This window comes from Pleurodeles waltl, chromosome 2_1 (genome assembly GCF_031143425.1).
Source record: "Pleurodeles waltl isolate 20211129_DDA chromosome 2_1, aPleWal1.hap1.20221129, whole genome shotgun sequence".
Taxonomy (NCBI): domain Eukaryota; kingdom Metazoa; phylum Chordata; class Amphibia; order Caudata; family Salamandridae; genus Pleurodeles; species Pleurodeles waltl.
Genome location: NC_090438.1, coordinates 760,437,841 through 760,582,019, shown reverse-complemented (window position 1 = coordinate 760,582,019; position 144,179 = coordinate 760,437,841).

The following is a 144,179-nucleotide window of genomic DNA, read 5'->3' as shown; positions in this document are numbered from 1 at the left end:
CATGGCGGGCTGCAGCAGCTCGTCCTCCGGGTCTCTGGGCTTCAGGATGTCCGATGCTCGTGACCAGCCGTCACCGCCAAGATATGAGTGCTCCACCTGCCTCCGTGTAGTCCTTTGGGTCCGTCCTCTGCTCCCGACGTCTGTATGGTTGTCGTCCGTCTCCTTGTTGTGATGGGATTTCACTGGTCCTTGATCGCCTCCAACTCCTTCCTCACAAACCCCGGACACTGAGAAATCCGATAGCGGCGATTTTAACTTCCTGACATCCCGCCGCTTGCAAACATCCAGCCAATCACGGGACGATAAACTGGGCTGCCTGGGCCCACCAGTGGCAGTGGCAGCACAAGTGAAGTCCGAGTACGGGCGAACAGGTTCCGGCCCGTCACACCCCCCTAAAACCACTGAGCTGGTCCCAGCTCACCCATGTCAAATATCGGCCCAGGAGCTAAGCTCAGCTACCTCTGTGCTCTCACAATTATTTGAAAACAACCTATTCATTGCTACCAATAGATCAGCTTTGGAGATGGATGAGTTTTTTTGCTCACTCTGTGAATGGTTTTATGGGAATGCCCCCTTCTGAAAATACATGACATTATTTTATTATTTTCTTGTACTCTCCTGATCCTAGTCTAACATTTCATGTGCCATCACTATCATATTCTCAGTGTGAGGAATCAATCCCCCTTTTTACAAAAAAGGTAGATGACATTCAGACGCAACTGATTAATGACGACCAAGGTGGCGTAACGGGGTTTAACCCTGGTAGTCCAGGCGATGATGCTAAATCCACCCTTATTTCATCTAATAGTACTACTCCCCTGTCCAACTCACTGCAGATTAACCTGGAATCATGGGCCTTGCTGGAATTCACCTCCATTTTGGGTAAACTGCAGTCAGTTAAACTGGCTCACCACTACATTTTTTACTACCTGCTAAGTTTGGCTCGGTAAACAGGAACTACTCCAGGTAGTAGTGAACCTCCTTAACCCCTCTCTACAAAAGGGTGATGCTACGGCATGTTGGAAACACACCATGGTATTTCCACTCTTAAATAAACTTAACATAGAACCCAACATCTGGTTAAATTACTGGTCCATCTCTCTGTTGCCCTGCCTCTCTAAGGTGCTTGAGAAACAGGTAAACACTTTGCTAACAGTGCATGTGGAGAACCTAAATACTCTTCACCCCTCACAATCAGGGTTCAGGATAAGGCAAAGCACGAAATCTGCCCTCCTTGGAGTTATGGAACATTTCAGAAAGCTTCTGGATGAAGGAAGAACCACAGCGCTCATTTTACTCGATCTGCATGCTGTGTTTGATCCCACTCTATTCTGATTGAGAGATTATTAGCACTGGGGCTTGAGGGCACTGCTCTGTCCTGGCTAACTTTGTTTCTTCACAATCGTTCCTTTCAGGTATTCTTGGCGAGCACTGTGCCTGTCAGGCAGCTCTTAACATCAGGTGTTCCACAGGGCTCAGTCTCCTGCTTTTTAACATCTATGTTCGCCCGCTGGCAGATGTGGTGGAGAGCTGGGTTCTGACCCTCTTCTCTTATGCAAATGATACGCAAATTGTTTTCTCCATATTGTCTGCCCAGGGCAGGGTCCATCTGATCTTAACCGTGGCCTGATGTCAATTGCTACCTGGATGAGTAACAACTCACTCAAGTTGAATGGTGACAAGCCTGAAGTGATGATTTTGGGCAACAATCCCCAACTCTGGGGTACCCAACACTGGCCTGCTATGTTAGGGTCCCTTCCTACTCTGTCTTCCAAAGTCAAGAACCTGGGCTTCTTACTGGATGGAAATCTGTCAATGAAACCTCAGATTGTGAAGGTTACCACCACTTGGTTTGCCATACTTAAGTGGCATAAGAAAATCATCTGGTTTCTTCCCTTGTCTGTTCAAAAGACATTAATCCAAATCTAAATCCTGTCCAGATTCAACTATGGTAATATTCTCTATCTTGTCTCAGACCAACCTTCAATCTGATGCCTGCAGATTGTTCAGAACATTGTAGCGTCTTCAGTTCCACCTCCCGAAATGTGTGTTGTTGCTGTTGTCATGCAAGAGATTCACTGGCTGTTGATCCCAAAGCGCAGTCAATTTAAGGTTGTGCGCTATGTCCAGTGCAGGGCCTTGTCCCCGCTATATTCAAGAACTGATATTGCCTTATCTGCCAACCCGCCCCCTTTAATCTCAGCGTCTGGATTTGTGCACAGTTCCAAGGTTTCACCTGGTCTAGATGGGTGATCACTCATTTTCAGTCTTGGGTCCCAAGCTCTGGAATTCTCTTCCAGCTACCCTGAATAATTGTTCCACACTCCTTGCCTTCTGCAAGAACCGGAAGACATGGCTATTCTGATCTTGGAAGACGACTTCCGCTATTTCTTTGGCTTAGCGCCGGAAACCCTATTTGGGTAGCTGCGTGCTCTACAAAAATATTACAAATTCATCGCAGTTGCTGCGATTAAATGTGACTTAGGTTTTGATGTTGGAGTATTGACTGTGTTTGGATTGGTATAAACTGGTTGAGCATACAGTGCATAAGGTATTTGTGCAAGCTGCGGTGTATTATTTACACTTGATGTTGCTCTGCACATGTTGCATAAAATGATCTGGCTATATCCAGTGTGCTCTTTTAAGTGTCATGTATAAACAACCAAAAACTGCGTGCAACTGCATGGGGTTGGGTCTGAGGGCCTGAGGGCCTGATTTAAAGCTTGGTGGATAGGTTACTTTGTCACAAGCGTGACAGGCATCGCATTCCCCTTAGTATATCCTAAGGCATTTGTAATAAGGTGGACAGGATGTCATTTACATTGTGACTGAGTAGCCCATTTGCCAAATTCTGATTGGGAAATATGTAACCTAGCTGTGCAAAATATTTTTGTGTAAAAAAGCTTTAATTGTTGCCCGTCAGCTTTGCAAAATTCTATACATGGTAATAAAGTTGAAAGGATTCTGGGTCTTCAGGAGGCTAATGTTTTTTTTGTAATTAAAACCTTTGAGGGCCTAGTAGCAAACTTCACTTTGTAGTACATTTAGCAGTACTACTCAGGCACTACAAGATGGTATTGGCACTACAAGGTGGTATTCACAAAAGCAGTACCACTTAGGCGCTGCAAGATGCTTTTCACAATCCTACGTGCAGAGGTCTACACCTATGCCTCTCCTATCTTTCCTATGCAGCAATCCCCCCCCTGACTGCGGAGATCTTTAATCATGTAAGCCTCTGTTTTATTAGTAAAGGTGGGAAAGACAGACGAGTGGCTGAAAATTTGGATTATTTACAATCCTACATGAGGAGGCCTCTGCCTCTCCTATCTTTTCTATGCAGTGATCTCCACCCTGACTGAGGAGATCACTGAACATATAAGCCTATGTTTTAATTGTAAAGGTAGAAAGGACAGACAATTGGCAATATTCACAAATAAATTGAGAGGTTTAGGCAGCAACAAGGGGGTAAGGGACGGCAAGTGAAGCCTTAGGGAGTAACATGATACCCACCCACAAAAAGAGTAAGCCCCTTCCAATTCACAAACTGTCCTTTTAAAGTTACTACAGTCAAAAAAAGAACCAAAATAGTGATAAATGTACTCCACCACAATTCTGGAGACACTCACATGTACCCCAACAACTTCTTACAGAAAATAATGGAGGTAGAGGCTTAAGAAAACCTTTGCAAATCATTCTAAAATAAATTAGATTGTATGAACCTTCAATAAAATATATTTTTAAGTTTATTTTAATGTTAAATCAATTTATATAAATTATAAATGCATATTACTTCCTTAAAGGTATTTATTACCTTTTGTAATTTAAAATGAATGTAACTAATTTATTTTAAAATGATTAATTTAACGTAAATTAATTCTATACAAAATTTGTATCAACGTTTAATACATAGTAAATTAATAAAAACATTTTTCTTTTTTAGGTTTTTTAAATAACTATTTCTGAAACTAGCTTTCATTTAAATTAATATACTTAAATTAATTAAATATTGAATTCAAAATGAATTCAATTGTGCTGTAGCATTTTTTAAGATGTGCTCTACATTTAAAATAATATATAAAATTAATTTACATTAACATTTAACATAAAAATGTTTTACCATTTTTTAAACTTTTATAAACATTTATAATTTTCCCTGTCATTTATCATAGGGAGATCTCTTTCCGAAGCGGGTTCATCTAAAATACAGTTGTAAAGTCACTACTAGTAGTGATGTTAAGGTTATATAAAATGTTTTTATTGACTCCACTCCCTTTGTTATGGAGTAGGATCATGTACGTTTACACTTTGTAATCACTTTACACTCGGAAATTGTGAATTGCCTAAAGTAGTAAAGTTACTACAAAGAGTAAGAGTAACTTCACACATATAGATTTACTTACAGGTACAGTTACTTTTATTATCAGGCCTCTACATTTTTAAAGAGGTAGAAGTGAAGTCTGTCATTCATGATGGATGTTTTGTTGTGTAATGGAATAGAATAGGACTGCAAGAGGATACTTGGCCCAACCAGTGTTTAAACCAGTTTTTTTGCATTTGTGGTCTATGTGGAAAGGTTTTCTTTAGTTGTGCAGTATCAGAGTTTTGATATTGGCATTGAGAGCAACTCTGATAAGTTGCAAGAGCAAACTAGAGTTGGACTCTGGATGCAACTATGTTGGTCCTGATTGTACAGGGGCCATTAAATTGTAATCCATGAGCAAACTAAGGGCCTGATTTAAAACTCAGTGGATGGGTTACTCTGTCACAACGGTGACAGTTATCCCATCAACTGAAATTGAAATCCCATTCTATCCTATGGGATTTAGATTTCGGCGGATGGGATATCCATCACCGCTGTGACGGCATAATCTGTCCACCAAGTTCTAAATCAGGCCCTATGTTTGCACACTTATGGGAATTCCATGATTTTCTTTTAATAATGCACCTCCTACATTTCTCCCCAGGTAACTTTTAGCAGATCAAACCTGCAGAACAGGACATTTGGTACTTGGTGCTGAAAGCACCTAATTTTACACATCATTTCTCATTTTCATGAGGGAAACCTGGAATCATTGGTATTTACCACACTATGTAAATATCACACCAGACGATATCTGTATTTATGAGGTCAGGTAATTAATTCACCCTATCCGGCCCACTCGTAATGAGGGCCATGCAGCACTGATTCACTTATTTATATTGTACTGGTAGGGTTTATGTTACATGCTGATTGCCTGTATGGTCTATGTCACCTGTGTTTGTACTATGCATGGTGGGCACTTAATGTGGGGAGTTTGTGATGGAGTGGTAGAAATGGTGCATTTCTAAAGTATTTTTGCAGTAAGCCACGTATCTATTGGTGTTGTAAATTTGGGCCTAATTTAGATATTGGCAGAGTCTAAATCTATTATGTCCTATGGAATTTAGATTTCGGCAGATGGGATATTTGTCACAGATGTGACAGAGTAACCCGTCTGCCAATATCTAAATCAGGCCCTCGGTGTTTACAAGCTGATGTTGATGATCCTCTATGTTCAGTATAGAGTGTGACTGGTGGCTGTTAATCAAGTGTTTTGAATGGCAGTGCAAGGTCTTGCTAGGGCCAAAGGTACAAAGATGACCTTTTACACAAATAAAAGAAAGTAATAAAAGTTGCATTAACATGCATTGGGCTTTGCGGAACAGAGATTAGTAAAACAGTTAAGTCGTGAAATTTGTTGCAAATTAGGGGTGTGATGTGGGCTTTCGGATTACATATCTTTGTGCAGTGAGTGCATGAGCTGACTGAGTTAGCGAAACATGTAATGGAAAATGCCATGGCCAGGAATTACATCCTCAAAATACATCGGGATAAGCAGTAAGACCTGCTCCTTACTTTGATGCTCAAGACCATCACCACCAACAGGAAGAACAAAGATAAGTGTAAAGAAATCAGTGATAAGCAGAGAAAGTTTTAAGATGGGTGACACATGGAAATGAAAGGGGAGCATGTGTTCGAGTGAGTGAGAGAGAAAGAAGCAGTGACACATTTAATCAAAAGGTGAGGAAGAAGAATAGGTGGGATAAGTTCAGAATGTGGAGACAAGGAAAGGATGAAATCATTGGAAGGGACGGTGATGAATCAGTGGGGAATGGTAGAATGGAGTTGGTAGGAAATACAGGAGTTGCTCCTGCGCTAGGGGGAGGAGCGTTGCCCCCACTAACAACAGCAGCTGCAAACCTTTTAATACAAAATGATAATAAACTATATTTATTATCGTTTTTTATTAGAAGAAGTGGGGCCACGGACTGTGACAGGCACTGAGGGGGAGTGCACAGCACTCCCCATCATTGCGTATGTATGTCTGGCTAGCCGTCTTGGGCCAGCCAAACACATATGCGCAGTACACTCGCTCCATCCCTGCAATGTGTTGCTGGGCTAAAGAGAGCAGGCAGAGGCTCCCAGTCTGCCTGGGAGTGCCCTGCCTGGGCACTCCCAGCCAATCCTAATGCTGCTCTGATCAGCGTCAGGCTTGACCGCAGGGCAGCCTGGGAGCCTGTTCCTGCAGTCGAGGATGGAGGAGTGGAGCAATGCGGTGTGGAATTAAGGTACGTTTTTTAAAAATGATTTTATTTTTTTTCTCCCCCCCTTCCCTGCCACACGCCGCATAGCACCACCGAAACCTCTTTTCCATCCCATAAGCCGCCACTGAGGAAAAACCGGAAAGCTTTAGTGGTAAAATGAAGCAGGGTGAGAAAGACATGGAGAAAAGTGGTCACATGTCAAAGGAGGGACGGTAGAGAACTTTTTAAAAAAGAAAAAGGGAAATGAAGAGATGCAGTTTGAGTGACAAAAACATCAGAGAAAGGGATTCATGTACCAACACTAAAAAGAAAAAACACGACTGACTTCTAAGGATTATGAAATAAGGGAAAGAGTTCACAGGGCACTACCCAGGAACATTGTTACCGTGCATACATTAGAAATCTCAACTCTCTCCGCTTTAGACATTCTGGGAAACAAAGCATAGGTTCAGGTCTCTGAAATCTATGCCTCTAAAAGAAAAATCACTCCTAGTTCTCTAATACCATGGAGATCAAGCACGCAAGTACATATGAAAATCACCAAACACAACATAGTTGTATCATTTCCAGGTGATCTAAGTTAATGACCCAAAATGCAGCTTTTGAACTCACACCCGTTCCAAGCCTGGAGTCCATACAAGTATTAAAGTGTCCTGTCTAGCTTAAGTAATAAAAGTGTCATGTCCTGCGTGAATCCAACTTCCCTTTCTTGTTCATTTAAATAACAATATTAAATACTTCTAATTAATTTCACTTTCTGTGGATGTGTATGTCCCTCCTCCTTGTACACAGAATAAACAGCATGCACCAGTAGACATTACAAAGAACAACCTACAAAGATCTAACAAAGCACCAGTGTGTTATACAGCGCACTATCGTGTTCCCCCACCAGTATCTATCCACAAGATGCAGCACACACAGGCATCCAACAAAGCACATTATGTACAACATTACACATATATTACCACAGCCTACTAATGTCACAGCCGGTAAATGAGGTTAATAGTATCTCTAGTCACCAGACAAAAGGCATGTTACCGACCTACATTACTTATGTCCAAGAAATTGGTGGATGTCTTTTGACCTACCTCTCTGACACCAATATCACAACCACAGCTCATTGACCATGGAACTGACACCCAACCAGAATCAGGCCATAGCGCAAAGTCCAAAACGTACTATCACAAGGTGACTGTGACTCTAGCCTGCAGTGGAATCCACAGCTTTGCACAAAGGATCCCCCAGGGACAGCCATACTGGTGGCAAACTGTGTGCTATACAAATGTGGGCAGTAAAACATACCATAAAGCAGAATCCCTTTTCATTTTCAGATGATTTGCTGGTCGCCCGGAAGTTTGAATCATCCTGCATTTTGTCTTAATCATTTCTGTTACATTTGAAAGTAAAAAGAACATGCTGTCAATTATAAGAAAAATGCAGACATGCATTTTGGAGTTTCTGCAGTTGGCACATCAAAACTATTAGAGGTGCATGAGTGCCGAAAATAAGCATCTACAGAGGGATTTAGCGACGGTGGCACCCTGTGTGAATCTTGATATTGTAAGTGTTTCCTGAAGGTTGGACGCACAAGGAACTTTTCACCAGGTGCTTTTAAATTGCAAGTTTCTTAAGTCATTGCTAAACACAGAGCGGGGGGCTGAGGTCAGCGCCCCCGATTCCAGGTCAGCACCCAGTGCGGCCGCCCCGCTCGCATCACCCTAAAGCCGGCCCTGAGCATCTATGATGGCATCAGCCTTCAGGCGTATTTACAAAATCAACACACATCTTGATTAACAAATGCTACTTGAATATGTATTCTCAGAGATCCACAGTTTGGCTTTGAAGTAATTTTCTATCTTCAAATTCTACGGTACTGCCATGTACGTATGCGCAAAGGTTGTAAGTGTATATTTGGGCATGCCTAAATGTGTCATAAAAATGCACTTTCACTTTAAATCATCGTTTTTCTCTCACATGGAAATGTTTTTCAAAATGAAATAATCCCTTCCCCTTGACCGCAACCAATATTGGAGTATTTCTCTTTATTTCTACCTCCGTCCCTATCCTTGGTTGGAATACCAAAAGTTTAGCACTGCCCTTTAACTCTCAAGGATGTGAGAGTTCAGCTAATAAGGTGGGAATATTCATCCTCGAATCCCCTCGATCTGACCGTGAGCAGATTTGCAAACAAGTAGATTTACGCGGTATTGGTCTAAATCTTTGAATGAGTAAATTCATTTACGACTATAAATTAATGTTCTATGGCTACCAAACGTGAGTTTTAACACATGCATTTTGATATTTACCCATCTATTAAGTTAAAGCACCAACATCCGCATGTTATTTCCCAAAAATTCACAATGGCTGCAATTGATCACACCCAAAATAATCCAAAACCTGGGTGATGGATTTTATCATGTGTGATCAATTCCGACTATTCCTCTGAGGCACTCCAAATCACACCCAAAATAAACACATTTATAAATTCAGAAATAAGGGCCATGAACACCAATTTGTGGGTTTAGAGGCTGGCTTGTTTTGAACGTTTGTGGATGGTGGTGGGAATGTTGCTGGGAAATCCTAGGTCCAGCTACCTGCTTTGTTGGGTTCCCTGAGATATGGGCTGTTCACAAGCCATCGGAAAACAAGAAATTTGGAAGTAAAATGGAACACTCCCACCGCCTGTTCAACACCAGAGGCAGAATCCCAGCAGACAGTGTTTGAACAACGTGAGCAAGTTGATTGGGAGCCTTGACTGAAAGCTCTTGCAGTCCCAGCTGTTTGATAACATCAGTGCTCAAACACGGCCAGCCTCGCGGCTAAAGTCCCCCCTTTAAAAAGGAGGGGAAGTTGGCCTGGTTTTGTCAGACTAGCAGCAGGACAGGAAACGCTGGTGTTTTCTTTCTTTTGTGTCTGTGTCAAAAATGCTTTAAAAAAGTTACTATTTCGGGACAGGTACCCAGTGACCGGCTCTGGTGGAAGAGCCTGCTGCCCCTCCTGTTGACCTGATGTCAACAATACAAGCGATGGAGAGAATCTGACGCAGGACTGTCTCTTTGACATTACGTTGTTTTGGACCTCACACACAAGTTTCCTGTTACTTTTTGTTATCTTTAGGAGGAAGACCTGAATGCCATTCCAGAAAACACACGTGTGTCCTTTTTGTAAAATTAATTTTTAATAATTGAAGGAAATAGCAATACGTTCCAGGAAGAGCATTTTAGAATCAGATATCACTCTTTTCTCGCATCTGGCCTGAGAATAATTTGAAGGTAACTTTAGGGGTTAATAAATACATTTGACGTTCATTATGCAAATGACTTCCATGTACAGCTCACTGAAAGTATAGTAAAAGCAAACCGCGCCTATAGAGGAAATCAATTAGAAATGTAATTGATCAGACGTATCAATGTATGCAATACTTAATTTGTAAAAGAATCTGACGCATCGTCTGTGATGCTTCAGATTTCTTGCGCTGCCCTGTAGCCCATTAACAAAGCTATAGATGCACTGTATTAACAACAGGCTGTTCACAAGCCATCGGAAAACAAGAAATTTGGAAGTAAAATGGAACACTCCCACCGCCTGTTCAACACCAGAGGCAGAATCCCAGCAGACAGTGGGGCAGATTTTCACAGATGCATCAGAAATTCTGACACATCTGTGGCGCTAAAGTTATGCATTGCTGGACTATTGTAAAAAAACAAAAAAATGATGCTACTCCAGCAACGTGATGAGGCCTCATAGACAAAAGCCCTGCGTCAATTTTACTGCCTGCTCAGAGCAGGCGGTAAAATTCTGATGCAGCAGAGGTGCAGAATGATGCAGTGAAATGTAAATTTCACTACGCCAGTCCTGTATGTCTTTTATCCTGGGAACTCCTACATTGCATACCATTGCCGGTAGCTTGCACCCAGGGGTAAATAGTGACACTAAAGGCCTCTAGCATCACTTTGTAGATTTGGAGATGTTTTAGCGTCGCCAAAGGGTGAAAGAAATTGACACTGGGGACACGCAAGGGCCTTGTATATGAGGCCCTTAAAGCTTTGCTCAGAAGTCCACGGCAAGTGCTATCGAATGTCAGGGGTGCCAAAAATGAAGTGTGGGTAGTCTTAACTCGCCCTCACGCCTTTTTCATCCACCACCGGAAGCTGCCTGTCAATTTTATCACCCTGTCAGATTCTTTTCACTGCTTCTTTCTTTCTTTTTTATTGCCCATATTTTTGTTCCTCTTTTCCCCCTGAGTACCAGTGGGTCCACCTGCAACCACATGCTCAAATTATACACTTCATTTTTGCAAGTATATATATTATTTTTTTCCATAGTACATGACGGCTGAAATTTTTAATTACTTTGCACCACACTTGACAAACCCAATAACAAATTAACACATCTAATTTTGAAAGGCAAGTTAATTTACAGAGAATTTATCTCACAAAAAATTTAAAGCCTGATTTAGGAGTGTAACACAAAAACGGCAAAATAAGGTAAATTCTCCTTCTGCTCCTCCAGCAGGCTCCAGTTAGGGGCATCCTCAGAGCTTCCCAGACAGTGGACATCCTGCCATTAAAGTACTCCCACTTTGCGATCACGAATGTCTAGGATTGTTGGTAACTCTTCCATAGTTGATGGCAGGTCAGCCTCCCAATCTAGACATGCTCAAATGGGACCATTTGTGGTAAATTCACCTCAGTGAGAAATTGTCATCGAAATAGTGATAGACTTTTAATAAAATGTTGGGGAAGCTAGATATCTAATGCCATTTTAGGTTTGCATTTTGAGTAAAAAGAAGTGGTAGTAAATATGCCACTATCTCGGTTTACCGTGAACTAATTTTATGTCACTTATATCTCCCTCTCTCCATGAACGTCCATTCACAAAAATTCCAGGGGTAGCGGAAGTGAATTCACACCACCTATGACTTTCGATTACATTCACAAGCATACACATTCTTACATATACACACATTCTCACTTACACTCTCTCATGTAAACACACTCACCATAAAAAGCACGGACAAAATATACATTTAAAACATTTTTTTACTTACCTCAGCTATCAGGAAGGGCCATAGCCCAGCTAACTGGACTCTTTTTTAATTACACTACTAGAGAATAATTAAAAATTATTTACTATTAGTGTAATAACAAAAGTGAAAGAAAACATCGAAAAAGGAGCCCCAACCGAGGACCACAAGGATGTGCTGCAACTGTGTTCCTGGCACTGATTTTTGCCACCTCTGAAGTCATAGATTGCAAAGAGAATGCAAGGGGTCACAAGGGGAAAGCCAGGGTTCGCAGCTGCGACCTCTGGCAAACCCTAAATTACATCCATGTCTCTCTCCAATAAGGAGAGACAGCAACTTTGGAGTAGAATCGTCCTAAACCATGATGAAGAACTGTAAATATGGCAGAATTGCTATAAAAATGTCCCCCACACTGGGAAACTGAATATCAGCCAGCCGACTCTAATTTAAGATCTAAAGACCCCTGTTTGAGTGTCTTGCTATTGGATCACTCTAGGAAATTTGGTCTTTCTGCAGGGTCACCCTGAAATGTAATCCTTTTGCTGGACCCTATGTTTTTGTTGGTTGTGGAAATCTGTGCACTTTACTTCTACTAACCAGTGATAAACTGCCTGTTATCCCTCTGTCAGCATGGTGAAATCGACATACTCCTGACTGGCATATTTACCTTACCTGTAAGTCCCTAGTATATGGTACAAAGGGCTGAGGTCTGAAAGTTAAATGCCGCTAGTGGACTGCAGCACCCATTATGCCATCCACAGCAGTGCAAACAAGACTTCAGGCCTACCATTTGGTAACCTGGGTGTTGCAGCTTTAAACTGTAAATTTAACCTGTCAAAATAGCTCCTTTTGAGAGGTAAAAAACCTTCCTTTTAAATATATATAGGTCTCCCCTATGTAGGCCTTATTGCCCCTAGGGCACGGTGTAAGGTATTTAAAAGTAGGAAATGCCAGAATTAAATAATAATCATTGTTACAGTGAAAAATGCTGCAAAAACTATTCCTATAGGAAAAAACTGGGTTACATGTTTACATTCAATAATGCACATTTTGGTTAGGAAACAGCTAGAAACATATTGAAAACACTTTAGTTAAACGTTATTACAAATACAATTTAATGGTTAATTCAGATTTTTGTTATACATTAAGGAAAAGGTACTTTTAGAAAGTTACCTTTTCCCTGCCTGTATCCTCTGGAGACCCATTTGCATTTGATCTCCCACTTCTGCCAGCCAGTATATAGCATTTGAATAAGTGTGAATGGGTGTGAAATGTCTCCCAGGAGCAAACGTTAGAGTGACCTGAAGGAGTAGAGATGATCTCTCTGGACCTGACAAAATAGGCAGAGTGGTACTTTGAGCTTCCTTTTCACATTAGAGTGTCAACTCCTGTTTTAATTTCAATTCCTGCTTGAGAGGTCTTTTGGTCTTTTGCATATAACAATGGGAAAACACTTCAAAGAGGCCTCCCCTGCCACAGCAAATGCTAGCTGACATGAGGGCAGGGTCTTTCCTTTGTCCATCCCCTCCCTGTCAGGCAGGCTCAAATCACAATGGGTCTCTTTTTGACATTACAATGTCAAAACCTGTTGGAGTGTCAGATCCTGCTTGACAGGTCTGCAAGAGTCTACATATACCTCTTGGGGATCACTTCAAGGGGCGAGAACAAGATGCCAAAAAATTCTTTTGTTTCTAATGTATCGTTGCTTAAAAATCCTACTTTGCTCTACAGAACGTTTGCTCTGGGTACAGTGGTTACTTGAAACTTGATTTTAGTGTCAGATGTGGGCGGGCACTAGTGTTACCATAGTTTACTCCCCGCACATTCTCCCAACTCTTAGAGTGCACATTTCTTTTTGCGAAACACTTTTGCCTCTTGAAAATGCCCATAGTGGGTAGGGATGGCCTCATGAATTTTTCCACCATTGGTGGGTTAAGGTGTGTCCTGAAGTTATTCAGCCCCACTACCTCATGCCCGGCATAAATGTGGCACATCTAGGTACCCACAAAGAACACTCCCGGAATTGTGGAAGATCAGAGGAAAGATGAACCTGCTGTCTGAGACCTGAGAGGAGTCCAGAAGACTGCACCTTCCCTCCCTCTTGTATCAATGGCAAAGAAATGGATTCCAATGTCATAAGGATGACCTTCTGTTAAAGCTACGGGGATCAAATAAGCTAAAAGAGGCCTTTTCTTGCAAATGTTGATCTGACCATTGTCAACTGGACCTGGCCTGTGACCCTGGTGATTGGCCTCTACCTGATATCCTGAGAATCTCTACCTACTTTTCCTAAAGTCCTGGGGGCCTTAGAAGTGTACTCCTGTGGCGGATTGAGACTAAATTAAGAAGGTAAGTTTGTTGACCAAGATCAACCTAGTTGGTATATCCGACCAGCACTGCTTCAACGTCAGCAACAACTTGTGCTTAGGGCCAGTGTATTTTTACCATTGACTAACATTGACACTTTGCGCTTCTTGAAGCTATCCCTGCTTAAAACTTTAAAAATGAATATCTCTGGTTCTCCTTATTGAAGTTTTGTCATTTTGTCCACATGTTATACTCTTTTTTGCTAATTTAGTTTGGGATTTCAATTGCTTCACGTTTTGACTTTATTACTGTTTTGTACTGCATAAATTCTTAATATATTGCCCTAAAGTAAGCCTGTCTGCTGTGTGCCATATCTACCGAGAGTTGAGATCAGGTTAATTTACTGAATTTAATGGTTCCTTCTGACAAGGGTTGTAATTATTCCTTGAGGTGGGGAGTCATCTGCTCTAATTAATACTCATCATAATCATCACAAAAGTCAGATAAAAACAGAATACATAAAATTTATGAGTTAAAATACAAAGAGAACATTTTAAAACAATAGGGAGATCATAAAAAATCAAGCAACAAGAGTCCTCTGAACACTAGGTGCATACAGCCAAAACCACCAAATGTTTGGTGCATATATAGAGAGCTTCACATATGGAGCCTTCAAGTTTAAAACATGCCTTAGTATCCAGAGCGTACCTTTAAGGCACTAACTATAGCTGCAACAAAAATGCAAAGGCAACTGCATGCAACTTAGTACCCAGGGCGCAAAGAACCTGTTGCACAAATTGTTGTCTCTTGGATGCGTAAAAAGAATAAAACAATATAATGTGCAGTGTGCTTTGTGGTGCTGGAAACTGGCAGTGAAAATGAGGAAGGGAAGGAAACCAAGAACCTTTTGGGGGGAAAACCAAGTCGTAAAAATGTGTCTCTTTCATTAACAATAATTTGCAAGTAAAGTGCTGGGTGCAAGGGAAGATCATGGGTGCGAATGACAGTACCTTCACTAATTAGGGCGGGACAACGAGCACCACAACATTGTTTAAAAAGTTATTTGATCCTTCCAGACGAGATGGAAACTAAACTGTCAGGATCAGAGTTAAAAGAGGGGAAACCCAGTCTTTTGAAACAAGTCTTAATATATTTAGGCCAAGGAATATCTTGATTCCTATCAAGAGACATGCAATCTCTGATTATAGTTCGACACAACTGCTCCTCTGGATTGGTCCAACTTTTGTGCCACAACAACAAGGGCTGAAGCTCAATGTAGCCTCTCAGGTAGGAAAGCCCAACCTCTTCATGGCAAAAAGCAGCGGGGTGGACTGCGGTACTGCCAGTAGTCTCCCCAGAAACTTATTTTCAAGGATCTGGAGAGTGTTGCCACTTTGTGAGCTTTGCGCTACATTATGCATTTGCCATGCATAATGTATGCAAAGGGAGCATTCCCCCGTTAGGGGGACAGCAAAAATGACGCAGTGGAATCTAAGAGATTCCACTACATCATTTTTTATGGCCACTTTTTAGGCCTGCTAAAGTAGGCATTAAATGTGGGCACACTATTGGTTACAATGGGCCCCTATGTACTGGTCAGGGTTAGCACCAAAATGTTGCAGCTTACTCTGAACAGTACATCAATGGCATCAAAAATGTTGATGCTGTTGCCCCCTATCCTGCGCCATGGTGTGCTGTATTTTAAATTAAGCGCACACATGATGGCGGTAGGGGACGCTAAGGGGTGCAATAAAAGTGGAGCTGCACTGGGTGAATGGAGAATATAAAGGAGAGTATTTATTTGAATAAATGGTTCGAATCCCTGAAATAATTGCATTTCTCCTAAGAGGTGGGAATGGTTAAGTACAAACAGGATGATGTTTGTCATTGGCCTTGCAAGGAATGACAATGAACACCACCAAATAACACAGTACACCAATATTGTTTAGTTTACTATTTATTGTTCTATATTTCTTGATTTGTAAAAAAAAATCACATACCTTTTTTAAAAGAATAGTTACTCTATGTCTTCTTACTTTGATGATATGTCGGAACTTGATATTGTGGGTTTGGAAAATATACAGGTTCATATTGATGACCTCATATTGTGATATATGATTAAGTTGTCTTACCAACCATGACTGACTAAAGATATCACAGATGACTTGAGTCCACAAGGACGCTATGAAGCTACGAAGCAGCTTTTACCATTGTAACTCGCGTTGTGAGAAGAAGCACTTTATTAATTTCACAGAGTTGCACTTCTAAGCATGGACACTACACGGGAAAGAGCACAGCATATTCGTTGCTTGAATACACTGATGGTTCCTGAAACAGTTCAGCAAAATCATTCAAAAAGCAAATAATGTCATGATGCACTGGAAATTGTCCGTTAAACAGAAAATAAATATTTTTAAAGAAAACCTATGCATGATTTGCAATTTTAATTATAAAATGGCCACAAAACTACACGTGGATAATTTGCGCTAACGTGCTCGGTGCTAAATGGCTCAGACAGATTATAAACGAGTTTAAAATGTGTCAATTAAAAAAAGAAACAACTGCAAACAGCCACATCCGAAGTCTGTTGGTATATAGCTTTTATGTTTGCAGATTGCGCACACTGTTCTAAAATATTCAGTAGGAAGGTATTATAGTGTATAAGTAAACAGCGTTTCGACCCTATCAAGATTGAGGATCATCATCGGTTCTTGGTTAATGTGCAAAAAGCCTCAGAGGAAGACTGGGAGAAAAAAAGAAAAGAAAGAATCCCCAAAACTACTCCAGTAGTGCAATGGCAGGGAGCTCTTGCGGTATAGGATAGTTGAGTTTGTAAAGGCCAGAATTCCCCAAAGAGGGAATTTCCTGTGTGTATGACACTGAGAAATACTTGTAAGCCTTTTTCTGACATTTTCATATTCAGACGTTTTAGCTGATACTCACTAGTGAATAAGGGCCTCATTACGAATTTGGCAATCGGAACCATCAGACCACCATGTTGGTGGTCCTGAAAAGACCACCATGATGATGGTCTTTCATACCACCCCCTTACGAGTTACACAGGCAGGACCACCGATCGCCAACCACAAAAGGCAGACCACCAGCTGCGCAGAGGCCTGGAAATAGGCGGTTCTGAACTCCAGCGATGACAGCACAGCGACCAACCACTGACCGTATTACAAGCACACAATCACCGTGGGTGATCTCCATGGTGGTCAGCCAATGGCAGTCTGAACCACAGTGGTCAGTGGTCAGCAAAGTACTATGCAACTGCACGTTGGATGAATTTGAAAACAACACAACTGGCACACATTGCCACACTGCACACATGCAAAGGACACTATAAAACACACCCCTTCACACACCACAATCCTCTGCATTTACAACGCCAAACACAGAAGCCAGAGCACATTCATTTGTAGGATACATAGATTAGGCACAGCTTTTTTTCACCATCCCATTAAACACCCTGCACGCACTTCTGTCCAGACACACCCTTTTGCACTTTCCCTGTTTAGGCTAGTAAGTCACTGTCATCCGTTTTTTTTGTTTTACCACCATGGCACAAAAATCCACGTTTCTCAGAAGATGAGTTAAGAGTCATGGTGTATGAAATCATAAGAGTTTGGAACATAGTTGTTTGGAAAACAAGTCCAGCATACTCAACTCAGCAGGAAAATGGAAATGTGGGACAGGATAGTCGACTGAGTGAATGCTGTAGAAACCACCCTGTGCACAAAGGAGGACATTAGGAACAGGTGGGACGACATCAGGGGCAAGGTACGTTCTCTGGTCTCCAGGCGTCAGCTGCAGACCAATAAAACTGGCTGTGGCCCTCCCAGTGCCCCCTTACATCTCTTTACCTGGGAGGAGAAGAAGGTCTTGGCCATCCTGCATCCTGAGGGTATGACAGGAATATGTGGGGGAGTGGAGTCTGGTAAGTCACAACACTAAATATGTCACCAAAATGCCATACCATGCATGTCCACAGCTCACCTTTTGCCACCTTTACTGTCACTCCACTCACCAGCCCAGTGTCCACCAGTCCAAAGACCTCTATTTGGCCACTCACATGTGAAGTGTACTCACTTGAGGAGATGACATTTGTATAGTGTGTGTAGTTCAGAGACTGACATCACTACAACTCCCAGCAGGCACTGTTCTACAATTTCAAACACCAGACCAGTGGTCACTTCTCCAAATAACCTTGTTTGGCACAAACCAATTTAAGGGTACATGCCTGGAGAGATAGCATTTGTCAAGTGTGTGTAGTACAGACACTGACACGACTACAACTCCTAGCCAAACTACAAACACTAGCACAGTGGGCACATGCTACAATACATCTGTTAGTGAACTCTCAATTAAAGTTTACTCACCTGTGGGGAGAACATTGGTCAAGTGTGTGTACTGGAGAGAATGACATGACTGCAACTCACAGGAGGCACTGTTTCATCAACTCCAAACACCAGACCAGTGGTTACTTGTCTAAAGACCACTGTCTGGCAACTCACAATTTAGGTTTACTCAGCCTGGAATACACCATTTGTCAAATGTGGGAAGTAGTGGGGGTGACATGACTAATAAGGCCAGGAAGGCCATGTGTCTGTAAATCCAACCACCAGCCCATTGTTTTCTTGTCCAACTACCATTGTTTGGTAACTCTCAATTGAAGTGGACTCACCTGTGAGGACAACATTTGTACAGTGTGTGTAGTACAAGGAGTTACATGACTGCAACCCTCAGGAGGCACTGTATCTGTAACTCGAAACAACAGACCAGTGTACTCTTGTTTAAGGACCCCTGTGTTTAACACTCAATTGAAATGTACTCACGTGGGAGGATACCATTTGTCAAGTGCATGTAGTACAGGGAGTTACATAACTGCAACTCCCAGGAGGCTCTATTACAGTCACTCCAACCACCAGCCCAGGGTCCTCTTCTCCAAAAACTCCTATTTGGTAACTCATACATGAAGTGTGCTCACCAGGGGGAATAACATCTGTATAATGTCCAGTACAGGGACTGACATGACTGCTAAGGCCAGGAGGCACTGTTTCTATAACTCCAAACAGCAGCACAGTGTTCATCCAAAGACCCATGTTTGGCAACTCAATCTCAAATGAATTTTACTCACCTGGGGGATACCATTTGCCAAGTATTGGGGAGTAATGAGAGTGAACACTCACAAATGATGTGGTGGGGTAAAGAATTGGGAAGGGACAATTACTCTACTCTAAATAAAAGGTCTATTCGCCCCTATACCAGTGTCTTCATGGAAGACTAGGTTATCCGAGGTGGAATTTTCCTTAATTGAAGAGGTGATCTCACACTCTTATCGGTCCATGCTTCATCACTGGCCACCTCACCCCACCCTGGTAGGACAGTGCCACCAAGGCGGACTCAACCTCTTGGTAAGACCTACACCAGAGGGAGTTCTTATATAAAAATTACTTGATGTCTGGGACCATGAGAGTCAATCCTCCCCCTTTTTCTGCTAGATTGGAGGATTTCTGCTAGATTGGAGGATCTGCGGGGCTGGGCAATTCAGCCCCATGAAACAAGTTAATGAGCACTCGTTTTAAAATAAGCATACACCCAGACAACTTGCATCCCGGCCTCTCTGCACATTTCGCCTCCTGTCCATATTAATCCTTAAGTATCTGAGGATTGACAATAGAAATAACAATGAGCACTTGCTTTTAAATAAAATATATATTCAGGGTGACCCGCATCCAGGCCCCTCTGCACGTTTCAGCTTCTGTACGGAATGATCTTGACCTATCTGAGGGTTGACAATAGGAATAACGATGTTTTCTAGCATCAGTAGTCAGGAGGTGCCTATTTGGATTTAGTTCAAACATACAGACTACATGTCCCATGACTCCCAGTGAGGAGGAGCAGTTTGGGACACATTCCAATTACTGAGATCACCAGGCAGGTCGCTCCCCCCATCTGCCACGCAGCCCCCTGTGGGTTGAACCTCCGTTGCCGCTTTTGCCGCCTGACTACTCGCTCACTTTTTTCTGTAACCCCTGCACTTGGCTTCTGTGCCACTTCATTTTTTTCATTCTGTGCCCCTGTGTTTTGCTTTCTGTACCCCTGTGCTCTGTTGTCCCTCTCCCGCCGTCTTTTCCCGCCGTTTTTTCCCCGGGTTTTCCCCTGGGTTTTTCCCCGGGTTTTTCCCTTCCTGCTGAGCCCCTGCTGCCCCGCCCCCTTCACTCCCATTGGCCGCCCTGCTCCCACCTCCCAGCTGCTCCTCCCTCCCTCTGCCCTCATATGGAGGCCGCAAAGCGGGTGCCCCGAAGGTGCGCCTAAGGCAAGCCCGTCTGCGCCTGGACCGCACCCAGCATCAGAACCCCTGGAACCCGCACCCCCGCAATGCCAGACTGCCCAAGACGCAAGCACCCTCCACGCACTCAACACCAGACGAGACCACCCCTGCTTCCGGGCCACCCCGAAACGCACCCAGGGGCCTTTCACCTGCCGGAACTGCAGATTCACCAGCATCCAACCCTCCACACCACCAGCCAGAGAACCCAACCACCTCCGCTGCCTCCTCCTCAACACCCGCTCCGCTCGCAAGCACGCTATCGAACTTTGGGACCTCCTAGACTCCACTGCCCCCGACGTCGCCTTCCTGACAGAGACCTGGCTGAACGCCACCTCAGCAGCAGACATCGCCATAGCCATCCCACAGGGCTACAAGATCTCCTGCAGAGACCGCACCAACGGAGTGGGAGGAGGAATCGCCATCATCCACAAAGACTCCATCAAAATCTCAATGAACACCGATGACACCCTTACCACCGCCGAGCACATGCACTTCCAGATCCACACCGACCCCAACACCACCCTCAGAGGAACCCTCAGTTTACAATACATCTTTTGGTAAAGTTGGTTTTTAAATTGTTAGAAAGTGGGAATTTTCTTTCTTGCACCATTCTGTGACTCTGCCTGCTTGTGTATTCCATGTCTGGGTCACACTGACAGTTGGGCTGTTTGTGAATTTCCACTAGACAGTGAAACAAAGGGAGCTGGGGTGTAGGCTGCATATCCTGATGGGCCATCTGAGCTAGAGTGGAGGGAGGAGTGGTCACCTGAAAGGGCTGTTCCTGTCCTCACACAATGCAGTCTTTAATCCCCTGGTGTGTGTCTGGAGCCAGGCCTGGGCAAGGCAGGATCCTGTGAACAACAGAGACTTTTCTTTGAATTTGGGCAACTTCAAAGGCAGAAAGGGGTATAAGTATTGGACCCAAAACCCCAGACTTTAGATTACTTCAAGGACTCAAGAGGAACTTCCGCCAAGAGAAGAGCTGAAGAGCTGCTGAGAAGTGCTGCTCCTGCCTGTGACTGTGCTTTGTTGGGCTATCCTGCAGTTGCTGTTTCTGCCTGTGAAAGGGGACAAAGACTGGACTTTGTTGTTCATTCCTGCTTGAGAGGTATCTCCAAGGGCTTAGACTGAGCTTGCCTTATGTTTTTGAAGCCTCAGTGACATCAAAGGCTTCACCAACCAGTCTCTGAGTCTGCATGCTGTAGACTCTAGCTTGCCAGAGGGTGCCATTCCAGTTCCTGGGTCCCTGGAAGTTAATTTCTGATGAAAATCCTGTGAAATGATGCCGGACGACTCCATACGACTTCGCTAAGGACTCCGCTTCCCGAAGCCTGCAACTACACCTGAATCTGCAGACCTCGTCGGGGCATGACGACCCCACTGTCAATGTAGGCCTAACGTCGCTGCAGCTGCTGATTTCCGTACAAACTCGTGAGTTGGACTGTCGTACACCTGACGTTCATGACACCGACTCCGTCTCAGCACTGTGACACGATTGTGACCCTGAAAGGCCACCTCGAAGCATCGTGACTTCGCCGGACTTCAACTTTGCCGGAAGTGCCACAGGACGGACTCCCCACAACCGATGCCTCCTCATCTCCATGGCTCCGCAGCCAGGACCTGACAACTCTTTGCGGCGCCTCCTCTCCTTTGCTCCGCAGCATTGGAACCAACACTTCATTGGAACCAGAGAAGCCTCACCCCCCGGCTCCGGGCTCCGGCCTGCTTTCCCCATATTTTCCTAAGGTACTGTACCTGGGGGTCCATGTGATTCTGTAGACAGGGCCAGTGGCGTTGCATTGTGGGTAACTACTCCGTCACTCTGGTGTGGGTAGAGGTGTCCCTGGGGCTAGGAAAGGGCGCCTGTGGGGTCTTTCCATGGTCTCTGACCAAGGAAAAGGGCCCACAGGTCCCCTAACGGCTGCCCTGACCCAGGTGTTAAATAATGGCAATAAGCAAGCTTAGCACCATTATTTAGGCGCACCTCCCTCCCATTTTTGCACAGGAGGATAAATAAGGCGCCTAGGCCTTAGAGTCATTTTTTGCCCGGTAATGCCTGCCTTGCATCTCATTGACGCAAGGTAGTTTTCCGCAGGCAGAAAATTACTTTAACTCCAATTTGTTGACGGTAGACTGGTCTGGCGTCAAAATATAAATATGGAGTTAAGTTTGCACTGAAAAGCGTAAAAAAATGAAGCTATTTCAGCACAGAGTACAAATATGCCCCTCTGTCTCTTCAAATCCAAATATAAGCCCAGTATCCCCATGCCCAAATACCCCATTGTCTTAACTCTCAATTAAAGTTCACTCATCTGGGAGGATAGCATTTGTATGGTGGTGGGAAGCAGAGGGAGTAACCAGAATGCTAAGTCCAATATGCTCTGTGTCTCTAACTTCAATCACAAAAGCAATGTTCACTTGCCCAAATCTCTCTATTTATGAACTCGCAATTGAACTTTACTCACCTGGGAAGATAACATTTGTCAAGTGTGTGCAGTATGGAGAGTGACATAACTGCAGCTCCCAGGAGGCCCTGTTTCAGTAACTCCAAGCACCAGCACAGTGTCCACTGCTCCAAATACCCTCACCTGCTAACTCTCTATTGAAGTTTACATACCTGGGCAGGACCAAGACACAGATCAACTCAGAGATGTGTCTGGCCATCTTGCTCCATCTTGACCTGCTAGCCCAAGATTAAACTAACGGGGACAGCAGGACAGCTTACCCAGTGTGTAAAACAAAGACCCCAAAGGCCTCAAGACGCATAACGAGAATGGTATTGGAAGCAGACACATTCACACTGCACTATGCACATGATGACTCCAGTCACATATACAACAAACTCCTGGGTCTTCCTAAATCACAATCAACCAGGCCTCAAAATGGCCAAATCCATAACTTACCTAGCCACTATTTTGCCTGCACTGGTGGCAAGATGGTATTATCAGGCCATCCTCCTAAGGGCCAATGATCTGCACATCTTAGCAGCTGCCTGACTCAGATGGAATTGGCATGCTTCACAAATGTCAGGTCAATACAATCAATATCATTGGAGCGTGTCACAATACGATTAACTTCAAAATAACTTTGCACAAGGTCTATGCTTTATGTTACACTAAATTGTTGGAGGTAGATGTTGCAATACAACCAATAACATTGTATCTTTCACATCAACAGGTTGAGCTGCCACTGGGCAAACAGAGGCCTTATTAGAGACTGCCACTACCCCCTAATTGAAGCCCTCTTGAAGAAGACACTCCTGGACGTCTGGATGTGGAGGATGGTTCTGGCCCATCTGGGCAACCTGGTCAGACACCAACAGTGATTCTCACTGTGGCCACATCAACACCTCCCACCCCGGTAGCCTCAACATCGCAGGCAACTATTCACCCGCAACATGTGTTCCGAGCACAGTGTCTACCATCTCGTGCCCCCCAGGCCTGGATCCTGAGTTGCAGGGCAGCACTTCAAGCAATGATGGCCCAGCAACCAGTGGGAGAGAGCACCCTTTGGCAAGGGCACAGGACTGTGGGGGTAGGGTGCGTGGGAGGGAGGCTTTGGGCCAACAGAGTGAGGCCACATGGGCTGCTAATGGGCAGGACACCATAAGCCAAGTCTTGGGGGCCTATCAGGAGTCCTCTTGACTGAGTTCTGGGAAATCAAGCAGCTACAGATGGACATTCAAAGGGATATGCGTGAACAGTGGGACTCTCACAATACCAACATGGCCTTCCTAATAGGGGTGATGAAGGAAATTAACATTACCTTGAGAAGGGCTCTACAACACCACTTCACCCTTCTTTTGGTGCATCTACACCAAGCCATTCTTCATTGGTGCCCGCCACTGGAAGGGAGGCCCTGGTAGAGGAACACGCCACCTCTGTAGCTGGAGATCCCCCCCAACGTGCAAGCAGGGACGTCTTGTGAAGAATCCAGGAGGAGCAGATGGCAAGACACCCACCACTGCCAGCAGGTGACATTTTCCTTAAGGAACTCCTTTGTGTGTCACACATTCACTCTGTGGACTGATCCTGATCTACTTACTAGTTCCAATGAGAGGAGTACTCTGGACTTTGGACTCCCAGTGGTGTGGCATCTACTCCAATTATTTCATTCACCATGACTGACACCATCACTTCATTATTTTTCTTCTTTTCTGTCCAAACTTTATTTCCTGCATTAGCACTATAATAAATTCACCCATCACAAACTCATTGTCTGCTTACTTAATTTCAACATTTTGCTATGTAGAGATGTAGTCCATGTGAACCATATGATGAATACATAACTTACTTGTGCAAGGAGGGATGTGTTACAGGTACACAGTGTCCTGCTCAGGATTACAACCATTATACACAAACACATCTGTACAAGTGTCTGGTCCCACCAAACATTTTATTCAAGTGTACATCACATAGGTTGTCCATATGTCTGGACCTTTGTGGCATGAGATTGTATGACTCATACTAAATCAAAGTACATATTCCAGGGTACAGCCCCCCAGACCACAGAAGGGAGGGATTTGCCAGAGATTGTCCGGTTGAATAGGCAAACATTAAGGTGGTTGATGCCACCTGGTTGAACTGCATCACATACCACACCAAAGTAATCCAACATCACATAATCCAAGATAGAGAGAGATGGCAGCACAATAGTCCCTGTTCACAGGTGCATCATAATCCAATGACCATGCATCTCGTGGTATGACACAAACATATGTCAGTGTTGTGGCCCAGGCACTGAGGCCTGCAATGATGAAACACATTTACAGCTACATTTAGGTCATACAAGAAGGGTGTTTAGCCGATGTGAAGAGTGAATGACTTGCTGGCAATCGATGACTACATATTTCATGCCCACATGATGACACACATGATGTAATTGACCCAACACAGCACAAGTCCAAACTGCACTTCAGACCTTCCATCCAAACACTGTTCAAGGTGCCTTGGTACAGGTCTCTTACACTTCAAATCTGTGACCTACATTACCTGGAACAATCCATGTCCACTTTGCATGTCAGAAGAGTATCAGATACCAGCCAATGTCATAACTCTGAAATGTCCACGTGAGGATGTCATGGTGAAGGTACCCGTACAAAAACAAAACAAGAAGTATAGGCTTGTAAACATAGCTATTACAAAAATCACAGAGCAACCATCTGGAACTGTAATTATATTGCAATGAAACTGACACAAATAAAGCAACATCATAAAGGTGGGGGGGGTGTCAAAAGCTCTTATCAAGCAGTCTTTTGCCTAATATGCAGAGTAGCAGCTCCCTAGTTGTTGCTAAAACACTCAGTTCCACACATTCACACAACCACAGTTCATTGTTCAGTCACAGTCATGACAACACATGAAATACTTACACTCATGAAAAGTAGCTGTTGATGAGATCTTCCCGCAAGTCAGCTCCTTCCTCTTCACCGCTGTCATCCTCACTTGGCATTTCAGGATTCTCTCCCAGTGGCATTGTAGGCTCCCCCTCCTCTGGGATGTATGGCATGTTCCTCCACAGGGTGATGTTGTGGAGCATGCAGCATGCCACAGTGATCTGACGCACTTTTCCAGGAAAATAGAGGCGGGGACCACCAGTCCAATCCAGACACCTAAATCTGGCCTTCAGGAGCCCAAAAGCCAGCTCTACTATCCATGTTGTTCTTCCATGGGCCTCATTGAAGTGGACTTCCCCTGGCATAGTTGGATTCCTTATTGGCATCAACAACCAAGGACGGTTTGGATATGGGGTGTCTCTTGTTAAGTAATGAGACATGTGTGCAACAAGTCACTTAGTTCATGATTGTAACACCGGACATTGCACACACAAAACAGGACCATTATAACTTCCCAACCAGCCAGGCCCTCTCTGGGTACAGTTGTGACATCAACTGGAGTATAGTGCTGTTCTGCATTCTGAAAGAACCATGGGCTGAACCCAGATAATGGGCACAGGCCTGTGAAATGTAGAGACCCGTAAAACAGACAACTTGCACGTTGATGGAATGGAAGTTCTTTCTGTTGTGGTATACTTGTACATTGGCTAGTGGTGGGACCAAGCGAACATGTGTGCATCAGTGGCCCCACCACATGTGAAATGCAGCCAAAACCATAAAAGCCACATGGACTAAATCCTCACATCGGGGAAACTGGATTTAGCTGTCCAGGTATTTTAACTTTGTTGAGAGGACATCCTTCAACACCAGACTGAACATAGGTTGGGACTTACCAGCAGCTAGGGCCACTGTTTGTTGGAAGTACCTTGTGGCTAGGAAGTGCAATACCGACATGACTTGTACAATGGGTCGTATGTTGAATGGATAACTAATAGCTGGCATCAGATCTGGCTCCAACTGACAACATAAGCCCACTATTGTTTTCCTATTCAGATGGTACAGTAGTATAATGTGTTATTCTTCCAAGGTCTGAAGGTCTGGCAGTCAATGGTAGACAGGAGATTGTCGCATCCTCCCTCTCCCTGGGTACCTCTGTCTGACAAGATATGATTTCTAAAATTAGTCAGTGTGTCCACAGCAACATACACGATGAATGTCAATGATATGATGTGACAAGTCATTTTTGAATGGATAGACATGGCACCCAGTACACATCACAGCTGCAAAGAACACAAGGGTCACATGTGGCCACCATGGTTTTTCACACATGTGGTCGCAACATGTATATGGACCAAACTCAAAGATGTACAACACAATTGCCCCTCGAAATGTGACTGGATATCCCTACCGCCAAAATGACATCAATGGTGGTGGACTGTGCCCCACTGTAAAAAGCCATCTGTGCTCTGCAACATACTAAAATGGTGTTTGAGTAGTGGAACCTACATGACAAGACATGATAACCATGTTTGTGATGTTAAAAATTCATTTTCGCAGGCGTGACGCAGTTTACATTGCCCGATGTAGCATTTCAGGCTGCCAAAACGGCGGCCGCCTAACCTACTCCCCTGAACATTAGGAACTGCCCACGACTGCTGGCGGAAGTCGTCATGGTGGTAGGCAGTTGCAACCATGCCGGCAGTGACGACCACGTATGTGGTGGGCGTGACCACCATGTTCGGCAGATTCACTCACTTGACTCCTGACACTGCTGCCAGCAAGACCTCCATGGCCTGAGCTGTTGTGTGCCACCTGTAGGAGCAATCATGCCACATCCTACAGGTGATAGGGCCACTGCCTTCTCTGGAGAGGAGAAGGAGAGGCTAGTTACTGAGGTCCTACCCTCTATGGACAGCTATATGGCTCATCATAGGAGCAGGTAAGTCCCTCAAGTTCAGAATTTTCTCTATAGTTCACCATCCTATCCCTCCTCACAGGCTACAATGTGCCCATGTATGCCAGTTTGACTACCCATGTGCCTGTTGTTGCAGTTAGTGTGGCATCAATGAGATGGACAATGTGCAGGTATTGGTGGCCAGTGCCATACGTTAAGTTCAGTCACATTGTGTTATGTGAGGTAGTTGGGGTCCTAGATCTTCTCTGTGATGGATGCACTTAAGTAGGTAAGAAGGCATTACTCACATCCACTGACATCTCTTTCCTCATGATTGTTGTAAATGTCAGACAACATGTATGTGCATGAGAGCATGAGCCGTGTATGCATGTTATATGAGAGCTGTGTATGCATGTTGTATGAGACAATTGAGAGTCATGTGAGAAATGTGTATAGTGTCACAGATCTTTCAAACAACATCTGCCCTTGCTAAACTGTTGTGTTAAAGACATATCATGAGTCACTCTGTCCTTCAGGTTGCCACACACACCACATGCCAGATTGCTATTGGCTACATGATGTACTGTTGTGCACCCCTTCAGCACAGTGCCCCTCCCCCAGCCCACAACCCCCCTTCAACCACAGCGCACCCCCTCCCCACACGCATACACCCAGACCCCCACACGCACCACGCATATACCCATTCACCTACATTTACATACACGCATCCACTCCCACGCATCCATACATGCATTCACAACATTCATATACACATTCAGACACGTATATGCACACGCATTCACAATAACATTCATACACGCATACAAGCATGCATACTCACACCCATTCACTCATGCATACTCACACCCATTCAAGCACACATACTCACACCCATTGAAACACGCATACTCACATGCATACACACTTACATGCATATACACACACATTCAACATTCAGACATGTATACACACATTCATGCACACACGCAGACACCACACACACACACACAACACCCCCCAACATCCCACCCTGTCCCATGTCGGACGATCACCTTACCTGCTCCGGGGAGAAGGTCATCCGGCAGGGAAGAGTAAGGGGCGCTTCTACCGCCGGCAGCGCCCCATCAGTAGGACAGAACCAGGCCACATTATGGCCCATTAGACGGCGGGCGGTGTCCTACTGGCGGTGCGGAGCCGGTGGTGGAACTGCCAGAGAGCCTCTGTCCGCCAGCACGATTACTGCCGGATTCACACCCAAAGTGTGGTGGAAATCCAGCAATACCTGTAATATGGTGGTTGGGAGACCGCCAGCAGTGGCAGTCTCCTGGCGCCCGCAGCTTTGGCGGTCTTAATGGAAGACTGCCAAAGTCGTAATGAGGGCCATAGACTGGGAAGACACTTTCTGTACCCACCATGCCTGTCCCTTCATTGTTACTCATGTGTAATGTTGGAGTTTGTGCTCTGGCAGTTGCCTTTAGGGACTGCATGCAGTGAGTCATTCTCACATAGTGTGGATCTATTGGTCCACTCATGCCGTATGGGGTTTACCCTTCAGAAGGGTATAGGTGTGTAGTGTGTCATTGTGGCTCACATCGCGGTACAGGTTGCTAGAGCATGGGCAACGTGATATCAGTAAGCTTGCTTAGTCATTGTATGCTATAATCAGAGTAGTGGGCTAGTCTTCAGAAGGAAATACATGGCTGTAGTCATGTCCCTGTAATTATTGGCTTGTGTGTATGACACTTGGGGAGTACTGACAAATAGAAAAGTCCTAGCTTGATGTTACTGACATGTATGTGACTCAAACTTTTGTGCTGAAACTTGTGACTATAATCTCATGATTTGCCTTTTGAATCCATGCAGGTCAATGCCCATCAAAAGAAGGCACTATGGAGACCTGTAAGGTGCAGACCCTGGGGGTCACACAGCTGGCGGAGTGTGGAGTGCCCACTGCTGGAAAATCACAGAGGTCCAGCTGGGGCTGCCCTCCCTACGTGAGCGGGCTTGCCTGTTGGACCATGACCCCCGAATGGCCCACATTCTGGTGATGGCCCACCCAGAACTTGATGGGTGTTTGAGGACAACACAGCAGCCACCAGGATGTGAGTACAGGACATATTCCTGCCTGTCACATTGGCAAGAGAATGTGTTAGGTTCTGACAGCTCCCCTTGACAATCAGGGATGAGCCATGTGTCACACAGTAGATGAGTGATTGTTTATGTAGACATGTCATGTGTTGTATACTGATGTGCCTTGCCTATTCGGTCAGGGACCTATGACACAACTGTGGACAATCCACAAACCACTTGCGCTCAAGGACAACATATGGCAGTGTACAGTAATCAATCAATTACTGTTTGTTGTTGTAGTGTGTGTAAATTCTATGCAGCTGACCTCTACTCCTCCATGTTGCAGGCCAAAGGTGAGTAAGTAATGGATCCCTGTCCTCAGTCATGAGCCTGGCAAATGAGTATATTGACATCTGCCACTCAAAGGCTAGTTGTCTTCAGCTTATGACACGTTCTGGTGCCTCACTACAGTCTGTAATGTGAAGATGGCCTTCATACATGTGACAGAGCCTACATTGTACTTTGGGTGTAGCTACAGATAAATACTTTCCTTTGGTAAGTGGGGAATATCCATTGACATGATTTATGTGCCATCACTGTTGCCAACATTCCTTGTGCCTACATGTCAGCATGTGTCCCTTTCTCATTAGCAAAACATTTTTAAGCTGCTGTTTCATGCATGGTCTACCTGTGCTGATGGGATGATGTCTGTATTCCCTCACATATATGTGCATGGGAACCTGTGTGTGGAATAAGCCATTTACAATGGGGGTACATTTCATGTTGTGCCATATGCAAGAGTGTGTCACCATTGTTTATTGGCTGACATATTCCCTCAGGCATCATAGCATGTCATTTGGCATGTACAACTTCAGTAGCAATGAGGGACATGGCAGGTAGGCCTAGAGTTTTGAGCCACAGTGTTCATTTCTATGCAATTGATGTGGCAGCATGTTTCATAGTGCACTGCATCTGTGAAACGAGTAAGGCTTGTGACCTGACTGCTGGCATGCATCATGGAGTGACTTGCAGTTATGTTGAAATCACATGTGTTTTGACCTGCTGAAACGTGGTGGTTGAACCGCCATGGTCACATTGGCAGTGTGCATGCTCATAATGTGTCCGGTGGAAACACTGTCTCTGCTGGCCTGTATGTGCAGCCTCGTGACTGCAGTGGCCTGTGCTGCCTGCAGCACCAGCAGGACCCCGGCGGTCTTTGCTCCATAGGCCAGCATGACTCATAATACAGCGGTCTGACTGCCAACCCGACAGCAGTCCGACTGCCAATGCCACCATGGCAGTCCACAGACCGCCAAACTTGTAATCAGGCCCTAATTCTTTTCCACATTTCAATATTCTTGGCCCTCTTTTACTTACCGCCCTCATGAGTATCTTACCTATGTGAGTTTTCACTTACCCAGTTCTCTTGTTTCCTCTGTGTTTTTCAGGCCTCAGGACCACTAGTATATACTGTAAATGCTCTCTGCCTTAGTATATAACATACTGGAATATTGTTTATAATTCTGCCTTTTCTTTACCTAGCGTTCCAGGGCCTTAGGTTCCACAAGCTAGGGCAATTCAAAACAGGGCAAGGCATGAAAGGAAGAGAAAGAGGCAAATGGCACGTAACATAAATAGCTTGGATGCATTTGTGCATGACCATGTTTCCGTTAGCACATTTACACCAGACCTATTGGCTTTTTCAATGTATGGTTTGTTTTAATTGCCTGTGATCGTTGTGTGTTTGGCAACAACTGTACTATCCTAAACTGTAAGTGCTCACTGCAACAGTACCTCTCAAGATAGAGGTGTGGAAGATCTGCTGGGCCATGAAACCTAAAGTGGGTGAACATTCACTGTGTGGTCCTATAAGAAGGTCTGGCACGCTCAGCCTCCCCATTGCGTACGGGAGCATAAGCGTGTCCCATTATACCCGCAGCTGCTTACCAGCCCATGCCAAGTGCACCATCAGGACGTGCAAACTCCAGAACATGCAGCAGTATAGGAACTTTAACAAAGAGAGATGGAGAACAGGGCAGCACCTCCATCTTTATGTGACTATGCGCTCACATAGGGAGAGGAGCAAGCAGATCCAGCAATCAATTGCTCCCTCAGGCACTGTACTGCCTTCCCATAGTTCTCTAACATTATTACTTCCGGGTCCGTATGGACCTGGACCCAGATACTGTACCGGGTTCAGGGGATATTCTGGTTGCATTTGTGCCGTGGCTGCAGTTAAGGGGAAGAAGAGGGTTTATCCCAATTGATTTGCAAACCAGAATGGCCACCAAAGAGAACAACCTCTCTATGGACAGGAGAGGGATTATGTTGCAGATTTATGACATATAAGAGGGTAATATCTGCATAAGCTGACACTATTAGATTGTAGTGTGGAAAACGTACACCCTGATGGGTGCAGTATTTGCATAATGCAAAGGCTAGTGGTACAGCTACAAGTGTATACAATAACGGGGAAATGGGGCAGCCCTGATGCATGCCCCCCATAACAGGGTTGGGGTATAATACAATGCCATTAACGCGGACCCTTACCATAGGCTCTGTGTAGAGAACCTGGACCAAAATTTCAGGAGGACATTGCCCACTCCCACACGGTCAAGCAAAAAAACATAAACCCTCAACCCACTGAGTTAAATACTTTTTTTGCATCTAAGAAGATCGCAGTGGCACATACATCAGGATCAATGCGGGGTCTCATGCCAAAGAGGGTGCAGAGATTATATATGAGTCTGACCAGGTATAAAGGCAGACTGCTCCGGACCTACAGTACCCAGGAGTAATGGTGCTAGGTGGTTAGCAAGTATTTTTACAAAGAGTTTCGTATCAGTATTTAAGAGTGACAATGGTCGGTAGGACGTGTATGGTCGCCGGTTTGAGCAAGGTGACTAATAGTGTCTCCTGCATCGTAGGTGGCATACAGCCATCTTTAGTTATCTCTTCGACAAGGCTAACCGGGTGGGGCATGAGTCTATCCTGATAGATCGTATAAAAGGCCAACATCAGCCCATCCATACTCAGTGCCTTCCAACTCTGCATATCTTTCAGCACCACCACTATTTCTGTAGGACGGTGTGGGGCAATCAGGCGGTCCCTATGTTCCATCGTCGCCCATTTCATGGTTATTTGGAACAATTAGTCCATTAGACCTTGCTCATTGTAAGCGATCTGTGAGGTATAAAGGTCAGAATAATACTGGCAGAACTGATCCTCCACTTGACCAGCAGCATGAAGAGGTATACCCTTTTCGTCACTATCTTCACAGCCTGGTCGAACAAGTTCATCTAACGTGGCACCCAGCCATTCCCTCTTCCTGTAGTCCCCACATACCTGAACTGTTGCATACCTGCCCAGGGGTGTGACCTCACTCTCAGCCAGGTCGTTGTATTTGCCTAGCTTGGCCCTAATCTCCCCCAGTAGTCCCAGCTCTGCCGATTTGCTATGCAAACACTCCATGTTCGCTATTCCTGTCTCCAGCTACTCCAGGTGGCCTCAAATTGAGTGGAGCATGGCAGCATGTTTTAAGATGGTGATTCTTTGTATGTAGACCTTAAAGGCCTCCCAGACAGCGATGGATAGCGTTATCAGTATTATAGCACTGCAAATACAATACCACTTTACAGATCTTCATGTTCAGCAGCCATCTCACCATCAGTCATGTCTGTGCCGCGTTATGATAAGATAGCAATCACACTGCAAACCACACATTATGTTCACACTTGCCTATGCAATAATGGCAGTTGTGCATATCCCAATCCACCATCTCCCATGCTATGCCCCCAACACATGGCAGAGTAGTAAAGTGCCCTCCCTAGTCCTATCCGCAAGAAACCCCTAGGGAACTATTGTGTTACACACATGGGGACAGATGGTGCCTGACGAATATCCCCGCTCATAGGGTCGCTGGGAACGCTTCACAAATATAGTGTGTGCCAATTAGTCAACAATCAAAGTCAGTCATATTTCATCACCTCACGAGCAATCATAGGGAACGTTACACAAGCAAGGAAACAAAGCTACCTCATCCATCACAGTAAACACACCACCAGTCCATGACAAGGACAATCCACACACACCTCCCTACACAGCCAGCATCCACAGAAGCATCCACGTGCCCCCATCCTCCGACACAGACTCTTTGGACTAGATAATGCAAACAGCAAAAGTGAAACAATGCTGAATACAATAATCAGAGCGTCAATAGCAGGATAACTGTTACGGATTCAGGCAGTATAAAGGGGCAATATGGGCATCAGTCCAGACCCTCCAGATCATGTGAGGGTCCCGGGTCATCCTTGACCGGCCTCGGGCATGACGCCGTGTACCCATCATTTCTCGCTGCTTGATGAACTTCTGCAGGAGTCTAGGGTTGATGTCCATGTCCATACCTAAGCAAGCTGGGTAATGCATAGCATAGTCAAGCTTCAGTTCTTATAGCTTATGTTTAGCAGGAAGGAACTGTATCTGTGCCTCCTTCACCTGTGGCGTAAAATCTGGGAGTAAGGAAATTTCAACACCCTCTTATCGAAGAATCTGCAATTCCTGGCATCAGCGGAGCGCACCATCCCGGTCATGATAGTTAAGCAGTATATCAATTATCGAACAGGGCTGAGAGCCAGGCACTGGTTGTGGTGTAAGAAAGCAGTGGGCGTACTCTGCTGCGAAAATAACAGAGAAGGTCTCTCGCCACAGCAACTCAAAGAGCATTTGTTCCACAAGTGCCTCCTTGTGCCCAGCATTGGTTGATTCCACAAGACCTACAATGCATACCTGCTCATCCTCTACCTCCAACACTCGCTGCTCCACTTGGTCCAGGCACTCCGCATGTTTGCGATACGGTCCGACATCCTGTCCATCTACTAGGAGACCCATCAATCTTGGTGACGGTAAGTTGCATGGCTGTCAGGATTTGGAATAGTTCTACCTCCCATCTCTGGTGCAGAAGCATCAGGGACTGTCTCAGGAAACAATGTATCTACATCGCACAGTCAGGGAGTTTTCCATGACTCGAACTGCAGCTTGGGCTGTGTTTTGTCATCTTTATCCATTGCGACCAACAGGCTTGATTCACAAAGAAAAACTTAGACCACAAGTCTAAGTTTAGACCTAATGTCTAACTTTACTCGTATTAAAGTTAGACTTTTGGTCTAAGGTTAGACCAAAAGTCTAAACATACATCAAAAGTCTAACTTCACTAGAAGTAAAATTGGACTTTACGTCTAAGTTTAGACTTTTTGTCTAAACTTAGACCAAAAGTCTAAGCTTAGACTAAAAGTCTAACTTTACTAGGAGTAAAGTTAGTCTTTTGGTCTAAGTTTACCTTTGTGAATCAGGCCCTAAGTTTAGACCAAAAGTTTAAGTTTAGACCTAAAGACCAACTTTAATCATAGTAAAGTTAGACTTTTGGTCTAAGTTTAGTCTAACTTTACTACCAGTAAAGTTATACTTTTGGTCTAAATTTAGACTTTTGGTCAAACCTTAGACCAAAGCAGTAAACTTAGTAAAATTAGTCTTTTGGTCTAAGTTTAGATTTTTGGTCTAAACTTAGACTTTTAGTCTAAGTTTACCTTTGTGAATCAGGCCGTAAATGGGAAGTTTGCAGCTGAGGTCCAAAGCAATGTGCGAAGACTCCGTACGGAGCTGTTCTAAGGAGCAGCAGGATGAAGCATCCAATTGTGAGGCACCAGCAGCAGGAAGTGTGCACGAGGTGCAGCAGCTTACTCTAAGTTCAGAAAATAAGATTAAATTCAGGAGTCCAATTGAGGTGATGCCAACACTACCATCACAAGGCCTCATCTGGTATGGGCAACGTTATTATAGGCAGGGACCTTGGCCACAGCTCATCAGTATGTCTAATGAGGGAGCCAGTCTAGGACCATATTTAGCAGGGCATTCAAGTATGGCACTGTGTGGAGGGAAGCGTCAGAACCACTGAGCCAAACACCCTGCTCCTCCACTCAATAGCAGGCAGGCATCGATAGTTGATATAGCAATGTCTCCAAAGTAGCCATCAGAACTGCGTTATCATCATAGGCCACAGCTCTGGTCATCGGGAGGTCCAACTCCTTCCTGGGCCATCACAGTGGTAGAGAAATGTTCCAGGGGGGCCTCCGGTCAGCCTCAGTTCTCCCCACAAAGTGCACCAACATGTGTGCAAGGGTGAGAGCCAACTCCTGCATCAGCCCTGGTGCAGGTTGCTCACTACATCTCCTCAGGCAATATACCACATCTCAAGTCCCAGGAGGTCCAGCACCAGCCACAGCTCACCTCCCCTGCCTCCCAATACCTCTTCCACAGTAGCAGAGCCAGTCTACAGGGCTGCACAGTGCCAATTTGGAGCCCCATTCCAGGCTTTGGAGGTTCCAGCAAATCATGAGGCCCTGGGCAGCTGATTGCCATGGCAGGCATCCCAGCCCACTCCCAGCCACTTGGTCAATAGCAGTGGACCACAAATGGAATGCTGGCTCAGATTTAAGTTGAAATTTCGGCAGTAGGCTGGGCTCTCACCTGAGGTATGCAAATGGAGGCGATTAGTATGGCTTCACTGGCATTGAGGCACAGGATAGTGGAGGATGTAAAATGTGGCTTAAAGATCTCCCCAGGCAAGCTCCGCCCCCCTTAGCACCAAATTCTAGTGGTAATTATAATGAACCTACCACAATAATTGTGAACGTAAAAGGCAGATGTAGGTTCATTATCTTATCTTACAAGTGTGACTTCATCAAATGAGATTTTGTTAAAGTGAATGCACTGAACCTTACAAAGGAAACTGAGCCTTGATTTTAGTGACTGTAGATAGCTCTGACTCAGTGGAACTTTCTTTAAGTAGCAAACCTTGAGACATGAGACAACAGACAATTAAAAGAGAAAGAAAGATAAAATCACATTTGTACCCTAACAATAAGGATAAGAAGGACTATCCTTGAACCAAGATCCCCTTTGTTATTTCAGGTGGGCAACCAAAGTTGATTGCCATTACCAGAACTTAAAAACTCCTTGAATTCTCGTGACAGGAGAATTTGCTCCTATGATTTAATAGTGAGGAATCATACACAAGAGCCAAATTAGACAAGGGGAGAGTGCTCATTGCAGAAAGTCAGTATGAATGCAAGAATGCATATGTAACATTGTGTTGCCAAATTGTTGTGTGCCCTAATGGTAAGTTGTGTGAACATCCCAACAGAGTATAGCCCTGGTGCCACCATGGATTCAGAAGGAGCAGTTCATCCCATGAGCAAACCAGAAATTAGGGATCTTCCTTCGTGTTCTATCTCTAACCCCCACCTCTATTACCCGTGAGGCTAACTGCTGACACCTGTCTCTGCTCTTGTGTTGAGGGTCAACCTAAGAGGGCTGGGGTGGACTATCTTCACCCTTGCAGACTCTTGGACCTTCAGGTGATTGAAAACGTATCAGATTTAAATACAAAGGATGAACTAACTATCATAATATTTTTCAGCATCTAAAGATACAGGTCGTGTAGGTGATGTTTTTAAAACAACAAGCATTCTAACATTGCCAGATGTAGGTCTGTCTTTGGCAAATTTATATGTTCTGGTTTAACAAAAGTAGGGATCACGGTTTAAATGTAATTGTCTATTTATAAGCAAAGCTGGTCTGTAATGTTCATGTTATCCATGTTCAAGTTTGGTAATAACATGTATGCAGGTTTCTAGGATTGAGCCTTTAGATTCTGAGGCACACATAAATGAATTAAATACTTCTAATATTATGGGGGCTAAAATATCAACAAAATTGTGGAAGAAGTCTATAAGCAGACCACCAGTCAGTGGCTTTGGATAGATTTCTTCAAGGATTATATAGCTTCGATGACGTCATCAAAGTAGATATATTTTCTCAATCCTCAAAACCTAAATTAATGATTTTCGAAATAGGTATCTTTTCAAAATATGCATCGAGTAATGAACTTGAAGGATACACGTACTGCTTATACATAGACATATAACACTGGTGAAAACTATTAGATTTATCCCTATCAGGTACCGAAACCAAATTAGTATTTTCACTAATAATAATCTCAATTAGATTGCCTTCTTTTTACATATTTCAATAGTATGCAAATACCTTGTCTGCTGTGTTCTGTCTCATGATATTTTGCTTTGACGTTTAATAAAAAAATAGAAGAATTAAATGCTTCAATTTAATTATGTTTAGTTTTGGCTTTGTATATATTGCTAATGCTCAGATTTAGTTACAAAGTATGAAACCTCTATTTGCTCCTATGCAGTAAATTCATACATTTAGTATTGGCTAACGATTTCAATTTGGCTACACACGAAAAACTACATACTCTAACATCAGATTTATAAGTGTCCCAGTTGTTGGAGTTGGAAGTATCCTTTGGGTTATATAAAGAACATGATTTCTGCCTAAAACACAACGTTTTGAATGATCAAAAGCACCAGTATATAAACAGTAATTCAATCTACATTTATTATTTGTTTTCCAAATGCTAATGAAAATCAAAAGCTGTAATTGCAGGAGAATTATGAATATGGTTCCAATCTCAGATTTGACCAGAATGGGACAAGGGGTTTACGTGCAAAACGTTAGTCAGTTATTTTTTAGGCTTGACGAAAAGGGGAACTGTAGGAAAATGCCACCTTTGGCATGGTTACTCCCCACTTTTGGTCTAGTGTTGATGTCAACTTTGATTGAAAGTGCGCTGGGACCCTGCTAATCAGGCCCCAGCACCAGCGTTCTTTTCCTAACAATGTACCTTTGTTTCCACAATTGGCACAGCCCTGGCACACAGTTGAGTCCCTTGTAAAAGGTACTCCTGGTACCAACGACCCTGTGGCCAGGAAAGGCCTCTAGGGGCTGGAGCATGTACTATGCCACCCTGGAGACCCCTCACTCAGCACATGCACACTGCCTTGCAGATTGTGTGTGCTGGTGGGGAGAAAAAGGTTGTCGACATGGCCTGTGGCTTAGGTAATGCAAAAACAGCCAATGATGGACAGAATGTAGAGCAAATCAAACATTCACCCCCAGTCACTGATCTGGGTTTAATCCATCAGTTTTCTTGCTTGCCATGCCATTCCAGATTGGACCCAGCCATATACAAATCAGTCTTGACCTTGTTCCCCATGGGCCAAGCCCTCCCTGGACCAGAAATAAGCATCCTGGGACCGGTTTCAGGGTATCACCCTTCATCAGGAAGGTTAGTTTGAGTCTGGTGGCATAGCAAGCACAGACCCACGTCTGGGCAAACCCTTCCCACTTGGGGCGACAAATGCAAACACAACAGATGATGGACGGAATGGAAATCAAACATTCACCCCCAGTCACAGATCTGGGTTCAATCCATCAGTTTTTTTGCTTGCCATACCATTCCAGATCTGTGACTGGGGTGAATGTTTGATTGGTTGTCAATTCCGTCCATCATTTGTGTTTGCTTTTCTCGCCATAAGTGCGCCGGGTATGCCCAGGGTATGCCCACATGTGGGTCCCGGACTCACTGTGCCACTGGATTCAAGGTAGCCTGGCTGATGAAGGGTGATACCCTGAAACCGGTCCCAGGATGCTTGTTTCTGGTCCAGGGAGGACGTGGCCTGGCAGTTTGGGCTGGACTGTTCCCATGGGGAACAGGGTCAAGACTGATTTGCATATGGCTGGGCCCAAACTGGGGTGGCATCGTGAGCAAAAGAATTGATGGATTAAACCCGGATCTGTGACTGGGAGTGAATGTTTGATTGGTTCCACATTCCATCCATCATTTGTGTTTGTTTGCTTTTCTCAGCATAGGTAAGTGACCCCTCTAGCAGGCCTTACAGCCCTAAGGCAGGGTGCACGATACCACAGGCAGGTGAGGGCAAAGCTGCATGAGCACTATGCCCTTACAGTGTCTAAGTCCATTCTTAGACATTGTAAGTGCAGTGTGGCCATATTAAGTATATGGTCTGGGAGTTTGTCAAAAACGAACTCCACAGTTCCTTAATGGCTACACTGAATACTGGGAAGTTTGGTCTCAAACGTCTCAGCACAATGAACCCACACTGATGTCAGTGTGGGATTTATTGGAAAATGCACACAGATGGCATCTTAGAGATTCCCCCTGTATGTTAGTCCAACTAATAGTGTAAGACTGACCAGTCTGTGCCATCCTGCCATTCACAGACGAGTTTTTGACCACATGGGGTGAGTGCCTTTGTGCACTCTGTGGTCAGAGACAAAGCCTGCCCTGGGTGGAGGTGCTTCACACCTCCCCCTGCAGGAACTGTAACACCTGGCGGTGAGCCTCAAAGGCTCAGGCCTTGTGTTACAGTGCCCCAGGGCACTCCAGCTAGTGGAGATGCCCGCCCCCCGGACGAGCCCCTACTTATGGCGGCAAGTCCAGAGAGATAATGAGAAAAACAAGGAGGAGTCACCCCCTCAGCCTTGACCACCGGTTAGGTGTCCAAAGCTGAAGTGATCCCCTCCTTGAGAAATCCTCCATCTTGCTTTGGAGGATTAGGACCAATAGAGATAGGGATGTGCCTCCCTCCCGAGAGGGAGTTGACACAAGGAGGGTGTAGCCACCCTAAGGTACAGTAGCCATTGGCTACTGCCCCCTAACACTAACACACCCCTAAATTTAGTATTTAGGGATGACCCTGAACCTAGCACTTCAGATTCCTGGTGACCTCAAGAAAGAAGAAGGACTTCTGAGCTGAAAACCCCGCAGAGAAGAGAAAGAGACAACAACTGACCCTGCCCCAGCCCTACCGGCCTGTCTCCTGCTTATAAAAGCTGCAAAAGAAGAAGCAACATGTTGTGCAAGACCAGCGACCCCTGCAAAGCCTCTAGGGGACTGCCTGCCTCACTGAGGACCAAGAAACTCCTGTGGACAGCAGATCTGTCCAAAAAGAAGACAAATAAACCATCTTTAAAGGGACTCCCACGTCACTCCAGAAGCGTGAGTCCAAACTACTCTGCACCCGACACCTCTCGCCCATATCCAGAGGAACCAACCAGGCAATTCCAACCAAGTGTCTACCCTGGGCTGATCTCTACACCCCTCCATGACGACGCCTGCAGAGGGAATCCCAAGGATCCCCCTGACCGTGACTCCCCGGGACATCCGACGCCTGGAGAAAAACTACAACTGCAGCCCCCAGATTCAAGAGAAACCGACCACTGGTGCAGAAGTGACCAACAGGTGGCCCTCCTCCCTGCCCAGCTGGTGGCTTGCCCGAGAAGCCCCTTTGTGCCTTGCCTGCAGCACCTAAGTGACCCCTGAGTTCGCCCATTGAGTTCCATTGGGAACCCAATGCCCTGTTTGCACTCTGCACCTGGCCGCCCCAGTGCTGCTGAGAGTGCATGTTTGTGCTGCTGAGAGTGCATGTTTGGTGCCTACTTGGGCCCCCCCAGTGCTCCTCTAAACCCCCCTGGTCTGCCCTCCGACAACGCGGATACTTACCTGCAAGCCGACCGGAACCAGAATCCCCCCTGTCTCAATTGGGGCCTATGTTATTTTGGCTCCTGTTTGACATCTGCACCTAACCGGTCCTGTGTTGCTGGTGCTGGGTGTTGGGAGTTATCTTGAACCCCCAACGGTGGGCTGCCTATGCCCTGGAGACTGAACCTGTAAGTTTGTTACTTACCTCAAAAACTGTACTTTACTTACCTCCCTCAGGAATGTTGAAAATTGCAGTGTCCACTTTTAAAATAGCTTTTTTGCCATTTTAAAGAAAACTGTGTACATTGTTGATTACATTCAAAGTTCTCAGTATTATTATGCAACGTACCTTTCATTTAATGTACTTACCTGATAAATGAATCTTGTGTTTCTAGAAATAAATTAACAAAAGCTATTTTTCTATATAAAAACCTATTGTTCTGGAGTTAAGTCATTGAGGGGGTCATTCTGACTCCCGCGGGCGGCGGAAGCCGCCCGCCTGGTGGGAACCGCCAGAAGACCGTACCGCGGTCAAATGACCGCGGCGGTCATTCTGACTTTCCCGCTGGGCCGGCGGGCGACTGCCAGAAGGCCGCCCGCCGGCCCAGCGGGAAAGCCCCTTCAACAATGAAGCCGGCTCCGAATGGAGCCAGCGGAGTTGAAGGGGTGCGACGGGTGCAGTGGCACCCGTCGTGATTTTCAGTGTCTGCTTTGCAGACACTGAAAATCTTTATGGGGCTCTGTTAGGGGGCCCCACGACACCCGTTCCCGCCATCCTGTTTCTGGCGGTGAAAACCGCCAGAAACAGAATGGCGGGAAGGGGGTCGGAATCCCCATGGCAGCGCTGCTTGCAGCGCCGCTGTGGAGGATTCCCTGGGGCAGGGGAAAACCGGCGGGAAACCGCCGGTTTCCCTTTTCTGACCGCGGCTTTACCGCCGCGGTCAGAATGGCCCCTGAAGCACCGCCAGCCTGTTTGGCGGTGCTTCCGCGGCGGGTCAGAATGACCGCCTGAGTGTGTGTTTTCACTTATTGCCTGTGAGTGTACAACAAATGCTTAACACTACCCTCTGATAAGTCTAACTGCTCAACCACACTACCACAAATAGAGCATTAGTATTATATTTTATTGTCTCTGCCAAGCCTCTTGGGGAATCCCTGGACTCTGTGCACACCATATCTCATTTTGATATAGTATATACAGTTCCAGCTTCCTACAGGAATGGAAAATAAATTCAGGATTACAATCTCTCCACATATCTACTACAGAACAAGCAGTTTAAAAGGTATTTTTAGGTTTTAATAGCTGGCAACACTTACATGCTTGGAAGTGGTAGTGCAATATGAGGTAGCTTGTGGCTATAAGCACTGTAGTGCCCATTCATAAATCTTGTTCCAATAAACAGCCTAATCAATTCCCACTTTTATTTTTGAATGTTTCTACTGAAGCTACCACCATCCATGATTCTGACAGTATTCTGGATATCCATAACCCAGCTTATAATATTCACATAATCATTTGTAATATTCACTTCCTCTGATCAATTGCAATACTTGAAGCCCAGTAGACATCCCATGACCTCTCTCATCGTCCCAAGTTCAGTCGCTGTGGAGCAACTGGTATACTTATGCACCATTGTCATATTTGTACTGTTGAAATCTTGGATCCAAAATAGTCCTAACCTTTGGGACTGCTGTTTGAATTTCACTCTGTGTCTCACACCATTTCACCTCATCTCACATCGCTTCTGTGCACTGCTGAATACGTGAACATAGTGATCATTGCAAATAGATCACCTCTTTGTGCATTCCTCTAGATGCCAATATAGAGGATGTGCTTATCCTAAAGGAATGCATTCCATAATGACAATGTGTCAAGCTGCATTAAGTACTCCCACCTTTGTGACATTGCTGAACTGCCAGGATTTCTTTGGGAATCCATCCTCGTGTGGCAATAGTCCTGTAGATAAACTCACATAGTCTTACTTTTATGTATGCTTAGGCAACATCAGCTGGGCACTCTATATCCACAGTACACACCTCTAGAGTTATATAGTCCCCCTTGCACATCTGAGCTGCCTTAGACATAGAGATCATTACATTTACGCTGTGTTCCTACACTGAGCACTTTTGAAATGCATAATGCTATAGTCATTGCTGCTGCTCCTGGTTGCCACTGTTTCAGAGAGCTCCAAAAATACCACAGTATAGTTATAAACAAAACCTTTAATTCAAAAGGACCTGCAAATGAAGGAGAAACTATAGCGACCATACACTAAAAGACTGACTATGATGTTCTCTGTAATCTTTCAGGAGCAATCTTCTTTGTTCACCCTCTTTAATCATAATTTAACTTACAATGAAATTAAGAAGAACTTCTACAATGGCTGCTAGATTCCACTGAACTGGTCGCAGTTTGGGAGCCTATAACCATCTCGTTGTCCTTCTATCATCTGTTTATGGATCAGGGGACATTAAATGTCTAGCAAGTTTGTACAACTATTGCTAGCAAGAAATAGCTTGCAAAGGCTTAAATGCTAAAGAGAGACTTAGTCATCATTTAGCAGTGCTGTATTTTTTCACCCACAGAATTGGTTGCCTTGAAACACCTTTCCCCTACCTTTGTAAATACCCAGTAGAATAGGTGTGTTTATATGCATGCCCAAGAGCGCATTAGATTTCATGGAGGTAACAGGGTGGTCGAGGCTGTTGCAACCTCTTCATTGGATGTAGATAGACACCAGGTCAGTGAGGATACTGACTGAGAAGATTAACTCTGCTGGTGTCAGCTGTTAACATGGTAGTCGCAACACCAGTCCAGAACCCCGAAGTTGTAAGGGCTGCTAACATGGAGAGGCCAACGGCCTGATTCTTGGTGTGAGCAGAAATGAAGGCTGCAAAGAGTAAATGGCCAACCAACCGAAGAGGCAAGCTTTTCGTACAAAGCATAAAAATAATATCATCCTTATACCAGCAATCTCTGGCTAGATCACAATGTCCACTGCAATCATACACAGTGATTAACATGTTTTAATCTCTGTTCTAATTCCTTAGGTAGTAATAAAGAAAAACATGTCACAGCAAATACCCAAGGTATTGTGCTAAGCAAGTTTTTACCTTTGGGGTGGTGTGAGTTACAGTTATTGATGTTTCATCTATAAATCACCTCAAAAATATTGTCTGACTAAAATATGGTGGTCAAAATATGACGAATACAAAAATATAGAGGGCCAAACTACTGAAGATAAGTATTTTTTTAATACTATTTTATTACTAAAACAATGTTAAAAGTATTATCTACTTTCATAGTTTTATTATGGTGTTTTATTGTATTGTTTTTATTTTCAAATATTACTGTTATTTAAATAATATTGATTGATTAGATTGCATATACATTTATATATGTTATATATTTTGATTGCTATTCATTTGTTCAATTGATTATTACATTTGAAAGTTACAATTTAAAATGTAAGTTTGGGTTGTGGCGTTTATTGGGTGAGTACTTTTTTAAAGTATATATACTGTATATCTATGGTAATTGCTAAGTTTCTTTTTTTTAAATGTTCACATTGGTACTGAATGGTGTCAATGTTCCATAGTTTGGTGAGTTATGAGATATTTTTTTCATTTTCGGAGTGCTTTTATTGGGGGATTGGTTTGTAGTTTTATTACATAAAATATTTAAAAAATTGAGATTAATTGATAAATGTAGTAATTATGGTAATTTAAATGGACTGTATACTTTCTACAGGGAAACATCTTTCTGGTGTGCCAAAACTCATACTACTCTAAAGCTTTTAAGTTGCAGCAGGACGTACATCAGGAGTCATCCCTGAGTCCATCTTTATTCAACATTTACATGCTCCCACTGGCTAAGATCGTCAAACAGCATGGGTTTACAGTAATTACTTACACGGATGACACCCAATTGATCATCACCCTCTGTCAAGAAGCGGCAAACACAGCCACTTCATTAAGTTCGCGTCTGGAGGAGGTTGCCGGATGGATGGAGTTGAATTGTTTAAAATTAAACTCTGGGAAAACCAAGATGTTAATCCTGTTGAATCAACTTGATATCTGGTCAAGCTCCTGGTGGCCAGTGACCTTTGGCCCTGTACCCAATACTAAGCCTAACGTTAAAAATCCTGCCATCTGGTTTGACCATAAGCTTTCTTTCAACAGCCAAATCACAGCACTGGCAGGGAAGTGTTTGGGAATCATCAAAATCTTGAAAGTGATACTGGACTTGATTCAAGAGTCTGTAAGGAAAGCAGTGGTACAGGCCCTGCTTATTTCAAATGTAAATCATAGGAAGAGTGAACCCCACCAGTCTTATAGCCCAGGTCTTGGAATAATTTTCTCCGAGACCCTCACTCACATATTCACGCACCAAAAGGGTATGATATCTCTTTTGCGGTGATATTGCGGAAAGCTCCATCATCGGGTCTCATTTACTTGAGTGCCCAGTTTTCCAAGTGAATAAAACTTCCAACCAGGAGGTGGATTGTCTTGGTATTAGACATTGGTGGGATCCTTTATTAATATAATTACCTCCTTTACCTCTGAACTTGCTTTACTTGGAAAAAAGGGGGATAGGAGCAAGATTAAAAGTAAGACGATGTTTATTGGGATGATTAGTGAGTACTGAACATCTTTAAAAAACTGGTTAAAGTGTTTTGGCCTTATATCGCCTCTATGGGTCCATGGCCTTCATCAGGACTAAATGTAGTAGATCCCAGTTACATCAATCCTCCATGCTATGCGCCTTTCCTATCCTGAACGATGTGTAGCACAGAGGTACGGGAGGCAAGCACGCAATAGGTTGCGGATGAATGCCCCCACATCTTCCTAAATCCCATGGGATAAATTGCACACTACTTTGAGTGGCAGGCAAGGACCATGCCTCCACAAAATTCTGTTTAGGCCCAAAACCTGAGGTCTAACACACTAAGGGTCACTTATAAATATTACAAAGGAAGGTTTAGGCCTGGCAATAGGTTTGTTTTACCAGATCGAAATGAAAGTTTTAGAACTGCTCACCCAGACTGGAATGGCAGATCTGGAGACATGTTTTACAGTGCAGTGGTCCATTTGGGAAAGGTATAGGAAAATTCTCCCCTTTCCAATGATACCTCTTCTTTTGAAATTGGTGCTTGGGGGCCTAGATAGCCCCACACGGACAAAAGCAGTAAAAGTGAAATGAGCCCATCAGTTTATTTCACTTTCACTGTAATGACATCAGAGCGCTATGCTCGCCGATCGTCATTAAAGCGAAAACAAGAAAATTCATGATATAGAGTTTTGTTATAGGTTTGTGCTTCTGTAGGTAGGTTTAAGGTACCTATTTTATTTTCATTTTTTATTATGAATTTATACAATTGTAACATGCTTTTTTTAAATTTATGTTATATCAGCATGGTGAATTAATCATAACTGTTTGACTTGAGTCAGAATAGTACATCTGATCCCCCATCAGTTGTATGTGCTCCGCCTCATAATGTTTGGTAGATTGTAGATAGAATAGTAAATTTGATCCTCCCTCCCACCTCCAATGCATGCTCTATTCCCAATGTTAGACTAGAGGTAGGAATTGAAACCTGCCCTCTTCCCCCTCACAAATGTAGTAACTTTCTCAAAGTTGGGTAGACTGAAGCAAGAATAGTAAATAAGAGTCTCCCAATGTATGTACTGTCCCTACTGTTTGCTAACCCCTTTGCTGCCACACCTTTTCACTTCCTATGCCGAGCCTGTTTTTGGCTATTTGAGGCAGTTCTCGCTTAGGCCCTCATAACTTTTTGTTCACATAAGCTACCCACGCCAAATTTGCATCCTTTTTTTCCAACATCATAGGGACTCCAGAGGTACCCAGACTTTGTGGGTTCCCCTGAAGGAGACCAAGAAATTAGCCAAAATACAGTGAACATTTTGTTTTTAAAAACAAAATGGGAAAAAAGGGCTGCAGAAGGCGGCTTGTGTTTTTTCCCCTGAAAATGGCATCAACAAAGGGTTTGCGGTGGTAAGATCACCACCTTCCCAGCTTTCAGGAACAGGCAGACTTGAATTAGAAAAAAAAAAAATTCAACACAATTTTGACATTTTACTGGGACATACCCCATTTTTACTATTTTTTGTGCTTTTAGCCTCCTTCCAGTTAGTGGCCGAAATGGGTAAGAAACCAATGCTGGATCCCAGAACCCTAAAAAAATTTGAAAAGTAGGCAAAATTCTGAATTCAGCAAGGAGTCATTTGTGTAGATCCTACAAGTGTTTCCTACAGAAAATAACAGCTGAAATAAAAAAAAAATTGAAATTGAGGTGAAAAAACAGCCAGTTTTCTCCACGTTTTACTCTGTAACATTTTCCTGTGATGTCAGATGTTTGAAAGCAATATACTGTTACGTCTGCTGGACTCTTCTGGTTGCAGGGATATAAAGGGCTTGTAGGTTCATCAAGAACCCTAGGTACCAAGAGCCAATAAATGATCTGCACCTTGCAATGGGTTTTCATTCTATACCGGGTATACAGCAATTCATTTGCTGAAATATAAAAAGTGAAAAATAGGTATCAAGAAAACCTTTGTATTTCCAAAATGGCCACAAGATAAGGTGTGGAGAAGTAGTGGTTATTTACACATCTCTGAATTTTAGGGTGCCCATACTAGCATGTGAATTACAGGGCATTTCTCAAATAGACGTCTTTTTTACACACTGTCTTACATTTGGAAGGAAAAAATGTGGAGAAAGACAAGGGGCAATAACACTTGTTTTGCTATTCTGTGTTCCCCTATGTCTCCCGATAAAAATGGTACCTCACTTGCGTGGGTAGGCCTAGCGCCCGCGAAAGGAAATGCCCCAAAACACAACGTGGACACATCACCTTTTCATAAAGAAAACAGAGCTGTTTTTAACAAAGTGCTAGCTGTAGATTTTGGCCTCTAGCTCAGCCGGCACCTAGCAAACCAGTGCATTTTTGAAAACTAGACACCTAGGGGAATCCAAGATGGGGTGACTTGTGGGGCTCTGACCATGTTCTGTTACCCAGAATCATTTGCAAACCTCAAACTTTGGACAAAAAAACAATTTTTCCTCTGATTTCGGTGACAGAAAGTTCTGGAATCTGAGTGGAGCCACAAATTTACTTCCACCCAGCGTTCCCTCAAGTCTCCCGATAAAAATGGTACTTCACTTTTTTGGGTAGGCCTAGCGCCCGCGAAAGGAAATGCCCCAAAACACAACGTGAACACTTCACATTTTCATAAAGAAAACAGAGCTGTTTTTTACAAAGTGCCGAGCTGTGGATTTTGGCCTGTAGCTCAGCCGGCACCTAGGGACACCTAGCAAACCTGCACATTTTTTAAAACTAGACACCTAGGGGAATCCAAGATGGGGTGACTTGTGGGGCTCTGACCAGGTTCTGTTACCCAGAATCCTTTGCAAACCTCAAAATGTGGCCAAAAAAAAACTTTTTCCTCTCATTTCGGTGACAGAAAGTTCTGGAATCTGAGAGGAGCCACAAATTTCCTTCCACCCAGCGTTCCCCCAAGTCTCCCGATAAAAATGGTACCTCACTTTTGTGGGTAGGCCTACTGTCTGCGAAAGAAAATGCCCCAAAACACTATCTGGACACATCAAAATTATCAAAAACAAAACTACCTGTTTTTGCAGGGGGGGCACCTGCGTTTTTGGTCCTGGGCTCAGCAGCCATCTATGGAAATCTACCAAACCCAGACATTTCTGAAAACTAGACCCCAGAGGGAGTCCAGGGAGGTGTTACTTGCGTGGATCCCCCAATGTTTTCTTACCCAGAATCCTCAGCAAACCTCAAATTTAGCTAAAAAAATCTAATTTTTCCAACATTTCTGTGTGGGAATACCACACTGGGACAAATTTCATACTACTCAACGTTCCCCTCAGTCTCCCGGAAAAAATGAAACCTCATTTGTGTAGGTGGGCCAAGTGCTTGTGAAAGGAAAGAGCCAAAAACATGTTGATTTTGAGGGGGAACCAAAATGGGTCCCAAAAGGGCAGTTTGCCCAAAAAAATTTTTAGGCTCACAAGTGCAGCAGAAGTTTTATCGGTATAGATGAGACAATGCTGGGTGGTAGGAATTTTGTGGATTCCTCCAGACTCCGGAAGGTTCCATCACAAAAACGTGGGAAAAATGTGTGATTTCCAGCCGAGTTGGAGGTTGGCAGGGCATTGTGAGTACGAAAATGGTGCGGGCGCATGTGAAACACACCACCCTGGAATCACCCAGATGTTTAGTTTTCAGATGTGTCTAGGTGTTGTGGATTTTTCTACATGGCAGTGTCCCAAAGTCCATAAAGTGTAGCCCTCACCATTCCAAGTGGGACGATTTTGAGAGTTAGCCAAGCTCTCATAGGCCAAATGTAAAACCAAAACCCAAAATAATCAAAAGTCTTCTTGCTTGCTCTGGGATAAGATGTTTTAGAGTGCGGGGAGAGCTGAAAGACTGTTACTCCCTTCAGTTTGGGTGGGGGCATAACCAGGCCCATACTGGTTGGTAGCCACCACCCCAATATATATATATGTTTTTAATTCCCTGGCATCTAGTAGACTTTCTGCCCCCCCCCCGGGGTGTGGATGAGGGGTAATTGCCCCATCTGCCCACTGGTGGGCAGAACAACTTTGGCCCCATTTATTTGGGGTGGGGGTATGGCGATACCCCCACCCTCTTATTTTGTAGAAAAAAAACTTCCCTGGTCTCTGGTGGGCTTTCTGCCCCCCCTTGGGGGCAGAGGGGCCTTCCAAAAATAGGCCCATCTGCCCCGAAGGGGGGCAGATATGGCCAACAGTAATGTGCCCCCATGGGGAGCGACCCTTACCCAAGGGGCTGCCCCCCTAAAGAAAACACATGCATGCACACACACCAATCCCTGGTGCCTAAGTGGTTTCTGCCACCTTTGGGGGCAGACTGGCCTAACAAAAATCATCTGATCTAATACAATTTGCCCCTCAGGGGAGCGACCCTTGCCTAAGGGGTCGCTCCCCACCTCTAAAAAACAAACAAACAAAAAAAAAACTAAAAAATGTTTTCCCTGGGGGCAGATCGGCCTAATAACAATAGGCCGTTCTGCCCCCGGGGAGGCAGAAATGGGAAAAAAAAAATTGCCCCTCCTCCCCCCAAGGAGCAACCCTTGCCTAAGGGGTCGCTCCTCATCTCTAAAAAAAACAAAGAAAATTATCCCTGTCGCCTAGAGGTTTCTGCCCCCCTTGGGGGCAGATTGACCTAGCAAAAATAGGCCAATATACCCCCAAGGGGGGCAGAAATGGCCTAAATATAATTTGCCCCCTAGGGGAGCGACCCTTGCCTAAGGGGTCGCTCCCACCCATAAAAAAAAAAAAAAAAAAAAAAATAATTGATCCCTGGTGCCTAGAGGGTTCTGCCCCCCCTTGGTGCCCCATTATAAGTCCCTAGTATATGGTCCCTAGGGACCCAGGGCATTAGGGTTCCAGGTGATCCCTATGGGCTGCAGCATATATTTTGCCACCCATGGGGAGCCCATGCAAAGGCTTCTGCAGGACTGCCATTGCAGCCTCCGGGAAAAGGTGCAAGCACCCTTTCACCGCCATTTTTCACTACACCAGGTCACTTATAAGTCACCCCTATGGTAGGCCTTCTAGCCTAGAGGAGAGGGTGCAAAGTACCTGAGTGTGAGGTCACCTGTGCACTAGCAGAGGTGCCCCCATGAACTCCAGGCCCATTTTCCCAGACTTCGTGAGTGCAGGGGCACCATTTTACGCGTGTACTGGACATAGGTCAATACCTCTGTCCAGCTACATAATGGTAACACCAAACATAGGCATGTTTGGTATCAAACATGTTGAAATCAGATCCCAAGGCTTTTGCAAGCATTGCTTGTATGATTCCATGCACTCTGGGGACTCCTTAGAGGACCCCCAATATTGCCATTACAGCCCAAGCTGCTGCCACCTCCCAGGCTTATTTCTGCCCTCCTGTTGCTTGAGAAGCTCAAGATCAGGAAGCTAGAACAAAGAATTTCCTTTGGGAGAGGGGCGTTACACCCCCTCCCTTTGGAAATAGGTGTTACACGCTTGGGAGGGGTAGCCTCCCCAAGCCACTAGAAATGCTTTGAAGGGCACATTTGGTGCCCTCCTTGCATAAACCAGTCTACTCTGGTTCAGGGACCTCAGTCTCTGCTCTGGCATGAAACTGGACAAAGGAAAGGGGAGTGACCACTCCTCTGCCCATCACCACCCCAGGGGGTCCCCGGGTTTTGCCATCTTGGATTCAAGATTGGCTGGGAACTCTGGGAGCATCTGAGTAGCCAGGATGAGCAGGTGACTTCAGAGCCCCCTCCTGATAGGTACTCAGCTACTTGACCAATCCCCCTTTCAGGGCTATTTAGGGTCTCTCCTTTGGGTGGTTCCTCAGATTCAGATTTCAAGACTCCAGCAGGAATACTCTGCACCATCCACTTCAATTTCTGACCGAAGAAACTGCATCTGGACTCTTCAGTACTCTACAAGCTGCATCAAAGAAGCAAGACGCCTTCTGCAACATTGTATCTCCGGCTCCTTCCAGCAACTGCAACATTTCCCAGGTTGTGCATCCTCTGAAGACAGTCTGTCTTCAGCCTGCATCAGAAGAAAGAAGGAATCTATCTTGGAGTGAAGGAGTCACTCCCCTGCTTCTGCAGGCACCAACTGTGATGACAACCAGCTGCATGGACCCCTCTCCTGCTGAGCTGTGTAGATCCTGCATCACAGTTGGTGGACTGAAGGGGTCTCGATAGTCCTCTCTTCGAACTATCCAACTTGGGTAAAGGTAAGCCCTTGTCTCCCCACGCAGGACAGAACCCCTGTGCACCACATTATTTGTAGCTGCCGAGGCTTGTTGGCATCTTTCCTCCAAGATGCATCTTGAAGCTCTAGCCCCCAGGACTCCTTCCTGTGATGCACAGCTTCCTGAGTGGTTCTCCGACTGCGTGGGAGCCTTTCTTGTAGAGCTGCTTCGGCCTCTTCTGCGATTTTCCTGTCCCCGCCCTGTGGGACTCTTGTGGGCACTGCCTGGGTCTTCTATAGGCTCTCTGTGTTGCTGAGGACCCTCTCTGACTCCCCCTCCTGCAGAGAGTCCACCTGGTCCTTCCTGGTCCCCGGCAGCGCCATTTTCCGCTAACCGCGAGCTTTGTGTGTACCAAAGCTTGTTGGCAGACATCGACAACGCAAATCCAACTGCAGTCCTCCATCTGTCGGTGGACATCACCTGCATCCTCCAGGAACCTGACTTTGTCTTCTTGGGTGCAGTGCTGACTCTTCTTCACCGGTGGTTCAACTGTTGCACCTTCATCCTGGTTGGTAGGGGCTCCTGCCCCTCCTGGACTCTTCTGTGCTTCTTGGACATGGCCCCCATTTTCCACTCGTCCTCTGGTCCAGGAATCCACTGTTAGTGTCTTGCAGTCTCTTCTGGGTTTTGCAATATTCTTCTTTACTTCTCTATGTGTGTTCTGGGAAACTTACTGTGATTTACTCCTGTTTTTCTGATCACTGGGGTGGGTTGTGGTACTTAACTTTGTCTTCCATAGTACTCCCAGCTCCCCTCTACACACTACACTTGCCTAGGTGGGGGACGGAATTTCACATTCCACTTTCTTAGTATATGGTTTGTGCTCCCCGGGGCCAATTTCTTCCTATTGTTATTTTTACGTATTGCACTGTTTTCTAACTGTTTTTATGCATATTTCTGCAAACTAGTGTATATAATTTGTGTATTACTTTCCTCCTAAAGGAGTATAGTACTTATGGTATTTTTGGTATTTGTGTCACCAAAATTAAGTACCTTTATTTTTGTAACACTGGTCATTCTGACTTTGGCGGTCTTTACCGAAGACCTCTGAGCAAGCGGGTGCCGAAAGAACGCCAGTGAAGTCAGTCTGAAGACTGTCACATTACGAGTCACCAACACAACTCTGCCAAAAAATTACCAAAAAACTACACCCTCGACCTAAACAACAGCGTGAAGGAGGCGTCTGCACCACCAGCACCACAACGCCAAGAACATCCCACCTGCCAAATAACAAATAACAAATCTGCACTGCGGTCTCAGCACGGTGCCATTCCATTGGCATTCTGAACCGCCGTGGAAAAAATGCACCTCCACCAGATCACTGCACCACCTTGGACAATACCAATACTCTACACCTGATAAACATATGCGCACCTGACCACAGCACTACAAAACATACCATCACACATACCCAGAACCCTTTGCCCCCAGAAACTTTGTTAGAGCAAGGCAAGAGCAAACTGAAAGAAGGCACTGCAACTAGTTATCACAGGCACCATCACAATATACCACTGCACACAAACAGTACAAACCACATGCATATCCCATTACCCAAACTCACACCAACAAACAGCACACCCAGCATCCCTGCACATCACACATGCCCCACCCACAACACAACCACCATGGCACCACAAAAAAAAAAAAACAGATTCACAGAGGAGGAGCTGTGTGCAATGGTCAACAAAATTGTTAGAATGGAGCCGCAACTTTATGGAGCACAGGTCCAACAGACATCCATTGCTCAGAAGAACGACTTATGGCAGAGGATAGTTGTCAGGGTGAATGCTGTGGGGAACCATCCATGCACAAGGGAGGACATTAGGAAGAGGTGGAATGACCTACGGGGAAGATATGGGCCATAGCTTCTAGGCACCAAATTGCCGGCATGAGGACTGGTGGTGGGCCCCCACTGACTCCCCAGAATTATCATTGTGGGAGGGGAAGGTCTTGGCCATCCTACACCCAGAAGGGTTGACAGGAATACCTAGTGGACTGGACACTGGTAAGTCAACTACACACCCCAGCCAACATGTTGACATGCACAGCATGTACCCCCACCACCCTCTCACACCACCCTAGCATGCACAAACCTACCATGTGCCCAATACCCACCATTGCATGCCACAGCTCCCTACTGACATTATTCCCTCACTGGCCCACCCAGTGCATTGATACCCCACACTGCAGCAAGTACTACAACTGCCACAATGCAACATTCCCTACCCTTGCATGACTGCTAGATCCACTTTACATCTCACACTTACACGTTAAACCATGTCACTCCCCTTCACCAAAAAGTAATTGGAATGCACATCAGTACATGACAAGGACAGTAGCAAGACAAATACAAACTATTCCCCAAAATAGGATCATTGCAACATTCCACTGATGGAAACACAAGCAGTAGTCTAGTAACTGTCAATGCCATTACTGCCCTGCAAATCCAGTCAATGAAGGCATACAACCATGTGTATCACTTGTGCAATACCATCTTGTGACACAATACCTCACATTCCACAGGTCTCCCAAGTACTGCCGCGCAGCAGAGGAGGCCAGTGACCGAAAGCGCAGGTCTGGAAGCAGGTCCAATAGTGGAGGAATCCCCTGGATGTCTGGATATGGATGACAAATCTGGCCCATCAGGCATGAGTGGTCAGTCAACCACCACCAGCCTCACCCTGCCCACAACTGAAAACACCTCCCCTGTGGCATCAATTCACAGCAGAGCCCACCTTCCCAAGCCTGTCTCCCAAGCTCACATCAGTCATCAGTGTGCCCCACAGGACAGGGGCAGGAGTCAACACTGCAAACCGAAGACAATGACTGTCCTGGTGTCATTGTGAGGGGACACACTGCACCAGGGGCACAGGCACAGGGTGCAAGGGCCAGTGGGAGGGAAATCGTGGGCCAAGGGACAAGGTAGGTGCAGGACACGACTGGCCAGGAGGCTGTTTCCAGAGTCTTGGGAGCCTACCAACAATCCTTGCAGGAGATCCAAAGGCTGCAGGGGGAATACCACCAGGAGGCCATACAGCAGTGACAGACACTCAATGCCACCATGGTCTCCATATTAGGGGAGTTCAAGGAACTAAACAACATCCTGCGGACATCCTCTACCCAACAGCAGGCCCCATCCAGTAGTCAGTCAATACCACTGCCCTCAACATTCACACCTGCTACTGGAATGGAGGCCCAGCAGGAGGACCGACAGGCCAGCAGCACCCCTACCCCTGCTACTGAGGGATGCAACGTAAAAGAGGTTGACCATCCTGACATCCTGCGAGACCTGAGGCAAAGACCAATCCCGTCACCACGAAGTGATGCCTCTTCTGAACTGTCACCCTTGTGTGCCACTGTTACACCCTGTTGGCTGTCCAATGCCAAGTTCCGAGGCTGACGGATACAGGACCTGTGAAACAAACAGGTGTACAACCCACTCTGATCTTTACCTAGACCATTTCTCCACTCCTCTAGACTGTGATGTTAAACACTAAATAAACACCAGTTTTCACAAGTCATGGTGCATGTGTCTTCATTGTTTGTAGTGGAAATTCTGCTTAGAAGCAACAAATATATACACATGTCGGCACCGCAATAATGTCAAAGTGACAGATGTAGTGGGATACTCCAGCAAGTGTGTAAGTACATCCATATTGTAGTAACATCCAGTGTCATCGATGCCAACAGGCAAATCATTTAGCAGCTTGCAAACAAACATGACTTGAAGAGGGAAAATTACATGGAATTAGACACAATGTTGTAAGGTATGTATTCAATAGTCATACATCAACAACAGTTGAACACAAACACAAGATGACTGTCCCAGAAGCTATGATACCACATATGTAAGGGGCTGCATTGTCACTCACTCACATGTGTAAGACAGGAAAGATGTCACATAGGTAACATCCTCTACTGTTCACCTCTCTGAGTAGTCAGAAACAGGTAGTTGCCACACAGCAGCTGACAATGCAGCATGATATGCCTACACAGCAGGACAAGACTGATAAGCCCTCCTTTCATTTACCCAAACAGGCAGCCTGAGGAGTCAAAACCTTTGGTACAACCATAAGGATGTTCTGGAGTGGAACCAGCATTCCACATATTTTATTAGCAGCAAGCATTTCCACTATCCCTCATGGTAAATCAGTTACCGTTCAGGGTCAGAAACCAATATGGAAGGCTGTAGTCCCCACAAACACCTTGATGCATGCAAAATCTAGGTACAGACTGGCTTTACCAATGCATATTCCAAGTGCAGATGACATACAAATCACACATGTCTGTTCATGATTGAAAGTAATAACGAATCAGGTCAGTCCTGTTGTCATGTGCCTCTTCTTCATCTGCCTCCTCCTCAGCATCAGAGTCACCAGCCCCAAACACTGCTCCAGCATCAATGTCCCCCTCCTCCAACAGTGGAATGTGCCTTCTGAGGGCCAGATTATTGAGCATGCATTATGCAACAAAGATTGTGCAGTCTTTTCCTGGTCAGTATTGTAGGGCACCACCGGACACATGGAGGCAACGAAATCTAGCTTTTAAGAGACTGAAAGTCCTCTAAATGACTTGCCTCATCTGGCCATGTGCCTCATTGTACCTTTTCTCCCCTCCTGTAGTTGGACGTCTAACAGGTGTCAGGAGGCAGGGCAGGTTGGGGTATCCGGAGTCACCTGTGTGTGAAAGGGGACATGACAATAGGTAACAATGCTAGGCAGAGTGCAGACTGTGTAGGGATGGATTCAAACTTCTGACGTGGAGAGCAGTTCACATACCAATGAGCCAGGCCCTTTCTCCCTGTAGCTGTGATATCAATGCAGGGACACTGCTGTTCCTCAGGACGTAGGAATCATGTACTGATCCAGGGAATTTTGCATTTAGATGTGTTATGCACTTGTCTTTCCGTTTCTGCAGACCTGTTCATGGGCCCTCGGAGGTATCAAGCAGATGTGAGTCCCATCAATGGCCCCTATTACATGTGGTACATGTGATATATTGTAGATGGCTGCTTTAACAGTGGCCAATTCAGCACCATGTGGGAAACCTAATGTACTTGTTCACATGCTTGAGTAGGGCATCCAGCACATCCTGCAACACCTTACTGAACTTGGGCTGTTACATCCCTGCAGTCAGTCCTACAGTCATCTGAAAAGAGCCACTGGCCAGAAAATGCAGGACTAGCCACACCTGGACTTTTGGAGGGATGGCACAGGGATTTCTCAAAGCTAGCAGGAGGTCTGGCTTCAACTGGGCAACCAGTCCCTTGATGAACAAACGGTTCAGTCGATAGGTCAGCATGATGTGGCGCTCTTCTATGGTTTGCAGATCTACAAGTGGCAGGTAAACTGGTGCGTTCCTCATCACTCCATTTTGGTGATATCTAGGCAGGGAGACAACCAACAATCTGGGCACCTCTCACAATGTTGTGCACCAAGTATGACATACAACAATCACAAAGTTTTGGTCATGTAAGTCGGCTGTTATGTTGTGGGAAGACACATTACTCCACACTCCATTCCTACCCAGACAATGCCACATAATCCCTGTGACAATGGACGTGTACAGGACATGTAAACATACACCTTACATGTGTTCCACCATACGGATTGTCAATACAGACAAATGTAGCTACAAATGTGGTGCTGTCACCTGACACTCACTACATGTGTAATAATCCACAAAGTGTAACCTAAATTAATCAATTTGTGACAATATGCAGGTAATGACGCAGTGTGAACCCAGGACAGTCATGTAACATACTAAAATGGCAACAGCCTTTCCAGCATTAATTGGACAGATGGAAGTGACCTCATTCCGCCGGCGGAAGTCGTCATGGCGAAAGTTGGTCGGAACCACTGTGCAACTCCTCATTGGATAACATTAATGTCTATGGGAAACTGGGACCAATAACGATCACCGCCAGCGGTGACGGTCATGAACACTGCAGTCGTGACCGCCATTTTGTATGGACCAGCTCACATGACTCCTGGCATTCGGGCAAGGAAGACCTCCACTTCGTGTGCTGCTGTGTCCTGAATCTTGGAGCAACGATGGCACGCACTGGAGGGAATAGAGCCCCAGCCTTCACAGCTGAGGAGCTGGAGAAACTGGTGGAAGGGGTCCTACCCCTGTATGGGCGGTTGTACAGGGCTCCAGGGCAACAGGTCAGTACAACATCCTTTGTCCAACATTTCGGGTGGTGTTTGACAATGAATGTGTGAGCACTTTGACATATGATGACTGATTTGGGGATTTGCATGCACATGATGTGTGTGGTATATTGGTAGTGTGCATGGTCCATGTATGTTGTATGTCGCCAAAGATTGCAGCTATATTGGTAACATTTACATCATGTCCCCTATTTTTGGAATGTTTCCCATGCAGCTCAGCGTCCACCAGGAAAAGGGTTGTGGAGAACCATCGCCAAGGAAGTGCGGACCCTGGGGGTCCATAGCCGGCAGAGCACCCCCTGCAGGAAGCGGTGGGAGGACCTGAGACGAGGGGCTTGGAAGACTTCAGAAGCCCAGCTGGGGATGGCCTCCTAATGTGGAAGGGGTGTCCATCAGATCCTGACCCCCCTAATGGCCCGCATAGTGGCTGTGGCCTACCCAGAGTTGGATGGACGCTTGAAGGCAGCACCGCAGCCCCAAGGTGGTAAGTGTAGACTGTTAGATAACTTCTGCATGGTTGTGTACTGTGACCCTCACTGGACGTGGGATTTACGTGGTCAGATTAAATTTATGGACTGTACAGTCCTTGTTATCACACCAATCATGTATGAGTGTGTCACGTTAGCTAAGTAAAGCCAGGCAGGAAAAGAAGTGGTGGTACTGTGAAACACATTCAACTGAACATATGGTTCGCTGAAATGTTCAGTCATTTCACTGGCTGCATCCTCGATCTCCATACTGTACTAGTACAAGGTGATCTTATTGGCACTGTATTTGGGTAATGACAGGTATGTTTCATTAACATTGCAATTGCTTCAATTGCAACATCAATGGACCTCTGTTCCAAATGTACTCTACACATTCCTGTCATTTAGTTTGAGTGCACAGTTCCTATGAGGTCAGATTGGAGCAACCACCATATCTGATTCAGATTCCTCCTCCGATGGCGACTCCCTGGCAGTGGCAGACCCACCTGGGACCACATCAGCACCATCCTTGTCTGCCACCCCCCTTACCAGCACCGCCCTCCCTGTAGCTCCCCATCCAGTTGCCCGTGCCCACTCACCGAGGGAGGGTGGCCATCTCCTTCACTGCAGGCACCTCTGCCCCTGCCCCAGTCAGCCCTGCTGCCCTCAATGAGGAGGCTATTGACCTCCTGAGGCCCATCTCTGTGGGACAGACAACCATTGTGAATGCCATCTAGGGACTGGCATCCCATATGCAGCCGCCCAATGCCTACCTGCAAAGCATTCACTGTGCCTTGTCTGGCCTACAGAGATCATTTCAGGCTCTGGCCTCCTCATTGACGGCAGCCATTGTCCCTTCATCTTCCGTCCCCCCTCAGCTACCTGTTCCCATTCCATATCCCCTCTCCCTACACCAGTCCAGGGCACACCTACAGACCAGCATACAACCACTACAACAGCCAAGGTGCGCAAAGACAAACAGAAGCACCACAAAAGAAACCCACAGGCCTGCACACACACAGCACACATCTTCGTACACAACACCAGACACTTCTCACACTGCCTCCCTTACAGTCACATCACCACTCACACATGCCAGTGCTGCAACATCACACACTGGTCCTGCTAGCATTCCTGTCATACCCTCAACCACCACAACAGGAGACTCACAGACACTCACCCCACACACCACACCCGCACTCACCCCAACTACCTTCTCTGCCATCTGCAGCACATCCACCTCACTTGCACACACCACCCCAACATTCACTCACACATCTTCCAATCCCTCTCCCTGCATCTCTACCCCCTCTCCTCCCAATATATGAACACACACCCATTCACCCACCCAACATTCACCCACCATAGACATGCACACATTGCACACATCAGCATTAATGTACAGCACACCAACACGTCAGACAAGTACTCCCTCTACCTCCACTCCCATCCCTCAATCATGTGACCGCCCTGTGTACCTAAAAAAGTCTTCCTTGCCACCCTTGACCTCTTCCCTACTCCTCTCCCACATTGTGTTACCTGTAAATGTTGTGTTCCTCTGCCCCTCCTAGTTCCTGTCACCTCCCATTCCTCGGGTGCCCCCTCTGGTGTTTCCCCTTCTTCTCCAACCAGCAAAAAATTCACCCCTCCCAAGCCCAAACCGAGACATGCCCCTTCAACATCCAAGCCACCCCCATCCCCACCACCCCCAAACCCCTGAGGTGTCTGCCAGTCCCATTAATGCCCCTATGACATGGAGGCCTATTTGCTGTCAAGAGTCAAGTTGGGGCCATGACATATGGACTTTATGCATTTATGCATTTCCGGACATTGGGTTTGCCACTTGGCACATTTTGTATATAGTTTATATTAATATTCTGTCTACAAAGTCCTCTGCCCCCATTGCTGTGCTTTGCAAGTTGAGATGCTTGTCCTGGTTTCCTTCTACATGGTGGTGTGACATCTGTGTGCAACAGTGTGTGTGATCTGTGTATGGGTTTTGTCTGTGTTGTTGCATGCGCTGGATAGATAGGTTGTGCCCTGTGCATGTTGTTATGTTTCTGACTGCTTGCTTGTGGGATTGCATGGGGTGTTGTGTGCGTCCATGTGTATGGTGCTGCATCTGTGGATTTCCTTGTATGTTGGTTGTATGTGATGTGTCACCTGTTTCATTGTTTGGATGTGTGTTCACTGATATGGATTGTATGTCATTGCTACATACAGTTTATGGTGTGTGTGTGTATGTGTGGTGTTTCACAACATGCCTGTCTATGCCTTTGTTGAGGTGTTTGTGGTCTAGTTGTTGTTGTTTGGTTTTGGGGTGTTGTATATGGATGTGTATGATTGTGTTGGTGGTGTTTGTGTGCAGTGTGCTGTATGTTTGGCACATATCTGCTTGGCTTTGTGTGTGTATTGGGTACATGGCTTTTACGTATTTTGTGTGTGTGGACGCGTGTGTGCTGTTAGGATACGTTTGTGTGCGTGTGTGTGGCCTTCACTGTCTGTGCGCGGAGTTATGTGTGGGTGTGTATCACTGCCATTCCATCCATTCTGTGCTAGGCGTACTTACGGTTGTCATTTTCGTCATTGTTGCTGGCCCTGAAGGTGTATGGCAAGATACCACACTGGGAAGACTAGCAATTCATTTGCCATGGCAGCCATGGACGCGTCTCAGTGTCTGGAGGTGGGTGCTTCCTTTTGTACTTTCTGTTTCCCCCAGGATCTTCCTCACGGCCATCCCGCCCCAGATATTCTGGTGGTGTGGTGACTCGGAATATAGTGGGTGAGAAATTGGTTCCGCCAGCCTGAAGTTGCCTACCGCCGCCAGATGCTGCTCATCGCCGGTGGCATTACTGCTGGTAAGTTGTCTGTGTTGCGTTGGGTTCACCGCCTTACCAGTTATATGGCGGTCTGCACCGCCACATTGGCGGGACCACCTGAGTGTTTTTATTTGTGTGTATGTATGAAGTGTGACTACAGTGGTATTGCATGAGCTTTGCATGTCTCCTATATAAGCCTTGGCTGCTCATCCACAGCTACTTCTAGTGAACCTGGCTTCTAGACACTGACTACACAACACGAACAAGGGATACCTGTACCTGGTATAAGGTGTAAGTACCACACACCAGCCAGCCTCCTACAATAATGTTAACTTTTTTATTTTTGTGGAAATATTTCATTGAGAAGTTCCAAAAATGAAAAACATTACATCTTGCCCTTTGAGCAATAGGGCAATAATGGTGTTTTCATAGTATCAAAAGTAGTGTAATAAAAGTAGAATTTGAAACGTTGTTCATATGTCAACATCAGTAAAAGAGAAGCACAAAATGGAGAAAAAACAATAGTGAAGGAAACCTAAAAATCTAAACTACCCTTCCCAACAATTTGAACTACCAGACAGCCCTAGACCAGGTCAAAGTCAAGAGTTAAGGCCCACCTTAATAGAGTGTGGTTCGGAGAGAGGGACCACGTTAATCCCAGTGAAAGTTTAACCTTCAGACTTCAACATTGTTATGGAGAAAAAATAGTCATCAAGGACTTATGGGTGGGGGCAGCTGGATCTGACGTAGGGCTCAATGATGGTGGGTTGCTGAAGAGCAGGGTCCAAGTGAACCTGGTCTCCATTGTTTCTGAGGCAGAATATTGGCAAAAGGTTTCTAAGAACCAGCTTTAGCAGTGTCAACAAGAACAGTACACAGTAATACCAAGGGTCCAGGGCTTTGGGGGCACCACTTGGGGGGTTAGGGTTCACACCAACTGAGGCCAGCAACAGCCAGGGCAGGTCCAGTTGGAAATGGTCAGCTGGGCAGTTGCAGGGACAGAGGCCTCTCGAAGCTTGTTGTGTCCCTGTAGCTCAAACAGGACATCTGTCACTTGACCATTGGAATCACTGGTGGGATCCTGAATTCAAGGCAAGCAGGTCTAATCTTCTTTAAGGTTCTTCAGACAGCAGGGCAGATCTTCTTCTGATTCACCACAGATCCAGGAGTGTGCTGAGGGAGAGGTCTGTGGGGGCTACGTCTATGCAAAGTGCTAGCCTGTGGATGGATGACAAGCCTTTGTCAAACCACTAAACCAGTTCCGCTCACCTACCCCTCACTGGATTTGGTGACTAGAGAGACAAAGGGGAGGGAGGTGTGAGTGTGAATGAATTTCATCTGCCAGTGACACAGTAATGATCCTTTGAAGCTCAGGAAATGATCCAGCACAACCCCCAAGCCATCCTCTCAAGGGAGCATTTTCTTTCTCCACTATAAGGGCCTTTTCTCTACTGTCTGGTAGCAATAGGGTAAGTGACAGGTGTCAGGGATCAGAGACAGATGGACAGCAGAAGGAAAGCCTTTTGATTTTAAGCAGGAAAATGACAACTTTCTGAAAGTGTCAGTTCTCAAAACAGTGATTTAAAATCTGACTTGACCATTAAGTTGGATTTTAAATGACTATTGAAATGAGTCCTTTATCCATTTTTCTAGCTACTCCAAACTGAACTTAGCACATATTAGAAGTAACGGTGCAAACAATTGTTAACCAATGGGAGAACCAACCTTGAAACGGTGAAAAAAAGACTCTGTATATGTTTCACTGCCAGAACATGTAAAATATAAATTACACGTCCTACTTTTTATATACCATGCACCCTGTCCTATGGGCACATTAAATGGGTCACTGATAAATATTACAAAGGAAGGTTTAGGCCTGGAAATAGGTTTGTTTTGCCTGGTCAAAATGAAAGTTTTAGAACCGCCAGCCTAGACGGTAATGGCATGCTTGGAGACATGTTTTACAGTGGTACTTTAGTGAGTGGCACAATAAGTGATACAGCCCACTAGCAACATTTAATATACAAGCCCTGGGTACATATAGACCATATACTAGAGACGTACCAGTAAATTAAATGTGTCAATAAGGTATATGCAATCTTACTTGTCTAAATGGGAGAGCACAAGCACATTACTACTGATTAGCAAGTAAAAGTGTGTCTATAGCCAACAAAAATGGGTTCAGCAAAAGAAGGTAAACATTTTGCAGGGAGGTAGCCAGACAAAAAATAATCATTTCCAACATGTGTCTCCCCCCAGCCGAAAGCAGGGTCACTACCTACCCTCATGGTACTTCTTATGGCTAAGGTAGAAAAGCCTGGTAAGAGTATAAACATTGGCAAGGTGATACTGCATCATAAAATATATTCCCTGTAGGAAGGTGGACCCGCTCAGCAGCTTTGGATTCACACCCCTTATTTGCATCATTCATCTGAGGGGCCTGTGGTCTGTCGAAATCTGGAAGTGAGTCCCAAATAGGGATGGTCTCAACTACTTCTGTGCCCAGTCTGCTTCAAATGCCTCCCTCTCAATTGCACTCCTCCTATGTTCCCTGGTAAGTAGCCTCCTGCTGATGAAGGCTATCGGTCCTTCCAAGCCCTAAACATTTAGCTGTGACAAGACAGCACCAATGCCATGCTCTGAAGCATCTATCTAAACTAGGAACTCCTTGGAGAATTCAGGTGCATTGAGCACTGCTGCTGTACACTCGACCTCCTTCTGGGTATCTAATGTTTTCTGGCACTCCTTTCTCCAAATCACCTTTTGGTCTGCTTCTTGGAAGTCAGCTTGGTTAAGGGGCAACAATGGTACCATATCCATAAGCAAATCTCCTGTAGTACCAAGTGAGGAATAAGAAGGCTTACACGTCAGTATTTTCTTGGGAGGCTCCCAAACCAAAATAGTTTGTATCCTGGGCTGGAGAGGCTGAACCTTGCCTTCTGGTGGCCCAAATACACCACTGTTCCCTGCTCTATCTGGCAGTAACTGGCCCTGATAGTCAGGCCTGGCTGTTTCAGGGACTGAGGCACTTGGCAAAGGTGGTCATCCGCAGCAATGTCATCTACATATTGGACATTGACATTTTCTAGCCCAACCAGGACCTGGTTGACCAATCTGTGGAAGTTTTCTGGGACATTCTTTGGACTGAAGGGTATCACTTTGAAATGAAAGTAGCCCTTGGCAACCCTTAATCTTTCAATGAGCTCATCAGCTGTGGGGAGGATAGAGTGAACATCAGTCATGATGAATTAATTGAGGCCCCTGTAGTCCCCACAGAGCCTAAGGTCAAGGCTGGTGCCCTGTGGGACACCCTTGGGTACCAGTATCAGGGAACTGGACCAGGGACTGCAGGATGGCTCAATCACCCTCAGATCCAACAGCTTGAAGACCTCATCCGTAATGCTGGCTCTCACTTTTTCAAACTGCCTGTAGATTGTATTCTAGAGAGGCATGCTGTCCCCCGTGTTTATGTCATGAAATCACCAACCAGTGCTCTCTGGGGTAAATGAGAACAAGGAGCCTAACAGCACCAATAAATGGCAACAGTTCCTCTATTGCTCTGTGGTCAGGGTAGGTGAGAGAACACTAACCCATTTTGTTTCTAGGAGGTGCTCTCTCTCCTCCCCTTCACCGCCATCTGTCACCAAGAGCACAGTGACCTCAGACCTCTAAAAAATTGGGTTTGAGTCTGTTCACATGTAAGATCCTTAAGGGGTTCTTAGAGGTCTTGAGGTCCTCCCTTTTCTCTCCTTCATCTCACATGGCCTGCTATATGAGCCATTAAACACCTGGAGGTCCACAGTCTCCATCACCCACACCTTTTGGCTATGCTCATTCTCCACCAGAGTGGCCTTCTAGTTATACCAGTGTTTCATGACTTCCAAGCTGGTGTCCAGAGTATCAGTGACCTCTTTCCAGAAGTGCTTCATCTGAGACCTGGAGACTAACATATAGCTCACTACATCTCCAGGGGTTTTCCTGGGAGCTTACTCCCATCGCTCCATCACAAAACTGAGAGATCCCTGCACAGGGTGGGCAAACCGAAGTTAAAAAAAAAAAACTGAAGCCTACCCCTTCCTACGCCCCTCCCTGTAAAAATAGTAGGAATGTCAAGAGGACATCCCATTTACACCTCAGGGGCTCTGATAAGCCAATGAACATTACTTTGAGGGTCTTGTTGATTCTTTCAATGAGCTCATTGGTCAGGGGATGGTAAGGAGTAGAGAACTTGTAGGCTACCCCACACTCATCCCACATGGACCTTATCTAAGCAGGCATGCAACGGGTGCCCCCATTAGACAAAGCCTCACGATGAACCCACATAGGTAAATAGCCCTATCCGTGCCCTGTTCAACATAGGCACAGTTACTAACTTCTGGGGTCTCGCCTCAGGGTACCAGGTGGCATGGTCCACCAAGACTAAGATAAATCTGTTGCATAAGGCCGTCTTGGGGTCTTGAGGCCCAATAATGTCAATTCTGACCCTCTCAAAGAGTGTTACCATTACAGGGAATGAGAGCAGTGGGGCCTTTTGCTCAACTCCTGACTTCCCACTGGCCTGGAAGGTTACAGAGGATATGCAGAATGCATCTGATTGCAGCCTCATCCAAGGCCAATAAAAGTGGGTGACCAGTTAGTCAAAGGTTTTGGTATGGCCCAAACATCCTGCCAGGGGGATGTAATGAGCCAACTCCAGTATTTTGCTAATTAAATGTATGTAGCGTTTAGTGCACTGAAGTGCTTTGTAACGAGCAGCAAACCACTCCAGAACCCAAGATTAGAATTAAATAGTAACATTAGTAGAGTGTTATTTTTTTTCGTATGTGTTTAGTATTGTTGTAAGTAGGGATTGAATAACAGGAATGAGGAAAAAGGGGAGGTAATAAGTTGTTACTGGGAGAGTAGTGGACATGTGTGCCTGTTCATTAGACAAATTGGCTAAAACCAAGGGGAAAGTTTGAAAGGGATGTTTGGAATATTGGACACATGCGTTTGTTAGCTGGGTTAATTGAATAAAAAGTAGGGTGTCAAAATCTTTACTATATTGGATAGGCGTGAAGGCTATGGGTACAGCACCAGGCCCGAGCCTCTACAATGGTGTCCCTGACCTGCAGCATCATAGTACTAAACAGAGTACTTCAGTAGGAGTTCGGTAGCCTGAGTTTCTTGTCCAATCAAACTAAGGGCCTGATTTAGAGTTTGTCAGAAGTGTTTCTCCGTCACAATGGTGACAGATATCCTGTCTGCCAAAATCTAAATCCCATAGGATACAATGAGATTTATATTTTGGCAGATGGGATATCCATCACCGTGGTGATGGAGTAACCCCTCCGGCAAACTCTAAATCAGGCCCTAAATACCAAAGAGTCTGTGGACTATGATGTGGTTCATTTGTCACCAATTCTTCTCAGATTCTGCCATTGACCAATCCACTGCTACACTCAGTTGGGATACTGCATAATACAGAGAGATGTTGGCAGCGTAAGCCTGGCCAACTACCTGTGTTTCATCAAAAACTTCTGAGAAACCCTGGGTGCCCCTCCCCTCCATAAGAACCGCAGTAGCTGTTGTTGGATTTGTTTTAGATACCTCCTATCAACCCAGACTGGAAGGGCCTGGAACATGACTAATATACACAGGAGATTGTTCATTTTAATAACATTAAGCTTGCCTAACAATTATATGATAAAGTTCCCTCTGGACTCAAGGTCCATCACATTGTGACCAGTAGTGGTAGTAATTGGTTTGGAATGTAATCAAATTGTAAGAGAAGATCATGTATAGGAAGAGGGGTCCAATTCCCATTCCGTGGTTAAAAAGTCTCAAGAAAGACTAATCCATTCAGTTATAAGCTTTTTCTGTGTTTACCGAGAGCAGAATCACAGGATTATTACTGCGTAGAGTCTTTTTAACTAGGTGAATGGTGGCCTAAAGTTATTGTGAACCTGGTGTCTCTATATAAACCTACTATGTTCTTGGAGGACCAGGGAAGGGAGGATCTTGTTTAGGCGCGTAGCTAGGATTTTACAATACAATTTTGCATCAATGTTCAGAAGTGCAATGGGATAATGAAAGTAACACTTTTAATTGTCCTTGCTCGGTTTAGGGAGAACTGAGATAATTCCTTCCCTCATTGAGGAGAACGAAAAGCCTACTTCCACACAATAATTGAACGTGATTGCTAGATTAGGTGTCAACTTGTTTGAGAATTATTTGTACAATTCAGCCTCCTACATGAAAAGCTATGTATCTCTTTGACATTTATTTTCCTGCTTCCCTCAAAAGCAACCTGGCCAGTTGCATGCCTATGTTATAACCAGTAACATAGGTTCTCCTTCTTAGTGCAAGTTCTGCTCAGTTAGTGTAGTGCAGGCGTAACTGCCCTCTAGCTTAATTTACATGTATCCTGTTGTGTGGGGTTCCTCGCCCTCTCCTGTTCTAGCTCTCAGATATCCTGTTTGAGTTTTTAACCTTCCAGTTTACAGAAACACTTTCGGTATTCTGCTACTGCTATGGGATGACCCCCTCCGCCTTCATAGGTACCTCTTTTCCCTCATTCAGTTGAAAGTACTTTCCAATGTGTTGGCCAGTTTCTTCACGGGTTACAGAGTCTCTCAACAGCAATAGGTATAGGTGCCAATTGCGATGATGTTCCCCTACCCCTAGCTCCAAATGTATGGTCACCGGGGTATGGTCTGTTAATGATATGTCAATGGTATTGATCCAGGAACCCCCTCTAAAAGTGGCATGCTCACTGTTAGCTTTGTCAGCCTTAGGGTTGTCTTCTCCCAAACTTTTTGCCTCACCCCTCCTATTTTACCTGATCTCATTTTTTCTGGTGTTATGACTCTGCTCGCTTTACCACTGCTAACCAGTGCTAAGGATTTGATTTGATTTGTGTAGGATTTGTACAGCGCAGAATATGCCCTTAGGGGTCAAGCCCCTATAGTCTCAGCAAACCAATTTAGTCAAAAAGCAGTTTAACAAAATTACAAAATCAGCTGAGGACTCTCCCTATAGATTGAAAAGTTAGGTCTTCGAGGCCTTTCTAAATGGAGAATGTAGTTTAATACAAGTCAGATGGCGAGGAAACGAGTTCCATAATATTGCTGCTGCAGCAGGGATCACTCTACCTCCCCATCTCTTCCTCAGATCTCTGGGCACTGTTAACAAATTGAAGTGTGCTGAGTGAAGATTCTCCCAGGGATGTACTGGTGAAACATATCTTTGACTCCCTCTGGACTGGGCTGGTAGAGGGCCTTGTACACTTTTCAAAGGGTCTTGAACATTATGCGCCTTTTTATTGGGAGCCAGTGCAGCTCATGTAACCCCTTGGGCACAGACTGCCATTTTGAAATATCCAAAGTAAGCCTAGCCAGCACATTCTGCTACCTGCAGTTTAGCTTGGGTGTTGTTGTTGGTCTCTAGGTAAAACACATTACAATAGTCAATCCTTGACACAACCAACTCCAAGGCTACTTGTTTCCGTGGTGAGAGTGGGATAAATGGAAAGATTTTCTTCAGCATTAGGTTCAAAGATAAGCCCTGTGGCATCCCACTTGGCAAAGAAAATGAGTCTGACTAGCACTGGTTCACCATCACCCAATGAGATCTATCCTTAAGAAAAGAGGACAGTAGTTTCAGTGCCCTGTCTGTGATATCCAACTTCCATAGGCGTTCGGTCAGCAAGGATAGGGAGATGGTATCTAAAGCCGCAGACAGATCCAACAGGATCAAAGCTGTAGCCTGCCCTTCATCCACTAGGCGTCTGATTCAATCCACAGCAGACAACAGTGCTGTTTACCTTCCATGGTTTTTCCGGAACCCGAACTGTGACATGTTCATCAAACTCTGTTCCTCCGTATAAGCTATCAAGTGGCTATTGAGCTATTTCTCCAATACCTTAGCAGGGACTGGGAGTATAGAAATAGCGGTGTCATTTTTAAGGTCATTGGGGTTCATATTGGGTGCTTTCTGCCTCAGTGGAGAGAAGAACCAGGAAATGATGGTTTCATTCATCATACATGATAGTGGATGCAATACGAAACCGGTCACCAAATGCAGAATTTTTGATGCACATGGTTCAAGGGGGACCCCTATTTGGTGTGAAGGAGGTGCAGTTCAACAAGTTCTGGGGAAAGGAGAGGAAAAACAGAAAACTTATTTAGTTTGTTCTTCAGTTCTATAGATTTAGGATAGCCTGACTGCATAAACAATCATCCATGTAATTTTGCTGCTTCTATGTGTGCTGCAAAATGCAGCACACATAGAAAAAGCAAAAACAAGAAGGAATAAAAATATTCCTCCTCATTGTGCCAGGCTGATGCCACCCCTGGGGTGGTATATTTTGGTGCTGCCTCAGATTTACAAATTCTGGGGCAGCGTTAAAAAGCAATGGATGTTGTGGAGGAACACCCATTGTAATACCCATTGCACACCCCTCTGACACAGAAAACTGCATCGGAGTGGCTCATATTTACAAGGAGGCGTAAAGCCACAAAAAGTGGCGTTATAAATCCTTGTAAATATGGAGAAGTGGTTAGTGCCACCGGAGTATCGAAAAAAGTGACACTTGGGTGGTACTAGGGCCTTGTAAATCTGGCCTTTGATTTACTACCATCAGCATGGGCACCAAATATCCCTCCACCCATGCCCATGGCGCTATCTAAGCAAAGGCAGGCTGTGTCAGGGAGCTATTTGGTTCAGGCATACTCAACGGTCCGGTAGGCTTATGTCTCTCTGCAACATGATGATGTTTGCCCCTTTGTTCAAATGAAAGGCCTAAAGGATATGTCTGACAATATTTGACATAGTCTTCTCTCAGCTTCTGAGGGACCACTCTGAACTCTGGCCTTCGCTGGAGGGTTGTCTGTCGCCTTTAGATATTTCGTTTCAGCTGTTGGTCTGTTGATGTATTTTTGCATATACTGAGCATAAAAATAATGGGAAAGTATCATATTGGGGAAAGGAACATACCTAGTAGACCTTAAGAATAGCAAGGTATTGACCTAAGGTCCTCCAAGAGACTAAAGAGACAGACTGAGATCGAATGAAAACAGATGGAACTTTTCTTTTCTTTTTTATCAGAAGTTAAACAGCTGCTATGCTGATGTGGGCCCTGAAACAAATCAGTGATTCGAAAATATGAAAGGCCAGTTGTGAGACCTGACAGCCTCAGGGTGGTCATCCCTCAACTTTTTGCTAGCCTCCTTACATTTTTCTGACCATGTTTTTGCTGGTTTTAGGACTCTGCGCACTTTCCCACTACTGACCTGTGCTAAAGCGCATGTGTTCTCTCCCCTAAACATGGTAACATTGGTTCCCACCCAATTTGATTTACTTTAAAGACCCTAGTAAAGTGCGCTAGATGTGCCCAGGGCCTGTAAGTTAGATGCTACTAGTCGGTCTGCAGCACTGGTTGTGCCACCCACATAAGTAGCCCCTTAACCATGACTCAGGCCTGTCATTGGAAGGCTTGTCTGTGCAGTTTCACTGTGAATTCGATTTGGCATTTACAACTACTTGCCATGCCTCAAACTCCCCTTTTCCTACATATGTCACCCCTAAAGTATACCCTAGGTAACCCATAAGGCAGGGTGCTCTATAAGTAAAAGGCAGGACATGTACTCATGTGTTTTACATGTCCCGGTAGGTGGAAAACTCCCAAATTCGTTTTCCACTACTGTCAGGCTCCTCCTCTCATAGGCTAGCATTAGAATTGCCCTATATACCTTTAAGTGGTAGATTCTGATCTGAACGCAGTAGCCCTGTCATCTTTAGTATGGCCAGAATGGTAATAGAAAATCCTGCTTACTGGTGAAGTTGGATTTACATTACTATTCCAGAAATTCCACTTTTAGTAAGTGGGCATTTCTTTGCCTTACAGTTTGTCTCCAATCCACATCTGGCCTGTGCTGGTTGACAGCTTCCCTTGTGCATTCCACCCAGACAACCATAAAAACAGGACACTCAGTCACATCTGCATTAATCTACATACTGAATGGGTCTCCCTAGACAGAAAGGGTGGAGGGTCTCTTACATTTCAAAAGCCAGTGGCCTACCCTCACACAAAGGACTGCTTACCCCTCCCCCCCCCCCACAGGGATTCTGGCTGACAGGACTGGGATGGAAGTGCAACTTGTGAACTTCAAGACCACTCTTTGAAGTTTTCCCCACTTCAAATGCCCTTTTGGGTATATATACTGGGTCTCTGACCTCACCCAAGCAGACACTTTTGGATCTACACCTGGACTCTGTCAGTGGGACTGACTGGCTGCCCAAAGGACTCATTTGGGCTGCTTTGGTGAGGAGGACTGCTGCCCTGCTTGATAACCTGTTGCCTGCTGGCCTCTGACTCTGCTGGAAGAACTCTGCCTTCCCTACAAGTGCTCTCCAAGGGCTTCAATTGAGTTTGCCTCTTGTTCTGAAGTCTCAGGGCCACAAAGACTTCACCCCAGAGAAGAAAATCCCTGTGCTTTGAACAATTGACACAACACCTGCAGGAATCGACGCAGCGCCTGCCTTGTGGCTGAAAATTCCCTGCATCGCCTACCGGATCAATGCAGGGTCTGCTCCTTCATACCAGCAGGTCAAGGATTTTCAACGCATCATCCCTGAGCATCAAAAAATCTCTGCATTGCAGTGAGGAGCCATGGCTGCGCTCCTGGAAATAGCCGCATCACCTTGCAGCGTGAAAAGAAATGACGTATCACCTGTGCCGCACTCAAAAACCCATTGCAACGCTGTATTTTTCAACTCATCTCCTCATCTGCGGCCCCCATGCATCATTATTTTTGACGCATCCCAAGTACTGTATGTTGTAAGGATGCAACCACTGATTCTTTAGGAAGGAGACTCTTTTAAACCTTTAAAAAGTGATATTTCGACTTGTGTATATTGGATTTTTGTTGTTTTGATCCTATTTTTTTTCTGATAAATATTATCTATTTTTCCTAAACTGGTGTGGAGTACGTTTGTGGTGTTTTCACTGTTACTGTATGAGTTATTGCACAAACCTGCCTGCTCTGTGACAAGCTACCAGAGGGTGAATACCTCTGGCTATTAGAGACCCAATGTCTAACACCAGTGATTCAAGCCAGTGATTTATGAAGTAAGTTCAGATACCAAGTTCACCCCAGTAGTATTTCTCAAGCAAATTATTAAATCTGGGCCTTAAGTGTCAGAGTTTCTTCTTCTCTTTGAGTTATTTTATGTTTTTACTAGGTATGTTTGAAGTGTTCTGCTGTAGCCCTAATATGTAACTGTGTGGCACTGAGACTGTTGTATTTCCTTTCAGTTTATATTTCTAAACATGATTTTACTGCAAGCAGCAACCGAAGCGACAAGCACAAAGTCAATCACGACAGCATATCCCACTAGAAAAGCATGCGCACAATACTCAACAGGCTCAAAACAAAAGCAAGTGTCAACAGCTTTCGAGCTCGAGGCAGGATCCCCGGCAAATGCTTTTGACCTACTTACTCAAGTGTGTTTGACTGCTGTTATTTGAAGCAGCAGCAGGAAACACGCCAACGGGAGGAGACAAGCAGCATACAACTAAAAGAGCTTGTTAACAGATTAGGCCTGCTGAGTTGATTAATTGCTACCCACACAAGTGCCATGTCCCTGGTGTTTGCTGAGCCTTCAAATAACAAAAACAGCTTGGGATTCCTCTCAGTTGCTGCACACTTTAAACCCCCCTCAGTCTCTCCTTGGCGTCCCTTAAGCCACCACCTGCGCGTCACTCCCTAAACAAACCTGTGGGAGGGGAGGGCCTACCTCACAAACACACGCATTTTTCACATTCTTGCTTGTTTTAGTAATGCGATGCTCTCTCAACACTCACTCAGGGGAGTACGTTGACATCTTAACAATGCCCCCACAGTGCACTGTTTACATACATAGTAAGTGCTCGACGTAACGCGATAGCATGACGGGGTTTAACGAGTTAATGAGGACTGGACACGCGTGTCTCCTGAGTTAAAGCGCATACATTGGCATCTCAAATGAAACAGTTGGCGCAGAAATGAACAGTGGTTTCCCAATTCTGTGGCGTCACCTATAATTGCTGAAAGATCCGCACATTTTTGTGATTCCCCATTTCTGGAAATTCACAAAGGCAAAAAAAATCTGACTTTGTGAATCAAGATCATTGTTTTACGTGAGCGTGAGCCACTTATGTAGCCAGAACCCAACACTCTACGTTAATTGTGAGGTAGGGCAGATGTGTACATAAACTGTGAATTTTACATAATTTAATTCAACATTTACATTTATGGTCACATATTTTTGCACAATTTCAGCCAGTTGCTGAAGCCAGGTTCAGAACTAGTGAAGGTAAAATTATTTTGGGAAATGTGAAATATGCGAAATCCAATAGTTGTTTTAAAGCCATGTGCAGAATGATGTTGGGTCTCACAAAGCACCCAAATTCAACCACAAACAAGCCTGGGAAACAGGCAGACCTCACAGTTCAGGCAGTTCCTGTGGTTCTCCACATAAAATCTTGGATGACCCACAAGAACTGCCCAAAGTGCCCAGGAGCTGGGCAGTCCCTGTGGTTTGGGTGGTGTTCTGTGAAGCTCATTTCGCTAGTGGGCGCCATACATCTGCTCAAAGTTGACACAAATGGTCCATTCTCACTTCGTAGACCTTTTCTAGATCTTTGTAGATGAAGTGAACCTCATGTCTTTAGAATATAAAATGAATGTCCCACAAAGGCGTGACCAGACAGCAGTTCAGCCCTGTTCTCCCAGGTGCTCTGATGATTATATGGTGATATTCATTACCCAAAGTCATACTCTTACGCCTCACAGTCCTTACATCATGAGGTTCATCTGCAACCCTGAAAAAGATCTACTCAAGCTGTGAGTAACTCAACTGCAATAGCTATGTTTATCTCCTGTATTTTGCTCCCTGCAGAATGTTCCTCCAATTCTTTAGCGCAGGCTGTATTTTTTGTCATTTCAGCTCCTGATCCTTGGTGACTTCAGTACCCTGCTCAAAAAAAATTCCTAGCCTGTATAATTGCAGCCACCCCCAACAGCTAATCCGTTTTTTTCTGAGTATCACAGTAAATGTACTCTGCATGAAGAAAGGAAAAGCTGGACTAGGGCAATGAGGGTAATGCGTAAGTAATTAAGGACATATTTATCATGGTTTTTCATCTCCCTTGTGCCACGGAAGGGAGGCAAGGGTGACCAAAAACCTAAATCAGATTTATCAAGACTTGCAAGGCCACGTTTGCGTGGCCCTAATTGGTTTGGTAAATCTGGAGTAATACCAGGTAGTGCAAATCACTGCCATGTTTTACTCCGCCCCAGGAAGCCACTCTGAGGATTGTGTCTCTACAGAAGGGTGTCCCTTCCTGCACAAAAATAGTCCTGCGCCCTTGCACAATGGTGCAAGGGTTCCTGTGTTGACGCAAGGCAGCACATTTTGCATAGAAATGCGCATATCTTGTTAAATACTGTACATTGCTGCCCTGTCTCTTTCATGCAGCACAGCAAGGTAGCTTGCTGCACTGCATGAAATAATTATAAATCTGTCCCTAAGGGATTACCACATGTATGTCTTTCAAGTTGTGTTTCTTACATCTTCAGGAATTGGTAAGCACTAAATCTGGCTTCACTTGCCTCCATAGAAATAACATCACAAAACCAGCACCAGGTATTGTGCTGAATGCACATAGGTGCTAATAAATAGCAAACCTGGAAAGAGTAAGCAGACAGGCTTTCAAGATCAGAGAATGGAAGACATCCACTGGGGAAAAACTAGCGTAGGTATAGTCAATTGAATCCAAAATTAACTAACAAAGGTAACGCCGAAATTAACAAACAGTGGTAAAGTCACAAGAACAAGTTGCAGATTTTCAAATATGCAGCACAGAAATTAATCAAAAGACTTCTCAGAAAAAGAAGACTACTCTTGTGAAACTAGTGTGATTGCCCTATGGAAGGAGTTGGTTTGCAGACTTATAGGTCTCTCAGATTTTGAGCTTCAACCTCCAACCCAGAGTAAAACAACTTGATGATAGGCCTTTGTTGATATGTTATGGTTTATAAAAGTTCATAGAGAAATTAATTGTAGAGAAAAATTAAAGTGCATGTTTGAAAATGTGCCCACAGGGTATGGCAGCCACTTATACAAACTTGTACTAAAAGAACTCAAGATGTGTGAAGTAATGAAAATGTATAATAATAATATAGTAATATGTCATATTAAGATGTCTAACCTGCGTTTTGCATTATATTGTAGAATTAACTTAGCCGAAGTTGTGGCCTAGTTTTGCCAGGCCTCATGCAGAAGCTGAATTATTAGAGCATGCTGGAGTGAGGTTGAGATGCTAAACTGACCTTGAACCACCCGATGTTAAAGTTTGCTTAGCTAGAATTTTCCGCAGTGTACCGACGGACAGGAGATGATGGAATAAAATTGAAACAATTATGTGTAGAGTAGACGTGATGTACTTTCCCAGGACTCGAACAATAAAAGCACTGACTGGAGAAGAAGATGCAACATTTTCGATACCTGATGAGCCGGATGATGAGGACATCGTACAGCGAACCAATCAACTAATTGGGGATTGGAAAATATTAGAACTCATAGAATTGTAAAATTAATATTATAGGTTAGAGTCATAGCTGCCGATTGGCTGACCAATTAGGAATTAGGGGGATGGACTGAAAAACTCTAATAAAAAGTCATGACAAGGGGCTAAAACTTCAAATGCAGGAGATGTGCGAGATGCAAGGGGGGAAATTCAGAAGCTAGAAGCCGCAATTCAAGATTCTGTCATTGGGCTCCTGCTCTTGAAAGCCTGATGCGTTGCTCATCTTCTGATGAGCTGAAGACGAAGACTGACTTTGTTGCTGCTCCATTTCGTGGATAGGTAGCTATGAAAATCTGACTGAGTAACTTTTGTGCCTTTCCTTTCTAGGTACCAACTGCGCTGTTTTTATAGGGTATCTACTAGCTAGATGTTTTCCAAATTCATGTTCTAAATAGTTTTTGCATGAAGTCCCACATGCTAAATGCTAATTTGGGTTAGGTAGGATTCTTTGGGAGACGTTGACAAGTGACAGATGATTGACAAACTGATTGCTTAACTCTGCTATTAATGCTGTTATATTCATCCTTGTTGGCTTATGTTGAAGCATTCGAGCATATGTTTTCTCAAGTTCTGATTAGATCATGTTACTGGTGGTCATTAATGAACTAATTCTGACCTGATTGAATAAAGTTTGATCTAACCTGATGACTTAGCATTGTAACTAATAGGGAAATAAAATTGATAAAACATATAATTGAGTTGTGGTTATTCATGAAATGTTGATATATTGTCTCATGCTTAATGATTCTCTTAGTGGTTGTTGTTGCTGATAATTGATGTTCATCGATTACTACATAGCTAGGATACGCAGCGATCCAAAAGGTTCATTGCCCTCTATACGTCCCCTTGTAAGTTTACTTACTAAGGACCAGGCGCACTAACAGTTTTTGGTAGCAACTAGATGGTTAGTATCCTTGGAGAACTAGTTATGTGGTGATTGGTAGTTATAGTGATAGTTTAAGTTAGGGTTATGTTCATTTTTATGAGGTTTGAATTTCGCTTTTCTGAAATGGCAATTGTAGCAAAGATGATGTCCCCTTAAGCCCAGAAATGACTTTCCCAGATCCTGGATCCTGCTAGTAAAGATGGGTATGTTCTCGGCGTCTTTGTGATAGTATGGAAGTGGTAGGTTGTGCTTGCAAAGGCTTATGCAAATCACAGGTGAATTGTGGTGTATGTGAGAAAAGTAGGGAGTTTGCGTACTCCAGTTGAGGTTTATTAGGAGTGTGGGTACTCTGCAGTATGAGAGTAGGGAAGTCGTTGAACTTCATATGTATGTGGTGCTTTGTGCTCAAAAATTGTCCACGTGGTTGTGGGTGATGTACGGACCCTGCGTGGTCTAAGACTCCAGAGTATATTGACAAGTGTAGGAGACACTTGGGTATATGTTGTAATCTGTCTGGTTTAGTAGGTTGATCGGGCATGATCAACAAGTTGGTGTGTGAGTTAAGCGAGTAAGAGAAAGTTTTCGACTGAGATATAGAGAGTCCTATGTGCACCAGGACAGACCCATTGATCAGTTGAGAGTAAAATCTGCGTGTGTAATTTTGCTTGTTAATGTGGGAGACTGTGAAAGAGTAATAGCTACATGAGCGAAAGGGCCATTAGTGAAAATCAGTAAGGTCTCTGAAGCGATTGTGTACCTTCCCTGTAGTAAACCAGCAGGTTTGTTCTTGGTTATTGGTTTTTGGTTAGTGCTCACAATAATGTTGCATTAGTTTTGTGTGAATCAAAGATTAGGAGGACAAGCCGCAAGACTTTATCAGCCGCAGTGTGTGAGTGTGACGTCAGAGTGAGCCACGCTGGGATAGGTTGGTTAGTGAGAAGAGTCGCAAGCGGATTGGCAGCCGTCTATGAGGGACAATTGGTTGAGTAAGCGGGTGAAGGGAATCTTGGTAATAAAAGTCATTTCCTTATTGAATCGAATACACAAAAGATAGCAAGATGAAGTTTTTCAAAGCGTTCAGAAGTGCCATGAAGGGTGATTCTTACATTAAGGTGACAGTTGGGGAGCCGACCCCACTGGAAAATTCTCCGGCATTTATTGTGATGGAGGAGCAAGGTGTCGTGCCATGTCTTTGGTTAAAGCAGTGGTGCAAGTTGACAGAGAAACAGGAAGCTTTAGCGTTTCCAGAGCATGGAATGTTTAATTTGAGAATTTTTGATCAGTTGTGAATGACATTATATGAGACTGAGCCACTTCTGAGACCAGCACAGTTTGAGGCTTTAGCGGTTTGGGAGCTCGTAGCCAGACAACAAGAGATGAAGTTCCAAAGAAGAATAAGGAAGATAGAAAAGTCCTTAGCAGAAGCAAGGTGGGACGGGGAATAGAAGAAGTGGAGAATGACAACGTTGCTGGGTGTTAGATTGTTTCCTGCTATTGCAGAAGAAGATGAGTAAGATGAAAGAAAGGATGATGGCAAGAGTGATAAGGGTTCAAGAGATAAGAAGAAGAAAAAGACATGTAGATGAAGAAGATTCAGATGTTGAGGATTTTATCACACAGATATTGAGGGATTGACCTTCGCCATATGCGGCGCTTGAAGGCGGTCCAAGTACTAGTTCTGTTCCGACTGGTCCAGCACAAGTGACAGGAACAGTGGGACCAGTGCAGACAGATAATGGACAGCTACAAGGGGTAGTACAGCGTACTCCTACTGCAGTGACTACTTTGGTGGTACAAGCGTAGATGCACTCACCATTGATACAGAGAATTTATCCAGATGTACCAGTTCTTGAGACAACTTCGAACTTAGTGGTGCCATCAGAGCAAGTGGTTCTGAGGCCAATGTTGTTGCCTCAGGCATAGCCACAGGGTTTGATGAAGTTCACGCTAATGACAGGGACACAGTCAGATATGACACCAGTGATTAATCGGACTATGGGAGTAGCCCTTCCGCAAAATGCGAGTGTCAGAGCAGCACCAGATGCAATATCGCTGCCAATTACTGTTGGTCCATCGGTACCATTGTTTGCGATTGCAGGAGAACAGGGTGAAATGTCACAGAGCCTCGTGAGGAGGGAGTGAGTGATCATGTGCAGGTGATATCAGTGGGTTTACAAACCCATCCCTCGTCCAAGAGTGCAGTCTCGTTGGTCGGCAAGAGATTTCCTTCCAGATCACTCGCTTGTGATCTGGAAATGCTCCCGGGGGAGTGCTGAGCCATATCTGCAATGATCGGCCCGGCACATTCACTCCCCCTAGACAGTGGCTGTTGGAACCACGTGTTGGACTGATATCTAGACAGTAAGTCTGCATTGGAAAGGAGGGATCCGGGCATGTGTTGCACCTAGAGGGAGAAAGATTGGAGGGATAAAAACCAACGAAGAACCCTGGCATTGGTCTCCTTATTGTGAGCCAACCATGTAAAGGGAGCATGATCAGTGAGTAATGTGATGGGATGTCCTGTCAAGTAATATCGAAGTGACTCAATAGCCCATTTGATCACAAGACATTCCTTCTCAAGGGTAGGATATCGCTGCTCACGGGGCAGAAGCTTCCTACTCAGGTATACTATGGGATGATAGAGTCTGTGCTCATCTTTCTGTGACAGAACGGCTCCTATTCCTTGCTCAGATGCATCTGTTTGGACTTGAAAGGGTTTTTGAAAGTCAGGGCACCGTAATACAGGTTAGGTGGTCAGGAGTTGTTTTAATTGTTCGAATCTGGATTTTTCACAATCGGTGAGATGAGTGATTTGATTGGGTTTGTTCTTCTCTAGTAGGGCTGTGAGGGAGCTGCAATTTCTGGAAAATGTGGGATAAATCGCCTGCAATATCCTACCATCCCTGAGAAGGCCCTGACATCTTTTTTCCATCGAGGAAGAGGAATCTGTGTTATGGCGTGTACTTTTTCAATTTGTGGTTTTACCATTCCATTACCCATCACATACCCTAGGTAGTTGATATTATCATAAGCTATCTTACACTTTTCCGGGTTTGCTGTGAGGCCTGCTTCTTTAAGGGCATATAAAATACTGGTTAAATGTGAGATATGGTCATCCCAAATCATGCTATAGATAATGATGTCACCTAAGTAGGCAGCAGCATGGTTCTGAAATGGACGCAGAACCACATCTATCAGTCGTTGAAAAGTAGCGGGTGCACCGTGCAGCCAAAATGGAAGGACCGTACATTGGTAGAGTCCTGAGTGGGTAAAAAATGCGTTTTTCTCTTTATCCTCCTCTTTCATAGGAATTAGCCAGTAACCCTTGGTTAAGTCCAGTGTGGTCATATATTTAGCTTTTCCCAACCGCTCAAGTAGATCATCAATTCTGGGCATATGATAGGTGTCAAAATGGGAGAAGGCGTTTACTTGTCTAAGGTCAATACAAAACCTGATAGTCCCATCTGGTTTTGGAACTAAAACTATGGGGGAGCACCAAGGACTAGAGGAGGGCTCAATAATCGCTGGCTGTAATATATCCCTCACCTCCTGTTCTACCATTTTCTTTCAGGCTGCTGGTATCCGGTACGGTCTTTGTCGCACTACTCTGTCTCCTATTGTTCGGATATGATTTTGTATCAAGTGTGTTCGTCCCAGTGTTTTTGAAAACACATCAAGGTCAGCACTCACTATAGCAGATATTTGTGACTGCTGACTGGGGAGAGGAAGTCACCTAGCTGGGGCATACATCTTTCATGGTTTTCCCCTGTTTCTGTGGGATATAAAGGTATGTCATCTACCGACCCGGGAGAGATGTACATATTACGAAGGGAATCATCAGTCTCATGCCACAACTTTAACAGGTTGATATGATATATTTGCTCTCTACCAGTCCCGGAGGGTATCTCAATTTTGTAAGTGACAGGGTCACTTGTTCAAGGATGGTATAAGGGCCTTGCCAATGAGCCAGTAATTTGTTCTCGGTTGTAGGCAACAGTACTAATACTTTTTGTCCTACTGTTAAGGTGCGAGGTCTACTGGGTACATCATAATAGGCTTTTTGTTTTTCCTGGGCTTCTTTTAAACACTTGTGTGCTTCTTCCCAAACAGTGGGTACGTTTTCCTTTAGATCCCTAGTGTAAGTTCATACATCTTTGATTTCATCCTCAGTATCTGCCCATTGCTCTGCTAACATATATAGTAATGTTCAGGGTTGCCTGCCAAAGAGAAACTCAAAGGGGCTGTGTCCTGTGGATGACTGCGCATGAGTTTTTAGGGCATATAAAACTAGGGGTAATCTTTTTTTCCCAGTTCTTCCCTGAGTCATTAATGAGTTTTCGCAGGAGGTTCTTGATTGTTTTATTAAAACGCTCAACCAGACCATCAGTTTCGGGATGGTAGACTGACGTCCTGATCTGTTGTACGCCCAGTACCTGGCAGACCTCTGACATCAATCTAGACATAACTGGAGTCCCTTGGTCTGTAAGAATCTCTTTGGGAAACCCCACTCTAGAGAAAAACTCTATCATAGCCTGTGCTTTAGTTCTTGTGGACATACTAGCTAATTGAATTGCCTCAGGATACCATGTGGCGTAGTCTAATAATACTAACAGGTATTGATGTCCTCTTACTGATGATGTTAAGGGACCTACCAAATCCATACCAACTCTTGTGAATGGGACTTCGATTATGGGAAGAGGGTGGAGTGGGACTTTGCGATTGGGGGAGGGGTTTATCAGTTGGCATTGAGGACAGGTCTGAAAAGGCTTCCTAAGGTCCACATATACCCCTGGCCAATAGAACCTTTTTGTATTAGACTCTTCTGTTTTTTTTCCCGACCGAGATGTCCTACACCATTATCTCCATGAGCTAAGTGGAGCACTTTTTCCTGATAAGCCTGAGATATTACCAACTGTGGCTCCCGGTTACAGGAGTTGGAACAGATTCTATGCAATAAATCATTGGTGATTCTAAAAGTTGGACCTACTGAATGGGTATCAGAGGATAAGGCTATCTGCCAGGCATTCTTCAGAGTTGGGTCTTCTCTTTGTGACTGTCGGAATTGACCAGCAATGGACATTACGGTTTTCGGAAGCTCTAGCAGTGTTTCTCGGGTTTTAGTAGGGTTATTCTGATACAATCGCTTGTTTTCTCGTTTTTGAGACTTCATGAGTTTCTTTCTGGGGTTAATTTCTTCTATGCTGGAGGATACAAAGGGAGCCTCCCTCCGCCAGGCCTCTAGAAGGTTATTCTGATTTAATGTGTCTAGCAGTTCGGGGAAGACTTCATAGTCTGTCCCTACTATGAGCTCTCCCCCTAAATTAGGAATCACACCAACCGAGATAAGCTCTTCCTGTCCCCTCCAGTTGATCTCTATAGTGGCTACTGGGTAGGTTTTCTGGTCTCCATGAACACAATTGATTAATACTTGGGTATTCCGGTCCCGTTGATCTGGTCATACATATCTTTGATTCATTACGCTTTGGCTACAACCAGAGTCAATAAGTATGTACCTTTATTCTTTATTCACTAGCATTGTGGTGGTATATCTTGCCATGGTTTGTCCCAACCATAAAACCCGTCCTTTCACCATTGGTTCTTCCTGTTCCATTTTATGGGGACAATGTCGTGCTATGTGCCCCCAGTCGGCACAATAAAAACATTGGGTCTCCAATGTGTATTCTTTAGATGGAACACGAGAGGCACTGCAGTTTTTCCATGCCAAGACCTAGTACCGATTTAGAGAGAGGTGGTTTAGGGTTAGGAGCCTTAGGGGAGATGGCTATAGTTTTCGTTTGGGAGTTTCGGAACTCCGTGGCTCGGTGAAAGGCACATGCTAGGTCAATAGTGGTAGTATTAGTGAGCTTTGGATGTTGCCGGATCCAGTTCCTTGTGGACGGGGGAAGAGTATCTAGATACTGCATCAAACATATCGTCTTTGAAGGTCTCTGTGGGATTTAACCATTTCACAGCAGCATGATGCACTCTATAATAGAGGGTGCAGGGATTCTCCAGGGGAACCTACTTGATATGTCGGAACTTAACCCAATAGCCATCTTGGTCCAGTCCGACTCGCTCAAGAATGGCTTGCTTGATCTCTGTATAGGGTGTTACACCCCCGGGGTCTACCACCTGATAAGCAGCCTGTAGATTACCAGTTAGTACAGGCGCAATGTATTGACCCCATCTATCTGTTGGCCGGTTGGCAGAACTAGCAACCTGCTTGAAATTTGTAAAGAAAGAGTCTGGGTCTTCATTGTACTGGTATTTTTGCAGGACACTACTGGGAACATTGGGGTGTACCCTACTGCTTGCTATAGTCTCTGTCAATTTTCCAAGAGCTGTCTCATGAACCAGCTGATTATTGGCTATGATGGTCGCCGGACTCTTAGAAGCTGTTTGGAGTGCTTCCCTCTCTTCCTTGGCTTCTTTGAGCTGTGCCTCCCAAACTAGTTGTAGATGTCTCTGCCCGTCCGCTAGTTGGGCGATCATGTCAGATAATATAGGTTTTTCCTCCATGTTTTATCGAGATAGCCTATATTAATCCCACTTCTGACACCACTGTAACAGTGTGACAGCAATGGAGGCTCGCACTTGATAATATAAGGGTTGTGATTTATTGTATTAAGAGGGTAACACAATTCTGTAAGTTCTATTTCTTGTTTTCTATTTCATTCTTCTCTTTGTCCCTTTCTTCTCACGTGGTCTTCACTCTCTCTGTTTTCTTCTTCTTTCCCCAGATGGTGACTCAGGAGGAGCATGGAAAGACAAACAACACAAGAGCATTGGTGGGTAGGTAAGTAGTACAGTGATACATTTTTATTTATTTCTCTCTCTTTTTTTCTATTCTGTCTGGCTCGCCTCTCTTTCTTTCTCTTTTCTTTTCTCTTTTCTAGACTTTTTGTTTTTCTTTTATTTTTCTGAGTTCTGTCCTTTTCCCTGGGGTTTTTTACTTTTTTCCTATCTGGTTATCCTTCTGGTGTCTCTGGCTAGAAGTTCTTTCTCTCTCTCCTTTTTAAAAAATTTGTTTTCTCTCTCTTTTGGGTGTCTTTTCCTCCCAATTCGGCATTCTACTGGCTCTTATCACCTAACCCTAAAAAGCCTTGACTCCAGTGAGTATCAGGAAAAAATAAACAGACCACATCTGGGTGCAAACTGAATTATTAGTATAAAACATCAAAAAAATAATATTCAGTCTAAAGAAAAATGAAAAGAGACAAGCAAGATATTGGCGAATAACAGAAGTTCCTTTTTAACAAAAAGGAAAAACAACTCTCATCTCTTCTCTCACCTCGCTTCCCCCACTTCTCCTCGCATTAGATTGTACCTGGTTAGGCCACGCTCTTCCTAGAGGGTGCCGGGTGGTAGACTTCGCCTCCTCCTGTTAGTCCCACCGGGCATCAGGAAGTCTTCTCATGGTGCTCTCTTCCCGCGTCTGGGATCCTGCGTGGCCTTCTCTCTGCTGTTCTGTTGCAGTCGCGGCTCGTTCCCTGGCAGCGGTTCCCGAGGAATCCTTCTCTCCCTCCGAAAAAGACGCGCTGGGTTTACAAACCCCTCCCTCGTCCAAGCGCGCATCCTCATTGGTCGCCAGGAGATTTCCTTCCGGATCACTCGCTTGTGGTCCGGAAATGCTCCCGTGGCAGTGCTGGGCCGTATTCGCAATGATCAGCCCGGCACAGTTGGCTACCGAAATAACTGAGCTAGTCAAGGGAACAATGGGAGTGAATAGATTAGAATCCTATACAGAAGAGGAGCTAAGGTATTTGTGTACAAGGATTGTGAGAGAAGTGGGAAAGATACATCAGAAATTGGCAGACCTAGCAGATAAACATGACATAGAAATTAAGAAAACAAAACACTTGAAATTAAGCTACAGATTAGACTTCGAGGCAAAGGATTTTAAACACATGAAGTCAGCAGAGATGAAGGCGCACCTTAAAGAATTATTGCAGATTGCTCAGATTTGGGGAGCATTAGAGAAGGGCAAAGAAGAAGGATAAACGGAAATGAGATTCACAAGAAGGGTCTGAAAGTGTTCAGAAAGAAAAGGGTCCAGTAAAAATTTTACAGATGAGGAAAATTCCAGGAGGGCAGTTTGTTCATGTTCCATGGCACAGGAGTGATATTCTGTCGTTCACAAATGATTATCCAAAATTGAGAGAGAAACCGTTTGAGTGGTACCAGAAGACAGATAGATTTGTGAAGCTTTCTAAATGTCTCTGGGAAGACTTGAATACTCTATTGGAGATAGTGGTTCCAGCCAACTTGTGGGTGGAATGTAAGAGAGCAGTGGATTGGCCGACAAGTGAACCGGAAAGGGATAGAGTTCCAGGTGCACCATTACCTGAAGTGATGAAACATTACTATAAGGTGATTGAGTTCCTGAAGAGGAGAATCTCGCCTAAAAACATTGACTGGCAGAGGATTGACAGGACAATGCAGGATGTGAAAGAGTCGATACATTCCTATTATTAGAGATTTTTGAAAGCGTTCAAGGAGTACAGTGAGAAAGAAGTTGCACTTTGTGTTCAGGTTCATCGAAAGATTGAGACCGGAAATAGGGCAAATGATTAAAAGTCATTTGATTTGCTGGCAAGCAAAGCCAATTGATGAGGTATTGCAGTAGGTGAAATACTGTAGTGATGAGATTGAGTTGAATGAGAAAAAGCTGAAGGAGAAGATGATGGTGATGCAAATTAAGGCAGCTCACACAGGAGTGCAGGTACCTTAAGTGCAACAGATACCGCAGCAGCAGGGAACTGTCATATTCCAACCCCAGATGAGAGGTAGGGGTCGTGCAGTCAATATGAATCGCAGTCCGGATTTGAGTACTGTAGTGGTTCAGAATGATGTACAAGGGATGAAAAAGATTTTACTGTGTCATCTGTGCGGAAACGTGGGACACTGGAAGTGGGAGTGTCCGTTGATGGTGCAGGATGGTGTTGTTCAGCAAAGTGGTGATGTCAATACATTTCAAACTGTAAAAGTCCCTAGAATGAGAGGTCTTAATTCGAACTTGCAAAATCAAGTGCAGAATTTTCAACCCATGCAACAGGTGCAAGTGCTGCGTGCACAAGTGAGACAGTTGCAACCAATACAGCAGCTGGTTCCTATGGTACGTAGACAGCAAATGCAGATACCTCAAGCCCTGATGGAACAGCAACAGATGATGCTTACTCTGCAGGTTACAGGTCAGAGACAAGATAGAAGTAATGACAGAGTGCACCAATTCCCATTACATATTGAAAATGAAATAAACAATGAATGGATGAGTATTAGTTATGGGTGAAGAGCCATGTATGCTTGCAGCATCCTTAGAAGTAGATCAGAGAGGACCTTTTGTGACGGGAAAGGTGATGAGTCACTGAGTCTCATTCTTAGTAGACATAGGAGCTACACGCTCTATAGTGAGAAGTGCAGAAGTTCCGAACTTAACTCTTTCATGCAGAACAGTTCAAGTTGTAGGAGTACCAAACAGACTGTTGACAAATCCAATCACAGATCCAGTACAGGATGAGATTGGCAACTTTCAGGGACTGCATAAGTTTGTAGTCGGTGACTCAAGTCCAGCATCTCTACTGGGAAGGAACTTGTTGTGCAAGACCAGATGTTCAATTAGTTGTTCGACTACCGGAATAGAGGTTCAGACTAATATTGATGATGAGGAAGAACAGGCACCTGAAACTGTGACTGAAAATGTTAACAAAGAGTACCCATTGATTGAGTTTTTCCTGATGTTTACTGTGAAAGAACTGCATGAAGACTTGCAGGGAACAGTACAAGATAACGTGTGGGACCTGACAGGTAAAGAAGTGGGTTTGATCAAGGGAGTGGAACTGATTAAGATTACTTTGAAGCAGAATGTAGTGTTTCCGCAGCTTCCACACTAAAACATAGCACAAGATGTTCTGATGAAAGTGGCACAGATAATTGGAGATTTTTCTAAAACAAGGAGTTTTGAAAGAAGTGTTGAGCAGTCCATGTAATTCACCAATAATGGGCTTAGAGAAGCCTTGTGGGAAAGTACGCAAAGTGAATGACATGGTGGTCAAATGTTGCCCTGTAGTGCCGAACCCAGCAGTAATACTGTTTCAGATTCCATGCGATGATGAGTGGTTCACCGTGGTTGATTTGTCACAAGCTTTCTTTTCTGTGCCTCTTCAGGAGGATAGGCAGTTTCCTTTTAGTTTCAAATTCCTAGACAGAGTCTACAGCTGGTGCAGACTTCCAGAAGGGTATACGGAATCACTGTCTCTGTTCAATCAGATCCTGAAAAAGAATCTGTAGTCATTGAAACTACTGTACCAATCGACTTTAGAGCAGTACATTGATGATTTGTTGATCGCATTCAAGACAAGGGACGAGTGTAAGTATGACTCGATTGCCCGGTTGAATCACTTTGGAAAATTTGGACATAAAGGGGCATATTTATACTCTGTTTGCGCCGGAATTGCGTCATTTTTTTTACGCAAATCCGACGCAAAGCTAACTCCATATTTATACTTTGGCGTTAGACCCGCCTAGCGTCAAAGATCTTGGAGTTTGCGTCATTTTTTAGCGTGGACACCTACCTTGCGTTAATGATATGCAAGGTAGGCGTTCCCGTCTAAAAAATTACTCCAAGGCGTGTGCGCCTTATTTAAACTCCCGTGCAAAATTGGCGCACGGGAGTGGGCGGGTCAAAAAAAATGACGTCTAGCCGCTTTTGCGTCATTTCTTAACGCCTGGTCAGGGCAGGCGTTAAGGGACCTGTGGGCTCGGAAGGAGCCCAGAGGTGCCCTCCCATGCCCCCAGGGACACCCCCTGCCACCCCAGGAGGACACCCAAGTATGGAGGGACCCATCCCAGGGAACTTAAGGTAAGTTCAGGTAAGTATTTATTTTTAAATTTTATTGTGGCATAGGGGGGCCTGATTTGTGCCCCCTACATGCCACTATGCCCAATGACCATGCCCAGGGGAAAAAAGTCCCCTGGGCATGGCCATTGGGCAAGGGGGCATGACTCCTGTCTTTGCTAAGACAGGAGTCATGTCAATGGAGGGTGGGAGCCAAAAAAAATGGCGCAACTCGGGTTGAGGCAGATTGTTTGCCTCAGACCGACTTGCCCCATTTTTTTACGCCCAAGCTCCATTTTCCCCTACGCTGGCGCTGCCTGGTGTGGGTCATTTATTTTGACGCACACCAGTCAGCTCCGCCGGCTAACGTCATTCCATAAAAAAGGCGCCCGCATGGCGCTTTGGAATGGCGCTAGCCGGCGTTAACATTTTTGACGCACAACTGCGTTGGCGCAGTTGTGCGTCAAAAAGTATAAATATGGCCCAAAGTGTCACCTTTGAAATTGCATTACTGTCTGAAGTCAGTGAAATACTTGGGACACCAGATTGAGAAAGGGTCAATTAGAATCTCCAGAGAGAGAATTACAATGATATTGCAGAGAAGTTCACCGACTTCACAGAGAGATGTCAGAATGTTTCTGGGAATGGTGAGTTATTGTCATCAGTGGATTCCAAATTTTGCTGAGATTGCCAAACCATTGCAGCAGCTGACACACAAAGATGTTACAGATCCCATAACTTTAGATGAGGATCAGATGAAAGTGTTTACTGAGTTGAGAGAGAGTTTGTGCAGAGCTCCAGCGTTGGGAATGCCTTATTACACGAAGCCATTCACATTGTTTTGTCATGAACGTGATGTTTGTTCTTTGTCTGTTTTGACACAGGTCCATGGAGGTGCTGATCGGCCGGTTCAGCTACCTTGGACCCAGACGCAGTAGCTTTACCAGGCTGTTTGCGGGCAGTTGCAGCAGTTGGTCAAAGCATTTCACAATGTGAGGGAGTAGTGATGGGATACCCTTTGACAGTAATGGTTCTTCATTCTGTTTAGATTTTACTGACAAGGATGAAAACACAGTTTGTGACTGGTGCCAGATTGACAAGGTATGAGATGAGCATACTAGGTGCTCCAAATGTAACATTGAAAAGATGTACAGTGTTGAACCCGGCAACATTACTTCCAAGTGATACTGTTGAAATTGAAAAGAAGGAAGACATCGAGCATGATTGACTTGAGGTAACTGAACTGTGTACAAAACCAAAGCCTGAAATCAGAGATATTCGATTGGAAGAAAATGACCAAATTGTCTTTGTTGATGGCTCATGTCTCAGTGATGGTACAGGAACATTGAGAGCAGGATATGCTGTATGCACAATCACAGGTACACTAGAAGCTTCCTGGCTTTGAGGTGTATATTCTATACAGGTAGCAGAATTGGTAGCTCTTACTGGAGCATGCCATGTTTCTGCAAGACCGAGAGTCACCATCTATACTGACAGCCAAAATGGATTTGGAATTGTTCATGATTTTGGTCAGTTGTGGTTGCAAAGAGGTTTTCTGACCTCTACTGGTACACCAGTAAGAAATGGCAACAAGATAAAAGAGTTGTTGTATGCGATACAGTTACCTGAAGAAATTGCCGTGGTAAAATGCAGTGCACATCAAAAGGCACAGGATTACATCTCACTGGGAAATGGATATGCAGATCAGGTCGCAAGGTTTTGCGCATTGAACTGTATATCGTTCAAAGACAAATGGGAGTTCATGTCAGAAGAAGACAACACATGTACAAGTTTTGCATTGAAAGTGATCGATACTCTGGAAGAGTTGAAAACATTGCAAAGTGGCCCGATACTACCATGGACAGGCACACATTGGGAGGGATGCCACGGTTAGGTTGTTCAAGATTGACTGGTTTAACCCTAAGTACAGGCAGGCAGCAGAGGCAGTGTGTCATCGCTGTCTAATTTGTCAGCAGCTAAACGTGGGAAAAGGGACAGTGGTGAACTTGAGCCAGATTGGAAGAGCAGGAGGTCCAATCAGCAGAATGCAATTGGATTTCATTGAGATGCCTGTGTGTGGAGGTTTGAAGTATGTGTTGGTGATTGTGTGTGTCTTTAATCACTGGATTGAAGCATTCCCCACAAGAAGGAATGACAGTCTCACACTAGCAAAGCTGTTACTTAGAGAGTTGATTCCATGTTTCAGATTTCCGATCTCTTTAGAATCAGATAGGGGAACTTACTTCAATAACAAGATGATTAAAATCTTATGTGCAGCACTAAACATCGAGCAAAAGTTGCATTGTAGTTACTGCCCTGAAGCAACAGGACTGGTGGAACAGATGAATGGTACCTTGAAATCAAGAATTGCAAAGATGTGTGCAGCTACAAATCTGAAATCATCAGATGCATTGCCTTTGGTGTTGATGTTGATGAGAAACACACCTGACAGGAAGACAGGGCTGTTGCCCCATGAAATCCTCATGGGCAGAGCAATGAGATTATCAGCAGTTCCAGCCAATGCACTTGTAAACATTACAGATGATATGGTGTTGAACTACTGCAAGGGTCTGGCTGATGTGGTTCTCTCTTTCTCTCAGCAGGTCCAGGCCACCACCCTGTTACCCATCCACGATTCAGGGCACAACCTGAGTGCGGGTGACTGGGTCATTGTCAGAAAGCATGTTCGCAAGACCTGTTTGGAACCTCATTGGAGAGGTCCTTATCAGGTGGTGTTAACAACAACGACAGCTGCGAAGTGTCCAGGACTTCCAAACTGGATACAGGTGAGCTATACAATGAGAGTAGTATGTCCATCAGATCATGAAGAAGCGTTGTTGAAAGCACCAACAACAGTGAAACAGGTTGCCGCACCTGAGCCAGAAAATGGTTCTATTACCCCTTTAAGAGACGAAAGTGAAGAATTACAGGAGGATGAGCAAGGACCAATCTCGATGGATACAACAGGAGAGACTAACTCAGCAAAGGTTCTCCCAGAAGCAGACAGTGCTGAAAAGCAAACAGAGCAAGTGCCAGACCAAGAGGGGGAAAGAGTTGAGACGGATCAAAGTCAAATTGATCCGACTCCTCCTGAGCCTGCTGCACGTCCATCAAGAGAAAACACCATAGAGAAAGAGAAGGAGAAGAGTCCAATCTTGAGAAGAATATTACCAGAAGGAACAAGAAAAGGAGATAATTGGCTTGAATCGCAGTTAGGGAAGAAAAAGGAACTGGTCATAAATGAAACAATAGAGGAAGAAGTGGATACTACGATAAAAGAAGGTTGAGTGAAGGGGAACTAAGTGGTGATCGAAGGTTAAAAAGAAAGAGAATAGCAAGTCGACATTACACAGGTCCTGAATGGGCAGATGCAACTACCAATGAATGGCAACATAAGATTATGGGGGTCATTCCGACCCTGGTGGTAAAAACCGCCAGGGCCGCGAACGACGGAAGCACCGCCAACAGGCTGGCGGTGCTTCCTGGCCCATTCTGACAGCAGCGGTAAAGCAGCGGTCAGAAAACCGGGTCCGGCGGTTTCCCGCCGGATTTCCCCCGGCTGGGCGAATCCGCCAGGGCAGCGCTGCAAGCAGCGCTGCCCTGGTGATTCTGACCCCCTTCCCGCCAGCCTGTTTCTGGCGGTTTTCACCGCCAGGAACAGGCTGGCGGGAACGGGTGTCCTGGGGCCCCTGGGGGCCCCTGCACTGCCCATGCCACTGGCCACTGGCATGGGCAGTGCAGGGGCCCCCTAACAGGGCCCCAGCATGCTTTTCACTGTCTGCTTAGCAGACAGTGAAAAGCGCGACGGGTGCAACTGCACCCGTCGCACACCTGCAACACCACTGGCTCCATTCGGAGCCAGCTTCAGTGTTGCAGGTCGCCTTCCCGCTGGGCCGGCGGGCGCTAACAATGTCGGAATGGCCCCAGCGGTCTTTCGACCGCGGAGTGGCCATATGGCGGTTCCCGCCTGGCGGGCGGTGACTGCCGCCCGCCAGAGTAGGAATGAGGGCCTATGTCTTTTTGTTTTGATAGAGAAGTTCAGAGTCAGGACTTTGATGTAACCTGAAGGGAAACAAAAAGCTGAATTGTTGAGTTAATCTGAAAAACTTAAAAGAGACTGTTGAAAATAACTGAAGGAGACATTGATAACCTGATTTGACACTGAAAACCAGATGTGACAAGCTGCTAATCGATTTGACAAAGGAAAAGGGTTCCTGGATGTGAAACTGAACTGTGAGAGAAGAATTTTTGATTTTTGATTTTACTGCACTTTATATAAGAGGAAGAGGTACTTCTGCTTTCTGATTCTTTACAGATCATGGGTGAGCTAAATAATCAAGATAGAATTGCTAGGCACTGTAGATAAATGAGTGTTGGATTGGCAGTTATGTGTGGAATAATGGTTATAGTCATGATTGTGGGAATGTCTGTTCATGATATGAAAAGAGCGACTATTACTTCTCCTCCTGAGACTACTACACTAACAGCTTTAAAGAGGTTTAAGTTAGCTGAGAAATATTTGCATATACTAATGCACAAGAAGAGCTTTCTTCTAATGTTTTCTATCGCTTGTTGAGTGAGTATATTGAGACAATGGATGCAAGAAATGATCTTGTGTGCACGCAAATTCCTTCGTCAGTAGAAGAAGGAGTTACGTACCATAGTCTTCTGCTAACATATGGAATAAGCTGTAGCTTGTTACTAACAAGATTCTATAACCAAGAGTATACACAGTATTTTTACTCTATCTATGACATGGTGTTTTCGTTTGTTCCTATTATTAGATATCTGAGTAGAGTAGCTAAAGATCATGATATAGTGCTAGTTAGAGGATTCTTTGAGCCTACATTAACATTTGGGACAGCCTATATGCATCATAATAATCTCACATGCTTGCTTACACCTTTAGAAAAGAGCTTCACAGGGCATACTGATGATAGGAGAAGAGCACTAAAAGAAAAATTAGAAAAAGGTTTAGAGAAAAGGACTTATAAAAATGATTATGCTTACACTGCTATTAAAACACAAGGGAAATTAGCATTAAATGCACTACATGTAGGGAAGCTTTGTATAAATAGGCCAAAATCATGCACTGACACTTTATTTGTGGGAACGAGTGAATGTAGACATGTGTTCTTGTTTCAGAGTAAGTGGACTTTTACGCTGAATGGTCAGGACCCTGCTATTCCTGGGATCTATTATATTTGTGGACTTAATGCTTATTACCGTCTTCCAAGAGGATGGTATGGGACATGTTATTTTGGGGATAGTTTTCCCCACAATTTACCAGATAGATGACTTAAAGAAGTTTCTGAAATTGCCTGAATTACATCATAAGCGACAGAGGAGGGAAACCTCGTCTGCAATTGTGTGAGATATCTTTGGTGCAGTGATTGCTTCAGTGGGAGTCATTCTGAATTCGATCAAGATACAAAAGTTGTCTACTATTGTGGATAACATGCTGACAAATTTTATAGGGGCAATACTCCTGATAGATACTGAATTAGCTGTGGATAGAGCTATGACGCTTCAAAATAGGCTTGCTTTAGACATTCTTTTAGAGAAAAACGGCGGAGTCTGTAAGATGATTAATTCTAAGCATTGTTGTTCATATATCCCTCACAATAGTAAAGAGATAAGAGACTTACTCACTAATCTTACTATCTCAAGTAAGGATTTAAAAGAATTGTTAGAACAAAGTGTTTGGGAAAAGGTTGGAAAAGGATTTGCTGCAGTGGGAAATTGGCTTAGTCAAATTTTGAATGGGGTGTTATTAAAAATCATACAGGGACTGTTAATTGTGATTGCTTGCATATTAGGAATATGGTGTTCATGTAAATTATGCCAAAAGAAAAAGTTGAAAAGATCTAAAAATAATCAGAGGAGGGAAGAACGAAACAGGGAACAAATTTATACGGAAGATTTGAGAAGGAGACAAAATACAGCAGAAACTGAATTGTAATATGTTGGTAAAGAGTGATGTGATGACATATTAGGCATCAGAGGAGGGACTGTTGACGCAGATATTCTCATTAGAAATGATTAATAAATTCTTATATGTTATGGGTTATAAAAGTTCATAGAGAAATTAATCATAGAGAAAAAATAATGTGCATGTGAGAAAATGTGCCCACGGGGTATGGCAGCCACTTATACGAACCTGTACTAAAAGAACTCAAAATGTGTTAAACAATTAAAATGTATAATAATAATGTAGTAATATGTCATATTAAGATGTCTAACCTATGTTTTGCATTATATTGTTGAATTAACTTAGCCGAAGTTGTGGCCTAGTTTTGCCAGGCCTCATGCAGAAGCTGAATTATTAGAGCATGCTGGAGTGAAGTTGAGATGCTAAACTGACCTTGAACCACCCGATGTTAAAGTTTGCTTAGCTAGAATTTTCCGCAATGTACCGACAGACAGGAGATGATGGAATCAAATTGAAACAATTATGTGTAGAGTAGACAAGATGTACTTTCCCAGCACTCGAACAATAGAAGCGCTGACTGGAGAAGAAGATGCAACATTTTCGATACCTAATGAGCCGGATGATGAAGGACATCGTACAGCGAACCAATCAACTAATTGGGGATGGGGAAATATTAGAACTCATAGTTATGTAAAATTAATATTATAGTTTAGAGTCATAACTACTGGTTGACTGACCAATTAGGAATTAAGGTGATGGACTGAAAAACTATAATAAAAAGTCGTGACAAGGGGCCAAAACTTCAGATGCAGGAGATGCGAGAGATGCGAGGGGTGAAATTCTGAAGCTAGCAGACGTGATTCGAGATTCTGTCATTGGGCTCATGCTCTTGAGAGCCTGATGTGTTGCTGATCGATTGATGACCTGAAGACGAAGAATGACTTTGTTGCTGATCCATTTCGTGGATAGGTAGCTATGAAAATGTGACTGATTAACTTTTGTGCTTTTCCATTCTAGTTACCTACTGCGCTGTTTTTATAGGTTACCTACTAGCTAGATGTTTTCCAAATTCATGTTCTAAATTGTTTTTGCATGAAGTCCCACATGCTAAATGCTAATTTGGGTTAGGTAGGATTCTCTGGGAGACGTTGACAAGTGACAGATGATTGACAAACTGATTGCTGAACTCTGCTATTAATGCTGTTATATTCATCCTTGTTGGCTTATGTTGAAGCATTCGAGCATATGTTTTCTCAAGTTCTGATTAGATTATGTTACTTGTGGTCATTAATGAACTAATTCTGAGCTGATTGAATAAAGTTTGATCTAACCTGATGACTTAGTATTGTAACTAATAGGGAAATAAAATTGATAAAACGTATAATTGAGTTGTGGTTATTATTGAAATGTTGATCTATAGTCTCATGCTTAATGATTCTCTTAGTGGTTGTTGATTGTTTACACTGATAATTGCTGTTCATTGATTACTACATAGCTAGGGGACTCCATGCGATCCAAAAGGTCCAATGGCCTATACTAGTCCCCTTGTAAGTTTACTTACTAAGGGCCAAGCACGCTAACACCTTTAATTGCAAAACCACAATATCTAGAGCTCACTCCTGGCAAATTCAAAATTATGTTTTATAGCCAAGTAGATAATTCATTACTCAATATCTCTTCTAGACATTTCTTGCTTGGCCTATATCAAACTAAATTGTCCCACCTTCAGAAGCTTCCATTCACTACCAGCAAAGCACTGCAAAAGCAAAACAACAACTTGCAGCCCTGCAGACTGTTCATGTCTTCTGATCTCCCTCGACAGGCTTCCAAGATTGGATAATCATTCAGCAGCAGTAAGAGATCCTGGCTTTCGCACACTTTCCAAATAAAGTTGCAAATTTGATAGAACAGAAGAAGAGCGTGGTGTGGGCTATTTTATTATGTCTGAATCTTCAAGGAACTATAGAATGTGGTCCAGAGTTGTGATTCTAGCAGTTAGGCAAATGATCGTCTCCTTCCCTGCCACACTTAGGGATACTGATGGATACTTCCAAATGTTCATATTAATGTATAGCAAAATACATTCAAACTCAACTTGAACATTATGCTACAAATTAATTAGCTTGTCACAAATGTTTAATCTAACATTTTTGAAAAAACTTGCAGGCACACGGAACTATGTTTAGCAATTTGTTGCAAAAGTTGTGTTAATATTTTTGCCAAATATTGGCCCCATTGCTTCCCAAAATAACAAAATCTAGGAACTCTAGCTTCCCAGGTAATAGAGCAGATAAGAACGTTTAGAACACGGCAAGGTGTTTTGTTTTGCCAAATAAATGAATGACATCAGTTACTTAGTGTGTCTTAAAACATCAGGTATCAAATATTATCATCTGCAAGACTTGTTGGGAAGGCTCATCTCATATCTTCTCTCTATTTAGACGGACAAGTAAATATTTTTTCACAGTTGGAACACCTCATTCAGCTATAAATTGGCGACCAAAGCCCTTCTTTATCTTCTCCATTCTTCTAGGCCTTTTCAGTTTCTCCTACAATCAGTCAAGATCTGCTACTACCTGCTATTAATGCTATCAGATCTACTTCTAATAGGACTGTCACAACTTGGATTGAACCTTTGACTATTTTACACCATTTACTATTGCTAAATACCTGAAATCGTTCTTTAGTGATGCACGTTCAATGTCATTTTGATGTTACTATTGATTCAAAAACAGTTTCTCCAGCATTCAGCAATGGTCTTTAACTTAGCTCCATTGTTATGGTTTGTTATTTTATGTAGACTTCTTTAGTGCACTTGTCACTCGTGAAGGTAGCCAGGTGCTTGAGCAGGTGTGTAGCTCAAGCGAGAGTAGGAATGGATCATCCAAAGGAGATCTTCTGAGTTAGTTGAATACCCAGGTCTTCAGCTTCTTGCAGAAGTCGAGTAGTGACGAAGAGGTCCTGTTGTGTTTGGAGAGGTTGTTTCAAGTCTTGGAGGATATGTAGGGAAAAGTGTGACCTCCAGTTCTGCTACTGTGGATGCAGGGAATATGTGAAAGAGAGAGTGACTAAGGGCCAGATGTAGCAAAATCCGTTTTTACGACTTGCAAATTGCGAGTCTGAGCGACTCGCAATTTGCAAGTCGCAAAAACGGATGCAGAATGGTGTCTCAGACACCTTCTGCGACTCGCTATGGGGTCACAAAGACCCACCCCATCAATATTCATGAGGTGGGTCGCATTTTGCAACCCCATAGCGAGTCCCTGCACTCACAGGGATGGTGGCCTGCTGTAGTCAGCAGACCACCATGTCTGTGACTGCTTTTTAAATAAAGCAGTTTTTTTTTTCATTTTGCAGCCCGTTTTCCTTAAAGGAAAACGAGTTGCAAAATGAAAAAAAATCCGAAACCATTTGGTTGCATTTTTTTCAGAGTAGGCAGTGGTCCATAGGACCACTGCCTGCTCTGAAAAAATATTTATGTCGAAATTCACAAAGGGGAAGGGGTCCCATGAGGACCCCTTCCCTTTTGCGAATGTGTTACCACCAGTGTGACACTGGTGGTAACTGCGAGTTGGTTTGCAACCGCATTCGCGGTCACAAAGCAACTCTGAATTGCAAAGCAAGTCGCAAATAGGAAGGGAACACCCATTCCTATTTGCGAGTCGCATTCCCAAATTGTGAGTCGGTACCGACTCGCAATTTGGGAATGAGCATCGCGTGAGGCCGTTAGCATGGCGCAAACTGCGTTTTTCGCAGTTTGCGCCATGCAAACGGCGTGCTACATCTGGCCCATAGATCGCAGTAGCCTCGTAGGTTGGTAGAAATGTAGGTGGTAGTTCAGGGAGGCAAGTCCAATGTTGCAGAGGGCCTTGAATGCGTGGGTGAGCATCTTGAATTAGCAGTGTTTCTAGATGGGGAGCCAGTGGAGCTCTCTGATATAAGGTGAGATGTGAATGCCAAGAGGGAGTTCGAGGATGAGTCTGACAGCAACATTCTCACTGATCTGGATTCTCTGTGTGAGGTGGGTTGGGATTCTGGTGTAGAGTGTGTTGCCCTAGTACAGCCTGGTTGTGATGAGGGCTTGAGTGACAGTGCATCTTGTGGTTTGGGGTAGCCACTTTAAGATCTTATGTAGCATTCGTAGGATGAGGAAGCAAAAAGTGGTGACTGTGTTTACCTGAGGAGCCATGGTTAGTTTATTGTCCAGGATGAGCAGTAGAATTTTGGCTTGTTCCAATCGAATCGGTATGGGTCCCAGTTCCGCTGACCACCAAGAGGAGTCCCAGGGTGAGTTCTTGTTTCTGGAGATCAGTACTTTAGCTGTGTTGAGTTACAGGCAGTTCTGTTTCATGTAGTCTGCCATGCTGGGCATGCAGTATATTAAGTTGTTTCTGGCAGTGATTGCATTGTCTGTCAGGGTTAGGATGAGCTGTGTGTCATCAGCATTGGACATGATGTTGAGTCCATTGGCTCTGATGATACCTGTGAGGGGTGCCATGTAGATGTTGAAGAGTGGTGGGCTGAAAGATTATTCTTGTGGGTCTCTGCAGATGAGTTTCTTAGGTTCTGAGGTGCCTGGTGGAAGCCTGACCCTCTGTGTTCTGCCTTTTAAGGAAGGAGGCTATCTACTTTAGAGCTAGTCCTTGCATTCCGGTGTGGTGTAGCCTTGAGACAACGGTGTACTGAGATATGGTGTCAATGCCCTCTAATGCCTCACCCAGTCTACATTTATCACAGTTGATACTAATTTTAATTCGGATCCATTGTTAACTGGACTTCGATACCAGGTTGAACTGCCATTATTGTACGCCTATTACCTTTGTTCAAATATCTGACCCTTTCCTACAGTGATATGTTTTTCAATGTAACAGTGACTGTTTATTGTAAAACATGCACATGTTTCACACTGAATGAGCACTAAATAAAACTGTTAAAAATAAATTAATACACTGATTCTAAGGCCATTCTAGAGCAGTAGAAAAAAATCTATATGATGGTTCACAAGGACTTTGTGAAACAAAAGTTGATGAATAGTTGCCGGAGGCTTTATTTCTATTTGGTGATCACAATCAGCTAAAAAATTATAAGTCATCATGGCTCTAGCAGCCTATTTTTGTAGTACTTGTAGTTTGTTAACATTTAACGTAGCTGCTAGCAAGAAGTTTCCGCAATCCATCTTTGCTCTTATACTTGCTCTTGCAACCGTTATCCAGTCCTCCTCAAGGAGATAGTGAGCTTTTTTTAATTTCTTCAGGCGATAATTGGTAGTCGAAAAGATCTTGTTTACCTATCTGTTCATAGATAAAATTATATCAAAGATGGCCGCTTAAATTTGAAATGAGGGATTGTATCAATTTCTGTTTCTTTAAAGGTGAAAAACTGTAGTTGGCGTTGAAGATGTTCCTTTTTCAGCAAGCAATTACTACCTGCTGTGGAAGAACTCTATCTTCGATTCTTCGATCTTTCATTCATCCAGTTATCGGTTTTAGAACCTTTTTTGGCCACTCTGCCCTGTCACTAGGTGGTTCTTGCTTTAAATGGAATAACAATTACTTATGGTCAGCAAAGTTTCGTAATTTAATATCAAATAGCACCAGCAGCCGTTGAGAAGTTAGACATATACATTAAAGCGTAATATGCAGAGTAATATGGAGAGAATCCATAGATGTGGCATTCTATGTGTCACAATGATGATTTTTGCACATTTCTTAATTTCCTACTAGACAGGAAGGATTCTAATGACTGAACGGTTTTATGGGTGATACCTGAAAGTGAGAAGCTGTAGTTCGAGTGGATGAAACTGGAAGTGATAAACCCAGCACTCTGGAATAGTATCGCCGAGTCACTAACTAGTGGGGAAAAATCTCTTAAATATTAGAAAATATTTTTAAAAAATCTCCCTTTACCTAAGGTAATTTTGTGCACTGTGCTATTGCATGAATTTTTCTCTACAGGATGTTATGAGTGCTTCACATTTCCATCAGCACAAACTTTGAAGCAGCGATTGAGTGTCTCACAGCATAACATAAATAAAACAAAATCCATATGTGCATACTGAATTTTATAGTGCTCTAAACAAGTAGAGCATCCACCAGTTCCAGAGAACTGTGTGTGAACTCCTGGGGTCTGTCGATTGATACGGTACTCCTTTTTGCCATACCAGTCATCGAATATGTTGTTTTTCCGATTTTGCTAAATAATTTAACCTTCAATTCATAAGACTACAAGCACGAAGTACATGTTAATCAAGCAAATCATCATTCAGCTTGTGCAATATTAAAATTATTCCCTAAAATAACAAAAGTATGCAAACTAGCTCTGCAGTTTTTAAATGTAGATCTAAATGTTGATCAGAAATGACAGATTTATTTAAAATGATACATTATGGTAAGTTCACTTTTATAGGGCATTCCCACCATTTGAATAGTCCAAAAGTGATTTTTGAATTTGGACACTCTTTGCAGTTTAGAGACTGATGTTGACTGATTTTGATCGGAATCACTGGTCTCTTGATCGTGTATTTGATTGTTTTTCAAATTGTTTAAAGGGGTGTCATGTTAGATGCTGGTAAGCTGAAGTCGACTAAAGTATGTATTGTTCAGTGTTATATGGGATAGTGGCCAGTGATATCATGTCACAGATCTTTGTGAAACATCGTGTACGTGGATGTGTGTGCAGGAGGACCTTGGTTGTTTCTGTTTTCTGAGATGTATGCTTGTCCATTACTTAGCTTTGGAGGATTGCTATACTTCAAGACATCTTTGTCAATTATTTGGTTTGATGCTATTCTGTACGTGTGTGGGTGTGGTTGGTCAGTAAGCCTCTTTAGGATGGTTGTTATTTAGCTTGCCTAAAGGATGCAAATGTTTCAGGATAACTTGAATGGCAGGGGTTGTGCCTCATTCATTCAGTTGGTGAAGGGATGCATTTGATATAAAAAAAATGTCTAGTTTTCCTTGGGCTCTAAATTAACTGATGTCCTGCAGTCAGGTTAATGTCTTACTAGATATGGTTACTGGTCATAATAAGACTGTGTAAAATGTATTCACCCTTAACATCTTTTTCGCTCAGAACAAGATTCCACTGTTTTTATACTCTGAATTTCAAATATTAGGACATTTCATCTTTCTCCCTCTGATGGAGGCTGTTCAGGAGGCTACAGGGCACACAGCAGCTACGGGGCCCAACTGTGGTGGTTGAGGTTGTTTACCATTGGTGTCCTGAGGTTCATCCTATTTCGACTCGGCAAAGTGAGCCAAGTATAGCCCTTTCCACACATGACTCTCAGGTTAGTCAGGACGAGCAGTCACAAACCTGTATGGGATTTAAAGTAGGGGACAGGAGCTCCTCTCTCAAATGTCAGTCAACAGACACAATAACGTATCGTCCAGCCCAGTGCTACACAGATCAAAAGGAATGCAATACAATGTTTCAACATGTTTATCAGTGATGCTCTCCCCCGGTACTCTCTCTTCATCATGGTCAGGATCCCGTGACTACTGTCTCTAATAGAGCATGAACATAGGCATCATTTGGGTACAGGTGCAGGTGGCATCAAATGCTTTCACTGATCAATTGCACAACTTAGTTTGATGTCTTTCCCTCCTTTTGCTATCTTTCCAAAAGTATCAATCTTATGTAGGCTGAGCCCAGGCTAGGTTTCTGCCTTCTGGTGATTGTTACAACATTGGGGGTGCAGTGGGTGTGGTTTGTGCTTCCAGATCGGCAGACAGTATAACAACACTTGCCAAAGAGCAAAGTGAAGTGTGAAATCACTGCACCTGGCTGTTATCAGCTTTCGTGCAACAGTAATCAGAAACAGACAATATGACAGGTCCTCCCTTGAAACTACTTTAAGTTGAACTATAGAGACTACAGTGCCATCCTCTCACCCTTACCATCCACAATAGGGCAGCACTCAGGAAGTACTAAACAGCAGTCTTTTGTTCAGTAGGTCAGTTGGCTTGTCTCACCTTGAAACGGAGAAAAATAAATGGTCACACTACTGATTCACAAAATAAGGTACGCCACCACCAGTGGTATATGTGATGCATCATGGGTATGGACAGAAGTCCACGGAACACTGTGAGGGCACTCAGATTCTGAACCTTTCATTGCCAAGGATAGTCCTGCGCCTCTGCACATACGCTAGATACACATACACCAGATTAGCATGATGACAGGGCAAAGTAAAAGTCAGCATATCAGTATTCCATGCAGTCAAGCACTCAGGTGTTTACCTTACAGGGGGCAGTCCCATACCAACAGGGATTCTTTCCTCTCCTTCTTAGTTTTATAGCTGGAGACCTGGATTAAGGGATTTATTGCTTTTTGAAAGACGATCAAACACACTGTCTTCCCACTGACTGCCTTATCTCAGTGAACCTTTCCTTCTGAATCGGTTACACAACCCATTGATTAACATGTCAAAATAACTTTATCCATGCTTTCTAATACCCAACACAACTCTGGTCCCATTTCTGTAATTTTTAATTATGGCACCCAAGAATGTGAAAGTAAGGACCCTTCTAACAACACATCTCTTCGGGGCTCCATGACATGTTCTAAGCTATCCACAACTGCTTGCATTTAGGTGGAAACTCCATTTTCCTATGACTTATCTAGGAGTCTCTTCTGATGTACTAAATATGTGGTGTGACTGCAGTTGATGCCTCATTTATCAATCCAGGTTACGTTATCTCTGCTGATGACAGCTCTGTAGCTGTAGCCCATGTAGGGTGCTGTATTTCTGCTGACACTGGCCTCTGTGGTTGCAACTCACAGAAGAATTCTTGACCTGTGTGTCACAGCTTTTATTATATATTTAAATAATGTGGTATACAGAACAGGCCTTGCTCTAGGTTAATAAGTCTTTGCTTGTGGGTTTCTGAAACCTAAAATTATGGGTGCTGAACTGTCGCATATTTTTTCTAGTGCTCATGTTAGCGAGCTGGAGAAGGGAATCTGTTCAGTAAGTGTAAACCGCCATGCAAGGTTTCTTATAAAAGGACTTAGGGCCAGATGTAGGTACAGAAAATTTTGCGACTTGCAATTTGCGAGTCTGACTGACTCGCAAATTGCAACTCGCAAAATTGTATGCAGAAAGGTGTCTCAGACACCTTCTGCGACTCGCTATGGGGTCGCAAAGACCCACCTCATGAATATTAATGAGGTGGGTCGCATTTTGCGACCCCATAGCGAGTCCCTGCACTCACAGGGATGGTGGCCTGCTGGAGACAGCACACCTCCATGTCTGTGAATGCTTTTTTAATAAAGCAGTTTTTTTTTCTTTTTGCAGCCCGTTTTACTTAAAGGAAAACGAGTTGCAAAAAGAAAATCTTCCGAAACCATTTGGTTTCGTTTTTTTCAGAGTAGGCAGTGGTCCATAGGACCACTGCCTGCTCTGAAAAAAAAAAAATCGGCATTCACAGAGGGGAAGGGGTCCCATGGGGACCCCTTCCCTTTTGCAAATGAGTTACCACCCACTTCAAGTGGGTGGTAACTGCGAGTTGGTTTGTGACCGCATTCACGGTCACAAAGCAACTCAGCATGGCGATGTGGTCGCAAATAGGAAGGGAACACCCCTTCCTATTTGCGAGTCGCATCCTCAAATTGTGAGTCAGTACCGACTCGCAATTTGAGGTTTTGCATCGCGTTCGGCCTTTTGTATGCCGCAAACTGCGTTTTTCGCAGTTTGCGACATGCAAAAGGCTTCTTATATCTGGCCCTATGAGAGAGCAGCGTTTCTCTATGCTTCCTAAAATCTTATTTAACATCTTGGGTACTAATTACAGGAGTCGAGGGCAAGCAAACCCTCCCTCAGTCTATAGACGACCATACATAAAAAAGTTATCAAATTTGGGCGGGCAAGGCAGATGGACACTTTGCTAGAGGGATGCTGAGAGAGGGGATTCCAATATCAAGTGTAATTGTGTAATGTTATGCAGGCGCTTTACATGATGCCTAAAATATTCAGTTATAATTAATCAATAATATTCACTAATCGTAACATAGGAAGTGTTTAGACAAATTGATAAGGGTTGTGCAATGAAATATGATTGGGTGCATTTAACATTTACCCGTCTATCCATTTTTTCCTCAGTTATTAATAATAATGGTGATAATTCTTACTGATATTATTTGTAGTAAAGCAGCACATAACGCATACTTGTTTGTTGTAAAATATTAATACTTATGTGTGTGTTTTGATTTCAGAGTGGGAGATTCTCTGACAGGTTTGTCTGACTCGTAACATCTCTACCCACATGAGCGTAACTCACTGGGAGGAGTGGAAGACATCTGTTAGTTGTGCGTTTCTCCACAAAGGCTGCAATTTCCTTTAAAAGCTAAGGAGGCCTAAACAGCGTGACCCAATAATTTCAGGGAATACAACATTCTCTGCTAGATTAGTATCTACTACTTAAAGGAGAATATGAACACAGCGATGTTCTACCCTGTTACCGAAGTCATGCAGTCATACCTATGTGGCCCAACCTTTTTCATCTGTAAACTTGAATAGTTAGCTGAAGATCATCCAAACACATGCATGTTACGACTGACAATGCTGAATAGGGTTAGACCAGTGACAGCAAGTTCACTGGAAAGGCAGGATACTATACATATATTGTAGGGTCGCTATCATGGTCCCCACTTCACTATCCAACACGAAGAGGAATAAATATGAAAGAATCTAAAGTATCCCAGTTACTCTGATTAAAAGTACAGCCTCAGAGAGGACAGGTGGCTCTCCGTCATGACGTGTCAGGGAGAAGTGGTATGTAGGTATCTAAGGAGACCTTACAAAAAATCTGTTCCTTAATACTTAAACCACCATAGTTGGGAGTAGTCCTTCGTTTGGTGAATAAAAAAGCCAAGGCCGTAAAGCATCTCAGAGAGGTCAGGGAGATGGATGGCCTGATCCATTGTTCAAACTGTTCAGACACTTTAGCCAATCACAGCACATCAGCCTCTTGGTGCACCTTAACAGCCAAATATCAGACCAACTCCTTAGTGAACCGGAGGGGAAACTCCGTCTCCCAGTGATGTGTATTTCCAGTCATAGGAAACATAAAGGTATTTGCCCCACTTCAACTTCAGCCAAATAAATATGCCTCTTAAGATCTGGGGCCCGTATTTATACTATTTTTAGCGCCGCATTTGCCCCGCTTTTTGACGCAAAACGGCGCAAACCTACAAAATACAATGGCATTTTGCAAGTTTGTGCCGCTTTTTGCGTCAAAAAACGACGCAAATGCGGCGCAAAAAATTATAAATACGAGTCTGAATATCTTGAAGGATGATGTCTACATCCATAGTAAATGCTCGTGTATAGTGCAACATCATCAGCATAGAAGGAGAACATGATGTTTATAAACCTCAAACCCCTATGAGAGCGATGCTCATACACATACCAAGGGCTCCATTGCCAATACATCCATTGGTGGGACAGAAACCTGCACCAGTCTGGTTTCTCACCCCTCCTTATTTTAAATTATTCAGACAGGTCTCTATTAATTCTGTCTCTGGCACTACAGCCCATATATAGCAGAGAGACCCAATACAACAGTGTGTCCTTTACTCTCTTTTGGCCCACAACATCTTTTTGCTTTCACTTAGAGCTCATCTACCTTCATATTCTGACACAGATATCACAATTCATTAATGTGGTAGTCAAAAGAATTCAGGCTTTTTAAGAATACAGGTTTGCCATTTTTAAGTGGAAAATGTTTTATATGTTCCCAAACTGATTTAGGCTTCTCCTTCCATCACCGAGATGAATGTACACAACTACACGTCCATAAAACAGAAGGCATGGCTTTTGCATTGTGCCCGGGCATGTACCCCAAACGTGCACATGTCTGCTAGACAAACAGTAGCCCAATTAGAATATTTCTAGTCCCATTTGCTTAAGAAAAATAAGTTTATTGAACAGTCCACACCCAAACATTTGAAGAAGTATGTGTGTGGGTGTGTGTGTGTTTGACTGTGAGTAAAGATGATTTGTGTGTGTGTTTTGGTGATAATCACTGATTTTACAAATCTCAACCATTGTATAAATTGCTTCATGAATCTTCCAGATTTTTTCTGTAAGCTATATTCTTATATTTTCAAAATGCTGTGACCCTTTGAGCCTTTCACTAACAACATATTTTCATATCGTTGGTTTGGGGCCATGGGAAGTCCTCTTAGGAGTGCCTTTTTCTTTTAGTGATATTCTTGTAAAGTGGTTTATGTCTGTGATGTGACCTGTGTAGACAGATTATAAACTCTCGTTTCAGGCATGTGGCCTGTGTTGGCAAAGGCCTTCTCAGTTACTGCGCAGATATTTGAAAAACTGTTCCAATTATTTTTAAATTATTCAGAAAATGCCACATCTCTCATTAATATGCTGTGCTGACTTCATGACACTGATGTTTTCTCTGTTTTTAGAGCTGTTTTCCTTCACTAATTGTACCATGATTCATGACCCGGACACTCCAGCCTGAACAGTCAGACCTACACAAATCCCTTACTCAATCACTTTCTAAGTGTTGTCTTTGTATGTCTGTCAAAAAAAGATTATTAACTTGTTTTTGTTTATGATCTATTTATGAGCGTTTAATATTTTAGGTGAGTTTGCTTGTTTGGTTTTGTGTGTGTTGGTTATTTCTGTTCGAACAGTTTAGTCCAGACTTTTGAATTATTGTGACATTTTAAAGCTTACTTATGAAAATTAAGGTCTGCATTTAGGTTTCTGCATGAGAATACCTGTCTGTATTTAAAGGGCGCATTTCGCCTGCAATAACACTCGGTTTCAAGGGATTTGAGAAACTGTTAAACCAAGCAAAGCACCCACTGAAGATTTAGCAGTAAACAACACCCTTTTAATATCCTCAGTGCTGTAGCTCCATGTCGAAAAGGTTGCCACTGAAAGATGTTTAAAATCTGAGAAATCTGGATTTTCCAATATATCATTCTCAGTAAACCTTACAAATATTTCGCGGTCCCAAAACAATTCTACATCGCGGTGCGAGTCGCAAATAGGAAGGGAACACCCCTTCCTATTTGCGAGTCGGATTCACATTTTGCAAGTCAGTACCGACTCGCAAATTGTGAATCTGCATCGCAATGGCCGTTTTGCATGTCGCAAACTGCGTTTTTCGCAGTTTGCGACATGCAAACCGGTTCCTACATCTGGCCCTAAGTCACAGTTTGAATAAAAGTACTGTACTCTTGGTTATAGAATCTTGTGAGTAGCAAACTACAGCTTATGCCACAGGTTAAGGAAAGTCTATGGTACGTAACTCCTTCCTCTATTGATGAAGGAATTTACGTACACACAAGGCAATTCCTTGCATCCATTGTCTCAACATACTCACTCAACAATCAATAGAAAACGTTAGAAGAAAGCTCTCCTTGTGCATTAGTATAATCATGCAAGTATTTCTCATCTAGCTTAAACCTCTCTAAAACTGTCGGTGTAGTAGTTTCAGGAGCAGAAGTAATAGTAGCCTTTTTCATATCATGAACAGACATTCCCACAATCATTATTATAAACATTATTCCACAAATAACTGCCAATCCAAAACTCATGTATCTACAGCGCCTAATATTTCTATCTTGATTATCTAGCTCAGCCATGATCTATTCGGAATCAGAAAGCAGAAGTAACTCTTAGATAAAGTACAACAAAAATCAAAATGAAGGAAAAATTATCTTCTCACAGTTCAGTTTCACATTCAGGAACCCTCTTCCTTTGTCAAAATCGATTAGCAGCTTGTCACATCTGGTTTTAAATTGTCATATCAGGTTATCAATGTCTCTTTCAGTTTTTATGTCAACAGTCTCTTTCTTAAGTTTCTCAGATTAGCTCAACGATTCAGCTTCGTAATCACCTTCAGGTTACATCAAAATACTGACTTGGAACTTCTCTGTCAGAGCAAAAAGACATAAACCTGTGTTGCCTTTCCTTTGTAGCTGCATATGACCATTCAGGACCTGCGTAACGTCGATTTGCTATTCTCTTTCTTTTCAACCTTCGTTCACCACTTAATTCTCCTTCACTTAACACTTCCTTTCTCGTAGTATCCACTTCTTCTTCTATTGTTTCATTTATAACCAGTTTCTTCTGCTTTCCAATTTGCGATTCAGGCCAATTGTCTCCTTTTCTTGTTCCTTCTGTCAATATTCGTCTCAAAATTGGACTCTTCTCTTTCTCTTTCTCTATGACGTTTTCTCTTGATAGACCTGCACCGGGCTCAGGAGGAGTCGAATCACCTTGACGTTGATCTGTTTCAACTCTTTCACCCTCTTGGTCTGACACTTGCTCTGTCTGCTTTTCAGCACCGTCTGCTTCTGGGAGAACCTCTGCTGAGCTTGGCTCTCCTACTGTATCCGTTGAAATAGGCTCTTGCACACCCTCCTGTAATTCTTCACTTTCGTCTTTTACTGGGGTGATAGACCCATCTTCTACAAGCCCTGGTTCAATTTCAGGCTCTGTTGGTTACTTTTCTGTTTCAGACGCGGCAACCTGTTTTCCTGTTGTTGGTGCTCTCAACAACACTTCTTCATGTTCCCGTGGACATACCACTCTCTTTGTATGGCTTGCGTGTATCCAGTTTGGGAGTCTTGCACACTTCACAGGTGTCGTTGTTAACACCACCTGCTAAGGACCCCTGCAACGTGGTTCCAAACAAGTCTTGCAAATGTATTTTTTGACAACGACCCAGTCTCCGGCTCTCAGATTGTGACCTGGATCGTGGATGGGTGGCAGGATGGTGGCCTGCACCTGCTGAGAGAAAGAGCAAATCACATCTGCCAGACCCTTGCAGTAGTCCAACACCATATCCTATGTAATATTGACAAGTGCATTGGCTGGAACTGCTGGTAATCTCATTGCTCTGCCCATGAGGATTTCATGGGGCGACAGCCCTGTCTTCCTGCCAGGTGTGTTTCTCATTGACATCAATACCAAATGCAATGCATCTGGCCATTTCAGATTTGTAGCTGCACACATCTTGGCAATTCTTGATTTCAAGGTACCATTGATCTGTTCCACTAGTCCTGATGATTCAGAGCGATAGCTACAATGCAACTTTTGCTCAGTGTTTAGTGCTGCACATAAGAGTTTAATCACCTCGTTATTGAAGTGAGTTCCCCTATCTGATTTTAAAGAGATCAGAAACCCGAAACGTGGTATCAACTCCCTAAGCAACAACTTTGCTACTGTGAGACTGTCATTTCTTCTTGTGGGTATGCTTCAATCCGGTGACTAAAGACACACGCAATCACCAATACGTACTTCAAACCTCCACACACAGTCATTTCAATGAAATCCAATTGCATTCTGCTGAATGGACCTCCTGCTCTTCCAATGTGGCTCAAATTCACCACTGTCCCATTTCCCACGTTTAGTTGCTGACAAACTTTACAGCGATGACATACTGCCTCTGCTGCTTGCGTAAGTTTAGGATTAAACCAGTCATTCTTGAACAATTTACCCATGGTATCCCTTCCAATATGTGCCTGTTGATGGTAGTAACGGGTCATTTGCGACAATAAACTATTGGGCAGGACCATCTGACCCTCCTCAGAAATCCAAATTTCATCAGGTCTTTGGACACATTTTAACTTAACCCAGAGTCGTTTCTCTTCTTTGTCAACATTATCCTGAATTGTTTTCAACTCTTCCAAAGTATCAATCACCTTTAATGCAAAACGTGTGCAAGTACTGTCTTCTTCGGGCATTAATTCCCACTTGTCTTTAAACGATATACAGTTCAATGCACAAAATCTTGCGACTTGATCTGCATACCCATTTCCCAAAGAGATGTAATCCTGTGTCTTTTGATGTGCATTGCATTTTACCACAGCAATTTGTTCAGGTAACTGTAATGCATACAGCAATTCTTTGTCGCCATTTCTCACTGGGGTACAAGTAGAGTTCAGAAAATCTTTTTGCGACCACAATTGACCAAAATCATGAACAATTCCGAATCCATATTGGCTGTCAGTATAGATGGTGACTCTCAATCTTGCAGAGACATGGCATGCCCCAGTTAGAGCTACCACTTCTGCTACTTGTGCAGAATATACACCTCCAAGCCAAGAAGCTTCTAATGTGCCTATGATTGTACATACAGCATATCCTGCTCTAAATGTCCCTGTACCATCTCTTAGACATGAGCCATCAACAAAAACAATTTGATCATTGTCTTCTAATCGTGTATCTCAGATATCAGGCCTTGGTTTTGTACACAATTCAGTTACCTCAAGACAATCATGCTTGATGTCTTCACCTTTTTCAATTTCAACAGTATCACTTGGAAGTAATGTTGCTGGGTTCAACACTGTACATCTTTTTAATGTTACATTTGGAGCACCCAATATGCTAGTCTCATACCTTGTCAGTCTTACACTAGTCAAATATTGTATTTTCGTCCTTCTCAGTAAAATCTCAACAGAATGTGGTGCCACTAACGTCAAAGGGTATCCCATCACTACTCCCTTACATTGAGAAAGACTGTGACCAACTGCGGCAACTGCACGCAGACAACCTGGTAAAGCTGCTGAGACTGGGTCCAAGGTAGCTGAAAAATAGGCTACTGGGCGATAAGCACCTCAATGGACCTGTGTCAAAACAGGCAAAGAACAAGCATCACGTTCATGATAAAACAATGTGAATGGCTTTGTGGAATCAGGCATTCCCAAATCTGGAGCTCTGCACAAACTCTCTCTCAACTCAGTGAATGCTTTCATCTGATCCTCATCTAATGTAATGGGGTCTGTGCCTTCCTTATGTGTCAGCTGCTGCAACGATTTAGCACTCTCAGCAAAATTTGGAATCCACTGTCGACAATACCCTACCATGCCCAAAAACATTTTGACATCTCTCTGTGAAGTCAGAGGACTTCTTTGCAGAATCATTGTAATCCTTTCTGTGGAGATTCTCCTTGACCCTTTTTTGATCTGGTGTCCCAAGTATTTTACTGGCTTCTCACAATACTGCAATTTTAAAGGTGACACTTTATGTCCAAATTTTCCCAAATGATTGAACAGGGCAATCAAGTCATACTTACACTCTTCCCTTGTCCTGGATGCAATCAGCAAATCATCAATGTACTGCACTAGAGTCGATTGATACAGTAGTTCCAATGACTCCAAATTCTTTTTCAGGATCTGATTTAACAGAGATGGTGACTCCGTATATCCTTGGGGAAGTCTGCACCAGCTGTGGACTCTATATAGGAATTTGAAACTAAAAATAAACTGACTATCCTCATGAAGAGGCACAGAAAAGAAAGCTTGTGACAAGTCAACCACTGTGAACCACTCAGCATCACAAGGAATCTGAAACAGTATCACTGCTGGATTTGGAACTATAGGACAACATTTAACCACCATGTCGTTCACTTTTTGCAAACCCTGCACAATGCGCACTTTTCCACATCGCTTCTTTAAGCCCATTATCGGTGAATAAAATGGACTGCTCAACACTTCTTTCAAAACTCCTTGTTTTAGAAAATCTCCAATTATCTGCGACACTTTCATCAGGACATCTTGTGCCATGTTATACTGTGGAAGCTGCGGAAATACTACATTTGGCTTCAATGTGATCTTAATCGGTTCCACTCCCTTAATCAAACCCACTTCTTTACCTGTCAGGTCCCACACATTTTCCTGTACTGTTCCCTGTAGATCCACATGCAATTCTTTCACAGTATACATTGGGAAAAACTTGATCAATGGGTATTCCTCATTAACATTGTTATTTATGGCCTCAGATGTCTGTTCTTCCTCATCGTCACTAATAGTCTGAACCTCTATTCCAGTAGTCGAACAACTAAAAGAGCATTTTGTCTTACACAGTAAGGCCCTCCCAGACTACAAACCTATGCAGTCCCTGAAAGTTACCAATTTCAACCTGTACCGGGTCTGTAATTGGATTTGTCAACTGTCTGTTTTCTATTCCCACAACCTGAACCGTTCTGCCTGAAAGAGGTAAATTTGGGTTTTCTGCACTTCTCACTGTAGAGCGTGTAGCTCCTGTGTCCACTAAGAATGAGACTTTGTAACCCATCACCTTTCCCTTCACAAAAGGTCCTCTCTGATATACTTCTAAGGACGCTGCAAGCATACACGGTCCTTCATCTGAACTGTCACTCATCCATTCATTGTTTATTTCATTCTCACTATGAAATGGGAATTGGCCACTGTGTCATTACTTCTGTCTTGTCTCTGACCTGTGACCTGCTGAATAAGCATCACCTGTTGCTGTTCCATCAGGGCTTGAGGTCTCTGCATTTGCTGTCTAGGTACCATAGGAACCTGCAGCTGCATTGGTTGCAACTGTGTCAATTGTGCACGCGGCACTTGCACCTGCTGCATGGGTTGGAAATTCTGCACTTGGTTTTGAACATTCGGATTAAATCCTCTCATTCTAGGGACTTTCACAGTTTGAAATGTATTGATATCACCACTTTGCTGAACAACACCATCATGCACCATCAACGGACACTCCCGTTTTTAGTGTCCCACATTTCCACACAAATTACATGGTAACATCTTTTTCATCCCCTACATATCATTCTGGACCACTACAGTACTCATATCCGGACCACCAGTCATGTTGACTCCACGACCCCCTCCTCTCATCTGAGGTTGGAACATGACAGTTCTCTGCTGCTGCGGCATCTGTTGTACCAAAGCTCCTTGCGCTCCTGTTTGAGCAGCCTTTATTTGCATCACCATTGCTTTCTCCTTCAGCTTTTTCTGCTTTAATTCGATCTCGTCACTACAGTATTTTGCATACTGCAACACTTCATCAATCGGCTTCGCTTGGCAACAAATCAAATGACTCTTAATCATCTGCCCTATTTCTGGTCTCAATCCTTCTACGAACCTGAATAAAAAGTGCAACATGTATTTCGGCTCAATCGCTTCCTTGCCACTGTACTCTTTGAATCTTTCAACAATTTCTCATAATAGGTATTAATCGACTCTTTATTTCCTTGCACTGTCCTGTCAATTCTCTGCCATCAAAATTTTTGGGTGAGATTCTCGCCTTCAGGAATTCAATCACCTTATAGTAATGTTTCATCACCTCAGGTGATGGTGCACCTGTAACCCTATCCCTTTCCGGTTCAGTTGTCCGCCAATCCACTGCCCTCTTACACTCAACCCACAACTCAGCTGGAACCACTATTTCCAACAAAGTATTCAACTCTTCCCACAGGCATATAGAAAGCTTCACACATCTATCCGTCTGCTGGTACCACTCAACCAGTTTCTCTCTCAGTTTCGGGTAATCATTTGTGAATGACAGTATATCACTCCTGTGCCATGGGACATGAACGAATTGCCCTCCTGGAATTTCCCTCATCTGTAAAATCTTTACTGAATCCTTTTCTTTCTCAACACCTTCAGACCCTTCTTGTGAATCACGTTTCCGTTTATCCTTCTTCTTTGCCCATCTACCTTCCCACTTCTCTAGTGCTCCCCAAGTAGGAGCACTCTGCAATAATTCTTTCAGGTGAGCCTTCATTCCCGATGACCTCATGTGCTCAAAATCCTTTGCCTAGAAATCTAATTTATAACTTTGATTCAAATGTTTTGTTCTCTCAATCTCTATACCATGTTTGTCTGCTAGCTCTGCCAATTTCTGGTGTATCTTGAAATCCTTGGACATAAGTACCTCAACTCTTCCTCTGTGTAGGATTCCAATCTGTTCACTCCCATCGTTCTCTCAACTAGCTAAGTTTTTTCTGTAGCTAATCTTACACGCATTATATGCTCTTCACCCTTGGATGATTTCGAGGAGTATTCAAGCTATCCAAACTTCACTCAATTGGTGTGCTGTCAGTCCCTGTAATGATATGTTAGCTGCATTTAGCAACAGTACCTGTTGTACCACTGCACTTGAAGTCTGCAGTGTCAGAAGCTTCAAGCTCTGACTTGCACTTGGGCCATTTACCGCATCTGAAAGTGCAACAAGTGGACTAAGATCCATTAAAGGTCTAGATCCATCAAAGGTCTGACCCACAGATGATACCACCTGTACATGATTACTCACTCCTCTTCTCACTAGGCTCTGTGACATTTCACCTTGCTCTCTTGCAATTGATTTCTTCTGTGCAAACAATTGTACCGCTGGACCAACAGTAATCGGTAGTGATATTGCACCTGGAGCTGCTCTGACGCTCGCATTTTGTGGAAGAACTACTCCCACAGTCTGATTCATCACTGGTGTCATATCGGACTGTGTTCCTGTCATTGGCATAAACTTCGGCAAAACCTGTGTCAGTGTCACAGACAACAACATTGGAGTCGGCTCAGTGTTAACTAGCATTGGCCTACGAAGCACTTGCTCTGATGGCACCACTAAGTTCAAAGTTGTTTCAAGAACTGGTACATCTGAATAAATTCTCTGTATCAATGATGGGTGCATCTGAGCTTGAACCACCAAAGTAGTCACTTCATTAGGAGTACTCTGCACTACCCATTGTACCTGTCCATTATCTGTCTGCACTGGTTCCACTGTCCCCGATGATTGTGCCGGTGCAGTTGGGGCAGAACTAATACTTGGACCCCCTACATGCGTTGCATATTGCGGTCGTAGATCCCTCAACAATTGTGCAATAAGATCCTCAACATCAGAATCTTCTTCTACATAAGTCGTTTTCTTCTTCTTAGTCCCTGAACTCTTATCACTCTTAGCAACATCTTTTTTTTCTGACTCATCTTCCTCTGTGATTGTAAGAAACAACTTAATACCCTGTAATGTCTCCGTTCTCCACCTTTTCTGTTCCCAATCTCACCTTACTTTTGCCAAGGACTTTTATACCGTTCTTATTCTCCCAAACCGCTAAAATGTAATTTGGAATTCATCCCAAACTCTCAAATTAAACATTCCATGCTCTGGAAATGCTAACGCTCACAATTTATCTGTCATCTTACACCATTGTTTCAATCAAAGACATGGCGCAACACTTCGCTCCTCCATCACAATATATGGCGGAGAAATTTCCGGTGGGGTCGCCCCCCCCACTGTTGCCTTAATGTAAGAATCACCCTTCATGGCACTTTTAAACGCTTTGAAACGCTTTGAAAAACTTCATTTTCTCGGTTGTATTTATTTTGATTCAATAAGGAAATGAATTTTACTCCCAAGATTCCTTTCACCCACTTACTCAAACAATTTTCTCTTGCGGACAGCTGCCAATCCGCTTGCGACTCTTCTTGCTAACCAACCTATCCCAGCACGGCACACTTCTGACATCACACTCACACTGCGGCTGACAAAGTCTTGCGGCTTGTTTTGCCAAACTCCAACTCACACAAAACTAATTCAAGATATTGCGAGCACTTAACCAAAACCCAATAACCAAAAAAAAACTGCTGGTTTACTACAGGAAGGTACACAATCGCTTCATAGATCTTAATGATTTTCACTAATGGCCCTTTCGCTTATGTCGCAATTCCTCGTTCTCAGTCTCCCACATTTGCAAGCAAAATACGACCCGCAAATTTCACTCTCAACCGATCAATGGGTCTGTCCTGGTGTACATAGGACTCGCCAAATCTCAGTCAAAAATTTCTCTTACTCACTTAACTCACACACCGACTTGTTGACCACGCCCGATCAACTTCTAAACAAATGTTATTTCCCTATTAGTCACAATACTAAGTCATCAAATTAAATCAAAGTTTATTGAATTCCACACATAATTAGTTCATTAGTCATCACCAATATCATAAACTAATCAGACCTTGAGGAAACATATGCTTAAAATCGTCAACATAAGCCAATAGAGATGAATGCAATGGCATTAATAGCAGAGTTCAGCAAAACAGTCCGTCAGTCATTTGTCACTGTCAAACGTCACTCATAGGAAGCCTGCCTAACACAGATTAGCATTGGAAAATGTGAATTTGGAAAACCATCTAGCTAGAAGGAAAACTATAAAACAGCCCAGTTGGTACCTAGAAGAAAAGGCACACGTTAATCAGCCACATTGTCATAGCTACCTATCCACGGAATGGATCAGCAACAAAGTCAGTCTTCGTCTTCAGGTCATCAATTGATCAGCAACACATCAAGCTCTCAGGAGTATGAGCCCAACGACAGAATCTCAAACCGCATCTCCTGACGTCATCAATTCTCCCCTCACATCTGAGATTTTACCCCCTTGTCATGACTTTTTATTAAGGCCTTCCAGTCCATCCCTCTAATTCCCAATTGGTAAGTCAGTTAGCAGATATGACTCTAACCTATAATATTAATTTTTCAAATATGAGTTCTAATTTTCCTTCTTTCAAGGTAACAATGATTGGTCCACTGTATGATGTGCTCATTATCCGGCTCTTCAGGTATTGAAAAAGTTCCATGTTCCTCTTCAGTCACTGCTCTCATTGTTCAAATCCTGGGAAAGTACATTTAGCCTACTCTACACATAATTGTATCAATTTGACTTCATCATCTCCTGTCAGTCGGTACAGTGCAAAAAATTCTAGCTAAGCAACTTTATCATCGGGTGGTTCAGGGTCAGGTTAAGACATCAGCTTCTCTGCAGTGCATTAGAAATTCAGTTTCTTGTGTGAGGCTTGGAAAGGACTGGGCCATAACCTCAGCTAAGTTAATTCTACAAATTAATGCAAAACATAGTTTATACATCTTAATATGACATATTACTACATTATTCTTACATATTTTCATTATTTCACACATTTTTTGTTATTTTAGTACAACTTCCTATAAGTGGGTTCCACTCCCTATGGTCACAATTTCCAACGTGCCCTTTATTTTCTCTACAATTAATTTCTCTGCAAACTTTTCATTAATCAAAACACGTAAACATTCATTAATAAGTTCTAATTAGCATGTTTGAGTCAGCGCCAGTAAGGTCAATCTAATCCTTCCTTACTTTCCAAAAGCAAATTCTGAGGCCCTCTCTAAGTAATGCATGCCAGCTGAGCATCTTTCAGGAGTTTGTACACATCCAAATATATCTGACCAAGGAAGTAAAAAAGTGGAGGTAACGCAAGATTGCCGCCTAGCACAACAACTGGTAATGATGATGCCCTGTGGCACTTATCGCTGAGGAACATCCAAAATTTCCTCTATTTGATGACAAACGGGGAAGAGTGGTCCCAGGTTTGTCATTTACCATGCAGTGGAGTTGTGGATATTGCATTGAAGCCACAGTAGGGTTCAACGTGCACTTTAAATATAACAAGGAATTCAATATGTTCAACAGTAATCGGTGCCAGAATACTATTGTACAATAGATTTGTTTATGAATCCTGTTGAATCTCAACTTTACTGTATGGCATCTTGCATATTGAGGCATGTTATGTAAATAAGGTTTATTTATTTATTTAAAATTGGTACGTAGACAAGTTTGACCAGAAATGATGTACATCTGAACATTGCCTGTACGTAGGACAATCTTGATGGTTGACATAAACCAAAAAAGTGAGCAGTAGCAAAGAGGGTGAACAAGGCATCACTATTTGTAAGGAAAAAGTGAAAACAGACAATGGACAGATGTGTCTAAATGTACTATGAAATATAGGCATGATATCCCAATTTAAAATGAGTAAAGGCTGTCTTTGACACTATCATTGTTAGAAAACAATTTCATGCTCATTACAAAAAAACTCTCCTAGCATTGTCTGCAAGCTTTGAAAATGGATAGTGACCACTCCCTAACCCCAAGTGGACTTCCATAAAATGAGAAAAAATCCTTCAGAAGAATATGGTGTTAGATTTTCTCATTTTCTTGAGACAGACTCGCATAACTAAAAGTATTTTGTCAGGTGGACTCCTGGCTTTAGCACAACTTAGTAACATCACAAATGTCTTCACAGATGAAATACAAGTGGAACCTACGGTAAGAGCACGATGATGAAACCAAGTTAAGTGTATTATGTTCTGTGTTCAAGAAACTCAGGAGTCAATGCAAGAAGGATACATTTTGACTGCTTAAAACTTCACCAAACCAAGGCACAAATCGAAGAGGATTCAGTGTCTGGAAGAAGTATTTTTTTAAGTTTGGTAATGCTTTATTAAGGAGAATATAAAAAGAAAACATTACATCTGAAGAAAAACATTATAAATTATCCAAACATTGTGCATATCAGGTGAGATATGGCATTAAATTGACAGCTGTAGAAAGGAAGAAAATTGTTACGTTACAAATATGTGAACTATAAATCTGAATGCGTGAATTGGGAGATATAACTGTGAGGAAACCATTAGTATTTTAAATATTTTTAAGAATATAAAGAAAAGATAGAAAAATAGTAGAAAAGGGGTGAAAAGAATGCAGAAGTATCTTAGAAACTCTTTCTGGTTCAGAGATTAACAACAATATTCTGATTACTATAACATCCATATACGCTATCTAAACCCAACGGGAGATCAAAAATGATAATGCTAGATAAGGAATGAATGGCTTGTCTAGATATAAATAGGAAGTTCAATTTATCCGATATGTGCAACCAACCTTTTTTAACCAAAAGGCATTCAAAAAACATATGTAGAAGACCACTGTTGTCATGTGGATAGGGTCAACACTTAGGGCCTCATTACATGCCTGGTAGTGTTAAGACTGCCAGCCTTGTGGTGGCGGTCAGGACTGCCACTGCTGTGGCAGTCCAACCACCACGTTAAGACCCTGGCGGTCAGACCACCAGGGTTCCGCCATCTCCGTCGGTATTGGTGATCCTAACTGGTTGATGGTGGGCAGAGCTGCAGGCAGCGCTGCCCTGAGGATTACAACCTCGTTCTCCGCCAGCCTTTTCATGACGGTTTCACCACCATGAAAAGGCTGGCGGGGAACAGGTGCAGGGGGTGACAAGGGGCCCCTGAACTTTCCATGCACTTGGTTTGTGAATTGTTCAGTAAATTGTTTGTCCAGCAATAGGGCATTGTTAAATCTCCACCTACTAGGGTGAGGTGTATCAATAGGGGTATCCAAATCTACTATAACTGGGTCATGATGTGAAATAAGGATAGCGCCTATCTCAGCATGTGTCATAAATTGGAGGACAGTCTGAGTGAGAAATATATAATCTATTCTGGAATTTGAACTATGAGCAGGAGAGAAAAAAGTAAATTCCAACACATTGGGGTGGGAGCTTCTCCAAGCATCAACTAGCTCTTTGGATGAAATGCCCTTCTGAAAAGATTTGTGCATTTTATTGGGAATAAACTTAGTTTGAGAGCTAAGATCAAAGAAGGGATCCATTAATTGGTTGCAGTCGCTGCCTACTACAAGATTTTCTGATGGACATGAAGACAATAAGGATGAAAATGAATCCGAGAATAACGGGTCCATACCTGTAGGACCATATACATTACAAAGAGAAAACTGGCTGTCATTAATCTTGATATTTAGTAAGAGCCGTCTTCCATCATCATATTTAACTTCATTCAACAACTGAATGTGTAAAGACTTATGAAGCAGTACTATTACACCGTTTTTGTTGTTTACAGCAGGAGAACTAAAACATTCCCCACCCATTGTCCACTTAAAAAGGCAATGTCTTGTTCATTTAGATAAGTTTCCTGTAAGAATACAATTTATCAATTTAGTTTTGATAGGTGAGTTAGCACTCGGCGTATATTTACAGAGGAGTGGAGCAGCGTGGCACTGTGTAAAAATTGGCAGCACCGCACTGCATCACTTGTGAAACAAAGGGATGTGCTGTATTTACTACAATACGGCATGCCCCTGTGTTTCCCCTAGCCTTGGTGCTAAATTTAGCTACCAGTGCCAACACAGGCATCCTTGCACCAAAGTGCAAGGGTGTGTGCGTTGGAGGGAATGATTGTTTATGTGCAGGAAGGTATTCCTTCCTGCACATAAACAATCTAAAATGGCAAATTGTTACTTCTGTGTGTGATGCAGAATGCAACCCACATATAAGTAGCAAGTCGTCATTATTGAATGATTGTTTATGTAGGGGGATGGACACCTTCCTGCACATAAACAATCATTCATGGCGCTTTGTTCTTTCTATGTGTGCTGCAGAATTCAGCACACATAGGAAAAGCAAAAATGGGGAGAATGAAAAGTATTTCTCATCGTCGTACCATGCTAACGCCACCCCTGGGATGGAGTTAGTTGTTGACGCTGCCACAGATTTACAAATTCTTGAAAATCTGGGGCAGCTTCAAAAGCAATGGATGTTGTGGTGGAACGCCCACAGAAACACCCATTGTACTCCCCTTCTGGTGCAGAAAGCTGCATCAGAGGGTCCCATATTTACAAGGCAGCGTTAAGCCACAAAACATGGTTTAGTGCCGCCTTGTGAATATGGCGCAGTGCACAGCTCAAAAAAGTGATGCTACGGTGGTGCCAGGGGCATGTAAATACACCCTTTTGTTTCTGAACCGGATTACGTAGGCCTTTGGCATTCCAAGAAACAATATGTAAACTATTCATTGGAAATGCACACAAAAACCATTTAAACAACATGCATTAGGGCAGTGATACTCAAAGTACGGCCCAGGGGTCACATGTGGCGCTTCTGAAATTTACATGCGGCCCCCAGGTCAACAGCAGCACTGTGCTGCTGTTTTTTCGACTTGGTGCCAGCACTAAAAATTGTTAAATAAACAGGCAAGTATTTAATTGGAGGCTAAATGAAAAGTGAGTAACTAGGGTGTTCTGGAACTCCACTTTAGAAACACCTTCATTATTAAACATAATGTACAGCAAAAATATAAATGCATGATCTGTTAGAAATTCAAAAAAGGGCATTTGGTTAACCTGCAGAACCATTTCACCTTAGTACACACAATTATATCACTGCATTGAGAAGTATTTTTAGAGTGATAGTTTTCAAACATAAATTTAGAAACTTTCATCCCCCTTCCCCACCACACCCTGACAACAATGTTAACTGTGAACTAAGAGGCAAGCTGATTGTTATGGGATCTCTTGGGGAGGGCTGGGTTTCTATTATACATGAACAACATTATATTTTATTAAATCAGACACAGAAGGTATTATGCATCATACATCCGGAAGACGTATTTCAAGGTTCTTATATGTGATGATGAATACAAAGGAGGTAAAGTGAAGTCAAACATTTCCCTAGGATCACACAATTTGGTTAACTGCAAGCACCTCCATCAAGGTTTTCAGATAACTATTCAAAGTCGAAATACAGATAAACACACTTGCTTTGCCTTCCCCGTGTGCAAGAAAATTGGATGATTAGTACTTTATAGAAGCACAGCTTCAACTGGAGCACCTGCTTTGCTTTTATCTGTAAATGGTTCCCATTGAGGTTTTACTTTTGTGAAATGAGCATTGTGCCAGAATAAATCCTACACTGCGTATTTTTCCGAGGCCAGCATTTTGTGTAGAATGCCTTCGCAGTTCCCTGTAAATGCAGCTCTCTGCGTGCGGGAGCAATAATTTCATTTCTTTCCCTACCCGCATGTTTGCAGGCAGGGAAAGAGATGAAATCTCCTCTTTAAGCAAGCAGGAATATTTTTTAAGCTCCCACTTTGTGAAAGTGGAGTGCTTGCTTTTGCTTGTTAGGAGCTGTCACAGCTCGCGCCAAGCAACAGCAAACAGCTACCACCCATGGGTTGGCACCTCTGGAGGTAGTCAACTCTGAGAGGTGAAGTCTCCAGGGCCATATGTGGCTCTAGGATGGGGGCTGCATGGCCCCCTCCTTCTTTTTTATTTCTTTTTGACCCCATTGAGGTGTTGGTCACCAGACCCAGGGGTCTACGTGGACCACCTCCTCATTTTACATTGTAGCCTGGGGAGGTGGCCATCCCCCGGGGCTCGGGGAGGGGTCTGTGCAGCCACCAACACATTTTCTACATTTGGCCCTGGGGAGGTGGTATTTCCTGGAGCCCAGGGCAGGTCTGTGTGGCCCCATGCATACTACATTATTGTAGTCCTGGAGAGGTGGTGGTCCCCAAGGCCTGGGGGCTATGCAGGGCCCCGTATTGGTTTTTCTCTTTCCTGCCCTGGGGAGGTGGTGGTTCCTAGGGGTGCAGGGAGTTCGGTGCGGCCCCCACACATATTACAATAATGTAGCCTCGAGAAGGAGGTGGTCCCAGGGGCCTGAGGGGGTCCTCTTGGCCCCCCATATTCACTATTTTTTTTGTCCCAGGGAGGTGGTGGTCCCCGGTCCCAGGGGGACATACCCCCAATACCATAATATTCAGCCCGGGAAGGTGGTGGTACCTGGGGCTTTAATACGCCCTAGGAGTTGGGCCCTGGGCACCACTTTCTATATTTTAGAAATTATCTGGGACCTGGACCACCTGGGGACAAAATGAAAAGCAAGCACAGGAGACCGCACATGCTTTTTAAAAAAGAAATCCATGACGAAATTCATGAATATTCGTGAATTTCGCTGTGAATTTAAAAAATGTTTTCCCTGGACCAAGACTAGGAGGTTAGAGTGTTGCATAGGCTCTCATTATCTTAATGAGACTACTGGATTTTGAGCAACAAGATCGTCCACGATGTGGGGGACTGAGTCTAACCCACGGTAGATGACGCTTGTCACTCCAAATCTGCGTTAACTAGCAGTGCCTCATCTTTCCCATGGAAGAGACAATTGGGCAGCCGAGCGCATGACATCTCTGTACTTCTCAGGGAAGTCGTGGTCACTCAGGTCACAACCGGTTCTCTCATACACAGTGCGGTCTCATATATAAATGACAATAGAGGCAGTATAAGTTTCAAGGATTGGTTTAATAAAACAACTGCATTTTGGATAACAAAGCGTGAGCTGCAATAACCAGAACTACACAACACAATAATATTAAAATGGTAACGATGAGAGTGAAGCACAAGAATAGTGCCTCTAGATTATCCTCCCTCTAAGTTATATTTCAAGCACAGCATGTTAATCTCTAAGCCTGCCTTTCAGGTTCCCCCGGGAGGACATCAACCATCATACCTGAGCAAAGGCCTGTAATCTGCATCAGCATCTGCAACGGGGCATTCACCATACAGTTGGGGTTCCTTGGCTGAAATCTCCCTCTTGATGTGTACTAGGACTAGAAAGTGTTTTTATAACTAACACCCAGATGTTCTAAGAAAATGTCCCTACGGAAGGATGTGTGTTTGAATGCTGGAGACTACCACGTTTACGGGCAATGTACCAGACTGTAGCCTTGACTGAAGCACAGGGCGATCAAGAATGCATTATTTGAGAACACAGTGCTGAACTAAGCTAAACAGTGTGATAGAAGAAATTAAAACAAGACAGTAAAAACTGGTTATTGTAAAATAACAGTGCAAAGCTGAATAAAATATATCTAGGGCAAAGTGCACAGCGGCCTAATATGTTAAACTAACATGCATGGAGCTATACTTAAAATGGCTACACAACAAGGGTAACTGTACGCCCCCCCATTTTCTATTTTTTCATTTTTTGGGGGGGACTCACCTGAAGCTGAGTCCGAAAATGGCTGTCAACACTTCCTGGCTGAAGTGTTGACAGCCAATAAAATCTCAGCACAAGATCGGAACTATTTGTTAAATAGTCGTGCTTCCAGATATACAAATTTGGATTTCCTCTAATATCTTGAAAAATACTAAACAGATTTACAACTAGTAGAAACAAGCATTTGCAATGCAATAGGTTTCACATTTGCTTGAGTTAGAGCTATTAGCAATGTAAATTCATAACTGGACTTTTCTTGCCACATAAATTGGCCAACTCTGCCTCATAATTTCGTCTTTTCCTGCATATATTCCCAGTAGCCCTGCATATAACTAAAGCACTTCCATTACCCTTCTTACAGTATCTGCAGCAACAAATGAAAATGTTGCCCTTTAGCATTCGAATTTAAATCTGCCATGCTAATCCTATTAGAATACCACTTTCACCGCCTCACCATCAGAGCTGCTGGCTGGCTAACACAATTCCCCCCAAAAAAGACACAAGACAGCCACAGAGGAGAAATAAACTAGAAGGGCCCCCAAAGATATCAAGAGTGTTCAAACAGTCAAAGTGTAATAAGGATGTTAAGTTGGCCTGAATTGTGGTCATGATTATAATAATTAGAGATTATCAAAAAATATACAATTATCATATAAACCTTTATCAGAAATAAGCTTTTGGCATTAGACTGTAATGCTCAAAACAGCAGCCAAAGGGCACACAACAAAAATATCATTTTCAAGAATCATGGTTATCTAACCATATTGTTAACCCCTAGAGGGGATAACCCCATGGAAAAAAATGGCAAACATAGTGCTGTGTAACCATAAACTTAGCTTCTAGAGGGCGCTTTTAGGGCTAGCAGGCTTACTGCAATAATATTACAAACAAGGCCTTTGAAACAAAACGTCTCCCATTTGTTAAACAAAAGTTGTAGCCCAGAGATCAGAGGGTTTCCATTGAAAGAAGGAGAGGAGGAAAAGGAGCACATCTCGTTGTATGCAGACGACATCCTTCCATATGTCGCAAAACCCTCGGAAACCCTTCCAAGATTGTTCCAAGTGCTGGGAGGATGGGAGCCACTCTGGATACCAGATCAATTGGAAGAAGTCTGTGCTATAACCCCCCAAGAGGAGGCGGCGCTCTCCCTTCTCCTGTTACAGCTTCAGTATTCGAGAGAAGGATTTAAATATTTAGGAATATATATGATGCACAAGACAGACGTGGGTCATGTGTGTAACCTAGAGATGGTGGCAAGAGCCTGTCTACAGATCTGGAGCATTGGGATGATCTTCCACTCACCCTGATGGGGCAGGTGGCTATGTTTAAAATGATCTCTCTTCCAAAGTTACTCTATGTTCTGCAAAACACGTACTACCAAGTCCCATTGGACTTCTTTCTATCCCAGGCACAGGATATACAGCTTTTTCTTTGGGAAAAGAAACACCCTTGATTTGCTCTTAGAACGTTGTAAAGAAATCAGTATAATAGGGGGTTATCTCTGCCAGACATAGAAGCATACTACTGGGCGGCCCACCTGATAAACATTAATGAATGGCTGTGCGCCCCGCAGGACCACCTCATCTATCAGTTGGAAAGACTACAATGAGAGGGGCAAACATGCCTCCAATACTTGTATGGAGGAAAGAGACTGAAGAGCTTGTAGCCGGCCACCCAAGCGCAAATTAGAGCATGGATAAAAAAAAACACCAAAGTATTGGGATGGCTTCGCAAGCCCACTAAAATGACTCCCCTCTGGGAGGGAAACTGTCTGCTAGAAATCAATAAGCTACTCGACTTTGAGTCTTGGGAGCGGGTAGGCATTTCCACGACTGGGGATGTGATAAAAAGAGGCGACCTTATGTCTTATGACTCGCTTTGGGCCACCTATGAGGTTGGTGCAAAGCAACCATCCGTATATCCGACTGAGACATGCTTGGAGGGAGGAAGGTCTATCTGGGGAGACTATACGGGACTACTCCCCATTAGAAGGCAGACTGTTGACGGAGAATCTAACCCCCAAAGCGATTTTCATGGTGTATAAGACTATTAATAATAATATGCCAGACACCCTAATTAAACTACGTAGAAGATGGGAACTTGAAATAGGGGAAATGGAGGATCTGGATTGGGAGGCTGCTCTGATGTTCCCGCAAAAGGTGTCTATCCGGTCAAGGTTACGACTGATTCAGTTTCAGATCCTGCATAGGATCTACTATGACAGACAGCGGTTACATGAGATGGGTAAGTCGCAAATCAGGAATGTCTTAGATGCAGAACTAGAATAGGAGACTTTATGCATTGTATCTGGTGTGTCTGGTCAAGGATTGTGGGGGCATTATGAGGAATACTGATGGAACAGATCCCGCTAGACCCCAAATTAATTCTTCTAGGGATCCCCAATGATGTGGATCTGCCCAGACCCGCCTCCTTTTTTGTAACCTTGGGCTAGTGGTGGCTAAATGAGATACCACCCAATTACAGGGATGAGAGGTAGGCCCAGAGGTGGAAATTGGGTGAAGAGGAATTGATGGATTTATGATGGCAGAGCAGGTTACATATGCGAATAGAGGCTGCCCTAGGAAATGTGAGAAGATATGGGGGGCTTGGAAGACATACTATTCACTGGATGTCTAAGAGCCCAATAACTGAAGATGCACAGGTTGCGTCAAAAGATGGGACTGGTGGCTTAATAAGAGGCAAAGAGGCGGGGACACCTATGGATGGGAAATGGCTTATGGGCTGATTTGTCCGGCGGGTTGCTATTATGTCTGTAGAGGGAGGGAGGGGTAGGGGGAGGAGGGTGGCTTAGTTGTATCGATTTCTGATAAAGAGGGTGCTACAAAGAGATATTACTATTACTGTATATATCCTGTTCAGATGTGGTATGCACCTGTTGAAAAACAAATAAAAAGATTTATTTAAAAAAAAAGTTGTAGCCATGGGAAAGCTTAAAAGACACTGAATGGTGGGAGGGGTTATTATTTTGGGGTCCCCACTAACCTAGTGTGTGGACCCAGAGATGATGCAGACAGAAAGAGAATTTTGAAGGTGGTCCCATTCTCCCAGGATCACCAAAGGCTGAGTTATGAGCAAAAATGTTTTGCAAAAGTAATGCCCTCCAAAGCTTCATGGGACAAGTTTCCATGTCACAAATATTTAAATATATTGATATGACTGTAATGTTTAGAACGACCCCTAGAAGACACCACAATGAAAATAGCATTTGTAAGAAACATGGTCACGTAACTATATAGTTAGCCCCTATAGGGCATAACCACACAAAAAGACAATGACAATAAATTATACAGTGTATACATATATTTAGCTCCTGGAGGACATAGTGCATTATATATATTCTGGGATAACAGGCCTATAACAATAATATTACAAACAAGGCCCTTAAAACACAAGCTATTCCGGGGCTGTAAATCAAAATTCTAGCCCAGAGAAAGCTGAAACAGACACTGCATGGTGGGAAGGGTTATTATTGTGGGGTCCCCACTAACCTATTGTGGGGACACAGAGATGACCTAGACAGAAGGAACACATATTTATTAATGTTTTGGTGGTGGTCCCTATGTCCTAGGACCTCCACAGGCTGAGTTACGAGCAAAACTGTTTTGTAAAAGTAATGCCCTGCAAAGCATTATGAGTCGAGTTTTCTTCAGTGCAGTGACTATTGCAGTATCGGCTCTCCCACTGTGCTGGGTGAGACGCTTTCGCTTGGAGTTATAAAGCATTCACCATTTAAAGTGTTTTAAGTGGAGAGCCACAAGAAATTACTCTGATTAGTTAACTGTGAACAATATGACCAGCGCTTCAATACCGCAGATCGAGTTCATGCTGTTTGCGCTTTTAGTACCATGACTGCCTTGCAGCACAAAGGGGAGAGGCAAAAGAAATAGTGATGCCCCCCTAGCGCCACCATGTGTGTGCTGTATTTAAGATACTGCTCACCATGGCAGCAGTTAGAACAATAGTGTCAAAATGTTTTACGCTAATGTGGTGCTTTGCTACACTAGCGTCAAAAATGTTGATACTAGTGAAACAAAGTGCAAGGAGGCCCATCAATTTAAATGGGTGTTTCATTTTAATACCTGCTCTGAGCAGGCATTAAAAATAGACCTGGGTGGAGTGAACGGAGTCTGGCTTTGAAGAATTCTGCAGAGTTGAAAAAAAACTGTGGAATTCCGCAAAGCTGGAGTTCTGTGCCCCAAGGAGTCCTCCTGAATGAGCCCATCTTTGAAGCGCTAAGCAAAGCCACCCTGCTCAGCGTTTCAAAAATGGGCTTTAAGCAGTGAAAGCTGCCGTTTCAGGCCTCTTGTTCACCGTCCTGTCCCGTGTGCAGTGCACACAGGGCAGGCCGGTGCAAAGGAGGCCTGAAACGGATGTTTTCGCTGTCTACGGCCCTGGCCTCAATTCAGGGCAGTAGGCAGCAAAAGCTGGCAATTCAGTCCTTGTTTGTGCACCAGTGTGCACAAACTATGACAACAAAAGAGACAAGGACTTACCTGGGTCTTCCCGGGGGCCCTCCTCTCCTTGTCGTCCGATGGCAATGACAAGTCCTTTCCAGCGGCTTCTTCCCTCCTCTTCATGGATACAAGCTACAGCCCAGTTATGGGCTGCCGAGAGCAAGCACAGACTATCTGTACTTGCGATCTGCAGTGTGCACCAGGTGAGCTCCGCTCCGCTGGCTCTAAACGGAGCTCCCTGCACAGCTTTATTATAATGAAAGAAAAAATGTTGCAGTGAAACGTTTTAAATTTCACTGCACCACTTTTTTGGGCCTCCTAATGGCGTAATGCCCCCCTTGCATACATTGTGCGTGACGCAGGCATAATGTGGCGCAAGGAGTTAAAAAGTGGCACAATGCATGTATTGTGCCACTTTGTAAATATGGTGCAGGGAAAAGGCCACCTTAGCACCGCCTTAGTGTAAAAAGATTATTCTAAGGTGGCACTCAAGTGGTACAAGGGGCTCTTAAATCTGCCCATAGTGCGCCCATGCTGAAGTATATGAGCACTTGTGCAATAATCCATGTAACGCACAGTCTGCAAGGCATGACAAAACAGCCTCAAGGCAGAACAAACGTACAGCATTTACCAATGACATCAAGCAATTTGTAAAAGGCAAGCCCACAAATGAGTGAAAGTGATGGGTGTGACATGGGCATGGTTAATTGCACGTGACATAATAAACAACTTCACCCGCCCTGGGACCAACTGCATGCATACAGAATCCATCATGATGATTCCAAACCCTCAAACTGCTCTCAATTCATGCCCAAACATAATCTGTACCTCACCAGGCTGTGAATATCTCTAGTAAGACACCTCATGTGCAATTGATTATTCACCTAAAAAATGCCCTTGTAGCACAGACTCCGCCATGCATGCAACCAAACAAACGTGTACAAAACGTCATGTGCTAGATCACTTACATGCTTGCTGGAAAATAACCTCACTTATTTTCAAACTGTATTGCTTTTCAACCTTGCTAAAAACTGAATGTACAACAAAGGCCATGTCTCCCCATAAATGTGTACGAAAGCTCATGTCTAGGTGGATGTGGGCATCAAAATACCTGGACACGGCCCGATCCAAGTTCAAACTGCTTCTCTAAATATAGCAGCTACCGATGTAGTGAACAATGCACAATTAAATAAAAGCAGAGTGTGACCACCGATCACTATCAAAAACAGAAAAAGGTGTAAATCCCAACAGGAAAAAATACTCATGCAATTTACTCGAATAGACGCGGAAACCATCCCAACACCTGCATTCCCAAACAGTACATGGCCGCCTGCTGCCATGTTTAACAGAGCTCTGATTTAAAAGCCTAAGCTGAGTGTGAAAGTGTTCTAAAATCAACAATGGACTGAAATGCCAGTACAACAACTAGACAGTAGCATGCACTGTGCTCTAAAAACCTAAACATGCAAAAACCCGTGCCATTCCAAATCATAACCCCTGCAAACTTGCCCCCAATGTTTGAAACAAACAAACAAAGACACTGAAATAAAAAACACAGTCACATTTCCCTGTGATGACAAAAAACTGAATATGCTCAAATAATGACTGTAAGCATTCAAACAAATGCCTCCTAAAAGTATGCCCACAAGATGTTTGTACAGACAGTAGAATAAAGACAGAAAAATTGCTCCAATACTGCTGTGCGCAATCACGCTGTGTAAAACTTTTGAGGTCAAACAATTGAGGTCATCTGGTAGTCATGCAAAGTGCTCAATTACTCCTGAGCGAGATTGTGCTCTGTAGGAAATAAAATGAAAACATAGTCCAGAAACCATGCAGAAAACATGGCGCTGCGTATGTTTTCAGTAATTGACCGGTGCTCTCGAGGCAGGCTAAACACCAGAAAAGGCATGACATATGCATGCCTTTCACAAATTAAATCAAGGGAATTTTAAAAAGCAAGACCACAAACAAAATAAAAGTGTTGGGCGTGGTTAAAAGCCCAACAGAAAGACAACAGGTCGGGGCCCTTGCGCACTCAACCTAAAAATGGGTGATCTGTCAACAAATAGCTACCTTTCTGCCAAATTTGGTGTAATTCCATCCAGCGGTTCAAGCTGCAGGCGTGTCTAAAGAGTCTACAGAAATTCACATGAGAAATGCACTTTTTTATCCCCCTTTTTTTAACCCCCGCTTGACGGTTCACCCCAAAACCTTCCATGCGCAACAAGACCCAACTTGACACCTTTGTAGGGAAATTTCTCCAAAAAGCTTTTTCCATGGAAACTATGTCATATCTATAACTACCTAATGTCGACGCCAATAGGTAACATATACATGTATATATGTAGAAATATATTTATCCACAAGAAAAATAAAGATTATAGGGATGTTATGGTTAGGTTCAGACTTTACAATCACAAAATCAAAGAAGTTGTTATAGAGAGGGTTATTTCAAGCAACTATAACTCGTGTCCTAAGGTTACTATAACTCGCCCTCTCGCTGAGCACAGTTTTCTCATCAATAATTTTACTGCAGATGTTACCGTGATATCCACTATGTCATAGAAGATGTTATGAGTGATGTAATATCTGGGGTAATTAGCAGTGCATGACGAGGGCGCGATACATATATGTTTGTATGTATGTGTGCATGTATGTATGTATGTGTGTAAATATATATATACATATATAAAGATATTTAAATATATACCTTACTGACACATCTTTTGAAAGAATGTAGATGTGGATGTCAGAATAGTAAATCTGTGCTTACCTATATGAACTTATCTTCTCGATATTTTGTTCATCAATATTTTGCACTCAATATCCTGGTACCACGATATATTTTATTACCTCTTATTATTTCGACATGCAACCTTATGTCCTGTTCCCAGTGTAACATTTTAAAGGGTTCAATCTCAGCATGAAGCATCTCCGTGCTATGTGTCATTGCCGTTTCATTTTTGCAACTACTTTGAATGATTAAAAAAATCTTCATTGCTAAGGTTTGTAATACAATAGATAAAGTAAACTGCACAAGAATGTTAAAAATGGTAACAACATAAGATTTTAAAGGGAACCATTTTTATTGTACACTGTATTGCCTAAATTGCAAACATAGATAATGGAAATATTTAGACAAACTCAAACTATGCAAAACTAGGAAAATAAAGAAGTGTTTTGATTTCTCCATTTGGCCTGTGTCTTTGTTAGGATTAAAAATGAAGACAAGCAACCATTCGATATTTTTAATAAATTAAACTCACTTTTTACTTTCAAACATACTGGCTCTCCAAATGTGTGTTAATAACCACCAGTGAATTCATCTTTATGAATTAAGCAGGTGTTTTCTAAGAGAGAAGATGCACAATGAACATGCCACACTGTTCCAAACCCCTACACCAAGTGGCATATATTTGAGTGGCCGTACCTTCGGGTCAAATTACTTATCGTTTCTGAAAGCAAATGTTAAATTTTCAGTATAAACACCATCGTTGACATTTTGTCAGTAATTTCCACTGATTACAGGATATCACTACATCAAAGAAAACCTGACTTTCAAGCAATTATATTTTCTGCATTTTTCTCAAATATTCCGGCTTTTATGTAAACACTAAAGTTTGACATTCAACAGTGGATACCACAAAAATGCACTGCCTGCACTTGTCAGTAGCCTTACTGACTTAATGTTTTCTGCGTTTCAGGTTTATGTCAAATACATTACTGGAACACAAAGACATTTCTTGCAGTTAGAACAGTTGAGGTTTTCAAGTAATATGTGATTTTTTCTGGCGCATTTGTTAAGTGACTGTAACTCAGCAACACTTATGCTGCCAGATATAAGTTAATTTTTTTAATCAGAAATCAGAATTAAAATCGGGTGAATTTATTACTGTGATCTTTGTTATGCATTTCATTAATGATGGTCGAATGTGAAAGAATGTTGAAAAGGCTGTTTTTGACGTCTTGGAACTTACTGTGATCTATTCTGTCTAATAACAATAGTGATGATGATGAGAATTATACAGATAAATTATCTATGAAACACTTTTGTCAAAATATTAAGTATACAGCAAATTTACATACAGTCTTTATCACGCTGTATTGATCTCATAAGGTGGTAGACTCAGACTATTTCTGACCAGCAGACCAAGCATTGATCTAAGCAGTAAAGGCTTGAATCGCTGAGCCATCTACTTGATTTAACAATAGATTATGTATGATTTGTTTGATTTTTCACAAATGACATACATACGTTCATGGTTTGTTTTCATGTTTTGAAGAAAAGGCCCTTTTAATGCTTCAATAAAATAAATAATAACTTGCAATCAAGAAAAACATTAAATACAAATAAACAAAATAAACGTAGTTGCCTAACTAAAACTATCCGACCAAAAATACTAAAATAAACATAGATCACATGTTTTTTTACTTTGAAGCATTTCCCATTACAAAACTCCAATTTGAGCCAAACTTCTCAAAGGGTTAGAATGGCACATGCATTATGGAAAGAAGAAAAAACAACAACTAGTTATACTCAAGTTTCAGTCACAAAGCAGTAGAAAAAAGAACACAGGGTTAAACTCATATTTTAGAGACACAGGGGCCTACTCATGAACTGAATATTGTTGTATGCTTTGTAGTAAAATAATAATGCCACACAACATTACTACAAACATACTCCAAAATACTATCATAATGCAGAGATTAATCAAACTAAGATAAAAAAGAGTCCCCTTAACTAAGGAGTGGAAGGATAGAACATGCCCAGTCAAACCAATGTGAGACCAAAATTACCCTGGGCAGGACACACACAAGAACACAGAGGAAAACCATTGACTCAGGAGCAGGGACATAAGATAGATAACAAAACTGTTCGATCATGAACAAGGGGCAGACTGAACGCCCACACTATGTATGTTGAAAATAATAGTTCTGCCTAATGCTGTCCATAGGTGACACTGCAAAATGAGGATTCATGAAAAGAATATTCACCTCAGTGATGCAGCTCTGTAATATTTACACACAGAGTAATTCTAGTTGTGGTTCATCATTTTGTTCAGTAACTAATCTTTGTGACTTGTACATGAGTACATATCATGAACAGAAATTAAAGAAGGAGTATAATTGTTTGAATATTTCAATTCTGATGTTTGGCTATTAATAAACAATTATCTGTTACACATAGTGAGGTCCAAATAAAACTTGCTAATAAAACCACAACATATGTCCACATTAAAGATGTATTGCAATTAATTTGTTTCGCAGGAGACGCCTGTGAAATTCTGATTGTATTGCATCAGTACACATTTCACAGTGAAACCTATGCCGCACAATTTGTAAAAACAACTTAATTTCAATACAGTCACCCCCTCACTGCCCCCTGCCAGTACCTCCAAAAGTAAAACGTTGTTAGAGGAGGGGCAGGGTATGAGATATCTCAGAGTACCTTGCTGGACAAAATAGATTGTACCAGATGTGCCATACCCAGTTCCAAACAGGAAATGGTTGAACATACACATTTGAATAATCTTTGGCTTAAACAACTAGCCACAACTATATTTGCTCTCCGAAATTGAAGTTAGAAGTTGTTAAGCACACCAAAGGCAAATTGGTATTATAACAGAAGGCTAGGTTTTGGATGCCATACAAAATGCACAATGAGTTGTAGCACCAATAAGTCTATTAAGTGGCATATTAAAAAATAATTAGACCTGCTTTATCTTTTTATGTGCAGAGTTCATAGTATGAATCTTTGTTCCGTGTCTTTGAACTTATTATCCATGTCCTTACTGTCAGAGCAGTTTCTTTTTATACTGACAAATTCACCATAGGAAATACTATAAGCGATTTTGGATGGAAACTAGATACATCTAATATACTGTTCTTTGCCGTTGGTTTCCCATTCTCTATATATACCATTACATCCAAGAAGTCAATGCACTTCCTGCTAGTTTTGTGTGTGAACTGTAGCCTCACATCAATGGTGTTCAGGTTTGTAAAAAACACATTGAATTGTATTTCCACGCTGTTCCAAACTAGAAATAGATTGTCTATATAACAGAGCCGGATCACTGTCTTCTCCATATGATCATCATTTTCTTCTCTCCAACCTACATGTTTTCTCACCAACCCATGGTAAGGTTGGCGTAGCTTGGAGAGAAGGAAATGCCCATGGCAGTTCTGCAGATTTGTGAGTATATCTCATGATTGAATATAAAAACTTTATTCCTCAAGCAGAGCTCGATCATTTTAAGCAACATTTCTGAGTGCATCAATTCATGAATACTTCTCTGTTGCAGATAGTACTTGACTGCTCTTAAATCCACTTCATGTGAAATTGATGTATACAGGGAAACCACATCTATGGTTACCAATACATATTCCTCTTGGTATGCTGTTTTGCTTTCCTTCTCTTATCTTATGACCGAGCTTACAAAACTTCTCTGGAATGCACTTCTTAGTTTAAAGAAGAATTTTTTTATTATTATTGCTTCACCACGGGGTTCCTGAAAGACGAGATTAGTAGGTTGGAAGCACACGTTTAAAAGTAGTTGCAGCAATGAAAGCAAAATATATCAAAGTACTTCTAGGTTGCAATGTACACAGCAAATACATGTGATTATACTATAGCATAACTTCAAAGCAAAGCATACAAGTCAAAATTGCATCACCGTAGGGCCTATCACTCCGCTTCATCTTTCTAAGGTCTGCAAGTTGATGACTCCGGTTCAACTGTGAGAAAGAGATTTTCCACCCAAACGGGAGACAGGCAACTGACGTCCGTTCCTGCCTGAAGTCAAGATCCTCTTCCCCTCACTGCTGCCCAGGGCCATCGTTCAAGCTCAGTATGGGAACCGAATAAACTTGGAGAGTGGCCGCTTCTCCAAACTTCACTCATTCCCAGACTGGATTGAGAGGTAAACACAAAATCTACGCTCTCTTATCAGCTAGGGTTTGGTGTGAAAAACACAGCTTGGTCCATCATGTGGAAAAACACATCTTGGAAAAACACAGCTTATCTGCAATGTCTCAACTGCGATGTCTAACTCCACGTTAAAGCCAATAGGCAGCTAACCTAAATATCAAATGTAAATTCTAATGCCATGTTAAAGCCAATAGGCAGCTAAACTGAATACAGAATGTAATGTGCTACTGGTGAACATTGAGCAACTAATATGCGCAGTGGTGAAACACAAAGTCATTGGTCAAACACAATTAATAGCATCACATATGCTACATCCTCCAACAATATCAAGAAATTGCCAGTGTCTTTCATGAATGAGTTCAAACATTTCACCATAGGTGCCAGAAAATAATCAACATATTGTGATATGTTCTCGTACAGTGATCTGAAGCTGGAAATGATTGGTCTCCCAGGAGGTTTGTTTAGAGTTTTTTGAACCTTTGGTAGGAAATATAGAGTGGGTATAATTGGGCTCTCATGGGTTAGAAATTTAAGTTCATCAGTATTTATAAGGCCATCCAAATGCCATTTCCTCAATCTGTTCTGTAAATCAAGTATGAGACCATTCATAGGGGTTTTGGTAAGTTTACAGTAGTTGGATCCAACGTTCAACTGTCTGAGGACCTCCTCAAGATATTCGTTCTTATCCATGATGACAATGTTGCCACCCTTGTCAGCAGGTTTAATTTCTAGTAGTTGATTATTCATCAATTTGTTAAGTGCATCTCATTTCCCAATGCTCAAATTCTCCTTCTTGGTCTTGTGGTTAGAGAGTTCCTATTTTTCCAGATCAGTCATGATCAAATCATGAAACATGTCTATCTTGTTGCCTGGCGTTAGACTAGGACAGAATTTGGATTTAGGTTTTCACCTGGTATGTTGATGTCCCTCTGTATTGATCTCCAGCTCAGATAGTACTTGTGTCTGTGAATTTGTCCTCCTGCACGTTATGCATCAAATCATACCTATTCTTGAGATCAGATTTGTGTTCAATTATTAATTTTGATTCTAAGCCTACCTATTCTTCCCTTGGTTGGCTTTTTGATTCCACTTTCGAGAAGAACTTGGCTAGCTTTAGTTTGCGGATGAATTTGTGCATATCAATTCTTGTTTGTACATTGTCAAAATGTTTTTCAGGGCAAAAACTGAGGTCTTTTTGCAACAGACTCTGTTCCTCTTTTGTTAGTTGGTAGTTAGGCAGATTGATAATCAGGGTTTCCCCTGTGTTCTCAGTTTCATTTATCATTGTTTCTTTCTGTTGCATAGTGAGTAGTCCTTTTTTTCTGGACCCCCATCTCGTCTTTCTCTGTCTCTTTGTAACCTTACCTTTTCCATGCCCCATCCTCTGCCCTTGCTTTTTTGTGTTGTCTGATCCATATACAATAATTTGATCTAATTGAGAAAAGTGTTTTTTCTGATTCTCAAGGATGTTTCTTCTCCTTCGTTCAAATCTGTCTCAGAGCCAATGTTTTCTGTATACACTAACTCCTCCAGAATCAGCTGTCCTGTATATAATTGTTGTTTCAAAATGTAAAATCTTTTAGCAAAGGTTAGAACTTGACCTGTATTGGAATCTACCCTATCCCTTAAAAACCTTCTCTGTTTCCATTCTTCTATTTGATTCTCATATTTGTCTAAATTAGTATCCATTATTCTTTTTCATCTCTTACTCTCTTCTTCCTGATTTAGAGATGAGATTTTTATTTCCAACTCTCTTATATTTCCATCATATGTTTGGAACATTTCATGGTATTTGCTCCCCATTGTTCCAACATCTCAGAACTGGTATCTGGATGATTAGGTAGGGTAAATATCCTTAATCCTCTTTGTACCCTTCCTACTTGTATTTCTCAAGAGTAATAACTTCCCAGCTCTTAGAGATTTATTTTTTCATCAGACGCTCTAATTGCCCATGCAGTTGTTTTGTGTTGCCTGTTAATAGCAATGCAGTGCTTTTCCCAGCCTTATTGCTCTCCTGCAATGTGGATTCCCTGTTGAACAATGTTTCTGCCCTTTGAAGTCGCTTTGCAGCTCTCTGCTCCATTTTGGCAACAGAATTATTCTTTACTTAATGTTTTGTTTGCTATGCCAAGCCACTATTTGACAATAAAACTCACTGAAATGAGTGTTTCGGACCCTTCTTTAACCACTTTTCCTTGTCTTGGATTTCCTTGGGTAGCTGTATGCAGTTATTTTTACCACAAACTCAAACCACTTAAATGACGCCAAGTTGTTTCAAATAAACATCACTTGCCTCTTACCTGGAGAGGAGCCCTCGTCCATCCGTGTGGCATCCTCAAACTCCACTCATACGGTTCTCCTCCTCCAGGAAATTCTGAAAGTCTGTTGCAAGCTTCGTATCCCACATTGGCTCCAACGCGACACAAGGATATTCACCACCTAGTCTGTTCATGACATATTTGTGTATTCCTTATCGACCACTCTCTCGTGTCGCTTTGCCAGTAAGACAAGTTGAAACATTCTCCGGCACCTCTGTGGACCCTAAATCCAAACACAAATTGGCCCCCTCACATCGCACTCACCAGCTGTTGCCTGCGTCAGGGACGGACCAGTTCCTTGTTGATAATTTTCACTAAATGACAAAAAGTCAAACGTGGCACTCCAAGGATTCCAGTAATCCTCTATTTAATGATTAACAAAGCTAAAACAACCATCACCCAATGTGGTTCGACCTACACAGACTTGATCACGGTTAGTGAGTGCATCATCCATTCTTATCCAAGTATTAGGGTTAAAGTTTGAAAATGTATATCAGATATTTGGGGATATAACATCTACAATGCCATGGTTCCATAATTGTTTTGGCAACGCAAAGACTGTATGATTAATTTATGACCGTTTTTACACCACCTGCTTAAAGATGAGTATATTGTAATGTTTTTAAATGTGACACAATTGAGGTTTTGTTTGGTGATATTTTTTCCTTGTTATGTGATTGGACTATGTATCCCACAATGCCACGTAAAGGCTTTTGGTGCGAAACTATATAAATTAGAAATGGTCAGTGGTGGCGATAAGGGCAGTTTCGGTACTGTGGTGGCTGCAGAATCCGGATTGGGAAGAGTCCAGGGTGCAGTTCTCCTCGAGGAAGCAGGTTAGTTGTCTGTTGACAGCCTTCTCTATGACTTTTTCTGGGAAGGGAAGCTGGAAGAAAGGCCAGAAGTTCTTGAGGTCCTTTCAATCAAACATCAGTGTTGTAGGGAAATACATTTTCATTTTCAATCCCCTACACAAGTAGTCTGCCCTTGCTCAGTTTACACCACCTCAATGCCCCTGCCCTCATAAACTCGGCTTCAGTTGCTTTTTACATGTATGAGAATCTGTGGCCTAAAGGATTGGCCAATAAAACATTTAGGGTGGTAACAAAATTTCAAAAAGGTCCAAATTGATGGCTATTTTTGAGGGGGCTTGGCTGGCAGCCAACTAAGGAAGCTGCCTAGACTGGGAGCTCCAGTCTCTGGGCATATGAAAGCTTGCAATCATCTGCAATCCTGCATCAAAAAACATGACAGACTGCAGTAGGCTGTTACCTAGGTGCGTGGCTGTGCCGATATAGTTCTTTTGATCAGGGCCTCCCCATGCCGAGCAGTGATGTTGCTGCTGGTAGGGATTGTGGTCTACTGCAGCCTACTGTGAGAGGGTGAGGTGGGTGGACCACACAACAGTGTGGTGCTGGTGCTGAGAACCCTGAGGGAATGTGGCAAATGGGACCAGTAGTGGATCGTCATATACTGGTATCCAGCTTTTGCCTGTAAAAACACTCTGTTTGGGCACAAGATGTGGGCTGCAGGCCCGTGAAGTGCTCTTGGGCCTGCTGGGCTGCAGTTCAAACTGTAGGCCAGGCCCTTGACAACTGAAGGGTACAAAGGAGGCACATGGTGGCTCCTTGCTCCCTGTTCCCAAATGCGGCATTTCAAGATCTGGGAGGAAAGTCATGACCCTCAGGTTGCCCTCTTGTTGGTGGTTTGCTGGCCTTAATCTCCATACGGTCAAAAGTCCCTTACAAATGAACAAAAGAAGACAGGATTGCATGCGATCACCCTGTATGATGGGGAATAATCACTGGTTAAAATGACTGCCATATATTCTCCATTAGTCTGGGGGTACTATGTGCTAACTTTCTCTTGATAATTTTTGTTGCTACATTCTGCAAGGATTCTGCACGTGATCCACGGGGCTCCACAGCTCTCTTTGGGGTCTTTTCTACTCCCTACCTTGGCAGCATCTACAATGGTTGCTGCAAAATGGGCAACACGGACACTAAGCAGTCCAAAATCACATTCAAAGGCAGGAAATCAGTGAAAACCACTACTTATTAGGGGGCACTAGCTCAGGATGGTGCCATGTATGAACTATTGCTACGAGGCATGAGCTATGTGAAAACTTTGTGAATGTAAGATCCAGCCAACCCACAACCAATGGAAAAATTAATAACTTCACGACCTGGATAGACCAGATGAAAGACAGGCTGGATAAACATGGTGACATTGGATGAGGAATGCCCAAAATATCCAAACTAGAGGGCAATTCAGAAGACCTTAAGAAAACTGTATCTCGTTTGGCCACTGATACTGACAAAACTGAAGCTAAACATGAAGATCTAAAATCATACTCATCAACAACATTCACATCCTTGCCTTAGTGGAGATCAGAGAGACCAGGCGGTGTGAGACTTTTGTTGTGAAACTATTTTGTGACATGCTCAATAGACCAATCTTCTTGATGAAGTTTGTCTTGTAGAAAACCCACAGAATGTTTAGCCTCTGGCCACTGCCAGGTGCCTCCACACACCCAATAATTGCACAATTGCTAAGCTAAAGAGAAAGAGAAGCAGTGTTAATTCTCACCGGAGAATAGGGGTGTCTAGAATACCAGGGAGAAAAATTGTCAATATAATCTAACTTTATTGTTTTCTGTGCAAAAGGCCAGCCAAGCAGTCACAAGGATGAAGAAGCTTCTGAGGGCCACAGATATTAACTACTCAATGATCTACCCTGCCAGGCTCAAAATACAGATTGAGATCCACACCATGTACTTCACCTCCCAAAAGGAGGCTATGAAATTTTGATCAGGCTAAACTGGACAAGCGCCAAAATAACAATTTACATGCTGACTAAAGTGGAGACAGTCAAGGCACAGAGACCACAGAAGGGACTAGACACATGGAATAATGAGGCAGCTGGTTGAATACTTATGTCGTCAAAGAAAAATGATGTATGCTAGTTTGCCCTAGCTGATAGTGTTGCAGTCTTGGGCATCATGGACAACATCTGACCCTATCAACATATAGGATCTATAATGCAGCTCCACCAGATGCACATGCTTGTTCACATAGATGTATTATTAATGAACCTACATTACTTCTCTGCTGAAGTTCAATCTTCAGCTGTTACTGCTCGGGTGTGATGAGTGGAGAGCCTCTCCTTCTTGTATAAGCCACTTTTTGTTCTTCTGTGGGAAGCTGCTGGGGTTCTTTTCCTAACAACTGTGGGTTTCAGTGTTGGTGGGAGTGGGTACGGATGTTCATGAGCAGACTCATTTGGTTTGGAAACATGTTTTCAAACAAAGGCAGACTACTCAATCCACCAAATGTGCCCTGGTTACCATATTAGATCGTTAATATTACACTTACATACATATAGACTATCACCTCCACAACTAGTGTCATAATATGTTGACATTGAACATACAACAGATGAGCCACTCCAAAAAGAAGTGCTTCATCTTAGCGTATCTGGACGGCCATAATATTGAATTTGCTCACCTGCAGGAGACATGCGTTGACCCGAACAGGCAGCCTAGTGCTGGGGTGCTTAAACTACAGCCTTATTATCCTAAAACATTATACTTTATACCTACCGATTTCCACACTGACCCAGCAGTGAGCTACATTTACACATCTGGGACACTGGAATATTTCCTAATCGCATTTTTAACTATCTATGCCTCTAATGTTGATTCTCCTGATTGTTTTGATAACATTGTGGGTTACTGTAGGCAGCGCCATGGTGACATTATAAGTGGTTGGGGCTTAAACCTAACTTTAGAGCCCAACTTGGACAACTCCAACACTCGAAGAGTCAGATGCCCTAATGCTGTTAAAGCAGTCACATTCTAGACGCAGAGGTTTGACAGATGTATGGTGTGAATTAAAGCCTAACACTAAATCCTATTTCTTCTGTTCCTCAATTCACCAAACTGGCGGACTCCCTGCAGGAAGGTAAGGTAAATGTGAGGCTGGACTAGACCCTAAAGTTCTCTCTGAGGTCACTGACCCACACTCACAATTTAAAGAGGACGTAGAGGAAACAATTGTGGGCCTGATTCACAAAGGTAAAGTTAGAAATTTGGTCTACGTTTAGACCAAAAGTCTAACTTTACTACTTTTCACTATTCACAAAGGTAAGTTACAAGTATTATCTTTACGTCTGCACTCGGGGCAGGGATCCCCCCGAGTGCAGAGATTCTGCCCTGAGTAAGAAAGAATCTTTGCACTCAGGGTACAGTGTCCACCCAAAGTCGAGGATTCTACCCAGGTGCTGACGTAAAGATACTACTCGTAACTTAGCTTTGTGTATACCGAAAATCATCAACTTAGATTTTTGGTCTAAGTTTGCCTCTGTGAATTGGACCACCCGTGTCTAGGCAAAGATGTAGGAGCTATAGAATATGTGGAGAGCAAAAGACTTAGCAGGATTCTATTCTGACTACTTAAGTAAGTACTACCCCCACACTATAGTCCATTTGTTATGGCTCTAGACTGGAGAGACAATCTTCAGCAATTATGACATTTTCCTTTGCTTTGTTGAGTTCTACAGCTATACAAATCTAAACTGTCCCTTGCAAAGAAGTAAATTGAAGAGTATGTAACAGATAGTGAGCTAGCATGTTTAAAGAGGGTGTGCTAGACTACATGCTACAGCCTATATGGGTGACTGAGATTAAATGTGCACTAGATATCTTTGCAGGTAATACGGTCCAGAGCATGTATGGGTTAACTTTTGGATTCTTTAAAACCTTTAGGGACCTTTTAGCTCCACAACTACTGTTGTTGTTTTAGGAAGCCATGGATTAGGTGGTCCTACTTCCCCACTAGTAGGGAGGATCTCACGTTAAAGCCAGGCAAATAAACTAGGACACCAGTGAGAACAGTTTGTATAGGACATTTTCCTTATTGGATATGGACAGTAAAAGTATTACATGAGTGATTACAAATAGGCTAAACACACTGATGTTAAAATTGGTCGTGCCTGATCAGATGGGCTTTATCCCTTGTAGGGCAACATCAAATTATATGCGTACATTATTTGCACTAATGCACAGGATTGGTCTTGAGGTTTAGGTAGTGGTGGTTTTCATAGATTTTGAAAAAGCATTAGACTCCTGTCTTGAATGGCCTTTTCACATGCAGGATTTTGCAAGATGTTTTAGGCAGCTGCTTTTTCTAAGTTGTAGACTAGTAGCCCCTATTGCCTGAGTTCGTATTAAGGGGAAAGTCTCTGCCTTTTTTGGGGCCTTTAGGAGCATGCACTCTTGCCATCCATATTATTTTATACGGCTATAGATCCCCTAACCTCCTTATTATGAGAAAAGCATATGGAAAGGCGCATAGTGTTTCTAACTATGCTCTATCCTTTATCACTATATGCAGATGGCACCCTACTGTTTGAGAAACACCTGGGGGAGAACGTCACATGCATTATTGATTTTGTGTGTATTCTGGTATCCAGATCGATTGGAAAGATTCAGAGGTGATCCCAAAGATGGATGGCACCCCAAGACTGAAGCTCTATCCCTTGAACTGGAGAGAAGGAGATATTTGGGTGTATTCATCAGCAGGGACCTTGGTGGGGTCCTTAAAGATAACTATGATCCACTATTTGATAAGCTTGCTATGCAGATTGAAAGATGGGTTCACCTACACCTCTCCTTTACTGATAGAACAGCATGGGCTAAGATAATAGTATTTGTATGAAACTAGCTTTTTATGTAGTGCATCAAAGTAAGTGTACACCATGCAAAAAAGTCCAGCCAACCCCTATTTGGTTTACAGGGCTTACTCTAATAATCCCAAGGGCTCCACTAGTGGTAGTGCGGTTGAGCACCTTAGGATTATCAGAGGGGAGGGTTAAACGTTTGTTGCACACACATAGAAAATAAATGATACACACACTCAAAAAGAAATCAGAGACCACAAATGTTTATATATTTTTAGAAACCAAGATCATCGAAATCAGGTATGTACTTTTGCAGTTATGGATTTTGCAAGAAAACAGTAAAAATAACAGTGCAGATTTGAGGCATGAGCCTCAAACGCAATAATGTTATCCTATGGGAGGAAAAGACATGCATGTAAGTGTGTGTCGAAAGGGCCCCTTAGGAATTAAGGTGCTGGGGACTGAGGTCTAAAGATCCACCAACAGTTTGGGTTTACCTGCCCCAGTGGGTCCATCGGCAGAGGTGCATGTTGCATTGGTAGCCTCAAGCGCTATAGCGGTAGAAGGTTTTTAAAGGACCTGTCAAATCATTGGATGCTGCAAAGGGGAATTTTGGGGACAAGTCCAGCATAACCCAAAGGGGGACTCAGCTTTTGGGGACTCCTAAACCAAAGGGATGTAGTCAGAAGTTGTGAACCAGGGCTGTGGGGCTCAGGTGCAGAGGAGCTTGGCTAGCTGGCCACCTGAATTGGAGGCTGTCACGGTTCTTGGGTTGACCTGGAAAAGGAGAGAAAACAAGAAAAGGGGGGCACTCTTGGTGAGGGCCTCCTTTCTCCTGAGGTCCCTCATTGACAGGCAGTGGTGGTATCTGGGCTGGACAGTCAATAAACCCTTGTTGTGGCAAATGCTCCCATACCCAGGGAATTGGTACAGGGTGGCTCATGGAGGGTCCTGCATCTCAAAACTTACTGGAGAGAAGGGGATCTCTTGGAACCATGATGACTTCCTCATAGAGAGATGCTCTCTCGTGGGCATGATGGCCAGCAAAACGTGGTACCAGACAAGTGCGGTCAGTGCCTGCAGATACAGGGGGATAGCTCCTCCACACAAAGGAGATGCTAAGTGTTTGCCAAAGTGCTGGGCAGTCCTCCAACAGTTTGGGAGGATGCACAGCTTTTGGATGAGTCGGGTCGGTGCAATTGTCAAGGTACCAGCAGCAAGGCAGGGTTTGGTGTCAAGTTCATGGTATGTCTTCGGTTCTCACTGTGACTGGTCTTCTTTGTCCTTCTTCTGTTCCTAGATAGAAGAATTTGTTGATCTGGTGTTGAGAGGGTCCCCTAAATACTCAATGTAGGGGCTTTAAAGGTAGTGTAGGTTAGTAGCCAATAGGCTTCTTACCCCTGTGGTGACTACACAACCAATATGATCACTTCCTGTGGGAAGTAGACAAAACCCTGGCCCAGAATTCTCTAATTTCACCAAAACCAAGATGGTGAACGCCTTCCTAGACTGTCTACTTCAAGTGACCCACCTTAGGGGTGTGCTTATCCTGTAAGTGTGACATGCCTTATGATTATCTAATTTCCTGTCTGCTCTGGTGCCAAATGGGCCTCAAGGCAGGTGGTGGTGTCCCCCAGATCTGGGAGGAAACCAGGGTTGCACATCCAAGCTGCAGAGGCTTTGAAGCCCCTGACCTTCATATGCTAAATCACTAGCCATTCTGCTGGAGGAGGTGTGATCACCTTCCGTTGTAGCAGGCATTGTTTTTGGCCTCTGAGAGTGGTGAGGTCAGAAACTCATCTGTTGTGGCAGGGTAGACGATACCAGCCAGCACACTAAGGGACTAGTAGGTTTTCATGGAGCACCTCTAAGG